We start from the raw sequence: 144,179 nt of genomic DNA, 5'->3' as shown, positions 1-144,179 counted from the left end.
AAGGCAGGAACGGAACCCAGCCCAGAAGCCCCTGGGACCAGGAGCTTGCGTCGTGACCGGGGTTTGGCTGGGAGTGAGATTCCTGGCAGCTAGGGTTCCCCGAGTGTCCCCATGACAAGACCTGCCCTGAGCACCTTGGGAACAGGACACGTGGCTGGCTCCGGGGATCCCATGGGCCAGTGCTGTCAGGGTTGTCAGGTTGGCAGGGGAAGGGGAGCACCAGAATCAGAGTCCAGTTCCAGCTTTGTTGGGGGGAACACCGGAATCAGAGTCCAGTTAGAGTCCAGTTTCAGCTTTGGGGAGGGGGAGCACCGGAATCAGAGTCCAGTTAGAGTCCAGTTTCAGCTTTGGGGAGGGGGAGCACCGGAATCAGAATCCAGTTCCAGCTTTGGGAATCAGAGCCCAGTTCCAGCTTTGGGAATCAGAGCCCAGTTCCAGCTTTGGGGATCAGAGTCCAGTTCCAGCTTTGGAGAGGGGGAGCACCGGAATCAGAGCCCAGTTCCAGCTTTGGGAATCAGAGCCCAGTTGTGTCCATGTATGTACATGTGCATGTCTCTGTGTGTGTGTGTGTTTATGTAGATGTATGTGTGTGTATGTGTGTGTTTATGTAGATGTATGTGTGTGTATGTGTGTGCAGGTATGTCTGTACGTATGTGTTTGTGTATGTGTTTAGGCATGCATGTACATGTGCATGTGTGTGTGCATGTGTGTTTAGATATGTGTATGTGTGTATATCTGTGTGCAGGTATGTGTGTACATGTGCATGTGTGTACAAGTGTGTGTTTATATAGATACGTGTGTGCAGGAGTGTGTGAGTACATGTGCATGTGTGTGTCTTCAGGTATGTATGTGCATGTGCATGAGTGTGTGTTTATGTAGATGTGTGTGTGCAGGTAAGTATGTGCATGTGTGTATGTGTGTGCATGTGTATGTGTGTATATGTGTATATGTGTGTGTTCAGGTATGTGTGTACATGTCTGTGTGTGTATTTGTGTGTGTATATTTATGTATATATGTGTTTATGTATATATGTGTGTACAGCTATGTGTGTACATGGGCATGTGTGTATGTATGTGCATGTGTATGTGTGTATATGTGTGTGTTCAGGTATGTGTGTACATGTGCGTGTGTGTATGTGTGCGTGTGTGTATGTTTATGTATGTGCATTTGTGTATATATGTGTGTACAACTATATGTGTACATGGGCATGTGTGTATGTGTGTGCATGTGTGTTTATGTAGATATGTGTGTGGATTTGTATATGTAAATACATGTGTATATGCACATGTGCATATGTGTGTATTTGTGTGTGTGTGTGTGTACTGGGTGGCAAGGGGAACAGCTCCATATGGTGGATGACCTGTCCACACTCAGATGCCAGGTTCCGCTTCTAGGTCACAGCATGCCAAGATTTGAGGTTTTTTGACTATGGGAAAAACAGACCCCTGGACGTGTGTTTATTCAACAAGTGACACACTACACACCGCTTCTGCCTACTCTGCAAAATGCAAAAGTTCGATAATTTGGAGTATAGATATATTAAATGCATAATCTCTTTTTGAAATAATAATTTTATTTTGCTATAAAAATTTTTATTGAGCACATAAACCTCAACATCACGTAGCTGTTGTGTAAATGGAGTCGTGAGCATGTAGGTTAGTGTGAACAATATTACAAGCATATTTCAGAGGAATATGGCTTAGAGAAGGGGATGCTTTTGAAGAGCCTCTAATTGGGGATTGAAGACCAGCCACAGGATTAGAGGCAGTAAGGGCTTGCTGACGGGAGTGGGCCAGGGGCTGGGGCTGGGAGGCTTGGCCTATGGCTGGTGAGGGTAGTTTCGAAGAGGCCATGAAGCCCTCTGCATTCATTTTCAGCAGCATCTTCTCAAAGAACCGGGCGCCCTGCCAGTCCGAGTCAGCCTCTGCCGCAGACACTCACTCCTCTGCAGGGTTCTGTCCTTCCAAGCCAAATTGTCCCTGACTCACCTTTCATATCCATGATTAAATAAATGTGCACGATTTTTCTTTCTTACCTAGTGTCTACTTAGAAAATGTTATAAACCTATAGAAAAGTTGACAAGTCATAAAATGAACCCTCACAGGCCCTCAGCTTCATGCTTTTTAACATTGTTACATTTGTGCACTCTATACATGTCCATAAGTACATACAAGCGTGCACACACACGTACATTTTCGTGAAGACGTGTGAAACTGAGTGTAAGACATCGTGACATTTTACCCTCGAATACGTCATCATCAGCATGCATCTCCGATAAGAAAGGCCCTTGCCCACCCAGCCAGAATACCATTGTCACAGCAAAGACTCTTTAAAACTCAACAACAGCATCTAAATAGTTCGCATTCCAGTTTCATCTATTTTTTTTTTCCATCAATTACTTTTATGCTTTTTCTCCCAGGAGCCAATCAAGTTTTACCCACTGCATTTGCTTGCCAGGTTTCCATGGACATTTTAAAATCAGAACCTCCCTCCCACACACACTTCCCCCATTTCCGTTGTTTTCCTGACATTGGTTCTTTGGCTCTCCAGCCCAGCATTGGGGATTGTCAGCTTCTCTTGAGGTGACTCACTCCAGGCCGGCCCTTCTGCCCTGGACGCCCCCGCCGGTGCTGGACTCCTCTCATCACTCCCCATTGAGAAGGGCCTGGCCTGGCCTGTCCCAGTGCTGGCTGCGTGAAGCAGGACCACTGCTGCTGGTGTGGGGCCACCCCTCCTTGCTCCTCCTCCATGCCTCCTCTGGCGCCATCCCAGGGCACTGTGGCTCTCGTACCCACCCTGCTAAGTGGCTCTCCAGGTTATTCCCAGCACTTTGCTAACATAGAGCACTGCTGCGAGGAGTACACTTGTATGTGCTGGTTGATGTTTGGAGACATTCACCTGTAAGGGAAATTCTTGGACATGCAGCTCTAGGTCAAGGGCAGGTGCTTACACTACCTCCTTAGAAGCCTTCTCATTCCCCTCCACAGTGCAGTAACACCCCTGCTCCAACCAGCACTGCGTGGGGCGGCTTCCCCCAGCCTTGCCCATGGAGTGCTGCCAGCTGTAAACTCAGCGTCGATCTGAGAGGTGAGAAACAGCAGCAGCAAGCAGCTTTCACGTGTTCTTCCATCGTGAGTGGCGTTGTAAATATTTCTTCACAGTTCGATGTTTGTCTTTAGGATTTGCTTATAGTCATTTTTACTATATAATTTAAAAAGCATATCATTGCATTTATCAACCTTTTTTATTGTTTCTAAATGTTGAATCTTAATTAGAAAAGCTTTTCACCTGTTCAGGTTAAAAAGGAATTCACCCATGATTTTGCCTAATGTGTGTGTGTATATAATTCATGTATATTTTACATTTTACTTTTTGTCCAGCGAATAGTGTGAGTCGTGGATCCAATTTTCCAAGAGAATGTCAAGATTTTCTAATGTGAATTTTTACAAGTTAATATTTTCCTCGGACATTTCAGAGATGTCCTCTTTAATAATATGCCCAACTTCCACATGTGTTTGGGTTTGTTTATGGATTTCTACAAATTATTTTTATTTATTTCTTCTGCTGGTCAGGTGGTTCTTGTCCCACTAATACACTGTTTTAATCACAAAAGCTTTACCGTATTTTTTATGTCTAGTAACTTTACCATTGTTTTAAAACATTTTTTAAAGATACTTTGCATTTGTTTTCATAAGAAATTTAAAATATACCTGTTTGGTTTCAGAAAAGAAAACTTATTAACACTTTTATTGGTATTACATGAAATATTTACATTAACCCCCCCAAACTAGTATCTTTATTATTTTATTTCATTTTATTTATTTATTTATTTATTTATTTATTTATTTATTCATTCATTTTGAAACAAAATCTCGCTCTGTTGGCCAGGCTAGAGTTCAGTGGCATAATCTCAGTTTACCGCCACCTCCATCTCCTGGGCTCAAGCAATTCTCCTGCCTCAGTCTTCCGAGTAGCTGAGATTACAGGTGTGCGCCACCATGTCTGACTAATTTTTGTATTTTTAGTAAAGATGGGGTTTCACCATGTTGGCCAGGCTGGTCTCAAACTCCTGACCTTAGGTGATCTACCCGCCTCAGCCTCTTTTCAAAGTGTTGGGATTACAGGCGTGAGCCACCGTGCCCACCCAAATTTTAAATAGTCCTATCCAACAATAGGAGATGTCCCTCCATCCAGGGAAATCCAAATTTTTAGGAATATTTAAGAATTTTTCTCATGTAAACGTACAGTTTTTAAAAACTTGCTTTTATGTATTTTTCTTTTTATTGCTATTTGTGTTTTCTTACCCACTATATCATCTACTTGGTCATTGTTTGTATATATAAATACTTTTTATTATTATGTTAATTTTATATCCTGATACTTCACTAATTTTTTATATTTGTTTTGCTTTTGTGTGGTTCCGTTCCAGTGTTAGTTATTTGTTTTATCCTTTTTTCTCTTGGGTTTTCAAGAGATACACTCGTATCACCTGCAAACAGAAAGGGTTTACATCCGGTTCCTTTTCTGCGTCTACCAGTCTGATTGCACGGGCTGACGTCTCCACTCCACCCGCCAAGCTGGAGATGACTAGGACCTCATCTTACTGTAATAGGTTTTCCTGTTCAGTAGGAGCTTAGCTTTGGGGCTGAGATTTGTTTGTTTGTTTTAATGCCAAAGACATTACCATAAATTCCTTTTTAACTAAGCATTTTTGTTGCTGTTTTAATCAGGAAAGGTGCTGGAATTTGGAGAAGTCACAAATAAAGCATTAATCTTCGATCAGGGCTGTCCCAGGCCTGTCCAGAAACTGACCATGGAGACACTCCCCCGGCAGCTCCATTCCTTGGAGAACAGAGGGTGAGATGGAAATGAGCGCCGTGTCCGTCTTACCTGTGGAGGCAGGTGCTGCGCCCGCCTGGCAGAGGGGCAGGTGCTCCGCGGGCGCTGTGTTTCTGCTTTCAGGTGAGAACTCGTCATGAAGATGCTGCGGGCACTGCACCACGCCTTGCACCCTCCTACAACATGGGGAAAACAGGGGATTCTAGGCAGCACTATCTCTGCCTGAGTTTGCGTGCCGGCAGAATTCAGCGATGGGTTATGTTATTAATTTCTAGACTTAATGCTATGTGCAGTCCTTTATATGACAAGCTCTTCTTGGACCCCAGCGTTCTTAAAGCAGTGCCTGGGGGTGAGATTGGTGTGGGAGCTGATCCATAGCTTATTCCCCGTCAGCCCACACACCTCTCCTCCTGTCCTGATGTTCTGGGGCTGTGAGCCCCTGGGGGAGCTTTTGAGAAGCAGCATTGTGTCTGCCCATCTCTCCCCATCCACCACAAGCCCGACGTGAAGGGGCCTCCTGCGCCCTAACCCTGCTGTCCCGACACAGCCCCTGGCAAGGGATTTTACTGGAAGGAGGGTCAGGACGCTCCGTGTGGCTGTTGTCAGGGACTCACCTTGGCAAAACCTCAAGGTTGACTCAGAGGCTCTATAGAGGTTTAGGCTAGAATTGCAGATGCAGAGAACAGCCCGTTCGAATGAGCCCACAAAGCTGACTTGCCCGCAGGCCATCCATTTATTGAACACACTTTCCAAGGACATGGCCTCCCACTGCCCAGACACTCCCTCTCACGGCAAGGATGCCAGGGAGTCCCCGCATCTGCCACAGAAGAGTTCTTGGTGGGTGTGGGGTGAGGGCAGAAACCACTGGGGATCCGAGAGGTCTCCGGGGAGCTGCTGTTGGCTTGTGCATCATGGCCTGTGTGGGATGGCAAACACGCCTCCCACCTCATTGCTGGAGAATCAAACAAGATAATGGATGCGGGCATCATCTGTAAGCAGGGAAGATCTGGGTTATACAAGGAAATTTACTTTTTATTCATCCATTGAGTATTTATTGGGTACATTTCGTATGTCAGTAATCGTGGATCACAAACTGAACAGGAGTCATGGACCCTGCCCCATGGAGTTTAAAGTCAAATTCTGTTTTATTTTCAGTTGTTTACACACGAGGGCAGAGAATCACTCTTACTCATTTCTGTGTTTCTGTAAAAGTGTTTGCATTTAAAATTCTCAACAATTTTTTTTACATTGAATAATCACTGGTCAACCCTGAATTTTCCTTCGGTGAACCAAACTGAGGAAGTGCACAGAATACAGTATCTCTGAGTTATTATTATTATTATTATTATTTGGACAGAGTCTTGCTATGTCACCCAGGCTGGAGTGCAATAGCATAACACCAGCTCACTGCAACCTCCGCCTCCTGGGTTCAAGCAATTCTCCTGTCTCTAAATTATTTTTAAATAAGCAACCTTTTTTTCCTGCATTTTCAGCAGCTTTGATTTTATCATGTTAGTGATATTGCTGGAAGACAGTACACAGATAAGCTGTATATGTCACTGTCGACTTCTAAAAAGAGTGTGTCAGGCCGGGCGCGGTGGCTCACGCCTGTAATCCCAGCACTTTGGGAGGCTGAGGTGGGCAGATCACGAGGTCAAGAGATCGAGACCATCCTGGCTAACACAGTGAAACCCCATCTCTACTAAAAATACAAAAAATTAGCCAGGCATGGTGGCAGGCGCCTATAATCCCAGCTACTCAGGGAGCTGAGGCAGGAGAATGGCGTGAACCCGGGAGGCAGAGCTTGCTGGGAGCCAAGATTGCGCCATTGCACTCCAGCCTGGGCAACAGAGCAAGACTCCATCTCAAAAAAAAAAAAAAAAAAAAAAAAAAAAAGAGTGTGTGTCCAGATTTCTTGATGAGAAACAACACTTGGAGATTTCTCAGGGTGATTTCCTCATCTGCCCGTATTTGTATTTGTTACTCTTTGTTATTACAAATAACATTTTCACAACCTTATTTGCTTATACAGGTTCATCCATCATTGCACTGCTTGGATTAAGAAAAATGCTGTAAATTATTATTCTAGTCATGGACATACATTTTCTAAGTGAAACAAGTGTTTCTGGTGCCCTGAGTTCCTGCAATCTCCCAGGATAGAAATCAAGAGAGACTAGTGAAAAGTTTATTTAGCTTGTGCACAGTGGAGTCAGCACTGCAGAAGGGAAGGACGGGCTGCTCTCTGAAAGCAGCGTGGGAGTTCATTTTATAGGACTCTCCTATAGGGAAGGGAGACATCAGAACATGTAGAGAAGGATCCTTTTTCAGCACCTGGGCAAGGATTTAATACACTTCTGTATACACTGCATGTAGCATGCGTACTTTAAATCTGCACCTCTGGGTGTGACTTTTAGCATTACAATGAGGAAGGGATAACTATAGGTTGAGTTTGAGTCCTAATGGAAGCAGGAACTTGTGGTTAACTGTGTGTTGGGTCTTTTGTTGCTGACTGGCTGAAAGTTAGATAAGCTAGAGCTTGAGTAAGGGGCTTTTGTTCTTCTTCTCTAGACCAGATCACAACAGGAGGCCAGCCAGCCTGCTTCACAGGGAGCAAAAGAGTTTCCCAGCACACACGATTCTCACATCTGGATAGAGTCCATCCTGGAAACTGGGATTTTCAAACTTGGTTCCATAGAATAAAGAAGGTTCCTGTTCTCATAAAGAAGATATCCACATACTCTCCGTGGCTCTGGAGGGCACATGTCTGGGTGGGTGGAGGTAGCCCCAGAGCAGTAGAGAAGACCCAAGCACTGCGAGAGCTGCCAAAGACAGAGCGGGTCACTTGGCCGGCAGAAAGCCAGCAGGGTGGCCAGCAACAGCTGAAGCCTCGTGTTAAGTGTTATTTAAGAGTCGATCTGGATGGCCTTTAAGGTTTGTTTTGTCTCAAACGTTCCATTCCCACATAGTTGCAAGTCAGGTATAAGGAAGCAACTGCAGTTAGGAGGGAGTGAAGCTCTTTCTTTTCTTTCTTTCATAGATGCCCACAGGACGATTGCTTAGGCTGGGGAGAATGTGTATTTGAATAATGAACCAGTTAGAATAGCTGAGACAGTTAAGAAAAACGTCTTAAAATGTTGTAACCCTGTGGTAGCTGGAATAGTGTAAAATAGACCCAGCTACCTGAAGGAGCATCCTTTTTTTTCTGTTTTTTGAGATGGAGTCTCATTCTGTCACCCAGGCTGGAGTGCAGTGGTATGATCTTGGCTCACTGCAACCTCCACCTCCCAAGTTCAAGTGATTCTCCTGCCTCAGCCACCCAAGTAGCTGGGATTACAGGCACATGCCACCACATCCAGCTAATTTTGGTACTTTTAATAGAGACGAGGTTTCCCCATGTTGCCCAGGCTGGTCTTGAACTCCAGACCTCAAGCGATCCACCTGCCTCAGCCTCCCAAAGTGCTGAGATTACAGGCATGAGCCGCCGCTCCCGGCTGGAGCATAATATTCTATCAGAGAACTATAAATCAATTAGGAGGAGATACATTAGTCAGTGTAATACGTCAGTAAATGCTGTTATTAAAAAGGGGGTGGCTTGGGGTCCTCACACCACATTATTACACCAAAATGAAAGTCCCATGGCACTAAGTGCAGAAGCACAGGAGAGAGGAGGAAAGAAAATAGCAATATAAGACCATTAGGAGGTTATTAGCTGATATATGGATGGTAAGAATGTTGGGTTTGATTTTTGTTTGTTTATTTCTTTGAAGTACATGAACAATAAAATAGATCACAGGAAAATTATTGTCTTCTGGATATAATTAAGTGGATCCTTAAAACATCACTTCAAAAACATATTAAAAGATTTACAACCCAGGGGCCAGGCTTAGGAAAGAGGACTTAAATGAACATTCTCAATAAAAGCATTAATTGGCATAAATAAGGGTTAATTTCCTAAGTGACAAAAACTCAAGCGAAATCAATAAATTAAAAGCATTTTGTTTTTCTTAACAGAAAAGGAACTGAATGAAATGAGTAGGTTATTTACAAAGAGATTATCAACAAACATAAAAATTATTCAAATTTTCTGGCAATTAGGAAGAGACACTTTATCATGATAGTAACATACTTGCTACTTATTAAATTAGAAAACTTTAAAGTAATGATAATAGCCATGACCCATTAGGGAGAAGGGAAGCAAAGCTCCTGCTACTTGCGGATGGTTAATTGCCTCAGACTCTCTTGACTTGCATAATTAGATTCCACAGTTATGTTTCTTTGTATCTCTTCTAAGGAAACAGTCGTATCAACCATCAAAGTCTTCTTTGCAAAGGTGCTCATCAGAATATTATCCATAATAGTGAAAAAATGCAAAAATCTTATGTCCAACACTAGGGAAATAATTACAGCGTGCTATATCACACAATAGATAATTACATGCCCATTAAAATGCTTCTCTAAAATTGTCAATGACTTGTAGAAAATTTTACAGCACAATATTAAGTGAAAAAAGTCAGGATATAAAATTGCACATGCAGTATAATCTCAATTATGTAAATATATGTGCATAAGACTAGAAGAAAATGCAGATGGATTTAACAGTGCTTACCCCTGGGTTACAGCATTATAGATCTTTAAAACATGGTTCTTCTTTATACTTTCACATGAGTATGTATCACTTTCCAAAAATAATAGTAATGACAAAGAAACCAGTAAGAGTTCTTTAAAATAAAGAGGTAAAGTGGGGATCTCCAAGCTAGAGCTTCAAGACCCCAACACTGTGGTGTAAATCACATCCACCAGAACCGCAGCCTTCAGCAGCCTCTGCAAAAATCAAAGATTTCCATTCTGCCTCCTATTGATTACAGGAACATCTCATTATACATCATTACACAGGTATAGATCGTCGCTTCTTTCAGTCTATTTTTTTCTTTCATGGTTTATTGTTATTCTGTTTATTTTATGCTGATGATGGAATCACCGTTTTGTTTTAGGTTCTTCCTTAGAAATTAAGTATCTACCCCTGGGGAAGATTCAGCTGCCGGAGGGTCTGGAAGGGGCAGTTTTGGAGGGAAGGAAGGACTCGCCGCTGTCCCTCCGGGGCTGCCTCTCTGTCTCTCTGCTAAGATCGGGCTCTGCTTTCCAAAGCGCCTGGCGGTGCCCAGGTGCCTTCAGAGGAGTGGTGGCCACAGGCTCCCCTGAGAAGATCCATCCGGCAGGATGATGAGAGCCTGGGAGGAGGACAGGAGGTTGAGCAGAAGCCAGGAAGGAGCAGAGGCCCCAGGGTAGATCCTGACCTAGGGCTTGAAGTGGGGGTGGGGAGGACGATGGCCTAGAATCTCATTTTCTGCCTGTGATTTAAAATGGATAAAAATACCACAAAGATTAATTCAGGTAATAAATAGGAAACTGTTTTGTAACCTCCAAAATGCTGCTGCTAGGATACCAGATGGTGGCCTTGTGATTCCAGCGAGAACAAAACAAGTGCACCCTGTGCCCACCAAGTCTGTATATCCAATGCTGCCTGCAACACATGCCTTGCATGAGGGATGCTGGGCCCTGGTTGCAACCTCTGTCCTGCACAGAGGGAGGGGTCTTTGGGTCTGGCGGCCCCTGCGTTACACCTACAGAAGGGCGCCTCTTGGGGAAGGGGCTTGGGTGCCAGTTCCTGAAGGGCCAGCTCTTGTCACTAAGCCCCTGAGCCCTTCGAGGAGGCCCAGGCTTGTGGGAGCTGGGGCTGCCGTGGTGGGAGATTAGAGCTGAGCCCCTGGGTCTGCCCCTCTTTGGAAACCCTCCTGCTGGGACTCCGTGCCCCTCCTTTGTCTGGGATGCCTCAGGGACCTGCCATGGCCCTCGACTCTGTCTCAGCAGGAAGAAGGAGGGCACTGGGGCTGGGCACAGGAGTCAGGGCTTCCAGGGCTGTGGTTTGCACCATGGACCTGGGAGGCAGGGAACTGTGCCCGTTCAGACCCACAGGCAGGCTCAGGCTCACAGGGCCTTGCATGCTTCACACAGGATGCCTCCTCCCTGAACATCCACCGACAGCAAAGAATCAGTCCCCAGCCCCAGGGCACAGCCTCAGCTGGCCACAGTAGTGCTGTCCGGCTCCAGGGATCTGGACAGTGGCCTCTGGCCTGCCTGCCTGCCTGCCTGCCTGCCTGCCTTCCTTCCTTCGTTCCTTCCTTCCTTCCTTCCTTCCTTCCTTCCTTCCTTCCTTCCTTCCTTCCTCCCTCCCTCCCTCCCTTCCTTCCGGCTCCAGGGATCTGGACAGTGGCCTCTGGCCGGCCTTCCTTCCTTCCTTCCTTCCTTCCTTCCTTCCTTCCTTCCTTCCTCCCTCCCTCCCTCCCTTCCTTCCTTCCGGCTCCAGGGATCTGGACAGTGGCCTCTGGCCGGCCGGCCTGCCTGCCTTCCTTCCTTCCTTCCTTCCTCCCTCCCTCCCTCCCTCCCTCCCTCCCTCCTTTCCTTCCTTCCTTCCTTCCTTCCTTCCTTCCTTCCTTCCTTCCTTCCTTCCTTCCTTCCGAGAACACTGCAAACGCTCCTGCCTGGGGTCCAGACACCAGCTACTGGAGGCTCTCACCTGAAGGTTCTCACCTGGAAACTCACCTGGAAACTAACCTGGAAACTCACCTGGAGTCTCTCACCTGGAGTCTCTCACCTGAAGACCCTCTCCTGGAAGCCCTTCCTTGGAACCCCTCCCTGATGACTGCTGAGTCCGGAGCCAGAGTGAGGTTTGTTCACAGGTATTTGCCTTCAGGGACGCTCTTTGAGGTAGCAAGGAGGTGAGCGGAATGCCCTGAACATGGCGACGAGGACATGTGCAGTCCCGGGGGTAATCTGGGAAAGTTTTCTAAGTAGGGTGGTGTTTGAACTGGGCTTCAAGGTGCATGCAGGAGTTTTACAGGTGTAGAGAAAGAAGGCCAAGGAGTTCCAGGCCGAGGAGGCCACATGGGCAGGGAAGTGAGTTGCTTCAGGACACGCAAGGTGGGAGCACAAGGCTCGGACAGAGGCCTCCGAGATGGAGGAGAAGGCATCCGGCGTGCCCTGGGGTCATGGTGGCAGCTCGGGGTGGGGGCTTTGCGGCTGTATGTCCAGCGCGCCCGCTGTTTCTCCTTTCCTAAGGAATACCTGTACTCCCAGCTGCCGTCTTCCTTCATCTCAACTCTGAGAGAGGGTGTCCCAAGCTGCTCTCCAGCTCTGCAGGGGGAGGCTGGGATGTGAAATGGTCCAGGCCGGGTGCTGCATCTGGGAGAAACAGGATACCTGTGTAGGGATGGGCAGGGGGAAGTGGGGAGTCCCGGGGGCTCCTGTGAAGGAGCCCTTTGGATGAGAAGTGGGAGTCGGATGCTTGTCCCTCTGACATCATAGTGCTTATCGCTAGCTGCTGGGACAGGTGGCATGCTGACCCGTGGCAGTGGCGACCTCCATCTCTGTGCCTGCCCATCTTCTTACGCCTTAAACTCCAATGCTCAGGAAATGGTGCAGCTACGTGTTCTGAAATGGAGCCCGGCACGGCCACGTTCACTCCTCAGCCCTCCTAACGCAGAGGCAGAGTTACCCGGTCACAGTCAGAGAGCCTGACTCCAGCCTGCTTAATGAGCCAGCAGGTGCTTGGCGGCCCATTCGGAGACAGGTAACGGGCAGGAGCATTAGCACCGGGAGACCTTGGTAATCACTCAGCCGGCCCCTGATTTTACAGCTGAGGGAGCCTAGGTCCTTACATCACACTCGAGAAAGAGAAATTCTTGCCAGAGTTAAAGCTTTCCATTTTTGATATTTTATAGTCGAGCCGATTTTAAGTAGAGACCGGTGTCAATGTCTTGAAGACCTGAACATGCTCACTAGGGAAGGTGATGAGTACTTAGGACAGTGCTGGCTGAGCGGCACTTTTAATCAAGGACTCCTGGGCCTCTTGCATAAATTCACTGCAAACCCAATGCATCATTCCTTCGTTCTCTGAGGACAGCAGCAACTTTGGCATCTTTTGTTTCAAAGTGCATAGTATTTAGATAGCCTAAAATGCGCTCTGCAAGTAATTCCTTTTGGAAAATTTGATAATAAAAGTTATAAAACGCTAGAAGTTCAGTGGTTCTTCACTTTTTTTTAAATAACAGACCTCAGAGATTCTGAGAAAAATTAGAATCTAGCTAGTCATACTCATAGCAATGTGCGCACAATTGTGCTTTATTGCAAAAAAGGCATGAATATCTTTAATAAAGACAAATGACTACATTTTGTAGGCCATAATTTTGCTTTCATTTTCTCGGGTGAAAATTGATTCCCATATCTTGTGAAATAATTGACACAAATCTTATTTGGGACAGGAAAACTGAAAAGCAAACTTCCGTAAGGCACACTTGAGAATGCGCGTGAGGAGGCTCCCAGACTGGGCTGAACTGGGAGGCGAAAGTCGGGGGTGCTCAGCCTTTGCCACCAGGCACCTTTGACGTCCAATTGATCTTGCCTTTCCTTCTGTGTCAGTAAATGTTGAAAATGCTGATTTGCAAACATTTCCATTTGCGATAGACGTAGAGCTTCTAGAATTCGATTTGCCAGGCAGGAGTCTATTCTTGTCTAGGAGCAAGAGAGTTCTCTGAGTTCAGCATGGGTCAAATTGTTTTATTTGTTCTCATGTCAGTAAAGACATCACTGATCAGCTCGCCTCACTGACACCCTGCCAGGAATCAACAGCTTAGAAACGCACACTTCAGTATGATGTCATCTGAGCAAACTGACCATCCTAGGAGCTGCAGAGTTTCTGGGTATCCGCAGATTTATTTTCTTTTTTCTTCTCTTTTTGAAATTTTAGTTAAACCTTTCATTTTTGGATGGTTGTAGATTCACACGCAATTTTAAGATACAATACTGAGAGGTCCTGTGTGTTCAGTGCCCTGTTTCTCTCAATGGGAACATCTTACAAAACGATAATATGGATCACAACCAGGACATGGATGTTGACGGAGCCGAGACACAGAACAGTTTCATCTCCACAGGATGCAGTTCAGGATACTGTGATGCAGCCACGCCTATCCTGTCATCCCACCCCTCCTTAGCCCCTGGCAATTGATAACGTAGAATTTTAGCATTTTAAGTATAAGTAGAATCATACCATGTGTAACCTCTGGAGACCGGCTTTTTTCCCCTGAGCATTATTCCCTGAAGATCCATTGAGGTTGTTGTGTGTATCAATAACTTTTTCCTGGGCCAAGTGCCATGGCTTATGTCTGTAATCCCAGTACAGTGGGAAGCCAAGGTGGGAGGATCCATTGAGGCCAGGACTTTGAGAACAGCCTGGGTAACACAGCAAGACCCTGTCTGCATGAAAAATTAAAAAAAAAAAAAATTAATTGGGCAAGGTGGTACACATGGGTCTACTCCTAGATATTTGGGAGGCTGAGGCAGGAGGATCCCTTAAGCCCAGAAGTTCAAGGTTACCATGGGATATGGTTGTGTCACTGCAGTCCAGCCTGGATGACAGAGCAAGACCTCATCTCAAAACAAACAAACAACAAACAAACAAACAAAAAACCCACAAAATGTATTCCTTTGCATTGCTACATGGTATTCCATGATATGGATTTACCATGGTTAATTTAACCACGCATCCATTGAAGCACATCTGGCTTCAGCTGGGGGCCATTACTAGTAAAGTTATTGTGGCTATTCATGTACAGGGTTTTATGTGAACATAATTTTCACATCTCTGGGATGAATGCCCAAGGATGCACTGCATCATACAGCCATTAAACGTGTAGTTACGTTTTGTTTTGTTTAAGAAGCTGCTGAACAGTCTATCGTGTTTGCTTTGTTCTTGCTGATCACACTGTCTTCTTTCCTAGTGTCCCAAGGTTCCTTCTTTCATTGCTTACTATTTGTCTAGATAACTTCCTTTAACCATTCTTTTGAAGGCATCTATTGGCAATACTTTCTCTTAGTTTTCTATCATCTTCGAATGCTCTAATTTTCTCTTCATTCCTGAAGGATATATTTTGCTGGGTATAGGATTCTGGGTTGATGTTTCTTTCCATTCAGTGCTTGAAAAATGTCCAACCATCTCCTTAGGACCTGTATGGCTTCTGATGAAGAATCTGCTCTCATTCCAATTGTTTTCCTGTAGATAAGGTGTCCATTTTCTCTTGTTGCTTTTTTTTTTTTTTTGAGACATGGTCTCATTCTGTCACCCGGGCTGGAGTGCAGTGGCATAATCTCAGCTCACTGCAATCTCGACTTCCCAGGTTTAAGCGATTCTGCTGCCTCAGCCTCCTGAGTAGCTGGGATTACAGGCATGCAGCACCACACCCAGCTAATTTTTGTATTTTTAGTAGAGACAGGGTTTCACCAGGTTGGCCAGGCTGGTCTTGAACTCCTGACCTCAGGTGGTCCACCTGCCTCTGCCTCTCAGAGTGCTGGGATTACAGGTGTGAGCCACCATGTCCAGCTCTCTTGCTGCTTTTAAAATATTTTTGTTGTCTCTAGTCTTTACACATTTACTATGATATGTGCTTTTCATAAGTTTGACTGTGATGTGTCTTAATGTGGATTTCTTTCCGTTTATCCCATTTAAGGTTTGCTCAGCTTCTTGAATCTATAGTTCTGTCCTTTGACAAATTTGGAAAGTTTTCAGACACTCTTTCTTTGTGTGGTTTCCCCACCCACTCTCTCCCTTCTTCTCTTCCAGGACTGTTGACACAAACTTTAGAACTTTTCTTATTGTCCTATAGGCCCTGAAGCTCTGTTCATTTTTGCGTGTGTGTGTGTGTGTGTGTGTGTGTATTTTCTGACTATTATTTAGATTCGGTAATTCTATTGTTCTACATCCCTGAAGCTCTGTTCATTTGTGTGTGTGTGTGTGTGTGTGTGTGTGTGTGTATTTTTCTGACTGATATTTAGATTGGGTAATTTTATTGTTCTACATCCCTGAAGCTCTGTTCATTTGTGTGTGCGTATGTGTGTGCGTGTGTATGTGTGTGTGTATTTTCTGACTATTACTTAGATTTAGGCAATTTTATTGTTTTATATTCAAGTGGCAAACAGTCTTCCAGGTTCAGTATCATCTGATTATTATCTCTGCCCCTTCAGTCTGTGGTTTAGGGTTTCATTTTGTTATTGTATGTTTTAGCCCTAACATTTCCTTTTGTTTCTTCTATAAATCTGCCGTTTCTTTGCTGCAACTTTCTGGTTTGTTTTTGTTTTTGTTTTTTATTCGCTTAAATCTGTCCACGATTGCTCATGGGAACACATTTATGATGATGGCTGACTTAAAATCTTTGTCAGATAGTTCTAACATCACTGTCATCTCAATTTCAACATCTGATTTTGTGTTTTAATTTGCTTTGAAATATTCTGCTTTTTTCATATGAGTGATTTTTCTATTGCAGTCTGGTCATTTGGGGTATTATGAGATTCTGTGTGTGACTGGAATCTTCTGTTTTGGCTGGTTTTAGCTGGCATCCCTCCAGCAGGTGGAGGAGAAGACACTTTGGTACTGTTCGGTGAGGGTATAATCCATCTTTCCATTTGAGCTCCATCAATACACACATAAATAAGGGGGGCCTTTATTAAGCTTAGGTGAGGATGGCAAGTCTGGCTCCCCATTGGGGTGCCCATTGATACCCTGATGCCTGGGAGAGGTGGACGTTCCTCCTTACTGACCACATGTGACCTCCACAGACCATACAGGACGTGGGGGTGTCCTGGTCATCTCTGGGCAACAGCAAAAGTCTTTACTCTCCACTCGTCCTCCACGGATGCCATGCAGTGCTGGAGGGCAGGGAATGTCACTCTCCTGCTGCTGGGGAGGGTGGAAGTCCAGCCATGGCCTCCCCTGACAGCACACCTGGGCGAGGAAGGCGATATCACCTATATCCGGCGGAGATGGAAGTCCCGGCTCTCCGCGTGGCCTTCTCTGACGCCATCACAGTGGGAAGCTGGGGTGCCTCGCAGCAGCCTGGCGAGGGTGAGGGGTGGACTTTTCACGTGACCTTGCACGGGAAAGATCGAGGCGGTTCCTGGGTCTTGGTCAGCTGCTTTTTCCTGACCCTTTGGTGCAAGCTCCGGATGAGGAGCTGTTTTCTGTCCCGTCGGCACTTCCCGGTTGCTGGCTTCTCCAGCTCCCCGTCTGGGATGCGTGAGGCAAAAAGCAAGCACGGGGAATGCACCTCCGTGTTGCTCCCCAGGTCCCAGAGTCCGCAGGTCACCTGGCTTCTTCTCGCTGCTTTCCTTCTGTCTGTAACATCAGTGCAGGCTTCTGCTTGTACTCAGTGGCATGAACAGGGCAAAGCAGACGACTTCATCTCTCTGTAAGCAGGAGTCCCAGGGTCCTTCTGAAAGAGGATGTTCGGTATTTGTCCCTGGACTTTTGCCTGAGGAAGCACATTAGGGGAGCCCTGGACTTTCTGGGGCAGGATGAGCCTCTTCCACAGAGGGCGTCTCAGTCACGCCAGTGTGGAATGGTGCGGCCTGGGAGCACGTTGCTTAGCTCACCTGATGCCGTCAGATCCACCAGGTGACTCACCCGATGCCAGCAAATTCCCCAGGTGGCCTACCTGATGCTGGCGAATTCACCAGGCGACTCACCCAGTGCTGGCGAATTTACCAGGCAACACATCTGATGCCAGGAGATTCACCAGATGACCCCCTCATGCCTGCAAATTCACCAGACGACTCACCTGATGCCAGGAAATTCAGCAAGGGAGCCAGGCCAGGACTTAACCTCTTCCCTGTCAAAGTGTTCCCAGAACGAGTTCCTCTTTTTTTCCCCCAAAGTGAAGTTTATGTATGAATTTCAAGCAAACACTTAAGAACTTACTAAAAAAAGCAAGATAATTTTTGTGGAGAAAAATCTTATATTCCACTTTCATTTCATGACAAAAATCTCTTGAAAGGCAGTAATTCAAGACTGTCTCTCATGAATTTGATAAATTCCACAGTCAGAGACGAGACGTTTTCCAGGTTATTGACGACAGTCTTTGAGCATAATCTGATAGCAAATGCAAGGAAACACGATGGCTGGTGGGGTTTCTTTTTACACCAAAGCAGCAAAGCCAGATGGGTTGCCAGACAAGGAAGCTGGGCTCTGCGTATCGAATACTAATATTCTTTTATAGTCAAAGTTACTCTTAGAAAAGAAACTTTCCACGATTATAAGGCTGTGGACTGCCTTTGAGGTTTAAAAAAGAAGGAAGAGAAGGACAGCAAGCTTATGAGCTTATGGATTCCATGATGGCGGAAGGGAACTTGGCGGGAAGCCGGTGCTGGCTACATGAAGAGGTACCAGGAGAGTCACCTGGTTGCATGACCTGCTAGCACAAGCACATGAAATGTCAGTGATTCTAGAAAAGACTGCATCACTTAAGAGAGGGATGCTTCCTTGATCCAGCTCTGGTCCAAGCCACGAGTCCAGAGCTTCCTCCCAAGACCCCGAGTTTTGCAACGGTTTCCTGCTTTTAGTCCAGAGCTTCCTCCCAGGACCCCGAGTTCTGTGACGGTTTCCTGCTTTTAGGTGGCTGCTTTGACTTGGCTTGAGATGATCAGCCCTGCAGGATGTTTCCAGACAAGAATTTTGCCCGGAGCTTAATCTGAATTTTCTTTAAATTATAGTGTTTTCAAAAAGAGCAATATTCCTCTAACAGGACCATATTCCCCAATGTATTTACGCAGATTCATGGAAGTAAATTGCTGCTTGACGTGTCAATAGTCAACAACCTAAACCAAGTGCTGTGCCCTTTTGACCATCGCGCCAGGGACAGGAGTGAATTCAACAGACTTTCACTTGCGTTTTCCTGTCTTGGTTCGCTTCAATTATGTTACAAGAAATGTCAAAGAAAAACATCAGTAACAGCAAAAATAGTTTTTTAAAATTCATATCACTGATCGTAAAGCTTATAGACATGACATGACAATAAGACATGACAATAAGAAATGTTATTTGACATGACAATAAGAAATGTTATTTTACCCAATTCTGTACTGTACCATCCCAAGCATGGAGAAGACACCATACATTAATGAGATTATTTGACATTACATTTTGTAAAAATTACAGGTAAGTGTATATACCCCCAGGAGACCTCATATTTTCCTGTTTTGAATGATATTCATACACCAAGAAAAACATCATTTGAAATGGAACTCAAGTAAACTGGAGCTTTGAGAAAGTGACATTTATTTTCTCTCAAAAGCAAATGTTGTAAACAGAGAGAGGCTGTGTTACAGAAGCTGGAAAATCTAGTGTTTTATACTGAAAATGATTTGACTGAAGCCTTAGGACAAATATAAAGGATATTCAGGAGGAAATTTGAAAGACATTTCACACGTTAATTATAATCATCAAAAGGCATAAAGTTTAGAACTTCCTAACTTGCCAGAAAGCCTCCAGGTTATAGAGTATTTTTGATCCAACTTTCCATCCTAACAGGAAAATAAGACTCTAAACTGCAGTCGTTCTGAGAGGAAAGAAGCCTGCGGGTGTCCTACACCAATTCTTTCTTCCTTTGCGTTTCTCGTAACGTGATCACAGTGAAATGAAGTAGTAATAGGAACCATTTGACTTATAACCTCACCAGATATTTATGGGAACTCAATCTAATTTATCTGTAGTTGTGATGTTTATTTGTAGATGTTTATTTACGACGTGGTGGGGGGGCAATGTTTTTAGACTCAAGAATATACTCATTATTAGAATTTTCTATACAAAACTTTTGTTGCACATACATGTGTGTGTGAATTACAATTTTTCCTTATTTTTATTTGCATAAAGGGGTGCAGCATTATCTTCTGTTACTTATGGGAACTATGTTCTCTCAATGACTTTGGGAATATTACTGTTAATAATAAATACTAAAATGTGCGTACCTGTGTGTAAGTTTTATTTCATAAATTTAGAGAGAATTAAGAACTTAATAATTTTTGATTTACTAGTGTTGATGAGAATGTCAAACTCTGTAAAATATTTAAAGAGTTTTATTCTCAGCCAACGATGAATGACCATGGCCCAGGGTATAGTCTCAAGAGGTCCTGGGATTGTGTGCCCAAGGTGGTTAGGTTACAACTTGGTTTTATACATTTTAGGCAGACGGAAGTTACAGACAAAGATATCAATCACTACATGCAAGGTGTACTTTGACTTGGCCCAGAAAGGAGGGATATCTAGAAGAGGGAAAGACTTTGAGGTCTTAGGTGGATTCATAGATTTTCTGACTAGCAGTTGGTTGAAAGAGTTAAGCTTTGTATAAAGACTTAAGAAGCCAGTAGAAAGAAATGCTTGCGCTAAAATAAGGGAGGTTGTGGAAGCCAAGATTCTGGTTATGTAGATGATGCCTCTAAGTGGCGGGCTTCAGAGAGAATGGATGGGGTATGTCTCAGACACTAAAAGGTATCAGACTCTTAGTTTTATCTCTCCTGGACCTGGAGAAGACTTAGAAAGGGAAGGAGAGTCTTTACAGATACAAATTTCCCACAAGAGATGGCTTTGCAGGGCCATTTCAAATACCAAAGAAATAGATTTCGGAGTAAAATATTTTGATTTCCTTTGGAGCCTGCTATCTGTCATGTGATGCTATGGTCAGGTTGAAATTTGGTATCTTATTGTCACAGAGACTCTGTCAGTCTTATGCTCTCTACTTTAAAGTTAATCCTGGTCAGTTGTGCCTAAGGTCCAGAGGAAGTGGTTATTAACGAGGCCTGTCCACCTCCCTCCCTGTCATGGCCAGGAATTTGGTTTTTCAGATTTCCCTTGGCCCTGAGGAGGTCTGTTCAGTTGACTGGGAGGCTCAGGATTGCATTTTTGGTTTACGCTAGAAATGACAGTGAATAAGACCTCAGTTTTCTATGCATGTTGAAGTCTGTGTAATAAATAATGTGTCTGGTCCTTATCCCCAATTCCTGGAGGGAGCTTCTAAACCCTTTGGGTCTCCTGTTAGAAGTAGACACCGAAACCCTCCCCACAGGTTAACGAGAGTTGCATTCTGGGTTCTAGACAGAAATAACTAAGCATGAATGAGGCTGCACCTTGGCCCACTCCCTTGTAGCTGTTTACTAACCAAAAGTCCCGTGGCACTGGGTCCTGGCCTTTTCCATCCCACTGTTTCTATAGACAGGGCTCCTGACCTTAGAATCTTAAGGTTTTTGTTTCAGAATTGATTTGCAGTTCTGTTGTTCCTATAGATAGGATTTCTGACCTTAGACGAATTGCTGAAGATGTTTTCCAGATCCTGAGTTCCGGCAGAACTGCTGACGCCAGGCAGTTTGAAGACCCCCACAGAGAAACCCAAATCAGCAGGACACTGCAGCTCACTCACCACCTTCCACGACTTCACGCTGCACTCCTCGACTCACCAGCCGTCTCCAATCTTGATCCAGTATTTTTTAACTTAATTTAATTTAATTTTTGGACAGGGTTTTAGTCTTGTCACCCAGGCCAGAATGCAGCGATGTAATCTCAGCTCACTGCAACTTCCATCTCCTGGGCTCAAGCGATTCTCCTGCCTCAGCTTCTCAAGTAGCTGGGATTACAGGTGTCCACCACCACGTCAGGCTACTTTTTCTTATTTGTTGTAGAGACCAGGTTTTGCCACATTGCCCAGGCTGGTCTCAAACTCCTAGGCTCAATCGATCCGCCCTCCTCAACCTTGAAAAGTACTGGGAGCACACTGTGCCCAGCCAAACCTTAGCCCAGTACTTGTCCAAACTCCTTAAAATCCCTAGCCCCAAACTCCTTGAGGAGGTGGATTTAAGGTTTCCTCCTGTCTCGTCCTCTGGCTGCCTTATGATTCAGCCTCTTTCTCCCCTGCAACCTGGAGTCTCCGTGTATTGACTTGCTGCATATTGGCAAGAAACCTATTGCAGTTTCAATACCTTTGTTATTTGTGGTCGGACCCTGGGACCACATTTGAGTTCATGCTAACTGAGTGGCTCATGGGGAACCCCTAGATGGTCTTGGGATGGGGACTGGCAACAGCAGAAAGGCCAGCACGTGATGATAGGGTTGAAGCTTTAAGCCAAGGTATCTCAGCCTGGCTTTCAAAAAAGAGAGAACTGATGATTGAGTTCAATTAGTCATGGCTGGATTGAGCTCAGTTAACGATTAATTAATGATTCAACTAATCACACTTGTGTAATGGAGCCCTAAGACAAACTCTGAATGTTGAGGCTCAGGGGAGGTTCCTGGTTGTTGAACTCATCAGTGGGCTGGGAGGGGGCCACATCCTGGTTCCAAAGGGAGAGGACAGAGAAGTCCCATGCCTAGGACCTTCTCAGCCCTTACCCCGTGCACCTTTTCATGTGGCTGGTCCTGGTTTGTATTCGTTCATATAAAGCTGTAACCATAAGCACAGGACTTACCTGAGTTCTGTGAGTAATTCCAGGGAATTATCATGCCTTAGAAGGTCATGGGAAGCCTCCAGCTTCAGCCAGTTGGTTAGAAGTGTGGATGACCTGAGGACCCCTGAACTAGCAGCTGGCATCTGAAATGAGGACATCTTGCAGAAGATGGTGACCTTGACCTGCAGGAATCTGTTTGAAATCCAGCAGCCGGTGCCAGGACTGCCCTGCAGAACTGCACTAACAGGCTTTTGCTGTTTTTGTCTCCAAGACACAACCATGTGGGTTCTATGTGCTCAGTGGTGACTAAAATGTTGGGTCCAGATGTTATCTCCAGGAGCTCTTGCCTAAACAGTTACGTGTTTATAGGCACCACCATGCCACACCCTGTGTATGCCTTTCATTCAGACTCAGTAATTAATGATGTGGGATCCAGCAGAGTCCTTGGAGCCCCTGGGAGGGACAGGTGCCTGTGTTTAAAAACATACGAGATAAATAGTAGGAGAGGGTGTGACTGCTCCTTCAAATGTATTTTTTTCTTTTTTTCTTCTCTTCTCAAAACCCACACCAGCACCTCGCTGACACTCTACCACTGACCCCAAGTTTTTAGTTGCACAAAGAAAACAGTAGTTCTTCTGTGCTCTAATAATGCTCAACCATGCCTTTTACTGAATAGATTCCAGAAACTGGCCTGAGGAAATCCGAACTTCGAACCAAGGTTGCGTAGTGTCCCACCTCGGGAAGAAATGCAGCGTGATTGATTCATAGCCTCGTTGCTGCCAGACAGGTGGCCAAGCGGCGCATGACTAAAGAAAACCACAGTGACCAGATGTGCTGACCCGCATCCCCTATCCCTCAGGGACGCTGCCCAGGCCAGCTGCATACCCTCCTCCTGATGTCAATTCCCATGCTTTGCCGAATTAAAAAAAAAAAAATCCCCACTGGCTCTTTTTGGGGAACCAGTTGGAGTATTCTTGCACCTCCACTGTCTCCCTTGCCTTCAACCACAAGCCTTCAAATTAAGGCCTTGTCTGGGAAAGTTGCTTGACTTGTGTTAGTTTCCATGCCATGGAACCTGAGACCCTGTGATCTGGAACACATGGAGAATGAGGCAACAGACAGAGGTGAGATGTAGGGTTCCGTCAGCATGCTTCAAGACCTTTTTGGCACGAAGTCACACGAATTTCTTCATGAGAAGGCAGCAAAAGAAATTGTGGGTGTGGAATAGGAGGAGAGAAAGGTCAGGGAGTGGGATGAGGCAGATGTGGAAATGATGACGTTGGTGGAGAATGAGACCAGCAGGTGGAAAGGATGATTGGGGTTGGGGAGGAGCAGAGGAATGTGAGGGTGGTCAGGGCACAGGAGGACTGATGAGTTCTGGAGTCGCTGGCCTCAGGGGGCTTCCTGTCATGTCCACAAACCAAGAATGTGGGAGAACCATGTCCTTGTCTTAACCCCTGGGCTTTGGGAGCACTCATTTGAGGATTTCCCATGAGGTAAGCTCCACGACACATCAGTTCCATGAAGGAAGAACTAGTATTTGTCATGTGCATCCGTGTGAAGAGAACACCAAACAGGCTTTGTGTGAGCAATAAAGCTTTTTAGTCACCTGGGTGCAGGCGGGCTGAGTCCAAAAAAGGAGTCAGCAAAGGGAGAGAGGGGTGGGGCAGGAACAATCATAATGGTGGAATGTCATATTTTGTGGTTCTTCAGTTGCTCCAGACCATCTGGATGTATACATGCAGGTCACAGGGGTTATGATGGCTTAGCTTGGGCTCAGAGGCCTGACAGTGTTATATTCTTTTTATGGGTGAGGAAACCCAACCTGGGAATGTGAAATAACTCTCTCCAGGCCCCCCATTTATTAGGTGGGGAAGGATTTCGTCCACATTGTGTGACTCCAAAACCCACTGTCTTTTCCACCAGAGAAGCAAGAATGCGTCATTGCAAAGTCTTGAGTAGATGACTATGGAGAGCAATTTGTTAGACCTGTGAGGCTACTGAGCCCTTGCAATGGGGCAAGTTGAAACTGCAATTTGCTGTAAGTTTGAAATGCACCCTGGATTCCCAAGACTTAGTATAAAAAAAGTAAACTGTTTTATTACTCATTTTTATACTGATGCTATGTTGGAATAATAATATTTTGGATCTACTGAGTTAAATAATATGTTATTGAAATTAATATCACTTGCTTCTTATTGTGTTTTTAAAATGTGGCTGTTAGAAAATATTTTTGGCCGGGCGCGGGGGCTCAAGCCTGTAATCCCAGCACTTTGGGAGGCCGAGACGGGCGGATCACGAGGTCAGGAGATCGAGACCATCCTGGCTAACACGGTGAAACCCCGTCTCTACTAAAAAATACAAAAAACTAGCCGGGCGAGGTGGCGGGCGCCTGTAGTCCCAGCTAGTCAGGAGGCTGAGGCAGGAGAATGGCGGGAACCCGGGAGGCGGAGCTTGCAGTGAGCTGAGATCCGGCCACAGCACTCCAGCCTGGGCGGCAGAGCGAGACTCCGCCTCAAAAAAAAAAAAAAAAAAAAAAAAAGAAAATATTTTTAAAAATTATATATGTGACTTGCATTATGACATCACAAGTAAAATTGAATTGTGTTTCTATTGCTTAAGTTCTACTGACCAGTAAAGGGATGCTTTGAAGAATCAGACTAGGAGATGGTTTGGGAGAAGAACCAGACGAAGCCTGGAGAGGAGGACCAGGCACCCAGACAGCACAAGTCACCCCCCTGGGGTCTCTTAGACTGAGTTACCCAAGCACAAGGAATGAGTAATTGAAAAATATTGTCATTGGCCCCAATCAGCGCTTCTTCTGTTCCCTGCTGGGCCCATTGGAGTGTGCCCCTCCTGTTGACAGCGCTGTGGATTAGCTCTGCAGGGTACAGTGGGAGGAGGGGCTGGCTCATTACTGGTTTTGTGATGCTAAAGGGATTCCGGCACTGACTGCACCTGTTGGGGGGGTGGGTAGGCATGGGCGGAAACACTTCTCATCAGCTCTTTGAGCAAGGAGGCAGTGTTTCCAACAGAGCAAGCTAATTTACCCTTTAACTTAAAGGGTTCTTGCTTTTCTGTAAGTAGAAATGAGTCTTCACTTTTGAGCAGAGGTTGGCAGGGAGCCCACAGCCTTCATTATATCCCAACTGACATTGTATCCAATATCATCATCAATGTCCACAATGTAATTGGGGATATTTTGATTTGCTCTTTGCTGGAGCCTGGGATCAGCTCCAAAATGTGGTGCACATAGGTGTCGGGTCCCTACGGGCTGGGCTTGGCTATGCCTACCCATTTATGTTGAGCCTCAATCATCTGTGACTCCAAAGTTGCAGACCACTCTGGTGCTCAGGGATTCTTATGGGTGGGCAGGCCAACAGCTATCTCCCAGCTGTCGGCAACGTCCTTAGCCTCCCGCAGTGCTCCCGGCACTGTCCTCCACTGCTGGGACTGAAATTGGAAGAAGGTTGAGAGTCTGTGACTTGGGAGTCGACAGCATCTCCCAGGTGCCGTGGACTCACATTTGGCGTTTACTTTCTGCTTTTCAGTGCAGTTGTTCTCATGTCTCTCTCTCACCAGTGATGCTCCTTCAGGACACAAGGGGTCCTGGCTCTCCCTGTGTCCCTGAGCATCTCCTGCACCTGCTAGGATGGCACATTGCAGGGATGAGGTCTTAAACAGAGTCCAGCTGGATCCAGGGCCCTTGGTTCTGCTGTCTTGGCTTTATTACCTAATAAGTGACAGCCTTATCTGTGTGCTCCACCCACTATACCTGTGTGTCCTGCCCACCGCATGTAGGCCACACTCCCCAAGCTATTGCCTGTAAGATCAGATGATCAAATGTGTGTAAAGCACATCACAGTGTTTTCGAGGTGGGGCCTCCCCAGTGTGAGAAAGTGCTGGCATCCACCTGCTTAGTTGATGCCTACAGTGGTGTGTGAAGTCCACACGTCAAGACTAGGTCTGTTTCCTCCACTTCATCTCCAGCATCTACAGGAGTCTTTTGCTGAATGAAGGAGGCACTGATAAAGGCCAGAGGTATCCAGAGGGAAAGAAGTTGTACACAAACCTCTTGCCCTAGAGAGTCCCTCACTATCGACACGGCTGTTTGGACAGCCCTGTCCTCCAGGGTCCTCCCTGCTCCCAATTCAGGTGAGGCACTTACCTTCGTGTAGGTTGAACTAAACCTCTAGGATTCAAGACAATACCCATTGAATCTGTATTTTGTTTTCTCCAGACACACCATAATGGGTAGATCTTGTGCCTGATTGTTGATAAAATAAAGTAACATGCTGATTGATAAAATAATATGCAAGCTCCTCCCTGCTCCCTCTTCCCTAATAAATGTGTGTGCAGGATGAATTTTGCAATCCTGACCTTCTGCACCAGAAGAAGGTGGTGAAGAGCACCTGGAGCGAGATGAGTGGCTTGAGTGGACTTGTTCTGACTCTTTACAGCTCTAGTAAATGACTCGGGCACGGACCCTGCAGCAGCACAATTGTAATGGCCCAGCAGGTATTTCCTGCCCGCTGCACAGGAAAAGTCAGTCAACCAATAAGGCGGCATTGCAGGAGGGTGTAATTGATGCCAGGCCAGCCCACATGGGAGAACTGGAGCTATCACCGAAATCAGTCTCCCTGCAGGCTCACAGGTTTGGGTTCTATGAACAACTTTGTGGGCAGGGGACTAGGGAAGGGGTGATGCTGATCGATTAAAGATGAAACAATAGGGGTGAGAAAAACAGTGCTCATGTGCTGAGTCCACCCTTGGGTGGGACCACAGGATCAGCTGAGTCATAAGTCCAGGTAGGGTCAAGTCTGAAAAACAACTCTGGAAAAAAAACAACCTTAGGTTCTAAAAGGGTGAAATTATGTAAAGGAGCAGTTGGGAGAGTCATGAATCTTGGAGCTTCTGTCCACATGGCCCCTGAGCAGTAAGGGATTATAGACACTACGCCCAGCTTATCAGAATTCACACCCTTCTCATCATCCCAACCTTGTGGCCTTTCATTCATTTTACAAAAGCAATTTAGTTTTGGGAAGGGCTATTATCCTCTTTGCTTTACGGTTAAACTGAACTAAATTTCTGCCAAAGTTAGCTTGACCTACACTGAGGAAGGACCAAAGACAGCTTGTAGGTCAGAAGCAAGATGGACTCAACTCTGTCGCCTTTCTCTTGCTGTCACCATTTTGCAAATGTGATTTCACGATCCCTCCTTGGTTGTAATAAACTATAGCCTCTATGGTTTTCTTCTCCGGAATTCTCCCTGGTTCTCCTGCTCGCCCAGAAGAGGCTCTTTGTTGGTGAGGCTGCTGTGCATTGGGAAAGGGTCAGACTCGGCACCCAGGTCACAGGGAGGACTGCCACACTGTGACCTTCTGCCCCAGCCAAGGGATGACCCAGCCTCAGGGGAAAAAGGCAGCTTTCTGCGGGTGCATCCTGGCAGCCCATCCTGCCCTGGAACAGGGGTCCCTTCCAGGTGTGACAGCCCAGGTGTACTCTGCCTGTCTCCTGCCTTCTCCTTCTTCCCCAGGAGACCCCAGGAATCAGAGTGAGGATGTATCCCCATGAGGGCAGGGGCTGGCTGTGCTTTAAGGGTTCGCGGCGGCAGCCAGAAAGGGCGGGAAGAAAGAGGAGAGAAGCAGTTGAGGGAGGGGTTGTTATTTAGAGGACTGTGTATGTGTGTGTGTGTGCACATGTGTGGGCTGTGTGTGTGTGCGTGTGTGTGTGTGTGCGTGTGTGTGTGTAAGGGGCTTTTGGGGAAGCTGCCCACATTGTTCAGGACCATGGGAAGATTAATGTGGGAACTGGGGGACACTTTTGCTATGTGGTACATAATGGGACATCTCTTCACAGGCCCTGAGGAAAGCTGTCAATGAATATTTATTTTACACTACAAGGTGTTTGGAGTGAAATTCATTTCTCTTGGATGTGTAACCAGGCTGGGACGGGGCTTAAAGCAAATAGGGAAAGAACACAGATTTATTTGGGTTTCATGATGACTTGGGACGAATCTATGACTGATCTTGGTGTTTAACAGTAAACGATTGAATAAGTAAAAAACATTATGAAGAATCTATGGCCCTTTGCATCATTTTATGAGATTCCTAATTAATTTAAGATACATTGAACTCTTCTAGTGTGTGTCTTCTATTTGCATTTCGACAACATGGAGGTGGGGGACACAGCTCCTTGGCTGCCGTCCACCACTAGAGTCTGCACCTGCCAGGCACACAGCAGACACAGGTATGCTTGTTAAAGAATTTAGAATTTGCTTTATTTTCCTAGGCACTTGTTATAAATTCTCCCTGTTTCCATTATTTAACAGTGGTTTCTATAGAACTTTTTCTCATGGAGGAAGTTCTCATCTATAAGCTGAACTTCCAGAATGCCAGAGTGAGATGCTGAAGGATGCGAAGTCCAAAGGAGAGTCCTCCTTCCTCCACCCTCCTCCCTTCCTACTTTTCTCCTCCCTCTCTTCTTCCTTTCCTCCTCCCTCTCTCTTTCCTTTCCTCCTCCCCCCCACTCTGCTTCCCTCCCTCCTTCCTTCCTTCCTAACCTTTCTTCCTCCCTTCCTTCCTCCCTTCTTCTCCCTCTCTGTCTCCCTCATGAGATGCCAAGAGAAGGAGGTGATGCTCTTTCCTTTCCTGTTAGATACTGTTAGGCAAGGCTGCCAAAGGCTTATAGCCCCCTCTGAGCTGGAGTAAACCATGACCAAGAAGCAGGTGAACCCATCTGTCTCCTCCAAGTGAGTGCCCTGGCATGCTCTGGACCCTGGCAGGCTCTTTTGGGCACCTTGAGGGTCCTCAACCCCCAGGAGAGGGGCATATCCACCCATCATGGGGGCTGAGGGTTGCAGTAAAGGCCTTTCCTAGAATCTTGTTTCTTGGGGCGGCTCCAAGTACATCAGGGGTCCCCAGCACGTGGTCCCCAGCACAGAGCTCCCAAAGAGTTCTCTGCAGATGGTGGCTTTCTGCCTCCTGATCTTCCGACCTCTTTTCCACAGTTATAATAAAGGTGGTGTCAGGGATCTGTGGTCAAATGAAGTGCAGCTGTTCCCACACAAGGGCTCTGACAGGGCGAAGAAGAGAAAGGGAAGTGAGTGCTCTTGTTGCCCTGGTGATAGCAGGAGAGAGGGACAGAGGGACAGAGGGACAGAGGGGTGAGAGAGAGACCAAGAGAGAGAGAAAGAAAATCAGATGGAGAGGATCTTGTTGCCCCTTTCTGCTGTCCTGTGGAACCTGGAGGTGTCTGTGGCTTCCTGGGCATGATTAAGATGTGCGGCCCCTTCCCAACCACCCAATGTCCCTTCCCCGTCTCATGAGACATCCATCCACCCCAGAAGACAGGGACACTCAGAGGGCCATGCCAGCATCTTCCTGCAGAAGTGAGAATGTGGGGTCCCATTCTCACATTCTGGGAAGGACTCAGCAGGGCCCCAGCAAGGATCCCCAGGAGGGCATCCAGTGCTCCCCAGGACTGAGGGCTTCCAGTGCTGCCCAGGGAGGGTTTGACAATTGAGTCCCTCACAGTCCTGTTTCACTCATTTAAAGAAAGGCTCATCTTTTATTGTCTTTCTTAACTCATTGTCATTTCTTAACATCCTGCAAAGAGTTTCCCTTACAACTTCAACTTCTACTTTCAGGGAATCCATCAAGATGCAGGAGACGGGAGACATTTCCGGAACTACTGTGTTCCAGCCAACACTGATTAAGGAGAAGTTTGGGCTCTGTTCCTCTTGTAGTAGCCCCAGAGCCTGGTGGAGGCAGACAGAAAAGTGCAGCCACTCAAGTGAGCCACTGGAGCCCTTGGTTGCCTGGTAGCCCACGTTGCTCTCCATGGGCAGGTGCCCTACCTGCAGCCTGGCAGGGACGTGGAGCCAAGAGGCTCATAGCCCTTAGGGACAAGAGTCAGCAACCACCAAGCTAAGCCACCAGCCCAGGAAGAGTGCCAACTAGGGGCGGAGGATGCAGCCTGGAGGGCAGAGGAGGCATACGAGGAGCAGCCAACCACCTAGGGTGGGCTGTGGCGTGGGGGCTGCGCTTCATCTGAACAGCCCTCCCTGGCGCTGTGCCTGGCTAGGATCCCAGGGAAGCTGTGTCTGGACAGAGGTTTTAACGTGAGGAGCAAGTGGACTGGAAAAGTACAAGGCAAGGACTCAGTGGATGCTGCAGGCGTCGGCCCCGTTTCTGACTGGTGCACTCACACCCCCAAGGCTGCCGGCATTCCCCAGAGTGAAGCCGCTCTACCCCTTACCCGCACCCCCGATACCCTATCTTACCCCACCCCCGATACCCTATCTTACCCCACCCCGAAAACCCTATTTTACTCCACCCCCGATATCTTATCTTACCCCACCCCCGATACCCTATCTTACCCCACCCCAAAACCCTATTTTACCCTACCCCTGATATCCTAACTTACCCCACCCCCGATACCCTATCTTACCTGCCTCGAAATCCTATGTTACCCCACCCCCGATACACTATCTTACCGCACCCCTGCTACCTTATCTTTCTTCCCCCACGCCTCTTCCCCATCTCTGGAAGGCGATCCTCACAATACATCAATTGATGCTTCCAGGGCTCCAGACTGAGGCCAGTTGCTTTGCAGAATCTGCAAACTCTGGGCTTTCAGGGGATGTGTTAGACTGCATCTTAAGCATTTGATGTTCTCACATTTCAATACCTATACAAAGCTCTCCTGATGCCAAGAAAGGTGAACAACAGAGCCATTAGCCTCCCAGCAGGATGAGTTCCACTGGCACTCCCAACCTGCTCCTTCACACAGATGCGCGCTGCTGGGTCTAAAATTAGGAGCAGGAGGGCTGATTATGGACCCTTGACACCATTAGCATTGATATGCAAAATTTATTTCCATCCAATCTGCAGAGCAATCCAAATTGCCCTGTGAAAGCAGGGCCTGATGTCTTTGGATGCTGTCCATGCTGAGCTGAAGTCTCCCAGGGCACAGTCCCCGAGCAGCTCTGCTATTTGCATAAATATTGGCATATGTCCACCACCTTCCTATTAGCCACAATTAACCACGCAGCACACTCAGATCAGCATCTCTGGAGCTGCAGCCTGATTTACGAAGAAAGCTCACATTAGATCCCTTGGACATCTCCTGTAATTAGACCAAGGAGAGGCGTGGTGGGGATTCCAGCAGTGGCCTCTTCTGAAAAGTCCACACGGCTTCCCAGTGGGTTTGCTGCTGAGAAATCCGCTGGTGTCATTTCAGTCTGTCAAGCTTAACTCTGAACATACCCTTACACATTCACACTCTCACAAGTCGGTAAAACATAGAGGGACCCTTGAGTTTGGGAATGTCATATGTAAATGCTTGTTCCCGGGTACCGTAAAGAAATAGCACTCAAACATAAATTGAATTCTCTCAGCAAGGCCATCTTTACTTCCTGCGGAAAGGGTGCTAATCACACATGGAATAATGGTGAGCGCACACCCGAACAAAGGAGGGAAGCAATTTTTATTCCTCACGCAGTATGTCCCTGCTACTGTGTCCTATCTCCATTGACTGGAGCCAGGCCGCACAATCTAAACTAAGACCCGATTGGCTAACAGTTTAAAACTTTTCTAAATAGGTAAAAGTAATGGAAAGACAAAGGAAAAGAGGAAGTTGCTTATGCCAAATAGGGAAGGGGCATAGGCTGCGAGCTGGAGCGTGCCTGTGAGTAGGTCCAGCACAATTATCTTGGTTAAGGTACAAGGACATGGAACGTACTTCGTGCCTGTCAGCGTGTTTAACATCTACATACGATAGGGTCCGAAAAAGAGTTACTAGCATAAAGTAAGGAGGCTTAAAGGAAGTTAGTCTTTAAAAGAAACTGTTATTTCTAACACTTAACGGTTTATTCTTTAACGAGGAGGGAAACTTTGAAGAGGAACTTTTTACTTTCTACAGAGAACTTGGCCAGCTGTGAGGTCCCTGTGGGCTGTGGCTATTTGCTTCATTCTTTGCAGTTGGGACTGACTCCTGCCTTCTGCTGGGTTCTGCTGAGAATGCATGAGAGAAGTTTCCTCCATTCCCTGTTGGGGTCATGAATGTGGACTCTGGGACTGAAAGGTTGTGACCTGTTTTAGTCTGTTCTCACATTGCTGTAAAGAAATACCTGAGGCTGTGTTATTGATAAAGAAAAGAGGTTTCACTGGCTCATGGTTCTACAGGCTGCATTGTTCCTCCCTGAGTGGCTGCAGAGGTCTCAGGGAGCTTTCACTTATGGTGAAAGAGGAAGGGGAAGCAGGCACATCAACATGGGCAGAGCAGGAGGAAGAGGTGGGGGGGTGGAGGGACCACACCCTTTTAAACAGCCAGATCTCATGAGAACTCACTCACCAGAACAGCACGAGGGGAATGGTACTAAACCACTAGAAACCGCCCCCAGGGCCCAGTCATCTCCCACCAGGTCCCCCCTCCAGCATCAGGAATTAAAATTGAAGATGAGATTTGGGTGGGGACACAGATCCAAACCCTATCAAGATGAATCCCTGTATACCAAGCACCTCGTTGGCTAGGATGGGGCCTCTGTTGCTATGCATGACACTCAAGTGAGAGAAAATCCTAATATTGTCTTAAATCATAGGGACACTTACTGACCTAACAGGAGGCCTGGAGGCATCGGGTCTCAAGCTTGGTTTTGTGGCTCTTCTTTACTCCACGGTTCTTGTCATGTTGTTCCTCATTCCAAAGCATTTTACTTCCTGATCCTAAAAGAGCTGCCACTGCTCCTGGTATCACATCATCACAGCAACATCCAGCTGGGAGAGAACAGAGAAGCGGCACAGGCCCCCCTTGTAGCATCTTGTAGCAATTCTCTAATATACCAGGGAGGCAAATCTTCCTGAAGAGCAGCTAGTACCTAAAGAATACCTTGTGTATTCTTTATGCAAAAGTGAACTCAAAATGGATCAAAGATGAAAATGCAAAATGTAAAACTGAAACACTTTTAGAAGAAAATGTCAGAAAAAAATCTTGACCTATTGCTGGACAAATAATTATTAGATATGATACCAACACGCAATCCATAAAAATAATATTGATAAATTGGACTTTATATTAAAATTAAAAATGTCTGCTCTGTGAAAGAGCTTGTTAAGATAATGAAAACATAAGACACAGACTGGAGAAATATTTTCAAGCCACACATCTGATAGGACCTGTATCTAAAATCTGTAAAGAACTCTGAACACAACAATAAGAAATCAAACCATCCAATTAGAAAACTGGCAAAAGATTTGAACAAACATTTCACTGAAGATTCATGGGTGCTTCTTTCTTTAGAGAACTGGATAGCAAAGAAGCACATGAAAGATATTTACCATCCTTAAACACTAGGAATATGCAAATTAGATCTAAAGTGAAGTAATACTACACACCTGTCGGAATAGGTAAAAGGAAAAACACTTGACAATACCAAGTGCTATAAAGTATCTGCAACAGCTGGAATCTTACACATTGCTGGTGGGAGTGTAAAGGGTACATCCATTCTGCACCATGATGTGTCAGTTTCTTACACAGTTAAGCATATATTTACCCTATGACCTGGCAAGGACACTCCTGGATATTTATTTTAGAGAAAAGAAAACTTATGATCATATAAACACTGGTGCTCAAATGTTCATAGCAGCTTTATTTTTATTGCTCCAAACTGAAAACAACCCACATGTTTTTCAAGAGTGAAATGGATAAACTGTGGAAGATCAGTGCAATGAACAGCAGCTACTCAGCCATCAAAGGGAATAGAGGCCCGGAACAGTGGCTCATGCCTGTCATCCCAGCATTTTGGGAGGCAGAGGCTAGTGGATCATTTGAGGTCAGGAGTTCAAGACCAGACTGGCCAACATGGCGAAACCCCGTCTCTACTAAAAATGCAAAAATTAGCCAGGCGTGGTGGTGCGTGCCTATAATCCCAGCTACTCAGGAGACTGAGGCAGGAGAATCCCTTGAACCCGGGAGGCAGGGGTTGGAGCGAGCCAGGATCATGTCACTGCACTCCAGCCTGGGTGACAGAAGGAGACTCCATCTCAAAATCAACAACAACAACAACAACAACAAAAGGGAATGGAATGCTGATGCGCACACTGGCCTGAACGGGTCTCAGGGCATCACGCTGAATGATGAAAGCCAGTCTCAAATGGTGGCATCTGTACAATTGCATTCATGCAATGCTCTAGAAGTGATGACACTGTAGAGATGCAGAACGCATCAACGGTGGCCGGGGGTCAGGCTGAGCAAGGACAGAACCAGTGGGCTAGCAGGAGGGAGTTTGGTTGTGGTGCTGGAAGTTCCACATCCTGGTTGTGTGGATGATGGCTTGAATTTTTATGTGATATATTTTGTTACAATGATATACCAAACTTTATTTAAAAAGTTCATATAAAAACGAATGAAATCAAGACTGTTTGAGTCACCAGTATTGCACCTGTGCCAGTCTCCTTCTTTTGATGACATGGGGTTTGTGTGAGACGTTATCATGGAGGGAGACCAGGGAAAGGGTGGCCGGGCACTCATGGTATGATTGTTGCAATTTATGAGGTCCTTAAGCTAGTTCAGAATTTAAACATATATTTTAAAATAGCATCCAGCTGACTTCTGCTTTTCATTTGCCAAAATTGGGTCAACTGGGTCCATGCCATCCTAAACAAAGCAGCAGCAGATTGTGTCATCAATGTGGACAGATCCTGATTCTAGCTCTTGGGCAAGCATGTGGCTGTCCAACCCCAAGCAAGGTGAAGTTAGCAAGAAAGAAAGGCTGGGGGAGGACTGCGGGCAGGAGAGAATCTGCACAGCTGCATGGATTCCTAAGAGAGTCGGATCCCATTTATGAAGTTTTGTGGATAAAAGGGAGAAGGCCAGGGGCCTGAGAAACCCTCAGTGCCCTTCTGCAGGAGCAGAGCGGTGAGGCTGAGCAGCAGTGCTGGTGTGTGAAACCCCATACTTCTCCAATATGGTAGGGGACGAATGGTGTTCTAGGGTGGGACCCTGCCAGCTCTCAAGTGATAGCCCAAGGCTGGGCACACCGTGATATCCACAACACAAAGAGTTGCAAGTATTGGAATCCCCAGCCAAGAGGCAAACTGTTGGACTTACAGACCTTGTACTTCTAAGGGCAACTTTCACAACAGCTGGATTCAGGGGCTGTCTCTTCCTCCTTCCAAGTCTCCATCTGTCAGCACTGCTCCTCTCCTTCCGCTGCCACTGGGCCCTTGGGCCACAAATGGGCCTCTTCATTTGGAGGGAGGGACGGCTGCTGGCAGCCCGAAGTCTCTGTCCTTACAGATCGTGACCTAAAGGGGAGAGGAAGCTTTCTTTCCCTTTGCTTCCCAGGAACAACTCTGAAGGACTGGTTTGAGCTACGTCAGTACCCCTTGGACTGACTGGAGTCACGTGCCGAGCCCTGTGAGCTCCTGAACCACGGTCATGCCCACATTCCACACGTATTGAGCGTCATCTTCGTGCAGACACTGCTGTGGGTGCTGGAGATGGAGTGGTTAGCAGCCCAGGCAGGAAGCAGCAGCACCACCCACCTGCACAGTCCGCCCCCGGCCCCATGGAAGATGGGTCACAGCAGGAGCAGTGGTCACCACGGATTTCCAGGTGAATGCTGTTGAAGGGAAAAAAGGCAGGATGGTGACTGAAATGTTAGGACGGGGAATCGGGCAGGCTTCACTGGGTGAAGGACAGCTGGAGTAAAACCGCATGAGATTAGGGGGAAGAGGTCCCAGATGGGAGGAAGCAGATCAGACCAGCATGGCCACCACAAACACAGCGTCCTCTTGTCTCTGATGTTTAGGGGTGAACACAGACAGAGGCCAGAAGAGGAGAGTTCAGAAATGTCCAGAGCCCAAGGCCTCGGCTACATCTAACTTCACATTTGCACAGATCACCACTGAGCACAAGGCTATACTACCTATCCCTCCCCACTCCTGTCTGCCTGAACTCACCTGGGACAGAAGACAGGACTTCCAAACAACAGGACGTAAGCCAATGCATCGTGAGGGGAGGATTTCAGAGAATGTTATGCCAAGCAAAGTGGACCCAGCTCCTAGCAATTCTGCCCTGTTGGTCTCACGCAGGACCTGTGGCCATTCTTGGGGATGAGCACAGAGCCACGGCAGGGGCTGTCACCTGTCACACCCCTGGGCTGAGTCCACAGGGGTCCCTTCTCTGATCTCACATGCTTGTCTGTAATAGCAGTGCAAGCATTTGAGTGTGGGGTTAGCCTGACTGCACAGAGGCAGGGCATCCAAAACAGTAGGATATCCGTGGCACCTGCGACAGCAGGGACACTGGGGGGAGGGACCAAGGTGTGCTTCCTTCCTTCCAGGGTTCCCTCCAGCCGCCTCAGGCCCTGGGAGTTTTATTTTGAAGAGGAAACTGCTGAGAACGAAGGGAGGGGTTGCCCCAGTGAATCTTACTTCCTGATTGGACCCGGGTTCCCCAGCAAGACAAAGGCCAGACGATTTTATGAAGTGAGCTGGAGAACGAAGCCCTCCATCCCTATGACTCACACAGAAGAAACACACAACTTTGGCAGACTCCCCACACTGCTTTTTGTTGACCTCTGAAGAACAGAGGTCAGAGAAATTTTACCTTCGGATTTAAGACTACCTGGATGAGACCAGGGGGCATCTTCCTCCTCCTGTTCCCCATCCCCAAAGCTCCTGTTTCCTTCCCATCTTGTCTCAAGTCCCTAAGAACTGGAGATGCCTTCTGAATGGGATGGAGCTGCTAGTTTATGATTCTCTGCACTCCATTAACTTCAAATGCAGATCAATGATCTATAAAATATAGAACAAGGAAGCCGAGGAAGCACTGCTAGGCTCCGAAATAATTTTAAAACATTTCTGAGTACCAGAAATGGAACAGACACAAAAAAGTAAAGGATTTTTAAAGGTTTTAGAATAATTTTTAGGAGAGAGTCTGACTCTGAGGGTAGGAGAAGATGTAAATAAGACGTAAAACAAAAGTCATAGAAGAAATAGCTGAAAAACGTGATAACATTAAAAAGTTCTACATTTTCAACAGTAGTCCATACTGGAAAAAAATGAAAATACAAACATAAAAAGACAGTTGCAATGCAGATAACCAAAGTCTAAGATAAACAAATAAGAAGAAAGGCAAAACCTGATAGGCCAATAGATAGCTTACAGGTGAGAAACCACAAACAGCCAAGAACATACATTTCATTTTTGAGCCTCACAATTAACCAGAAACATGTATTGAAATAAGAAACCATCTGACTTGATTGGTCAGAGTCAATGTTTAGCAAGAAAGTGGTGTGACCAGAGCCATCCTACACTGGTGGAGAAGAGGAAATTATTCAACCACATTTCAGGGCTATTTAGCAAAACCTGGTAAAGATGAAGATGCCTCCAAATCATATTTCTAAGCAAATAGCTGTGCAGTTAGGAAAGAAACTCTTCCACCTAGGTTTACGGAGACACGGATCAGAACGTGTGTTGCTGAGTTATTCGTGACAGCAAAAAACTGAGAATAATCGAATTTCCATGAATTAGAAAATGGATAGATAAATCGTGGTGGGCTTACGGGGCACACTACTACTGCACTGCAACTGAAATAAGCAACCTGGAGCCACAAACATCAGTGCGGGTAAAAATCCCCCAAACGAAGCAAGTGACAACGGGCACAGCATGATATTTATATAGGATGTTAGAACATGTAAATTGTTTATGGATTTATATGTAAATCACAATTCTCCCTGGACATACACAATGCTTTTGTGCTCATAGAATAAGGTACCCCCTATGGGCAGCCACATGTGAAGGAAGCAGCTGGTACTGGCTCTGGTGGGGCCTGTGGTGCAGGGCTCTGGGGTGCTGGCTCCCTGTGGCCCCAGCTCAGCCCTGGCTGAGTGCTCCCATGCAGGGCACAGCCTGTGAAGCCCTTGGGGTGGCCCTGATGTGACACCTGTGTAAGACTGTGCAGGTGGAACAGTATACCAAATATTGCATGTTCTCACTTATAAGTGGAAGCTAAACATTGAGTACACAAGGACGTAAAGATGGAAACATCACACACCAGGGACTCATAGAGGAGGCACGGAGGAAGGGGGATGAGGGCTGAAAAACTACCTACTGTGTGTGCTGTGCTCTCTACCTGGGTGACAGGACCTAAACCTCAGCATCATGCAATATACCACCTAACAAACCTACACATACACCCCTGAATCGAAAATGAAACTTGAAATTATGAGAAATAAAAGTAAAATAAAAGCATGCAGGTAACAAAGGACACATTCAGGAGGGTGGGGACCTCTGGGGAGTGAAACAGTGGAACAGGGCTCTGAGGTGAACCCCAGGGGCCTCAATCATGTTATATTCTCATTATGATGTTTGCTCTGCCCCTTTGTTTTAAAAATATTTCACAGCTTACTAATCACTGAAGCAGAAGAGCTGTGTCCTGGAGACTGGAGGTGCCCTCCTGTCCTGCCTCCACCTGGCTGGAGCCACCTGCAGGTGCCCGGCCCTACCCAGGCCCCACAGTGCAGGCCTGGGAACACCAGGAGTTGCCTATCTGAGGGATGCTCTCTCCTGCTCCTGCTCCACATTCCCCAGGAGCCTCCCTACCTCCATCTTGGCACCCTGGGTGTCCTCTGCTACCCCATTACCCCAGAGGCTGCAGGAGGGGCTGAGCACTGGGGTCTTGACCATATCTGTGCTCTGTACCAGGTGCCCGCCCACTGTGGGGACACCCTGGCTTGCACAGTGACACTCTCTGAAAGGGGAGCATACCTGCAGCCGCCATCGCCAGGACTGCTTTGTGGCTGAATGTGCCTGGGGGAGCAGGGAAACAACCTGTTACCCACATAATCCTCACTCACCCTCTCTGCCACTGCCCATCCCAGGTGCACAGGATGTCCTGGTCATTTGGGTGAAGCATGCCCAGCTCTGAGGCCTTGCCTGGGTCCCATGTGCAATCCCAGCCTCATCGCCTGGGTCCCATGTGCAATCCCAGCCTCATCGCCTGGGTCCCATGTGCAATCCCAGCCTCATCGCCTGGGTCCCATGTGCAATCCCAGCCTCATCGCCTGGGTCCCATGTGCAATCCCAGCCTCATCGCCTGGGTCCCATGTGCAATCCCAGCTTCATCGCCTTGGTCCCGCCCCAGCACCATGTGCAGAACCAGCCTCCATCTTTCTGCATGTCCAGACCCCCTGCTTCTGCCTGTTCTCTGCATGGAGAAGCCTTCACAGAAGGTTCATACTCTCCAGTTGGTAAACATGTCTGGTGCCCCATGTGCTCCCAGGAGAGACTATGAGTACCCCCCATCCCTGTTATTCAGTATGACCTCATGCCACTGTCTTCAGAGGGACCTTAATGCCTCTTGTCCTCAGTAGGACCATATGCCCCCATCCTTAGTGGGACCTCGAGCCCTCTGCAGTGGGATCCTATGCTTTTGTCCTCAGTGGGATAACATGTCTGCTCATAGCCCTCAGCACAGTTCTGGATTCAGTAAGTCCTAATACACCCCTGCCTGGCTCTTACACACTGTCTGCTTCTACGGAGTCTTATATCTTCATTAAGAAGGTAAACTCCTAAGGACAGAGGCTCTGTTCCCCCTTCTCCGGCCACTCAGCAGCCTGCCCATCGCTGCTGCTGCACACCCAGGTGCAGACGTGGGAGCCCAGCTCGCAGCACCTGAGCATCTTTCTAGATCAGGCGGGACCTGGGGATCTCTGCTGGGGGCAGGGCCAGGCTTCCCTGTGAGCATTCCTCCACTGGTGACCCTGCTGCCTCCAGCGGGGAGGAAAATCCAGGTCCAGTCATCACACCGGGAGATAGGTTGTGCCTAGCATGAGCTTGGAGTTCCAGAGGCCAGGTTCAGTGCCCTGAGCCGCACACACCAGCTGTGTGTCCTTGCATGGTTACTCTTGTCTTTGTGCCTCTGCCAAGGGGGTAAGAATATCTACCCACCTTAGCCAGTTGCTTTGAAAAACAAATGAGGGGATAGGAAAGCAAGGTCCTTCTCAGCTATAATTTGCTCTCTCCATGCAGGACGGTGAGCTTCAGGAGAAGCCCGTGATGCCGGCGTGGTGGTTCCAGCCACCCTATAAATTCAGTGGGTATCACTTCCATTGCCCAGGAGCAACACCCTCACCGCAGAAACCCCACAAGACGCCTTTGGTGTGGCGGCCGACGTCTCTGCGGACGACAGAGATTTTCCTGTGCCTTCTGAGGCATCTGTGGGACCAGCGTGGGGGTGCTCTGCCTTATAAGGCAAAGGTGCCACCACTGTGGGGTCAGAGTTCTGATTGCTTTCAGATTGTGTCTGTGCCAGGGAAGACGAATGAACACAAAGTAAATTACCCTCTCTTGGTGCAGCAATGGGGACCAGCCGGTGAGGCGGCTTCTGTCCTCCTCGTTCCTTATCTATTTCCTGTCTCCTCACCCCAGCTCCTGACTCAATTCAGCGTCACTCTGGAATATGAAGCCCGGCCAGAAGGGAAACAGAAAGCCAATCACATCACCACATAAAAGAGAGAAGAGCCAATCACATCACCACATAAAAGAGAGAAGAGCCAATCACATCACCACATAAAAGAGAGAAGAGCCAATCACATCACCACATAAAAGAGAGAAGAGCCAATCACATCACCACATAAAAGAGAGAAGAGCCAATCACATCACCACATAAAAGAGAGAAGAGCCAATCACATCACCACATAAAAGAGAGAAGAGCCAATCACATCACCACATAAAAGAGAGAAGAAAATTAAAATTTGGCTGCAATAACAAATGCTCATTTCTGTTAAATGACTTGAATTTTTAAAAGTCGATCTTTGGCCAGGTGTGGTGGCTCACACCTGTAATCCCAGCATTTAGGGAGGCCGATGTGGGTGGATCACCTGAGGTCAGGGGTTTGAGACCAGCCTGGCCAATATGGTGAAACTACTAAAAATACAAAAATTAGCCGGGTGTGGTTGTGGGTGCCTGTAACCCCAGCCACGCAGGAGGCTAGGGCAGGAGAATCCCTTGAACCTGGGAGATGGAGGTTGCAAATGAGCCCAGATTGTGCTACTGCACTCCAGCCTGGGCAACAGACTGAGACTCCATCTCAAAAAAAAAAAAAAAAAAAAAGTCGATTTTCAGGTGTTATAACTTTCTAAATCAATAGAATTATAGGTACCTTAGAAACTCAGAGGTTAAAAGGACAGAAAGAACCATCCCATCTGAGTATTCTGTCCAAATTCATCCTCAGCCAAGTTCCTTCCCTGCAAGGAGCCAGCCTGGGACGGATCCGGAAAGAGGTTCCACTGCATCACATCATACATTTCAGTTAACCAAGCCGAGTCAGCCCTTGGGTAGGGACACAGGGAGGGAGAATGAGACCTGTGTCGCACCCGCCCCCTTGACCACTTCCTCCTCCCTCGGATCCACCTTCTTTTGTGCTGTCCTGGCAAGAGGGCCTGATGGTTATGGTGTGAGCCATGCTATGAGAGATGGAGGCCTGCCGATCCTCCGATTGCAGCGAGGGAACCCAGAATTAATACATCAATTCTGGGTGGCTTATAAAGAAAATAAGAAGAGAGTGTTTGAATTCCTAGAATGAGGGCATTGACTCAGACAGCTCGCAAGTACCCACGAAACTGCAGTGTCTCCACAGAACTAATTGGTATTTACACCGAGTCTTCCTTGATCTTTATAGGCCCACCTTGGAGACATTGTGGGTTCCATTACAGACCACTATAATAAAGCCAACAAAGTTGTTCAGACAAGTTTTTTGGTTTCCCAGTGCATCTAAAAGTTATGTTTACACTATACTGTGGTCTACTAGGCATGTAATAGCATTATGTCTAAAAATGTATATACGTTAATTTAAAAATCCTTTATTACTGAAAGTTTTTAACAATCAGTTATCTGAGCCTTCAGTTGATTGATGAAGGATGTTCAATCAATCTTCAGTTGATTGAAGGATGTTGATGACTGCTGACTGATCAGGGTGGTGGTTGCTGAAGGTTGGGATGGCGGTGGCAATTTCATAAAATAAGACAGCAATGATGTTTGCCACATCCCTTGACTCTTCCTTTCACAAAAGATTTCTCTGTAGCATGCAATGCTGCTTGACAGCACTTCACCCACAGTAGAACTTTTTTCAAAATTGGAGTCAATTCTCTCAAATCCTCCTGCTGCTTCATCAGGTAAGTTTACAGAATATTTTAAATCCTGTGTTCTTGTTTCAACACTGGTCACAGCATCTTCACTAGGAGTAGATTCCACTTCAAGAAACCACTTTCTTTGCTCATCTGTAAGAAGCAACTCCTCATTACTTCAAGTGTTATGAGATTGTAGCAATTCAGTCAGGCTCCAGTTTTAATTCTAATTCTCTCGCTGTTTCCACCACATCTGCAGTCACTTCCTCCACAGAAGTCTTGAGCCTCTCAAAGTCATCCATGAGGGTTGGAATCAGCTTCCTCCAAATCTCTATTGGTGTTGATATTTTGGTCTCCTCCCGTGAATTACAAGTGTTCTTATTGGCATTTAGGACTGTGAATCCTTTCCAGAAGGTTTTCTTTTTTTTGTTTTGTTTTATTTTGTTTGAGACAGAGTCTTGCTCTGTTGCCCAGGCTGGAGTGCAGTGGTAAAATCTCAGCTCACTGCAAACTCCGCCTCCCAGGCTCACACCATTCCCCTGCCTCAGCCTCCTGAGTAGCTGGGACTGCAGGCGCCTGCCACCACGCCTGCCTAATTTTGTTTTGTATTTTTAGTAGAAACGGGGTTTCACCGTGTTAGCCAGGATGGTCTCGCCCTCCTGCCTCGTGATCTGCCCGTCTCGGCCTCCCAAGGTGCTGGGATTACAGGCGTGAGCCACCGCACCCGGCCTCCAGAAGGTTTTCAATGTACTTTTGTACTTTGCCAAGATGCACTAGAGGAATCACCATCTACGGCAGGTGTAGCCTTATGAAAAGTAATTATTTTCTTTTTTTTTCCTTTCCTCTCTTTTTTTTTGAGGTGGAGTTTCACTTTTGTTGTCCAGGCTGGAGTGCAGTGGCCCAATCTGGGCTCACTGCAACCTCCGCCTCGCAGGTTCAAGTAATTCTCCTGCCTCAGCCTCCTGAGTAGCTGGGATTACAGGCATGCACTACCACGCCCAGCTTATTTTGTATTTTTAATAGAGACGAGGTTTCACCATGTTGGCCAGGTTGGTCTTGAACTCCTGACCTCAGGGGATCTGCCCACCTTGGCCTCCCAAAGTGCAGGAATTACAAGTGTGATCCACTGTGCCCGGCCCATGAAATGTATTTCTTAAATAATGAGAGTTGAAAGTCAAAATTACCACTTGATCCATAGGCTGCAGAATGGATGTTGTGTTAGCAGGCATGAAAGTAACATTCATCTCCTTGGGCATCTCAGAGCTCTTGTGGGATCAGGCTGTGTTGTCAATGAGCAGTAGTATTTTGAAAGGAAGCTTTTTTTTTCTGAGAGTGAGTCTTAAAAATGGGCTTAAAATATTCATTACACCGTGCTGCAAGCAGATGTGCTGTCATCCACACTTTGCTGATTCATTTATAAAGCACAGACAGAGTAAATTTGACGTAAATTTTAGGGCCCTAGGATTTTTAGAATGGTGAATGAGCATTGGCTTCAACTGGAAGTCCCCAATGCTTTAGCCCCTAATGAGAGAATCGCCCTCTGCTTTGAAGCTTTGAAGCCAGGAATTGACTTTTCCTCTCTAGCTATTAAAACGCTAAATGGCATCTTCTTCCAATAGAAGGCTGTTTTCTCTGCATTGAAAATCTGGGGCGTGTGTGTGTGTGTGTGTGTGTGTGTGTGTGTGTGTGTGTGTGAATCCATCATCAGTGATCTTGGCAAGATGTTCCAGGTAACTTTCTGAAGCTTCTCCATCAGCACTTGCTCTTCATCTTGCACTTCTATGTTATGGAGACGGCGTCTGTCCTCAGACCTCATGAACCCACCTCTCCCAGCTTCAAACTTTTCTTCTGCAGCTTCCTTACTTCTCAGATTTCACAGAACTGAAGAGAGGTAGGGCCTTGCTCTGAATTAGGATTTGGCATAAGAGAATGTTACGGCAGGTTTAACTTATTCAGATCAGTCAAACATTCTCCATATCGGCAATAAGGCTGTTTCCCTTTCTTAACATTTGTGAGTTCACCGGAGTAGCACTTCCTTCAAGAATTTTCCTCTATATTCACAACTTGGCTAGCTGGTGAAAGGGTCTCAACTTTTGACTGATCTAGGCTTTCAACTCATGCCTTCCTCACTGAGAGTAATCATCGCTAGCTTTTTATTTTAAGTGAGAGCCATGCAACACTTCCTTTCACCTGAACACTTCAAGGCCATAGTAGGGTTCTTAGCTGGCTCAAGTTCAATGTTGTTGATTTCAGGGGATAGCAAGGCCTGAGGGGAGGGGGAGAGACAGGGGAGCGCTGGTGCCTGGAGCAGTCAGAACACACACGGCTTTTATTGATCAAGTTTATTGTCTTATTCGGTTGCCACTCATGGTGCCCCAAAATATTTTTATTCATAATATCAAAGATCATCATAGATCACCATCACAGATGTCACAATAAGGACAAAGTCTGAGATATTGTGAGAGTTCCTGCAATGTCACCCAGAGACACGAAGTGAGCACATGCTCTTGGAAAAGTACCAGCAGAGGTGGCGGATGCCAGGCTCCCCCTTCTTCAACCTGTCAAACATGATATCTGTAAATTGCAGAATGACGTGCACCTGTAGTTAAGAAGGTTTTGCAAATGCTTCTTGCATCTTTTCACTATTTGACAAACAAGACACACAAATGAAGCAAAACCTGCAGAAACCCAAATGCTCAGGGAAAGGCAGCTCCTTTACACTGGATCCCAGGGAGTCATCCATGTCCACTCTCACCGTGTGTTCCCGTTCCTGGTCCAACCAAAGTCAGGGTCTAAATTGTATTGACTGCGTGGTCAGTTTGGAGTGTGTGTGTGTGTGTGTGTGACTTTAGGAACTGTGAAAGGCAAATGCTTTTACACCGTCTTAGCCAAATTTCAGCTCATGCCTCACTGGCACATCAACCCAGGACTCTTAGGAGAGGGAGTTAGTAGCTGCATCTATCGCATAGCTATGAAAGGCTGCGTAACAACTAGAAAAGCTCGGTGACAGGTAACATCGGCACTGATTTGGCTGTGAGTGGTGCTTGGCCAGGGTTTGCCTGGGAGGGGCTGGGCTCAGCTCGGGTGTCTTTGTTGTGCTGCAGAATCTTCCATGCTCCTGTTGCACCAGCACCCCAGACAGACATGCTCTTGATGGCAAAGGCAGGAGCCCAAGAGGGCAGGCCCGACCCCTTCAGCACTTTTCATGACTTGCTCATGGACACAACTGCTCTCATGCCGCTGCTCACAGCAAGTCACGCAGCTGAGCCTCCAGCCAGCGGGTGCAGAGGAGCAGCACCTCAACCTGCCCCAGTGCAGTGCAGTCCTGAAAGGTGGAGGGAGGGGTGAGGAATTGGAGTCATCAACGACATCTGCTGAAGTAGCTGTTTTACTCCATAAACACAAGTTTCTAATGCCTAGTGCCTGCTTGAAATGTGTGAAATGCATGAACAAGAGGAAAAAGGGAGAGAAAAAGAGAACAAAGAAGAACAGAGTTTTTTTTTTTTTTTCTTGAGATGGAGTCTCGCTCTGTGGCCCAGGCTGGAGTGCAGTGGTGCGATCTCAGCTCACTACAAGCTCTGCCTCCCGGGTTCACACCATTCTCCTGCCTCAGCCTCCTGAGTAACTGGGACTACAGGCACCCGCCAGCACACCTGGCTAATTTTTTGTACTTTTAGTAGAGACAGGGTTTCACCGTGTTAGCCAGGATGGTCTCGATCTCCTGACCTCGTGATCCGCCTGCCTCGGCCTCCCAAATTGCTGCGATTACAGGTGTGAGCCACCGTGCCCAGCCAATGAGTTTTGTTTTATTTTTCTTTTCCTTCGTTTTCATGCCCACTATTGATATAATGCCCGACTCAAAATTAGTTGGTGAGTGGCGTTGGGAGTCCATCAGTCACGTTTTGAGTCTTCTCTGCTAATTTCTGCTAAGCCCATCAGACGTAGGCTTCTTTCTTTCCTAAATGACTAAATTATTTTCAAGGAAAGTTTCTTCAAAATGGTAAAATAAAAATAAGACATCATTTCAAAACATAGCTGTACAACGGTTTCCCACCTGCATGTTTGTGCCACGGCATATGTCATTCCGATTGGAGGCTTTGTCAATAATGGAAGCATGGGCTGGCTGTAAGCTCAGCCTGTGAGCATTGGCCCTGGTGTGTCTGCCGCAGACGCACACGAGGACCTGGAGAAGGGCCCTGGAAATTGGACATCGCCGGCCTCAGTAGCCAGCGTCCAGGTAAAGCATCCATTGCCCCGTTTCAGAAAGGCCTGAGGTGGCCAGAGGAAAACCACGCAGCGAAGTCAGTGCAGGGGCGCCTCCCCCATCGGCTTCCTTATCAAAACAGGCAGCGGGTGTGGTTCTCCTTGGCTCCTGCCCCTTGGCTCTCTAAGGGCACTGCTGGCCGCAGGGGTGTCAAGGCAGCTGGACGTAACTTCCCAAGGTCCTGCCTTCTGCTCAGGATGTCCTGACTGCGTCCGTGCAGCTCCCATTTTTCCCTTGTTTTGTGTAGGAGGTTCACCTCCCCAAAGCATGCATGACTTTGTTATTCTTGGCCATGGCAAGTCCCAGGGCACTTATTTATTTTTTTATGATTTATTTATTTATTTGTTTGTTTATTGAGACAGAGTCTTGCTCTGTCGCCCAGGCTGTAGTGCAATGACGCCTTCTTGGCTCACCACAACCTCCGCCTTCCAGATTCAAGTTATTCTCCTGCCTCAGCCTCCCGAGTAGCTGGGATTACAGGCGTGTGCCACCACGCCTGGGTGATTTTTGTATTTTTAGTAGAGACGGGGTTTCACCATGTTGGCCAGGCTGGTCTCGAACTCCTGACCTCAGGTGATCCGCCTGCCTCAGCCTCCCAAAGTGCTGGGATTACAGGCGCCTGGCCTGGAATCTGAATCTTTTAAAGGTATCACAACAGTGGGGCAAAGTCAGGGCCTGGGCGGGGTGGCCACAGAAAAGCTGCGAGTGGCGCTGCCTGATCGAAGTGTTCCTTTGCCAGGTGGGGTCTAAAGCCCATTAGTTGCCCAGTGTTCCTGGGCGTTCCTTGAGGTTCCTGAGACTCCCTGCCACTGCTCCTGGGGGTTCTAAGCTCTGCCATGAGCAGTAGGCTGTGGCCCTTCGTTTCCCCTCAGTCTCCGTCCACGCCCTCTCTGCTTTGAGGGCCCTCATGCTTTCTTCCCTCCAGGGCATGGACCTGGTGCAGAGATCTCATCTGGACTCTGGGGTACCTGGTTCTGGTTTGCAGCCACAGGCTTGTTCCCTCCCTGGGGATGGCCTCAGCCTGTACTTTGAGGAGGAGCCTCCTGTCCTGTCCTCGCCTGGCCCCCGGCTTTCCTTCCCTGTGCTCCACACCATCTGTCCTCTGGGAGCGGGCAGGAGTGCCTTCCCTGGGAATTGGAGCCCAGGAAGATCTTGCAGCCTCCACCAGCATACAGCTTCACAATTAGCTTGTTACAGCCGGGACAAGGGAAAGAGAGAAAATGGTGTCTGTCATGGTAGTTTTATGTGGTTTTGTCATCTTTCTGGCTGGTCCATGTTCTCTTCCCTGTACCCTGGTCAGAGGTTCCAGATGAGGAACCTTGTGTAATGTCTGTGCTGCTGGCCATTTAGGAAGCTGAGTCCTACGGAGAGACCAGTGGGCACGGGCAGAGCTGGCAACTTCCCCCGGAGAGTGGGCTGTGGGATTCTGATGACAAAGACACACCCATAGAGTCATTTGCCCTTCATGGGGTGAACATGGACTTGTTCAAACCACGATGACTTTGACCACCTGGATCTCTGGGTCTCCCTGCACTGGCGCAGTGACTGTAGAAGTGGGTTGTCTCGGCAAGTCAGGGCATGGGATGGTGGCGAGGTGGGCAGGGACAGACTTGTGATTCCCACAAGCCAGGATCTCCAGTGTCTCCAGGAACAAGGCAGATGGCAGGCAAGAGGGCAGGGTCACTGGAAAAGGCATTGGGAATAAAGTCCCAACACTCGCCCCGGCCCAGGCCCGCAGGAGAGGAGCGAGGCAGCGCAGGGCCCTGCCAGGACAGGCTGCTCCACGCTGGCACCCCGAAACCACTTTCTTATATTTTGCTGCCCTAAAAATGCAAAAGGAGAAATACATCAATCTTTCCAAATTGCTGTTTGTACCTACAGATTCTCAATTGTAAGGCACCAGACTCTGAAATCAGGTTTATTTGATGTGTCTTTCCAGCAGGAAAACATTCCGGTGTGTCTGTCCACGTGCCTGTCCAACCACGTGCCTGTTCAACCAACCCAGGCTGTTAGGATGCTGCTATGATCTGAGAGTGTTCCCAGAGTTAATGTGTTGGAAACTTAATCCCCAGCCAAACAGTGTTGGGAGGTGGGGCCTAGAAAGAGATGACTAGTGGATGAGGCAAGTTCTGCCCTTGTGAATGGATTAATGTCATCTCAGGGTGTGTTCGTTATCATGAGGGTTGGTTTCTTATAAGAGAGAGTTGGGCTCCTCTTGCGTTCTCTCTCTCTCGTGTGTCTGTCTCTCTCTCTCCCCTTCTCTCAGCTTCTGCCCTGGGATGGCACAGCAAGAAGGCCCTTGTAAGATGCCAGCACCTTGATATTGAACTTCCCAGCCTCCAGAACTGTGAGAAATATATGTATTTTCTTCATAGTTATCCAGTCTGTGATATTCTGTTTTAGCAACACACAACACAGACTCAGGCTGATGCCAAGTACAGCCTTCATGCAGAGGTTCCAGGCAGCAGTGCTTAATCCAGCACCCACCGTGCTCCCTGAGGCCCTCTGTGTGTGTGGCACCCACTTTCTCCGTGAGAAGTGGTCTTTACTGGTGAGTGTTGGAGAAATTCCTTAAGCTGTTGATGTGTGGAATGTTCAAGGGAAGACTCTTCGGGGCACACACCTCCCAGGAAGGTCAAGTCGCATCCCAGGCTGCAGGTGAATCTCACCCCTAAGCCAGCCCACCCCCTTTCTCATTTCTTAGCAGATGTATTTCTGGAGGAGTCTCTGCACCTGCAGTGGCTGTTTAATTGCTGTGGGTGGAGGTATTCCATTATTTGCCATAAAGGCTTGTGTTTTTAACATTACATGAATGCAAGGTAGCCATGTAGCTAAATTTCATCTTTTCCCCATGGCACTTCTTAAATGATTGGAAGGAGGGGTTATGCAATTGGTGTGACTGAAAAGGTTTTGTGCCAAGTTTTTAAAAAAAAAAGATATATGGGGGATTCATGTCCTCCTATCAGCCTGAATAGTGAATCGTCACATGCCGACACCGGGTACATTCAGCAGGCTCTGCCTGCACCTCCTGAGTCTTGCACAGCCTTGCCTGGTAGCTGCTGTCTCACTGTGGAGGAAAGGAGAAGAGTGAGGGTCCTGATGCGTAAAGAACAGGCCTGGGGCACAACCCAGGGGCCGTCCTGGGGGGCCACCAGGACATCGGTGCTGCACTTCCCTCATGGGTGAAGGAGAGGGGCTCATGGGCACTGCCCTTTCTCCATTCTGGGGTCCCTGCTGTGCGGCTATTTTCCAGAGGCCAAGTTCTCATTGCCTATCACTCAGCATCTGCCCAGTACTCCCAGCCTGAGGCTTCGAGTAGTTGGGGAAGGAAAACAGGACCCCTTGCTGCTAATCAAAGTGTTTGGAGAGTTCTGCTCTCCTTTGAAGCCCCGGGGCACGTTCTTTGATCTTCCCAGCCACCTACCTTCCTCTGCCTTGTCTTCTCTCTCCCCAACACTGGTCTGCCCGGCACAGGTCGGAAGGCATTGACTTTGGTCACAAGGCTCACTGGGGCTGTGCTGTGTATCCTGGGCGGATTCTTCCCTTCCCTCACCTGGGGGATGCATGTGTGATCTGCGCAGGCGCCAATTTCTTTTCTGTCTCTGAAAATGTGCCTTTTATCTGACTTCCTCATTAGTCAGTCTCAGATTCTGCAGCACTCACCCACTTGCATTCCTCATGACCTTTCCTCCTGCCCTGTGCCCCAGACGAAGACCACTGCAACCTTCCCTGAGTCCTGGAGGATGACCACCACCTCCTGCCCTGTGTCCAGGGACAATAACCATGACATCCTGTGCTGTGTCCCAGGAGGAGGACCATGGCATCCTGCCCTGCGTCCAGGGACAATGACCAGGGCCTCCTGCCCTGCATCCAGGGACAATGACCATGGCCTCCTTCCCTGCGTCCTGGGATGATGACCATGGCCTCCTTCCCTGCGTCCTGGGATGATGACCATGGCATCCTTCCCTGCGTCCTGGGATGATGACCATGGCCTCCTTCCCTGTGTCCTGGGATGATGACCATGGCTCCTGCCTGTCCCGATGACCATGCGCCCTGCGTCCTGGGATGATGACCATGGCATCCTTCCCTGTGTCCTGGGATGATGACCATGGCATCCTTCCCTGCGTCCTGGGACGATGACCATTGCCTCCTGCCCTGTGTCCTGGGATGATGACCATGACGTCCTGTCCTGTGTTCTGATACACTGGGAAACCCACCGTGCAGCAGAAAGCCATGGGCTTTGGGATCAGAACAGGAATGGCAGGGCTGGGAGGAGAGGGTGGACTGCAGAGGCTCTAAGCAGATGGGGCGTATCTCAGGGACTGATCTTAGGGTGGTGTGAGGACAAAGCCAGGAGATTTAGAGACACCAAACTGTGGCCCTGAGCAGTGGCAGGCACCACACTGGGCAGGTAGAAAGGTTGGGGGCATGGGTGGAAGGGCAGCAGGGCCAGTGTCTGCGTGGGGGCGAGGTCTGATCTACGTGAGGACCAGCAGGGGTCTTATTAGGAGACAAGAGCCAAGGGAAGGACCAGAGACAGGAAACTGGGATACACGGGATCCCTGGGCCACAGAAGTACCACAGCTGAGGACGTGCGAGGTGCTGAGCTGCCCTGAGGAAGCCGTGCAATCTGGAGAAGGGTCTAGCTTGGGAAACCTGCCCACTGTCCGCCAGTGAGGCCAAGAGACAGAGAGTCAGAGAGTGAGTGCCCAGCGTGGACAGAAGGGGCTGGGTTTGGTGATGGGAAAATATGCTGCTGCATAATATGTTAATTATTTTTATAGTATAACACCAATGTGAATCAAGCAAATCAAATAAGAGGATCCTTAGAAAAAGTATAAATGGCAGCAAATGTCAGGTATAATTCCATCTAAGGGCCCCCAAATACCCTCTCACAAGTAACCAAGATAAACCAACTCTTCTCCCAGAGAACTCTTTTCTGGCCGGGCAGGCAAGATCTGCTTTCTGCCACCCTGGGAACTGGGTTGCTCTGCACCCATCAGACTGGCCCCTTCCTGGGGAATTTACCCAGCACCACACAAGAGTCACAGAGACCTGGGGAGTGGGCCTGAGCCCTGGGAAAGAAAGTCTCTCAGGGTGAGCCCTGTAGGTATGTGGGATGTGGGCCCTGGAGGGATGTGGGGTGTGGGCCCTGGAGGGATGTGGGATGTGGGCCCTGGAGGGATGTGGGGTGTGAGCCCTGGAGGGATGTGGGATGTGGGCCCTGGAGGGATGTGGGATGTGGGCCCTGGAGGGATGTGGGGTGTGGGCCCTGGAGGGATGTGGGATGTGGGCCCTGGAGGGATGTGGGATGTGGGCCCTGGAGGGATGTGGGGTGTGAGCCCTGGAGGGATGTGGGGTGTGGGTCCTGGGAAAGAAAATCTCCCAGTGTGAGCCCTGCAGGGATGTGGTGTATGGACCCTAGAAGGATGTGGGGTGTGAGCCCTGCAGGGGTGTGGGGTATGAGCCCTGCAGGTATGCAGGGTGTGGGCCCTGTAGGGATGAGGGATATAATAAATAGAGGGAGCCGATGGACCAGGAGACCTCATGCCATCACAAGACCTCCCTCAGGGTAATCTGCCCAGTTCCTCAATAGGTCTCCTTGCCCTCACTCTGGGCTGCCCACCTGGAAGAAGGTGGAAAGGGGTCCAGAGACGCTTCTCACCCTCTTCCTGTCTGTCCTGGGTTCCTGACCCCAGGCCACCACTCTAAGATTTGCTGCTTTCTCCCACTGAAAGCCAGTCAGCTTCAAGTCATCTAACTCAGATGTCCCTGCCAGTGGCTCGGGCAGTGCTGGGCTCCCACTGTTTTTGGGGCAGGTGCACACGTCGGGGCTTGGGGTGGCACAGAGCATGGCTGGGTGGAGAGCACTTTCAGGGGTGGTTAAACACAGAGCTGCACTTCCAGGGAGGACATCTAAGGAACGTGTGTTAGCCCTGCCCGCCTCTGGGCCACCATCACTTCCAGTACACGTCTCCTGGGCCAGTGCCATCTGTCCTCACCCAGGAGAGTTGACTTTCTACACGTCACTTTAAATGAAAACCCAGCCTCCCTCCTGGGCCCTGATTCCCAGTCTCTCTGTGAAGATAATGGTGAGAATGTATTATCTCTCGTGTGATAAATATGAATCTGCTGCTGTTTGAAAAACGACAAAGCAATAATTTGGACCCATTTACTGAGTGCAGCAGGCCCAGGGTGAAACTATCACGAGAAATAATGAAGCACAGAACCTTCTGCCTGTGGCCGGCACTGGCGTTCAGCTTACATGTCAGGGTGGGGAGGGGATGGCTCTGCCCCAGAAAAATGTTCTTGTCATGCTGATCTCCTTCTCAGAATTGTGAATGCACCTGGACCACAGCCATCAGCAATGACCAAGGCCAGGCCAGGGCATGTACTGAAGGCAGCAACATGGTCAGATGCAATTGCAGTTAAAGATGGGGAAAATAAAAGTGAAGGAAGAGCCAAGCCTAAACCCGAAGGTGGATTTTGAACCGAGGTCTTCTGGGGGCCTGAAACTGTGTCCCTGGGACAGGCATGGGACTCACAGGCTCCTTGCCTATTGGCAGATGTTTCCTCAGCTGGGGCCAAAGGGCTTTTGCCACGGAAGTGGTGAAATGCAGAGAAAATGCAGACCAAAGGCTACTGACAATAAGCCCACCTGCTTGGTGACCTCGTTTTCAAAGCCCTTTCACATTCTTTATCTCATTGGAGAAAATGATCAGTTTATCAACTGTGAATGGGCTGCAGAACTTGAAAATGTAAGTGACTTTGCAGCCTGTGATGCTGGGATAAGTATTTACTTTGAAGGATATTTTTGCTCCCATTATGTCTGTAGTTGTTCAGATTTGATCTTGACCTGAGGCTGATGAAGAGGGGCTGGGCTTGCAGCTCTGAGACTGAGGCTATGGACAGTGCTTGGGCAACCAGGCTGTCCTCATTTGATGAATGTCAAATGTGCTTAGTAGGACCGCAAGCACTTGATTTCCAGTTACTCTTGAAGATTTAGACATTTACCAAGTGGGATGTGCAGGGTTTTGTGTTGTCCTTCTAGGTGATTTCATCTGAAATTCATTTCCTCCTGGTAAAGAGAGCCTGGAGCATTTGTGGCTGCTGTACAGGGCTATCGTCTACGTGCAATACAGAGAGTTAAGACCAACCAGCTACATATAAGTTAGTGCTGTGTGACAATATTTCCACACACTCACTGCTTAAAACAACTCACGTTGTGGTCTCCGTTTCTGTGGACCAGGAATCCAAGCACAGCTTGAGTGTAGCATCTGCATGTCTGCAATCCAGGTTTCTGCAGGGGCTGGGGTCTCATCTGAGGCTCATCTGGGGAAGGATCTGACACTGAGCTCACGTATTTGTCAGCAGTATTCAGTTCCTTGGGGCCAATGGGCTGACAGTTTCAGTTTTTTAATTGACTGGTGGCTGGAGGCCACCCTCAGCTCCTGGCACATGCAGGCTTGTTTCTCCAAAGCCTGCTAGGGGACAGCCTGTGAGCAAGACAGACATCACAATCACGTGAGCATGCACATGCCACCGTCTTGCTGCATTCCATTGGTTAGGAGCAAGTCACCAGTCCTCACCTCAGGGGAGGAAGCACACAGGGGTGAACCCCAGGCAGGTGTCTGTGGGTCACCCCAGGGTTTGCCTGCCATGCTGTCCTTTAGAGAAATATGACATTTGCTGGACATTATGCCCAAAACGTGGTTTGTTTTTAACATCTGAAGAGTTTTCAGTTGAAGTCAGCAGGTTAACAGTCCACAGGCTTTGAGAAGTTGCTTTGCAAGGCTCCGGCTGCACAACAGGAGCTATGGGCATCCATCCATTTCCTTTGCCAAAATGATTGTCCCTCTTTGCAGTGCCCCATCAGTCTTCTGGAGCCCTCCAGGGTGAGCATTCTTGTCGGAAAGGTGGTTTCTCTGCTTGGTGCCATGGTTGATAGCTAAAGGGGCCATCGTGTTGGCTCCCTGCCTCAAGAAAACTTACCCTGGCCTGTTGGACATTGCATACCTGAGGCACAGACCTAGGCTATGGATGTGAGGAGATGAGAAAGTGGTGAGTGCTGGTCATCAGGTGGAGGGTGCTTGTCCACCCTTCCTGCCAGGAAAGCATCGCTGTGTCCTATGCCCAGCTCACAAAATGCCTTCAGGTCCCCCAGGGCCCTAAGCCTGTCTCCCCAGTCTGTGGTAGATGCACTGGGATCCCTTATTTCCTACTCACAGATTCCCTTGTGCTCAAGGTAGCCAGAGCTCAGCTCAACTACAAATAAAATTTCTCACTGAGAGCACCAGGGCATGATGAGTGGATTCTGCTGACCTTCTGAGTTATGAACACTTCCAGGCAACCCAGGCACTATGAAGTGGGTGATTCAGGATCATAGGAAGCAAAATTATTGGCTCTCCATGGTCAGAAATAGCAAGTTTAAGATGAGCAAAATTTGTTTACTTATGCATTAGCAATGAAAGCTAGGTCCACTCTTAGGTGGAGAAAGGATGTCAACTGGAGGGACTCACTTTATGAATAGCCACAGCCTCAAAGGTTCAACCTCTGGCTGAACTTAGAGAGTGGCTCGTACTTCTTTTGTTTGTTTGTTTGTTTGCTTGCTTGCTTTTGAGATGGAGTCTTGCTTTATCACCCAGGCTGGAGTGCAGTGGTGCAGTCTCAGCTCACTGCAACCTCCACCTCCAGGTCCAAGTGATTCTTCTGCCTTAGCCTCTCGAGTAGCTGGGACTACAGGAGTGCACCACCACACCTGGCTGATGTTTTTGTATTTTTGTAGAGATGGGATTTTGCCATGTTGGCCAGGCTGGTCTCAAAATCCTGATCTCAGGTGATCTGCCCCTTCAGGCTCCCAAGGTGCTGGGGTTACAGGCATGAGTCCCCACACCTGGCCTGGCTCTGACTTCTTAAGGGTCCATTCTTTCTCTTCTTGCTGAAGATATGTATCTGTATACATAGATATGCCTATGAAGACATGCATGGCTCACACATATGCAGGATCACTGAGTCAGTAGTTTCTAGGCATCATTTTATGTGCAGAGCTACTTGGTGGCCACTATTTTCTAGTTAAGACAGAGGGTGAAGCAATATGTGATATCTGTGGCAGACTTAATACAGTAAATGTATTCCAGTTCTTGGTGCCTTGCATTTTTTCCTTATGGGATTCCTGGTGCAGAGCGTTTTAGACGTTGATTTTAGTTGGCCTTCTTTTCTGTTGTTGCTCATCCCTCAGCCTGCAAATCCCAAAGCAATGGCTGCTATTCGTGCCATCGCCAAAAGTTTTTCACCCTCATTTAAAATGAGACCACTGTAGAGAACTTCTCAAAAATAATATGTTATAAAAATAATATTGCACACAAGTTCACTGTGTTTTTGCTGTTCTTGAGAAAATGTGATAAGGCCGGTCCCTGGGTAGTGGGAAAATGGGTGACACTTTTCTGAGTAAAACAAGTGAAAAGCTAAGATGTTCATGATATTTTGTTAGGGTAAGCAGTTATTCATGTAAAACAAAAGCAACAACAACAAAAAACACTTTTGAAGATAAAAATATGAAGTAAAAATTGATTTTTAACCAGAAAAATAAAAAATATCTACAATTGCATACGTGCAAAGAATTGCAGTAAATTATCAAATGCAAGAGCGTAAGTTTCTGCTAAATTCCTATGTAAGGGGAGTGAAGCGTACGCTCTGATAGTTGGCACTTACCCCGAACCAATATGTTTTACCACGTTGCTCTTTTCTACTCATTTCTAGAGCCCTGGGGAAAAATGTATAGACCGGGGGCCAGGACAGACCCCAGCCCTCCTGCCTGCAGGGAAGCTGCTGTGCCCAGTGACGTCCCTCATCCACCGTGGATCTGGATTTCTGGGCCTCTGGACATAAGTAGACAAGAGGTGGCAACCTCTGCCTCAGCTGCCCCTCCAGCTTCCCCTGTGTGGGTTTCCAGGTCCTGTATCTTGAAACAACAGATTTTTTTTCCAGCCACTCTTCAGCTGGGCAAGTTTCCATGTTTTTTAGGACCTACCAGTGCATGAGAGCCATAGATCATCTTCGGACAAATGATGGAATCTCTTTTCCAGCTCTCTTATCCTCCATGGGACTTTAAACCCCCACTGGAATTGCAGCGGGGCAGGATCCTAGCTGTTCCCTACTTACACCAGAAGCTTTGGTTTGTGCCGTGCCTACACTGCCGTTTCTCTGTTCCCTTCGCTGTGGCCAAATCCTATTCGTCTTTCAAGTCACAGGGATTCTCAACATCCAATCCAACTGCCAACTTCTGCAGGGCTTGCCATTTGTCTCCATGCCTTTAGGACACTTGTATAGACAACGTGGATTGGGACTGACTCAACAGCTGGAAGGTATGTCTTCTAGTGCAAGAAGTGCAAGAAGCAGTCAATCCAGAAGTCAGAGATGGTGATAGAGCGTTGATAGGTAAGTAGGTAGGTAGAGAGAAAGACAGAGAGGGAGAGAGGCTTGCAGGTAAATTCGGGTATATAAAAATTTCCCCTTGACCCTGTACATAAGAGGGGCGGGGAACAAGAAAAAGCCTATCAGTTCAATGAGTGGAGTATCCCAGTGACAAAGGACTTATGCTCAGAGAACCTTTTCAGTGCATTTTCACAAAATTGGTCTCCCAACTTCTAAACATCGTGTTGAATTTTTCATGATTTTTTTCTATTCCCACAAAATGCCAGATTACCCAGGTGACAATTTAGGGATAGATAGGAGAACCAAACCCTAGACAATTTTCAAACAACTAAGAAAAATATACCACCCCAAGTGATTTTTTTTTATAATTATGCCAAACATATGTTTTATAATCCCAATATTTTAAAAATAGTATCTTATATTTAAATTCTAAGCATGTGAAGGGATGATTCATCTGCTGTATCTTAATCTGTTACTGATGGTCTGTCTGAAGTTGACAATATGCCTGAATGCTTGGAAGGAGCCCCCCTTTCCCTCATTGCCAACACACCTGCCCATGGTGGAGGTTCACTGACTTTCCCTGCCCATGGCCCTGCCTGTCATCTTCTGGGGGTGGCGTCTCCTTTCCCCTGGAGAACTGTCATCCTCATTTTCTGAGGTCTTGGAGAGACTCCTGTCCCAGTGCCATGCACCCTGGAGGCAGGGATGACCCAGGCTAGGCCAATCATACCAGCCAGGCTCCCTCTCCTGGAAAGGATGTGGCCTGGGCAGAGCCTACCCTGGATCTCAGCCCCCTTCTTGCTCCTACCCTATGTGGGGCAGGTGGGCCAGTGGGTCTCCCATGCAGTGAGGGCCAGAATCTCTTCTGTGAATTTCCATTTGCCTTAAATGATGCAAAGAAACTTTCCATCCAAGAAACCGCACCCTGCTACCGGGCATTCTTCAACATGTGCTATCTGGACACAAGGGTAAGTGAGCCCCGGTTCCAACACTCTTTTGTTAGAGACTAGACTGTGAAAGCTTTAGAATAAAATGAGAAACACATATTCGTGGCCATATCCCTCGTCATTTGCAAATTATGAACTCCAAACAGTCTCATTTGCTCATTTGTACTATTTATGAACATTTTAAAATTAACATCATCTTAGAACATTTCCTGACAGTTTTGCATGAAGTAATTGCTACATTCATAAAATTACTTGCAGGATCAATTAATATAATTTAAGTGATTATATAATTTGAAATGTAAACATTATATTTTGTATATTTTTGTATACAAAACTGAAGAAAGAAGAAAACTCTGAGTTACATCATTTGCTTTGAAATAAAGTGGATTAAAATATCCCCTTCCGCCTTGCTGAGGGAGGTCGCTGACGTCTCACTCATCAGCAGTCCACAGTGGCCACTCTGTGGACGGTGACTCTCAGAGCTGCTGAGCCCTGCGAGGCTCTGCGTGGGCTCCCAGACTCCAGATCCACCTTGCAGCAATCACAGGGAACGCGAGTCACAGGATGCGGGCGACTGGGGAGCAGCACCCTGGAATGCAGGCAGAACTGGGAATGACGTCTGCGTGGGTGGACTGTGCTGTCCGGGTCTTGGACCTGAGAAGATGCTGGCACCCCAGGGGAATGGCATCGTGGTGGAGGAAGCATGGATTCCAGAGGTCAGCATGGCAGATGGCCGGTTGGAGCCAGCCCCATACACCAACCAGCCGCAGGAAGCCTGGACGTGGGTAGAGTCTGACATCTGGGATTCCAGGGGCAGGTATCACCCAGGCAGAGGGCCAGGCAGGCAGGCCACCTAGCAGGCATGTGGGCAAGCAGCCTGCCTCAGCCTCAGGCTGGGACTCAGGGCACGAGCCCCAGGCATCAGTGGCAGGTATAGACGGAGGTGGATGGTGGAGGTGCTTCACCTCTGGGCCCATGTGTCCAGGCAGAGAACCCAGCCTGGGAAATAAATGAGGCCCAGTGCCCAGAATGAGAGTAAAAAATGTGTGCAGGGCTGAGGAATGTGACAAGAGCCCATTTATCCAACTGGACAGTGAGGCAGGAAAAGAACGATGGCCACTTTCCAACGTCCTGGGCGTAAGCTACTTCTTTTCCTCCTGTCTTGGGGCAGCCTTGCCAGAGAGAGGGCTGGGGAGCTGCAGCAGGGAAGCCTTGAATGCCCCCCTTCACCCCTTTGGTGAGGAAGAAACGTCTGCCCCAGGGTAATGGAGGATCATGCAGCACCTGACCTAGGACCAATGAGATGATGGGGGTTAATCGGCCAAATGCACTCACACCCGGGAAGGAGGACTCCACGCCACACGGGGTCGCAGGGGGATGCATTCCGAGCAGAGAGAGCTGGCAGGGCTGTGGGGCAGGCTGGGTGGTGCCAAGGGGGTGAGGTGCCCCTGCTTCCTGCAGGAGGGTGTGACTGGTTTGTCTGAATGTCTCCACGGGTGGGCAGGGACCTGAAACCCGCTGCTCAGGGATCAGTGGGAGCTGCCTTAGCTGTTTGATAAAGGGGGCTGTTTGGCGAGGGGGCCCTTCTGTGGGGGCAGCATCTAGAGGGAACTTTCAGTCAGGCCTGTTTTTAATACTGAGGAAGCACATCACACTGAGCCTGAATTTCGGGTCTCACAGGGGCACTGAGTGGGGTCTTTGCTGTGTCGGGAGGTGGAAGCAGAGGCCGGGTGGCCTCACAAGGCCAGCATCGTTGCCCTGCTCTGACCTCTGGCATCCGACCTCACCTCTAGTTTCAAGGCTCCCGGGCTCTGAGTTGGTGGCCACTCCCACCTTGCACCTGTTTCCAGGACCTGGCTGGCTCCTGGGTCAACTCTCAGCTTCTCCCATTCCTCCTCATAGCCGTGGCCCCTGCCCTGCCCAGGGAAAAGAATTGTGCTCCTAAACCTCATTCCTCATGAGCAAGTTTCTGGATCCTGTTCTCCAGTTGGACCACCCTCTGGCTGCTGCAGGGCCCCCCACATGCGGCTTCCACAGACTGGAGACCTAGCAGGCTGCTGTCCTGATGTTCTCGACCCAGGCAGGTCCACGCAGAGGCGACATGGGGGCCTCCGCACCACCGTATGGAACAACACTTGAGAAGGACCCGGTAACCCTTGATAGGAGGACGATGCAGGGAACTGGGGATCTGGGCAGTGAGTCTGGGGAAAGGGGGCAGGCCCAGGACTCTCTGAGTGGCCCCAGCTCAGGCTCAGCCCCAGACTCAGGATCTCAGGACCACAGAGCAGGAGCTCCAAGGAGGAAGTCTGGGCCCTCCAGCCTTGGGACGAGCGAGCTCCAAGGAGGAAGTCTGGGCCCTCCAGCCTTGGGACGAGCGAGCTCCAAGGAGGAAGTCTGGGCCCTCCAGCCTTGGGACGAGCGAGCTCCAAGGAGGAAGTCTGGGCCCTCCAGCCTTGGGACGAGCGAGCTCCAAGGAGGAAGTCTGGGCCCTCCAGCCTTGGGACGAGCGAGCTCCAAGGAGGAAGTCTGGGCCCTCCAGCCTTGGGACGAGCGAGCTCCAAGGAGGAAGTCTGGGCCCTCCAGCCTTGGGACGAGCGAGCTCCAAGGAGGAAGTCTGGGCCCTCCAGCCTTGGGACGAGCGAGCTCCAAGGAGGAAGTCTGGGCCCTCCAGCCTTGGGACGAGCGAGCTCCAAGGAGGAAGTCTGGGCCCTCCAGCCTTGGGACGAGCGAGCTCCAAGGAGGAAGTCTGGGCCCTCCAGCCTTGGGACGAGCGAGCTCCAAGGAGGAAGTCTGGGCCCTCCAGCCTTGGGACGAGCGAGCTCCAAGGAGGAAGTCTGGGCCCTCCAGCCTTGGGACGAGCGAGCTCCAAGGAGGAAGTCTGGGCCCTCCAGCCTTGGGATGAGCTCTGTATGGGGCCCTCAGGTCGGGGATCAGGGTCTTCAGCACCTGACTTACGGCCTCATGCCATTCATCCATCCTTGACTCCTCCCACCAAAGCCCTACGGCCAGCCCAGCCTCCCCGAACACTGGGCTGTTTTCACTCATTCAGTCATGGTGAGTTTCGGCCATTCTCAAGCCCTAGCAAAGTGGTAGACAAAAGATTGCAAATACAAACAAACACATATGTGTTCACAGCCCCCACCTTCTGACCTGCCAATGGCAGAGGTGAGTCATGGCAGGCTGTCCTCACCCCGAAGGCTCTGGGGTGCTCCCTGTCCTGATTCCCTTCCAAGTCCTGTCTGGTTCGCCAACTTGCTGGAGAGCATTGGGCCTCTCCCCTCGGTCTTCTGGCCTGCAGAAGCTTGGTGCCAGGGGCTGCTGGGCCTGTAGCACCCCCAGTGCAGGTCCTTAGTGGGGCGTGGCCCTGTGGGGCAACTACCTGGTTTTCCTATGCTGCCTCCGTGGTGAGCTAGCTCTCTGCATTCTGCTGGCCCTGGGTCTTGGGAGCATGGGCCCCAGATCTCCGGTCCTGGTTGCCCTCCAGATACCCCTCACTTCCCGGATACCCCTCATTTGTTTTGACCAGGTGTATGGTTCTGCTGCGTCACTTTCCTCAGGCTGCTCTGGTGGCCGAGACCCACTGTGTAGGAAGGCAGCTCCTCCCTCGCAGGACCACCCACAGCCTCAAGAGGCGAGGTCTTCCTGCCTGCCTCCTAGGAGACTTCCCGGCAGGTGATCTCAGATGGCAAGCAAGTCAGAACCAATGGTGATTTGGAGGCAGGTGTGATTCAAATAAAGGACTTCATTAGGTCAAGTTTTGGATATTAAAACAATTAAGTTGAAAATGTCAGAATAAATAGGTTTATAAATATCACCAGATACTTAGAATTCAAATTTGCACATTGACGTTAGCTTATTTAATCTCAATAACCACCCTATAAAATATTAACTAGTGTTATACCCATGCTATGAAAAAGTGTATCCTCAAATATATAAAGCCCCTATAGATAATATCTTACTGGTTAAAGAGAAAAACATCACTTCTGACTGGAGAAAGATTTCCCAGAAATTCACCCACCTTTGATTTGAAATACCAATGTAGCTTTCTGACTCAAATGCAAAACTCATTCTATATTCACATAATTCCATTTCTCATTTCCCCCAAGCTAAGACCCACTGAATCCTCCAGTTTCCAAATCACTTGTATTGACAACTTGATATATGAAGAAATAAATAATATTTTTAGGAAAAAATTAATTTTGAAAATAATTAAAGATGATTAGCTCCTCCTGGTTGAATACAAAAGAGGTTTTGTTTCTGCAGCATGTAATCCTGAGGGCTGGACACACCACTTCAGGGGCCAGAAAACTGAAGAAGACTAATTCTAATCACGTGAATTAAAAAAGAAAAAATGAATAAGACATCCTTTCTGAGCTGCTATTGATGATCTGGGAGAGATTATTATGATGTCAAATTATCTTACCTTACCACTGACAATTCTCGTAAAAGGAAGAAAAGAAAGACTGTCCTTGAAGTTTACTAACTCTTAGAATATCAAGCTTACTTCATTCTCCATAAGATTAATAACCAGTGCAGAAGCAAAACAGAAGAGTCTGAGTTCAGAACATTTTTGTCTAACGGAGGGCGCAGGGACTCACGTTATGCTTCAGGATACCTTGTAGCCTTTCCTGTTTTATTAGAGAAGATAATCCAGCTACATTCTCAAGGTGGGGAAGTCAACACTGTGAGGTGCCTTGGACAGAGCGTGCTTCCTGTGCTGGGAGCTCGGGTGCCTGCAGGCGTGGGATCCCTCTGGTGCACCCTTGGCAGCTCCCCACATAGCCAAAGCAATCTTGAGCAAGAGCAACAGAGCGGGAGGCATCCTGTTTCCTGATTTCTAACTGTATGGCAAAGCTACAGTGATGCAGTGTGGTACTGGCATAAAAATGGACATACATGTAGATCAGTGGAACAGAATAGCTACCCAGAAATAAACCCATGGACACACAGTCTACTAATTTTCAATAAAGGCACCAAAAAATCAAAATGGGAAAAGGATGGTCTCTTCAATAAACGGTTTTGGGAAAAGTGGATATCCATGTGCATTAGAATAAGACTGACCCAGATCTTATATCACACACAAAGATCAACTCAGAGGATTAAAGACTTAAATGTGAGACTTAAACTATAAAACTCCTAGAAGAAAACAGGAAAACAGCTTCTTGGCACTGGTCTGGGCAATGATTTTTTGGATATGATCCCAAAAGCACAGATTAACAAAAGCAAAAATAAACAAGTGAGACTGCATCAAACAAAGCTTTTATACAACAAAAGAAACAATCAATGAAATGAAAAGGCAACCTATGTGATGGGAGGAAATATTTGTAAACTATATATCTAATGAGATGAGTATTCAAAATATACAAGGAACTGCTACAACTGAATAGCAAACAAACCAACAAAAGTAAACTCAATTAGTAAATGGGCACAAGACCTAAATAGATATTTCTTCAGTGAGGACATAACAGTGGCCAACAGGTGCAGGAAAAGGTACTTAACATCAGGAGTCATTGGAGAAATGCAAATCAAAATCGCAGTGGGACATATCTGAGATGGTTAATGTTGAGAGCCAACTTGATTGGATTGAAGGATGCAAAGTATTGTTCCTGGGTGTGTCTGTGAGGGTGTTGCCAGAGGAGATTAACATTTGAGTCAGTGAACTGGGTGAGGCAGACCCACCCTCAATCTGGGTGGACACCATCTAATCAGTTGCCAGCGAGGCTAGACTAAAGCAGGCAGGAGAAGATGGAAGACCAGACTTGCTTCATCTTCCTCCCACACCGGATGCTTCCTGCCCTCAAACATCAGATTCCACGTTCTTCAGCTTTTGGACGCTTGGACTTACACCAGTGATCCACCAGGAGCTCTTGGGCCTTGTCTACAGACTAAAGACTTCCCTAATTTTGAGGTTTTGGGACTCAGACTGGCTTCTTTGCTCCTCAGCTTGCAGAGGAGCAAGCCTTCACCTTGTGATTGTGTGAGCCAACATTCCTTAATAGACACCCTTTCACATATACATCTATCCTATTAGCCCTCTCCCTCTAGAGAACCCTAATACACCACGTCACATCTGTCAGAGGACGATTATGACAGAACACAATGTGGCAAGTGTTGGTGAAGATGTGCCTAGTCATTTTGACGTGTTAATAATTTCTTACTCAGATATTCAATACTTCCTTCCTTTTTTTTAGGCTGTAAACATATAAAACATTAAGTTTTACCGTCTGTTCTTGATAATTCCAGTATGTGCAAGCTTTGCAAATCCAATTCTCTTGGTTTTTTTTATATTTGTGATGTGTCTTGTTTCCTCCTGCAAGCTGTACTTTTGATTTATTTAGCTTAAATGTTTGCATCACAGGCACGTGTCTCATGGAGCCCTATCTCTGAGGACTCGGAGGTCTGTGCTGAAGGGGCTTTCTTCCAGACCACTCACTTGAGATTTTGACAGGCACCTGGGGACGCCATAACCTACGACTACCTTTCAATACTAACTTGAGGTTTTTTGGACCATCTATGTTGTGTAAATTCAGGTCAGTAACTTGTGTGTAGCTAACAAGGTGGTTACAAAATCTCCGAGGAGGTTCCCCACGTCTCCCCACCCAGGGCGAGGATTTTTGTGCTCATTCCTGGAAGGGTGGGTTGTTTTTTCTGGTTATTTTACTGAGACATTAGTCCTTTCAGTCTCTGGCTTCATGGAAGAGGCTCCTGTCCAATGCCTCCTCCAGGCTGGGCCTGGGTTTTGTCTGCTGTTCTCCAGGCTCAAGGTCACCAGTGCTGGCAGGGGCCATCAGCACAGCTGCAGTTTCAGAGCCGGGTGATTCTCTAGTTTGCTCTTCCCCTTGGTATTTGCCTGAGGATTTTCTCTAGTTCTTGCCAATTTGATGCCGTGTATAAGAAGATTTGTTTATTTATATTGTGTCCAACACATTTAGTCACATTGAAGTGGGAGGATTGTCCAGAACCTCTAGTCTGCAACATTATAGAAATGAAAGCGCCAGCCTGTGGCTGTCCCTGTTCCCCTGGATGTCACGGCGCTGTCTCATCTCATGCAGCTGCAGGTGGCCCTCCCGGGCTGTCATCCACGCACTGAAACTGTCGCTCCCGTTTGCTCCCTGTGACTCCAGAAGGCATCCCAGACTCATCCAGAAACTTGTTTATCCATTTCTTATTCACACGTGTGCACACCACTGTGCACAGAAAATGGATCCACAGAGCCCAGTCTTCGGGGAAAACAGACAAAATGTATCATTGTGGTGCATTTTTGTGATTGCTAAGAAAATATATATGTCAAGCGTTAGGGAATCAAAGCAAAGAGGCCAAACCAAATAAAAGCATTGCACTGACAAATAAAACCCCTGTGTTCCGTCTTTATGCCTAGAAAGCAGGGAAAGGGCCATCGGTCTTCCTAGACGAGGCTCCACTCTCAACTTTCCCAAGACAGTGACCCTCTAATTTTCAACTCAAGGGCAAAGTAAAGGAGTAGTTAGGGTCACAGATTCTTGGGCCAGCCTGTCTGAGTTCAACTCCCGGCTCTGTCACAAACTAGCTGCATGACATAAGGAATGCTAAGGAATCTATCTATACCTACATTCAACCGTAGATGCACCTCTGCAGCTCCGTGCAGCCTCTGCTGTGGTGGGAATCTCCCAGAATCCAGCTGTCCCCACTACATCCAGACCCAGATGAAGCACTGTGCCTAGGACATGAAGCTCTGGCTTTCCTAGTAGGCCTTGCAGGAAAGGGGTTGGGCAGAAGACTGGCCTTACCTGAGGGCATCCCACTGGCACCCTGACCTAGGACTACCAGCTTCTAGTACACTGAGAAAATAAACGTTCATGTTGAAGCCACCCAGTGCTTCCCCGAGAAGTTCAGGGGCATCAGCAGCTCATGGGCAGAACTTTGACCAATGAGGAAACTGGACAATGAGGAAGAAGCAGAGAGACAGAGGCCAGCTGTGTTTCCAGTCTAGCTAAGGCCAGCTTGGTAATGAACCATCTTTCATTTGCATTTCTTCCCTTTTACCTCACCCTTGCAGCCTTGGAATAGACACTGTCTTAGCCAGCTTTGGCTGCCACAAAAAATGCCAGGCGCTGGGTGGCTTCAACGACAAATGTTTGTTTTTCGGAGTTCTAGAAGCTGGTAGTCCCAGGTCACGGTGCCAGGAGGAGGTGTTCTGAGGAGGCCGGTCTCCTGGCTCGCAGACCGTTGCCTTCTCGCTGCGTGTTCAAATGACCTTTCCTCAGTGGACACACGTGGAGAGAGATCTCTCTTCTTCTTATGAGGCCACCAGTCTAATGGGATTGGGACCCCACATTTGTGACCTCGTTCAATCTTACCTCCTATGTGTTAAGCTGCTCTTGAGTTGCTGTAAAGAAATACCTGAGGCCAGGCATGATGGCTTATGGCTATAACCCCAGCACTTTGGGAGGCCGAAGTAAGTGAATCACCTGAGGTCAGGAGCTTGAGACAAGCCTGGACAACATGGAGAAACCCCATCTCTACTAAAAATACAAAAATTAGCCAGGTGTGGTGGCAAGTGCCTGTAATCCCAGCTACTCAGGAAGCTGAGGCAGGAGAATCAATCGCTTGAACCCAGGAAGCAGAGGTTGCAGTGAGCTGAGATCGCGCCACTGCACTCCAGCCTGAGCGATACAGTGAGACTCTATCTCAAAAAAACAAAAACAAAAACCAGAGGCTGGGTAATTTAGGTTCTGCAGGATGTGTAGGAAGCATGGTGCCAGCATCTGCTCAGCTTCTGGTGAGGCCTCAGGAAGTTTCCACTCATGGGAGAAGGCAAAGGGGGAGCAGGCATCTCATGTAGTGAGAATGGGAGCAAGAGGTGGGGGAGGCACCACACACTTTTACACACCCAGATCTCATGTGAACTCAGAGCTCACTCATCACCAAGGCCATGGCCCAAGCCATTCATGAGGGATCCACACCATCCATGATCCAATCACCTTCCACCAGAACCCAACTCCAACACTGGGGATCACAGTTCAACATGAGATTTGGGCAGGGACAAATTTCAAACAATATCATTCTAGACGTCCCATCCCCAAATACCATCACCTAGAGGGTTAAAATTTCAATATGTAAATTTGGGAGAGTGCCATCATTCTGTCCACAGCAGTGACAGCTTTTATCAGCATATGCAGCCTTTTTTCTTAGGTTCTGTCTTCATTTGGTTATTTTTATAATATAAGTATCCGAATCCATTAACCAAAACAAAAATGGGAATCTTGCTGAAAACTATCTACCTCTAACCTGCAGTGGCCACACCCAATCCTTGCTTCCCCCACACCCAAAGTAAATGTTATCCTGGACACAAGTTCATCATTTTTTAAATATTCATATTTATATATTATATTTTCCTAAAATTATACGCTTTATTTTCATTACTTTTAACTTTATAAAAATGATATATTCCTGTGTGAATGAATGTGCACTAAAAAAGCCAGTCCTTCAGGATGGATCCTAAGGGGCCACCTGGGCCTACGTTTTAAATTCAGACAAGCTTCCATTTGCCGACGAGACACATATTCTGAGTCTTCCAAAACCCACACCTCTACTCAAATTTGGGACTTCCAGAGCTCACCCCAGCCATCCAATCAGAGGTCACCTGTATTGACAAAACAAGGCTTAGCTGTATCAACCAGTTGGGACTCAACTGAGTCAATCAATCAGGACTAAGCAAGTTCGAATCCTACATTTACATAAAGGGACCTGATTGGAAACCTGGGCAGGAATTTTGCTATAAAATCTGAACCCTCTGTTCATTCTCTGGAACACATCTTAGTTTCACACTGAAGGTTGTGTCTCCCGGTTTGCAAACTACACACTGGAATAGTCTCTTTCCTCTAAATTCCTTTTTGGAGAACTTTTGTTCATACCTGAACGTAACCTTTTAGGACTTAATTGTTTACTCAATATAATGTTACTACTAAGCCTTATTGAGTGTGTCATTGCATTTTTTTCATTGTGATTGCTGTGAAATATTTCACCATGTGCCTATACCAACTTCTGTCTCTAGTTGTTCCTATGCTAGAATTCCCTTTGAGTATTTATCCAAGAGATGTATGTCTGTGGATAGAACATATGGATATTTGACTTCAGGAGCAGATGCCGAAGTATTTTCCAAAGTGTTTGTACTAATTAATACCCCACCAGCAATAGGCCAGAAATTTCATGGATCCCCCTTCTCTCTAACACCTGGTATTGCATCTCTCCCTGGCGTTAAACATGGTTTGATCAGCCAGGGGGCCTTTCTTATCCAAGAAGTCAGGGCAGTCTTAAAGGGATAACACAGTCTCCCTCTCTCGGGAGACAAAACAGCTCCAGTGACCATCCGGATGCACTAGAGGATGTTGCACACTCCAAACCAAAAGAACGTTTAACATGGTTCTGAGCAATGCATGACATGGATATTTGTGTAGAACTTTTGGACTAACCTTCGTCAGGGTCTGGCAGTCAGAGAAGAATGAAATAGCCATGCCCGCTGGGGAATCACAATATAGTTCCAGTTCTCACTGGGTGTGAGCACGGACATCGCTCTCAGGAGTGAGTAAAAGTCCATATGCACTTCCCCCATGATCTGCAGAAGTGGAATGCAGGTGCAGGTCCCAGCGCTATCACCTGGAGACCGTGAGCTCCTCTGTGAATGTTCCCCACTCAGTGTCTCCTCTCTGACATGCAGCATCTGCCTACGGGGCTGCAGAGAGAAGCAGGAGAGGTCACAGAGAATGAGGGGCGTTGTGAACCAGCTCCAGCACCCATTATTTCTTTGATGTCAACTGGAACAGAATTGTTTGCAGGACACAGTGAGTCAGTAGTTTATAAAACACTTGTAGATGCATGTTTGTCTAAATGGATTGAAGGCAAGTTGGGTTAATTTGCTACTACCCTTGCTCTGAAAAAAATCTGACCACCTCCTGTGGGTACCCTGTGGATTTGGGGAGAGTGGGTGGGGCTCCCAGGAAATGTTCTTTGCCTCAGTGCACCTGTTCAAGCCCCTGACGCAGTGAAAGCAGAACACGCTGCCTCCAAGCCTTCACAGGGACTCAGCTATTTTCTGTGGAGCATAAATCTCATTTCTTTCCATGTAGCTGCCAGCACAAAACAGACTGGTAATAGCCATAAATATCGAATTAATTTTGCTGTGTTCATTTATCACAAGAAGTTTGATTTAGATGTGTTACTTTGTGAGTCTCTACGTGTTTCATTTCCAGCAGGTATAAACCACTCCATAGTTTAGCACCTCAAGGTCAACATACAGGTAATTTAACATCATAACAAAATAACGTATTGATTAATGCAAAGAAAACAACCCTCTCAGAGCAGATTCTTACCTCATCTTGTATGAATGACCAATGTGCATAGACTTGACTGTTAGACTCTCAGGGAATGGGATTAGCAGGAGCCATTTGAGGAAAGGATATTAACAATGGATCTTTTACCACAGATTTCCCAGCCATCAGTCCCAAGAATTAACGAGGAACGTGGATACAAAGAATTTCTGTAGCAACCATGGGGTTTCCATCAGAGCACAGGTCTGTCATCTATTTTTGTTGTTGTTCTCAAAACCAGGGCCAAATTGATGTAATAAGATGGAGAACTATTTTAAGAACCAAGATGGTAGCTCTGAGAGAACTCTATGAGGCCACTACTAGGGCAACATCAACTAAAATTCACATCCTTCGTTACTCCTATGACCGAAGCAGGTGACACAGAAGGGCTCTGCCATCTCTACTCTGACTCTGCCCAGGCAGCTTTTCATCAGCACCTTGCATGGCTCTAAGGCCCTAGCAGGTTCCTGACTGGCAGCAAATGGGTCCAGGAGAGACTCCGTCATACGGCGGCAGCTGGGGCCCACAGCACTGCTGCTCCCCTCAAAGTCCTGCTTCACTTTGAGGATGCCTGAGCCAGGTCCACATTGGCTGTGCTGCTCAAACCGAATTTGCTGAAAAGATTTGCAATTCAATATGTTTCCTTCAAACTTGACTGCGAGACCAGATTCTATTTTCGTGCAAAGACAGGATGCAAATGACTGCTGGGGTGGCCAGGCCGCCTGGAGAGCTTTTGGCGGCCTTCTGCAGAGAGCACAATAAGTCACTGCTATAAATCTCTCAGACTCAAATAGCTCAACAAGTGGAAACCACATTTCCACCAAATGCTTCGCCAGAATTCACTCCCTGCCAGAGTCTGTCTTGTGTCTAATAAGAGAAAACAAGAATGTTTGCATCATTTTTTCCCCTACAGAGCTATTACAGATAGAGCTTTCTATTCTGAATGCTGAGCAGCGTTTTCAGGTCAGGAGCAGGGGACCATGCACGGGACAGTGCAAACCCCAAACCCTCTGGGAGTCCAGGTGCTGCAGGCTGTGTTGAGGGTAGCACATTCTGTTCAAAGTAGCATGTGCAGAGTGGAAGAGAAAGGATGACTCTCATCCTCATCCACCCACACAGACATCTCCAGCCAGTTCTGAGCTATTGGGCCCCAGAGTCTCAGGAGCTACTGTGAAGATCTGGGGAGAGGAACTGCTGCAGGCAGCCAGAAATCAGAGGCTTCAAAGGATGAATCAATCCATCAAAGCCCTTGCGTCTCAGTTCATTTCAGGCGAGGGGAGCATGCCTTGAGCTGGGGCAGGACACTGTGCCATGATTCCTTAGGAAACATGCATTTCTAAGAGGGGAAGCCCTTTCTGTGTAGGAAGTAGAAGCCTAAAGACCGAGGAACACGGTGTGGATGGATTCCCTCTCATGATGCTCGGAAGCCCTCATTATGAATGATCAAACATTTGCCCCTGAAAACTCTATGATTTGAGCCAGGAGAAGGAGTAGAATGATAAGCACATCCTTCGCTGAACTTAGAATCACCCAAGAACCCTAAAGCGCCCAGTGCACCAAAGGCTGTGTCCCAAACCAGTTGCACCAGAAACTCTGAGGTGGGCCCCAGGCATGCATCAGGGTTTGCCAAGTTCCGCAGGTGCCTGCAATGCACAGCCAGGGCTGAGAGACACGAGGTCCTCAGCAGATTCATTCTTGAATCGACGATTCTGCACATCTGCGCCCTCATCCTGATGGTTTCCTTGCAGGGTCCTCTGAAGTCATCCATCGCCTCTGCACTATTTTTATCTTTTTCTTCATCTTATTTTCTAAGAAATCTGCCCAGACGTGACCTATACATCCCCAATTTATTCTCTGCAGTGTAAAAACTCTCTGTACCACCACCAAAATAGATGTATAATTTGCTATTCAATGTGCAATACACGCTTCATCTATGTCTTCATACTTCTTCCTTTCAGAATGTTTCTTTTTTCTCTTCTATTTTTGTACAAAAAATTTCTATTTTTTTCTTTTTTGCATCTAATGGAGGATGACAAACGGTTTTAAGCTATTTTCTTTTGGTTCAGTTTGTTCTCAATTTTAAGAGGTCTGGTTGTTGCCTGAGTTCCCAGGATGTTGTTCCCTTTCTTTCTGGCTAGAGATAACTTTCTTTGGTGACATGTGCTTGTGTAGCCTGTACATTTGCGCTGGTTGGCTTGTGTTAGCCATTCTTAAATTTGGACCCATGAGGCTAAGCACTGGTCAGCAGAGGAAGAAGGCGCTCACCTTGCCCCGCCTCTCTGCTCCTCCACTCACTGATGACACTTGCTCTTCAGATTACACCTCAGTGGAAACTGATGTGCCCCACTCCCAGCCAAGTTCGATTCTTGCTTTCACAGACGTCCACCCACCAAAGCTGCAGGGCTGAAAAGACACCCTTTTCTGTGCTCTGGCTTGGCTTCCTGACTGGGTGACCTGACTGTACAGAGCTCATTACGGAAGTCCATCCCCAGGATACTCTTGGACACTGCTGTCTCCTTCCCATCCCAGGGCTCCACTCGGGAACTTCATCCGTCAGATGCAATGTTCTTCCCAACCTCTCAGCTTTACTTCTTTCCTGGGTGCTGATGATCTTACCAAAGCCAGGAAGACATGGAGAGAATTAGGATGTGACGGGAAATAAAACCTCAGGGGATGCATCCAAAACCAGATGTGGAAGACTCCTACCCAGTATCCCCATGGTCTCAGACTTCTGCTTTCTCGATTGGGAGGCCCAGAGAGGCAGAGAGAGCTTGTGGGGACCTGCTGGTCCTCTGGTGGAGGAAGACACATTGCATGTTCTGGCAATGGGGCAGTCAGCACGTTTTTTTAATTGATCAGAATTGATAGCCGTGGAACCTGACTTTCAAGGTGAGTATTAGATTACATGTCATTAGTGGCCAGGACTCAATTTCCTGAGCATCTGAGCTGGCCTAAATATTTGCAAAGCCTAGATTAGGAAGATATCCTGGCCATGAGTGTCTGCAAATTGATGTCACAATTTAAGGTGATACAAAGTCACATAAGATGTGTGGCTTCTCCCACAGGGAAGAGTAAGGACCCTCAAAGAGAGACAATGGAAGGGCACCTGGCCTGCTTCCATTCTCCTTGGCAGCAGGGCAGGCCTTGCCCTCAGAGGCCTCCTGCTCTGCCCTGCACCTTGCCTTTCCTGGTGAGTACAAGGGAAGCCCTGCCCTGGGATCTGACCATGGACACTCCCAGTTTGGCTGCACCCTGTGCTTCAGGAAGCACCAGGGGTTGTCAGGAGCCCTAAGTGCAATCTTCCAGCTTGTTAGGGCACATAGACTTTCGAGAGTGCAAGTACCAGAATAATTGATAGGATGGTCTCTCACACGGTTTGATTGCAACCCCAGGGAACTGTATAAAATCCTTGCCACCAATCTTTTATGAATACAATAATTATACTCTGAGTTTAGCCCCTCACAATTTAGTCACAGAATATATTTTCATAGAGTGAGAAGCGGAGGTAGACGATTAAGGCCATTGTCACCATCATGTTGTGTTTCTAGCGTTTGTAGACCTAAATAAAAGACAGCCTTTAAACCATTCTTTCTTAAGAATCCAGAATCAGAGTTACTTAACCAGATCTTTAGCAAAAATCCATTAGAGGTTAGTGACAAAGTAGATGAGCCAAATCTAATGCTCTCACAGATAACAACTATAAAATCTGGACCCCAAAAAACCAAAATGTAAAAATGCAGCTCCCTGCAGGCGCTAGAGAACACGCAAGGCGCGGGAATGTGGAGGGGAGTCTGTGCGGGAAAGCCAGCCTGCCGGGGCTTAGGTCTGTGAGTCTGCAGGGTTTTCACTGAGGACACTCCACTACTGGTGCAGGTGGAGGGTTGGAATGACAGCTCAAGCCGGTAGGATGATGACTGAGGATAGAGTGTGGAACTGGCATTCTCCGTTTAGACAGAAATGAGTGGGGAAATCATGGCAGGGAGGAGGCACAGCAAGTGATGGTGCCTCAGCTCTGGCGAGTCTCTGGCTTACCACTAAGGTGACATGCATCGGGACGCATGGGGATGCGGAAAAGTAGGACTAAATGTTGAAATAACTGAGCTGAGATTTCAGCCACCTCTCCCTGAAAAAGAAGCAGAGCGTGTGGTTTGATTCCAGGCAAGTTAATTGTTTCCTGAAACAAAAGTCACCCTACAACACAATATTCATCATGCCCAGTATCCAATTATCCTCACAATAACAATAACCATGTAATAGAAAATGTGGCTTGAACTCAAAAACAAAATACAGTCAATAAGAATTAACACCGAGATGACACAGATATCGTCATGAGCAGACAATGACTGTAAACAGGCATAAATATATTCAAGGACTTAAAGAAAAATATAGGCAAAATGTGTAAACAGATGAGACTCTCAGCAGGGACACTGGCAATACAACAAAAGAACCAAGTGGAGATTTGAGAGTTGGGAAAGTATAAAAAAATCAAATGAAAACTAACAGGACTTAACAGAAGATTGGGGACAGAAATAAAAAGAGTCAGCAGACTTGAAGATAGAGCAATAACAATGATCCAATCTAAAGCATAAAAAGGAAAAAATGTTAAAAATATATAACAAAGCCTTAAACACATTTATGAAAATATCAAACTGACTAGCATATGTATTACTGGAGTCACACAATGAGAAGAAAGAGGATGGGGCAGAAAATATATTTAAACAAATAATAGTCAAAGATGGCAAAAAACTACTGTTGCTTTTGCACCAACCTGATACAAAGAAAACCACAACAGAGCACATCGTGGTCAAATTGCTGCATTCCAAAGATAAAGAGAAAATCTTAAAAGCATCCAGAAGAGAAATGCAACACATCACATGGAAGGGAAAAAATATGTACAAACCTAGGGTAGCATTCTCATCATAAATGTTGCAGGTAAGAAGAAAATTGAACTCCATCTTTAAAGCACTAAAGGGAAAAAAATCAAAACAGAATTTTATATTCAATGAAATGACCCTTCAAAATTAAAGATGAAATAAATTCTTTTTTTATAAATAAAATTCAAGAGAAGTTGTCAGCAGCAGACTGTTCTAGCAGTCCTTTAGGAGGAAGGAAAATGATAGCAAACAGTATGTGTGTATGTGTGTGTATATAAGCGGTGTGTGTGGGGTGTAAATTTACACACACACATACATACACTACATATACCAGAAATTGTAATCCTAAGAAAACAGGAATTGCTATATTAACGCCATGCAAAACAAGGCTCAGAAAAAGAAGACTAAAACTAAGAGAACATTTCATAATAATAAAGATATCAATACATCAGGAAGACCCTACAATTATAAATGTGTGTGCCTAATAACAGACCTTCAGAGTGTAGGAAGCAAAAGGGGCAAGCAGACGAATTGCAACATGCTATCAACTAAAAACAAATGTGAAGCTGCCTTAGTGGCTGAGATGTTCCATGAGATGCCAACTACAGGTGCCAGCATGTCTCAGGTTCTCCGTTAACATAGATTCTGTTCCTTCCCTTGCTCTTGATGGGAAACATATTCTTCACCGAGCACCTTAGATTTCTCATGTGCACCTGAATGTCCCATCTCTTTGCCGTCTCCAAAGCCCCCTGGGAATGGAATCCAGGTGCAGTGCTCATCCAGGCTTTAGCGCAAGAAGCTGAGGCCAGAACTGTCTCTGGCTCAGGCGAAGCCCTTTAGCCGGGTCATGGAAAATTTATAACTAGAAATTGTGCCTTGCCTTCCAAAGCTTAATATTCTTTACAATTGACTTTTAATAGTCTGTTTTTTTTTCCTTCCCAGATGCTTAATTCTGAGCCCACTGACCTGAACTCCATGATTAGATTTTTCAAAATAATAATTTATTCTACATGGATACGAGGCAACACAGAGGAATGTAAGTTTGTGATTAGAAGACGGAAATTGTCTCACTTCTGGTGTTTTGTTCTCATTTTGAAACTTGACAAATGGAATGCTGAATGGAATCGTGAACTCCTAGGACTGTGGATTACTGACTTAACTCATGGGTTGTTACACACCTGCTTGTTGGAACGATGTATCCGTCGGGTCCAAGGCGGGCTCGGGAGTGCTGAGTAATCCAACCTTGGTACCACGTCCGTGCGTGGCTCCTCCCGCAAGCCAGGCTCCTGTACTTTGCCTTCATCGCTAGCACTTTGCAGGACATGGGCTCTCCGAGGAATGCCCCCTGCCCTCCCCACCTCAATCCACATCTGCTGGCCTTAGGCTCATTCTAGTCACAGCAGAATTTTTAGACACTCCACTCCATTCAGGCCTCTGGTGTCTCTCCAAGGTCAGCGTCGCCTGCTCTCCCTGGGGCTGAGGAACAAAGACCCCTCCCTTGAATCCCGGGCCATTCTAAAGAATCAAAAGGCAGGGGCTCTGCAGTGGGCGAATGGCAGCCCCAGCAAAGACGCACCACGTCCTGACCCCTACCCCGGGTCTTGGAATGTGGTCTCACTTGGAAGCAGGGTCTGTGCAGGAATAATTCAGTACAGGGCCTTGAGGTGACATCATCTTGAATTTAGGGCAGTCCCCAGATCCAATGACTGTGTCCTCATATGAGAGGCAGGGGGAGATTTGAGACCCACAGACACGGAGGAAAGACAGCCATGCAGAGACAGAGGCAAGGACCAGGGTCATGCGCCTGCTGCCAAGGGGCCACGGAGCACTAGGAGCCACCAGAAGCTGGGGGGAGGCAGGGAATGGGGTCTCCTTCACAGCCTCAGAAGGAGCCTTCAGACCTATGAGAAAATGCATTTCCATTTTTTAACCAAGAGTTAAGTACTTTGTTGCGGCAGGCCAGAAATGAATGCAGGTGCCACCATCATCCTGGGATAGAGGTTCCAGCCCCTTGGCTCCCCTGGGACAGCCCCTGGGCTGCATTTCTCCCTCCGTGGGGCAGTTGCAGCTCCTGGTACCCTGGTGGCACTCCGCATCCCCAACACTGCCTGTTTTCTTCAAAAATGAGTACCCACTGCCTCAAGGAACCTGAAAACACAGGGACAGCCCCAGCCACAGTGACCTTCTTCATCTCCCACTGATGCTGGTATCCAGCCTGGCTGCCCTGGAGGGGCAGGGCAGGGGGGGGCTTGGTGGCCTCAGGCCGTCTGGCCTCGTTGTGGGGTTTCTGCAAAAGGATTTTCCAGAGATCGCCCTGGGGTACCGGTGAGTCAGGTCCGGGAAAAGCTGGCAGGGTCTTGATGTGACTGGTGTGGGCAGACTGGCCCCAACTCTAACCTGGGCTCTGTGGCCGCCTTGCTGGGCCCCCTTGGGGTCACTTGCTCACCACCTGGGTCATTCGTTTCCTCCAGTGTCAAATGTGGGGCTTGGGTTCCTCCCACTGTGGCACAGTGTGGCTCGCTGTCAGCCACGCTCACCGACCGGGAAAGTTCCTGTTGGAATAAACACTGTGCAAATCACTTCCAGAATCAAAAGACCAGAAAGTGCTGATAAAGCATGAGCTACCTGTCTAGCACCGACTTCATCAAGAAATGGGAAGCCGTGCCAGAAGGGAACCACAAAAACACTGGGAGGAGGGGCACTCTGTCATGTCACTCAAGAGAACCAGGAGGAGAATTAACTCCGGGACGCTACGGAGACAAGTGCGTCTCACATAAAGCCTCCCATGTTGACTGCAACCTGTGTATCAGAGCCCATGCTCAGCTCCAGGGAGAATTCTAAGACCAGAGACACAGTCAGCCCTGCACATCCCCTGTCCTGCTGGGAGATGACGTGTGTCCCAGAATTGTTTGCACAAAGGGATTCAGAGGCTTTCAGTTGGGGGAGTGTGCCATGAGAGGTGAAGGGAGGCAGACAGTCATGGGAAGGCTTCGGGGAGCAGGTGCATCTCCAGTGGGCCCGCAGAAAAACGTGCTGTCTACAGTGAGGAGCAGTGACCTGCTGTGGCCTCCACCTGCTCCTTTTGTCTTCAGCAGTGACTAGAAATGCTCAGGAAGGCCGTGTTTCCTGAAGGAAGTCAGCCCCAGGGTTTTGATTTCCTCTCCTGGAGGTGTCTACCTTGGTTTACCTTCCACAGTTCAGCATCCTGGAGGTGTCTATCTTGGTTTACCTTCCACAGTTCAGCACTGGTGAGCTGCTCTGACACATCTGAGAATGTCTTTATCCTAACCTCTGGCATCACCAGCTTCTAGAGGTGCTTTTTTTTTTTCAATGGGCATGAATAGCTATCTTCAGTTCAGCATTATTTCCAGCTCTGTGCCTTCCTGGTCCATGGTGGCATCATAGCTTCTACCCTTGGAGACACAGCACATGACCTTGAGCTTGCTTTGACCAATGAGGTGTGAGTTGAAATCACCTGTGTCACTTCTGAAAAGAAACAGTAAGAGCTAGTGGCCAATTTTCCATATTCCCTTTTTTCTGCCTAGACAATTGGGAATCACCCAGGTGGGGCCTCCCTCAGCCTCTGAACAAGGATCACATAGAGTAGAAGCTGCGTCTGGTCCTTCGTGGGCACGGTGGGAGTGAGTGGTGGCCCCTTGCTGTTCTGTGCCCTTGAAGTCTTCGGGTGCTTGTGATGACTGCTTCAGGGAAGGCAGGTTCTTGTGTTGCTCCTCAGAGATATAAAAGCTAGTAAATGTTTTCGTAGTTGGGCAAGACTGGTCAAGCTAGTGTGAAATATTAGATTAATTTCTAAGATAGAATAGACAGACCAAATGTTAAGTGTGAGTCTAGATTATTTTATATTTAAAAAGAGTAAAACATAATTTTCAGCACTTACAGAAACTGGAATGAAGAAACATCTTCCAGAATTTTGTAAAGCATGAGCAGCTCCTACGTGAGCCTTTGCAGATTGGTCTCTGACACTGTCCTAGTTCACAGGAAGAGCCCCCCTTGCCCATTTAGAATAAAGAGGCGAGCAGCTGAACTCTAATTCCCACCGTTTACAAGGTGGTTCAATCAACCCAGGAATAGAGTTTCCAAAATTATAAACCTGTTGGCTTGGATCATCTGAACGCCACTTTTTTCCTTTTTACATAATAGCTACGCTGTGGCAGGACTGCATTGCTGAGATTCTGCCATCTAAAAGGTGGTAGGAGGCGAAGGTGTTTTTATTTGCCTTTTCCTTCTTCTTGACCAATTAAAATACTAAATATAAGACAGCTTGGGCATATTGTCCAAGTTCAAAATACTCTCCAGATTCACCCATCCTCTTCCCCAAATGCCATAAGTTTCAATAAAAAGAGATAATTTAAGATGATAAGATGAGGTCTGCACATATCTCCTGCTCTTCCCACCCTCAGCATCTGCTGATAGCTGAAGGAAAGCCAGCAATGAGGTTGCTCAGTGCCCCATTAGCTCACGAGTGCACTGTGCTCACCCAGGCACACGGCACACTCAGCACACTGGCCAAGACTTGCAAATGAGCCTATATGAGTTGAAGGAGCAGGTCTAATGGAGCTATGGACTCTCTGTGGTTTTCCATGCAGGCAGCAGATTGGAGATTAGGTGTGTGCCCTTCCTGTTTGCCACGGTGCTCTCTACGCATCCAAACACACGGCATTGGTCAGGCTCGCTGGCTCACACCTGTAATCCCAGCACTTTGGGAGGCCAAGGTGGCAGGATCCCTTGAGCCCAGGAGTTTCAAACCAGCCTGGATAACATAGGGAGATTCTGTTTCTACAAAAAATACAAAACTTGGTCGGGCATAGTGGCGCATCCCTGTGGTCCCGGGTACTGAGGAGGCTGAGATGGGAGGATCACCTGAGCCAGGGAAGTCAAGGATGCAGTGAGCTGTGATCGCACCACTGCACTCGAGCCTGGGTGATGGAGCGAGACTCTGTCTCAAAAAACAAAAAAACAATTTTTTACATATTAATATATGTACAAATATTATTACTATACAATGTTGCATTCAAATATACAACAAAGAGGAATTCTCTCACTAAGATTTGCTTGAAACATTAGTGAAAGTCATCTATGGAGACACTACCAGTTCTAACTTGAAGACACTGATGGGTCTGGTGGGGGATCTGGCTTTCCTGGATTGGTCTCATTTCCACTAAAGGTATATCATACAACAGGTGCATCAAGAAAAGGAAGCATTGGATGCATCTTTGGTTTTAATTTTCATGGCTCTGTTGTTGTCTCTCTATTAAGTATTAGATGATCCTGGGATTTAGAGTCTGTTCTTGGTTTACATCAAGAAAACCATTTTCTTTATCCCAACATGGATCTTTTCTGACCATGCTTGATGACCCATTCTGGGCAACACTGATCTGTGCTGGAATACACCCTTTGTCTTTTTGCAGGAATAATTGACTTAGTAGCAACCGCTATTGATGTTCCTAGAATTCATCTGTATCTAGATGACAGAAATCTTTACCCTTCTGGGTAAGCATTGAATAGACCAATCTGCTTTATGAGACGTTGTGAGCTGGGCCACATCCATCACCCGTCATTTGGAATGACTTGAACTTCAGCATTACTGGCTTCCACTGCAGATGACATGTGGCATACTGGATTTTTTTTTCTCTCTCTCTCCTTAAGGAGCTTTTGATTCTGATTTATTTTTTCCTGTGTATTTCTCTCTGCTCATCAGGAGGATGTGATTCTGGAAGTTTCTTCCGAATTGGCAGCTCTTTTAAAGATAGCCGTTGCTCACTGCCGACGGGCCTGGGTGGGCAGCTTGTCTGGGCATCACACTGGACCACAAGATAATGAATTGGCCTCATCCTCAAGGCCAACTGCTCGGAACCATGGTGACGCTTTGCTGGCCTGTTTATAAACCAGTGAAGTGGCAAAAAGCTGACACCAGAAACCAGGTGGTTGGCTGGTATTTGTTTTTTAAATGTGTCCAGAATTAATTGGCTTATATATCGGTTGGCAGTGGGTCCTGACGAGATGCTGTAAGACACAGCATTGAAAAGCGACTCCCCACTGTGCCTTCTGAACACAGACGGCAAATATTTGTGTATTCAATGGATTTGCAGCTCATAATCTTCTATTAAACTGCATATCCCAATCCCATCTGGAAAGTTCAAAAGAAAACTATTTCCCAATTATATGTTCAGCTGATTGTTCTTTGTTCTTATTGTTTCATAGATGGGACTTTTGTGACAATCGTCAGCTTGTTTACAAATGTTTTTAATTAAAGCCGAGAGATGCTGGGAATTCGGTCCTGGAATAAACAGCTTGCCACTTAAAAGGCTATTCCTCAAATGTTTGACAGGACAAGAGTCATTTTGGTAAATTCTATTCTGCTAGGAGTGAGGAGAAGGAAGAAAGGAGGAAAGGAAAACAGACAGGGAGGGAAGCAGAGAGGGGAGAGCAGGACAGCCCAGGGGGCACACAGGGGATCCGGGAGGTGTGAGAGGGCCAGGGGCCTGCTGCAGTGGAGCCTCATTCCCATTCACCACGGGGCCTTGACAATCACACAGGCACAATCAGTACAAGTTGGCAAGGCTGCAGCCTGTGTTTTCATCCAAATCCACAACCTGAAAGGAAATAACTTTCTGGCTCGTGGGCTGGGCCAGGGGAAGCTGTTTACCAGTTTCTCTGTCTGGTGGCAGCTTGTTCTGGGTTGAGCTGGTCCCGACCCCGGCCTGTGCCTGGGAACTCTGGATGCAAGAGGCTGCAGACACATCCAAGCATGATCTTGATGAAGATGTTGCACTCATCTTGGCTGAGCCAGTGCTGTGGACAAGGGGAGTTCAACGTCTGCCCTGGAATCCATCCTTCTTCTGGACAGAGACTTGCCCGGTTGACCCCGTCATCTGCCAGCCTGGTAATCCTCATCTGCTCAGCATTCGGTCAATTCTCCTCTCTCTGCATGATCAGAGGGGTTGGTGGATAATTTAAATATTACTTCTGTTTGGTTCAGATGCAGCTAATGGTTCTACAGGGTAGTCTTCCAGGCAGACTGAGTTTCAGCTTATATTAAAGCTGGCTCCACTCTGGCCTTGAAGAGAGGGACAAGGGCCAGAGATACACAGGTAGAAGGGAAAAACCAGGTTCGGATGGCAGAGGGAAACTGAGAAGAGGCAGTGTGAGCAGGCGGTACAGCAAGCTTTCCTGAGATGTCTTTATCAGCACGTGTGTCTTGCCCTCGCCAGTGACACAGCAGCCCCTGGGTCTCCCGTCACTCTCCCTTATCTTGCTGGAGCACATTTTCACACACAGCATCAGAGAAGTGTGCCAGGGTCCTCACCTTCCAGGAATGTGAGCACCTTCTGCACCTCTGGTGCTGGGAAAGGTCCCAGAAGCACAGCAGGAGCTCAGCATAGACAGCGGGTTTCCTTCACAGCCTGCCCTTAGCTGCCAACAGGCATTGCACACGTTCAAGACAGTGGACAGATGGTGGACAGGCAGGCTGAGCACAGAGCCTTGGCTCTGGGGAGCACTGCTCACTCCACACCAGCATCACCATCTCAGATCCTTTTAGGTTGTGGCGATATTGGGCGCTTATTTTCTGGTCTCAAATATAAAGCATGCATGCTGTATAAGCAGCAGACATTAGAGAAAAATGGAGTAAAGAAAGACCTTCCCCCGAAGTAGAAAGAGCATGAAAAACTTTCTCCTAAGTGCTCTTGGTTCAGTGCATAGTCTGTCTCTCCAGGGGACACACTCATGCCACGCGCACTTTTCTTTTCTTTTCTGTTTTCTTTCTTTCATTTTTTTTTTATCATAGTCTCGCTCTGTCACCCAGGCTGGAGTGCCATGGTGCGATCTCAGTTCACTGCAACCTCCGCCTCCCAGATTCAAGTGATTCTCCTGCCTCAGCCTCCTGAGTAGCTGAGACTACAGGCACACACCACCACTCCCGGCTGATTTTTTTTTTTTTTTTTTTTTTTTTTTTAGTAGAGACGGGGTCTCACCATATTGGCCAGGCTGGCCTCTAACTTCTGACCTCATGATCCGCCCTCCTCAGCCTCTCAAAGTGCTGAGATTACAGGCGTGAGCCTCTGCACCCAGCCCGCACTTTTCATTTCTATATAGCACACTGCGAAGTGTTTCATACTTAATCATAAAACACTGTGTGTGAGGGTCTGCATCCTTCTGGAAAGAATTTCTACCAGTTCATGGCCCATGGGAAATATGGAGGCTGCCCCGGGCCACACCTGTGGGTGAAGCCGGCTGTGGGTTCCATGAGGCCAACCGTGTCCTGTGGGTGTTCTGCTCTGAGAAGGTCTCTCCTCAGCCGGAGGTCACAGGCCCCAGAGGCCAGTTGTGTTGTCATGTTTTCAAGGAAAGGACCTGCCCTGGAAGGATGAAAGAGCAGAGTCCTTCCTTCCCGGGGAGGAAGAGCAGGGCACGGGGCGATACAGCCCAGGGCCGGGAGGGTGGTAAGAGTGGAGGGCCCAGGGAAAAGGCCCAAACTCTGTGTCTGAACACGCAAGAAGCCTGGGGACATGGGAGCAGCTGGCAGAGTCTGGTCTGGTATAGCATCCCTGAGAGGACCTTATACCCACACTGGGCAGGGGGGCTGCAGGCAGGGGCTAGAGAATCCAGGTGCTGGAATCAGAAGGCAGTCTGGGACCTGGAGGGGAAGGACGGCTCCAAACGCTCCTTGCAGAGGATGGTGAGAGAAGTGCATGGACCGCTGCCTTCCGGGAGCGTTTTGCAGACAAAATGCCAATTTGTCAGGTCCCTGGAGACCCAGCCAGTGTGTCCCAGAAAGCCATAGTTCTGTGTCCCTTACAGTGACAGGAAACGAAGCTGCCACAGATCACCCCTTAGAAGCTTCCTGAAGAAGGCTTCCCTGGGATGGCCTGACTGGCCCTGGGCCTCAGAGCTGGGATTTCAGGGGCAGCCACCCAGGCTGGGGCCCCAAGGAAGCTGAGGGTGGAGGACCGGAGGGGAGTCTCTGCAGGGCAGTACCCATGGAGGGGGCAGAACCTGAGCCTTGGAGGTGAGTCTGAGGGGGCCTCCCAGGCCAGGTGATCAGAGGCCCCTGCAGGCCCAGGAGAAAAGGGTGATGGACAGGAATGTGCGTGCATGTGATCCCCAGGTAAACCGGGGCAGCCAGGCATGCCTGCTGGATGCCCTGACAGCGAGGAAGGAGCAGCGCTGGGATTGATGGCAGCTTCTTTCCCGCTGCAGCATCACACAGGTGGGGGTCTCCATTTTGCAGCTGACCAAGAACCAGGGCAGTGCGGCTTGCCCGTGTCTGAGCTCATGGCCAGGCAGAGGGCAGTTTCTGGGCCGCTCAGAGCAGAGGACAGTAGAAGAGTCCCACCTGCAGTCATTGTCTCTCCTGCTCACATGCTGGGCTGTGCCTTCAGTCACCCATGGAGATCGATCCCCCTGTGGGTAACCTTAACCAGCCCATAGGATGCCATTGTTTCCATAGCAACTGGCTTACTTCAGAGTGGAAAGGAGCAAGGCTGGGAAGATGAACAAAAGACACGGCAGAGCTGCGTGGGGCGCGGTTGCTATGGTGTGGCCTAAATATGCCCCCAGGCCTATTCAAAGGCACCTGCATCCTTCACAGATGCCTCCTGCCCTGGGCAGTGACCCAGGCACCCAGAATAATGCTTGGAGCCCTTATCAGATGACTCAGCTGCTGCTCTTGGAGGACCCCGGGCTGTCCACCCAGTAACTCCTAGGCTGTACAAGTCATTTTTACAAGGCACTTTAATAAATGTTCTTACATAGAAAATTAGTCAAGGGGAGTAGGAGAAACAAGGAAGAAGATAGGGAGGCAGAAAACGCAGTTTGTGGAGCACATTTCCAAGTATAATGGAGAGTTGGGCAGGGGATGGGAAAGCCCAGAGCGCCCCTGGCCAGGGGGGAGGGTCAGGCTTTCTAGAGTGCCTTGGACTTGGGACTCACCCCACTGAAGACTCCTATGTACATGGCCCTCAAACCCTCCTGGTAAATGCCCTTTACAGGTGCTCTCGGGCCTGGCTCCAAACACCTGCCCTTCTGAGCTGCTCTGGGGCTGAGGGCTCTAATTCACTGACATGAAGGGAAAAATAGCTAGGAGACCACAGAGCACTTTCTCTCCTTCTGAAGTTCACCAAGGACGCACTCAAAGTCTTAAATCCAAGAGCAGATCCCTAGAGGTAGAAGATGCTGGACCTTCTACCTCTGTGGACAACATTTACAAGCATTCAGAGGGGAATGTTATTTGTGGAAAGACTCTTTTTTTCCAGCATCAAGAGACATATTCCTGAAATTCTTCTTTGCCCTAAGGCTTGGGTCGTGGGTACTGCGGAAGGTTCAGGGTGGCCCTCTTGTCCCAGTCGCAGAGAGACTGGTCCATCCCAGCCTCAGGCAGTGGTGGTGTTTTACTCTGACAATTCGCGGCATCCATTGATCAAGGCCTGTGAGGCCCGTGCCGGGCATAGCTTTCCCCGTCCAGTCAGGAAACCCCTGAAAGGGCTGAAGATCTTGGCCTCAGAGGCGAAAGGTCTGACTCGCTTCATCCTCACAGCAGCACCAGGCCAGGCCAGACAATCCTTATATCTGAGTATTCAGATCCGACATCCCTGCACCCACGAGTGCCAGCCACAAAAGGCAGAACATTTGTTATAAGCGTAAAAACGCGGCCATGTGCACAGGAAATCCACCCCGGGATGCAGGGGTGTGCTCTGAAGCCACCTCTCACTGCTTCGTCACCCGCCCCGGGATGCAGGGGTGTGCTCTGAAGCCACCTCTCACTGCTTCGTCACCCGCCCCGGGATGCAGGGGTGTGCTCTGAAGCCACCTCTCACTGCTTCGTCACCCGCCCCGGGATGCAGGGGTGTGCTCTGAAGCCACCTCTCACTGCTTCGTCAGAGCCGTTCTGCCCAACCATTCACCAATGGAGGGGAGGAGAGACTTTGCTTTGCAAAAATCATGCCATAAGATTTTTTTATTGAGCAATCTTCTGCTTCTCAGACTATCAGAAACCTGAAGACGGCTGAAAAGTGAGGCTCAGGAATGTCTGAAATAACAAATTGATTTTTTTATCTCGCTTGATTCCATACTGCCGTGAGTCACATATTCTCCACGTATCTATCCCATAAGTGGCAAAATACGACCATCCTTTTCCTGGTGGCCTGCTAACCCAGCCCGTCCATCACGGGCTGGGAGGGAGGGTGGACCGGCACCTGTCTGTAAACCCAGCTCCTGATCCCGCCCTGCTCTGCTGGCCCAGGACACCTGGACTGACGAGGAAGATCCTGCCTCCCCAAAACAAGATAGTTCAGTGGAGAAGGCGGCGGTCAACCCATCATTGCACAAGAGAGACACAAACGGAGTCGATTGATGGACGTTTTCACATCTGATCTAGACAGCTTGGTGTGGAGTGGAAGGCCTGCTGTGGGAAGGCACCCACGGCGCTCCCCAGGCACCTGCTTGTGCCGAGGAGAAGAGCTCCCAGTTGCCCGGGATGAATGCGTTTCTGGTGAAATGCTCCGGTGTGCCTGCTGCGTGTTGGTTGTTTCCACTCTGGCTTCTCTAAGATTCTTCAAAATGTATTTATCACACGCCAGACACAGCAGCTTGATGTGCAATTAACGGCTTCAGAAGTAATAAGCATGGGATGAGAGGAAAATTGAATTCCTGTCTGGGAGTGGTCAGTGTACTTGCCTTCTCCCAGGGAGACCATGGAATGGGTATCCTAAGAGGGATGGGCAGCGTCCCCTTATGAAAAATTGTCAGTCCCTAATTGTCCCCAGGGCAGCAGAAGGGGGCCTTTGGAGGAGGAGGGAAAGAGAATCCTCTGTGGATCCCAGGGCAGGGTCCACTCCAGGAGCTCCGCTTCCTCTCGGGGCCCCACTGTGGGAGGGCAGCAGGGACACTGCAGTGGCGGCAGTCTGGGGAGGTGCAGGTAGGGACCATGGGGGTGAGGTCTTGTAAAAAATGGAAGGAAGGGGGTCTCAGGGTCATTCAAAGTGGCCTGTGTTCTGCCACCCTCGTGGGGAGCAGAGCCAGGAAAGACGTGGAGGGTGGGGGAAGGTATGTTCCCCAAGATGCTGGACCTTCCTTTGTGGACAACATTTACAAGCATTCAGAGGGGAAGGTTTGAAGAGCACAGGTGCTCAGAAAGAGGCCCAATAAACCCAAGTGGGAACACTGTGATCTCTTCATTTATCTTAGCCAGGAAAAGCAGAAAAAATTTGTGTGGGGCTCTGGGGGTGTTTATGCTGATGTGAGACCCGAACACATAAATGGGTTCATGAGAATCATGAATTCTCCAGTTCCTGCCTCCCCACAGGCACCCCAACCCCAACCCTCCTCCTGAAAGGCCCAAGCCCCTTCCTTTCATCCCATGAGCTCCATGTGACTGAGGCCCAGAGAAACCATCGCCTTTTAAATCAATGTTTATTTGACGCTACTTGCCCCCATCCTAACACACACCGAAGGGGTGATGCCACATCTCTCTGTTCCCCACTACGGCAAGTCATTGAAGATGGCTTTCCATGATCACTACCTCCGCTTCCTCGCCCCTCATTCTTGCCTCATTGGCTGCAATCCAGGCTCATTTTGTCTTTGGCATGACACGTGTCAAGGTCACCAGCACACCATGGGTTCCCAATGCAGTGAGCCTCAGCATCCAGCTCACCTTCTCAGCAATGGTCTTCACGGCTGACCTCTCCCTCACTGAAGTACTTTCTGCTCTTGGCTTCTGGGACATTACATAAACCCCATTGTTATTCTCGCTTTCTTTTCTAACCGAAACTCTCACATTCACGAGGTGGCAGGCAGAGTGCTCTGAAGGGTCTCGCCTAAGTGGTGGGGAATGATTAGCCTTTGACCAAAGGCTGTTCTGGCCCCAACTGAGAAAGCTTAAAAGCAAGACCTGAAAGGATCCCACTGTTTCCGTGTAACCAAAAATATTTTTGGTCATGACTCAATATTTTTGAGTCATGTTGAGTAACATGAGTAACATGACTCAAAAATATCAGCACTCTATAAGGTTTATTTTACGATACCTAGAATACCACCAAAAATTATGAAGAAGGCAAAGAAACAGGAAAACACAACCCATAATAGAGAATAAATTAGTCAACCAAAACTAACCCACAACTGGCACATAAGATAGAATAGATAAAAATATTAAAACCATTATTATAATTATGTTCCATGTTTGAAAAGCCAAAGGAAAGATTAAAAATGTTAAATAGACTCATTGGACATATAAAAAGATTCAAGTCAGACTTCTAGAGAAGAAAGCGGTAATGTCTGAGGTTCAAACCATACTAGATACGATTGCTGGTGGATCGGCCATTGCTGAAGAAAAGATTTGTTAGCATGAAGACCAAGCAACTACCCCAAATGAAGCACGCAGAGAATAAAAGAAAACCAAAAGATGAAAAGAGCATGAGTGAGCTGTGCTCGAGCAGTTTGATAAGCAAGATATGTGGAATTGAATACTACAAGTAGGAGAAGGAGAAGGGGTCAGAAATAATATTTTTAGAAATAGTCAAAACCTTCACAAAATTGATGTAAACTGTAAACCCCTACATCCAAGAAGCTGAGTGAGTCCCAAGCACAGCAAACGCGAAGAGAACCACACCCACACGCAGTGTAGGCACATTGTTCAAAGTCAGTCATAAAGAGAAAAATCTTCAAAACATTCAGAGAAGAACACATATTGCATATGTAAGAGCAAAGATAATAGGGATGGAAAAATTCTTGTTGGAAATACTGTAAGCTGGAAAACAGAGAGCCAGCAACTTTCAAATGCTGCAAGTAAGTAGATGGGGTGGGGAAACCTGTCAGCCAAGCATTCTACACCCAGGGAAAACAGTCAGATGCCAGAGACTCTTAGAAGACACTGAGCATAGCTTGGGTCAGTCTGTATATCTGTCTGTCTGTCTGTCTGTCTATCTATCTATCTATCTATCTATCTATCTATCTATCTATCTATCTATTCAACTATCTATCTACCCATCCATCCACTCATCCATCTATCCATCTATCTATGTATCTATGTATCTATCTATCTATCTATCTATCTATCTATCTATCTATCTATCCATCTACCTACCTATCTATCATCTATCTATCTATTCATCTATCTACCTCTCTGTCCACTGATTTATCATCTATCTGCCTATCTATCTATCTATCTATCTATCATCTATCTACCTATTCATCTATCTATCCATCCATCCACTTATCTATCTATCTATCTATCTATCTATTCATCTATCTACCCCTCCATCCACTCATTTATCATCTATCTATCTATCTATCTATCTATCTATCTATCTATCTATCTACCTACCTACCTATCTACCTACCTATTCATCTACCTACCTATCAATCCATCCACTCTATCTATCTATCTATCTATCTATCTATCTATCTATCTATCTATCTATCTATCACCTATGTATCTACCTACTTACCTATCTACCTACCTTACTATTATTATAATTATGCCACAGGAACCCACTAAAAGCTTTAAAATAGGAAAGTGATATATGACTTGTATTTGTAGTTCAGGTTTGTGAAGCTAATTCTTTTAGCTTTTTGTATGTCTTTTCAGACATGTCTTTATTGTTTCTTTATTTTTAAAGCATATGATTTTCTTAAGTATTCTGCTCAAAAAGGAGTCACACAGTCAAATAACTTGGGGGGAAGTGCATTCCATACACTTTTCCTGAATTTTTATATGCTTAATAGCTCTGTGAAGTCTTGAAGTATAGAAAAGTTATCATCTAAATATATATCAATATATATCTATAAATATCTATAAACATATATTTGTGTGTATATATATATTATGTATATAAAATATGTAAAAATATTTTTATATATTTTTATAAAAATATATAAAAATAAATATTATTTATACATTTCTATAACTCTATCTATCTATCTACCTATTTTTTTTGAGATGGAGTCTTGCTCTGTTGCCAAGGCTGGAGTGCAGTGGTGTGATCTTGGCTCACTACAACCTCTGCCTCCCGGGTTCAAGTGATTCTCCTGCCTCAGCCTCCTAGGTAGCTGGGATTACAGGCATGCACCACCAAGCCTGACTAATTTTAGTATTTTTAATAGAGATGGAGCTTTGTCATGTTGGCCAGGCTGGTCTCGAACTCCTGACCTCAGGTGATCTGTCCACCTCGGCCTCCCAAAGTGCTAGGATTACAGGCGTGAGCCTCCATGCTCGGCCAAAATATATTTTTAACTTGGTATATATTTTACTTAAGAACTTAGTTTCTTAATGTGGGAAGTATTTTCTTCTCCTCAGGTCTCATCTTATTTAAAGAACTAATGGTACTATTGTGGAATATCTGGATTTAGGTTATCCATATATCTAATTATGAGTTCCCCCAAGGTAGGTACTGGGTCTCCTTTATACTCTGAATTACTAGCCTGGAATTGGAGCACATTTTATATTTAAAAAATGCTTATAATACCAATGCATTTAGTTTCCTATTGAGATAACCTCATGTTTTCGTATTGACATAACAATGTAATGTAATAAGGACTAATAACAAATTCCAGTTTTCTTAGAATAAATTCAATATTCTAAATATAAACTGTCATGCACTCTTTCAAATATTCATTGAATGTTTATGATGTGGCAGAACTCTTCTCATATTGAGAAATACAGTAGCAATTGGGCAACATCTCTAGAGATTACTGGGAAAAGACACAAAATAAACAGGTAAATAAAATTTCAGAATAGTGACAAATTACATGAAACAAATATAACAGGTAAGAAGATGGGGAACGAATGGGGATTGGTGGCTGTATTTATACTTAAAACTAAAACCATTAAATGGCTGTATTACTTACAACTAAAACCATTAAAGGGATGAAATCTTAAGTTAAGAACCCAGTGGGGTTCTTCCCTTCTCTCTAGTATCACCTCCATTTACAACTTTACCCCAACAACTTCACCACCAAGGAAATCTTTGCCACGTTGATAAGATATTATTGATCACAGTTCATTTCTCCCTCTGCCCAATCACCCTTCTCTCCCCTTTACAGGTTATGATTCCTAATAAAATCTTTCAACCTAATCTCCACTTTAGCTCCCACTTCCAAAGAACCCAGCCTGTGACACTGTGCATAATAAATAGCATCTACCAAAAATTACAGAAAAATAACATATTTACAGATTAAAGTGTTTCCTTTTCAGTCAGAAGTAAGAGTGGTTGTCATCGTTGGGTGCTATTTAACATTATATTAGAGTTTCCAGAGAAAATAGTAAGATAATAAAAATAAATTACATTTTAAATCATGGAAAGGATGAAATAAAACTGTCAACATATCAGACAAGAGATTCTGTAGAAAAAGTTTTCATGTGAATAGAAGAGTTCAATGAGGTTGCTAGAAACAAGATAAAACACAAAGATCAAAAGCTCTTCTAGACACAGAAACATCAATTAGAATCATACTGTATTTTTTTAAAGCTAGTGAAAAAACAGCAAAGGATATGTAGAGAAAATCAATGTGAAGGGAAATCCAAAGACCCAGGAACATGATACGATTCTCAAGCTCACTAGCAATCAGAGAAAAATAAAATGAAAACCAAAAGAAGTAGACCGACTCAGACTGACAGATTCAAAATTCAGACTCTGTCAAGTGTTGATAAAACTGTAAAGCAATGATGGTGACGGCGGGTTAAATTTGTGTAGCTAATTGAACAAAATCTAACAAAATTAAAGATTCAAATATTCTCCAACCTATAATTTTACTCTTAGGTATATAATCACACACACAAAAATAATACAGATACTTACAGCATCATTGTAGAGAGGAAAAGGGACACAATTTCAGTGTTTATGATCAAGGTGAAAATGTGTTTTCATGTGTTGAAATACCATACATTATTTAAATGAACGAGCTGCATGTGTCAACCTGAAAAACTTAAAATTTAATGATTGGAGTTTGATTTCCAAAATGTCATGATAATGAGTAAAATGGATCCTCTCTTCCATGAAGCAACAATTTAACTGCTGAAAATTATCAAACAAAAACAAAACAATGTCTTGTTTAAAAAGATGTTTATCTAGATTATGTGCCCATGTTAAAAAGATATGATATTTTAAAATTATTTACTTTTAAGAGTTTTGGAGATATTTTGGAGATAAATCCCTTACCAGAGATATGACATTCAAGTTTTCTCCCATTCCATGGGTTGTCATTCTGTTTTCTTGATGGTATCATTTTCAACACAGAAGTTTTTAATTTTGATAAAGTTCAATTTGGCGGGTTTTTCTTTAGTTGATTATGGTTTGGTGGAATACTTAAAAAGGTTATTCTGAGACTCTTGCATTTCCATAGAAATAAGTTTTACAAGTTGCTTAGCAACATTAAACTTTCTGAAAGTGCAAGTTCAAACCACACTTAATAACCATTAGGGCAGCTATAATCAAAAGGGCAGAGAGTAACCAGTGTTGGTGAAAACATGGAAAAACTGGAGTTCTCATCTATTGCTGGTGGGAATGGAAATGTTACCACCACTTTCAAAAACATTTTGACATTTTCTCGATATGTTCCACATAGTTACCATACAAGTCAGCAACCCTAGTGGGAGAGAAATGAAAACATATGTCCACATAAAAGCTTGCACGTGAATGTTTATGGCAGCATTATTCACAAAAGCCAAAAGGCAGAAACAACCCAAAACAACCCCAATGATCATGAAGTGATGAGTGGGTCAACAGAGATGGCGTAGTCATACGGTGGAATACCACTCAGCAGTGAAAAGGAAAAAAGTAAGGAGGAGAAAGAAGTCCTGACTCACACCTCAGCAAGGGTGAACCTTAAAAACACGCGAGGTTACAGAAGAGAGTCACGGAGGCTCACACATTGCATAGTGTCATTTATGTGTGTAATGTGTTCAGAATTGAGACAAAAAGCAGCTGAATGGTTCCCTAAGGCTAGGTGGAGTGGAAGGAAGCAGAGTGATTGCCTATAGGAGCTGGGTTTCTTATGGGGGTGATGAAAATATAAAATTAGATTATGGTGATGATTGTGCAACTTTGAATATACTTAAAAAAACCCCACCACGTTGTACACTTGAAGCGGATGAACTGCATGGTCTATGAATTACATCTCAATAAAGCTATTTAGAAAATAGGAGGATGATTAAACCACCTGTGGAACAGCACACTTAAAGCTTTGATGCAATACGACATGTGTTTTGTGAGTACCCACCTTCATAATGAGAGTATCCAAACCTTTTTGGAAAAGAACCCACATGAACTTTCAGATGGGGTCCACCCTGAGGCCGAGGAGTGGTTAAGGCGAGAACAAGGGTCAGGAAGGATGGGTGCCATTGGCTGGATTTTTTTCCTTCCATAAAAAAGATTAAACAGGCAGGGCACAGTGGCTCATGCCTGTAATCCCAGCACTTTGGGAGCCCGAAGTGAGCGGATCACCCAGGGGTCGGGAGTTCGAGACCAGCCTGACCAACATGGAGAAACTCCATCTCCACTAAAAATACAAAAATTAACTGGGCATGGTGGTGCATGCTTGTGATCCCAGCTACACAGGAGGCTGAGGCAGGAGACTTGCTTGAACCCGGGAGGCGGAGGTTGCCATGAGCCAAGGTCGTGTCATTGCACTCCAGTCTGGGCAACAAGACTGAAACTGCATCTCAAAAAAACAAAAAGATTAAATATAAATATTCGTTAGCGTGGGTAGTCCTACGTGGCTATGAATCTTAGGTGCTTCTGTGTTTGTTGCGTCTTCCCATTCAGAGTTGCAGCTTCCGGCTCTCCAGCACTCCTGGTCACCCTCCAGCTTTCCTTCTTTTCTCCTAGTGCTGTCATTTGACATCGGCATTTACTCATTTGACGACTATTCCATCCCAGTCATTGGAAGGTGATTCCCACAAGGACAGTGATATACTTCCCTTTTGTTCTCTTCCACAACTCTACTGCCTAGAATGCTGTATTTATTGGCCACCTAGGTTAGGTTAGGTGGCCAATAAATACGGGTAGGCATAATAAGTAAAATTTGCAAACACAAAAATGCATTGGATAATATTCTATCGTATTCCTGTACTGGATGACGCTAGATAGCATGGAAGTGACTGATTGCTGGGATACTGGACAGAATTCACCGGTGAGAATGCCTGTGCCAAGAGCTTAAGCTGATGTCATTCTTTGATCTTAATCTCTTGAAATGAATGAAGAAATATGCTCAGTAATGTTAGAACCATCAAAGTTTAGATGTGTGTTTTGCTCTGGGTGGAAACTGATTATCCCTTTGACTTCTTGTTAGAGGAAGTTTAGTGTGTGCTTTTCCCTAAACACACCAGGAATGGCTTATTTACCTGACGAAAATCACAACCGTGTAGTTAAGACACCACATTTGTTTGATCAATTTTATTGTGTCTAGAAGTAAACACATAAATGTGATATTGCCACTTTATTTTTGGATAAACATTTTACCGAAATTCTATTTGCACAGACATTTGATTCCCAGAGCGTTGACAAATATGGGTTGTGTGTGTCGCCAGCTTCCTCTGGTTGGCCAGCTGTAGACAACCCATAAGGAGGAATCGCCTCTCCTGAAATTGGAAGTGAACTTGGTACCTTGTGAGCACCGCAGTGGTGTCCATCTGTTCCTGCATGTCCGATACGCAAAGCGCATCTCTCCAACACACCAGCGATGTGCGTCATGTCTCATTTCAGAAAAAGATAAAAGACAGGACACGGATCTTCCAAAAACACATGCCCAGGGCCCAGGTGGCTGAAGAATGAATGACTTTGGAGACAAAGAATGACTTTGTCATATAAGGAAATAATTTTATGGATAAATTGTGACCGTATTTCACCAGTTTTGTGTCCAACAGAATTTAGGGGGAAAGTTGACAAGCGGAGATCATGGCTTAATGTCTCTTTCCGAGCAACTGCGTACAGATGGCTCAGTAAATTATTTTTATAGGGGAACTTTTTATTCCACCCCTTTCTATCATTTGCACATGTCTCAGCTGCAGACAAGTATCCATAAAACCCACCCCTCTGCCACGAGGCAGCTTGATCTCCCTCACCCTGCATTCTGTAGTGGTTCAAGAAACCGTGGGCTGAAACCAGGATTTGAGACACCTTCTCGCAGCTTCGGGCTGGCACAGAGGGCTGGGCAGCCTCACTGCGCATCCCGTGGGAGGGCTGTCTGGGCCCAGCCCGCACCTTCTGTGGAGAGTCCACGGAGAGGCTTTCCCCACCCCCATCAGGGTCAGGGGTCAAGGTCAGTTGCCCTCTTCATCCTGCAAGCACAGCATGGTGAGGGCTCTGTCCTGGACTGGTGGAGCTGGGCAGAAGGACCACTTGGCAAATGCATTGAGGCCTGGGCCCCACCGCTCCTTGGAAGGACCCACAACAAGGGCCACTATAGTTCCGCGTTTGAACCAGGCCCTGTTGAGCATGAAAGAGGAGCCACCAAAAATGAGGCTGAGGACACAGGCGTCCACCAGGCCAGTCCTGGGGAACCCAGGCCGGCAGCTCCCCCTGTGCAGCAGGGCCTGGCCGCACCTCCACCTGCCTTCCAAGGAGTCGGCTTTGACCCTCCGCATGTGTGCAGAGGAGGCCACCAGGGGAAGTGGACGTCTACTGTCCCCTGTGACATAACAAAGCCACTCACAGGGCATTACTGCTGAAAGCACCAAGCATTTGCATCAGGGTTTGTGACTTTCAGGATTGGAGTCCCTGCAGGCTTGGCTTCAGGTGGGGATCCTCGCTGCTGTGCCAACTAATGGACCTCAGGGCACTCACCTGTGGGCGGCTTCCCTCGCGTGTCAGGCGCCATAGCACGGGGGCTGTGAAACCAACTCCAGTGGGCTTTTGACAGGGTTCCTAGGTTGTGTTGGTCTCAGAGTAGAAGGGCTTTCATGGGCACCTGCACCTCGTGCTCAGTGGCTCTGCACGCCTAGCTCTTGGGTCTCTGCTGGGCAGGGGCACTGGAGTCCCCTCACCACCAACAGATGCCATTGGTCTAGAGCACTGTCCCTCTCCTCATGGACAGGGCTGGTGGTGAAGCTCAGGTCCTGGGCTTGGCTACAGAAGGGCAGAAGACCACAGAGCTACGGGACACACTGGGGCCTCAGCTCTTTCAGAGAGCTGGCGTGCAGAGGAGGCTCACAGCCTGCGGGTTCCTGTGTAGGGGTTCCTGCCCTGATCAGGCTTCCTGAAGGCAGGGGGGGCACCCGAGGGCCCTTCAGTCCCCCAGGGCTCCCCGCACACCTGTGCGCAAAGGGGTTGGCCCTTCTGAGACCCCATGTTTTCAGGGATGCCTACGTGTGTGTGTGAGAGAGGGTGAGACAGTGATAAACCCTCAACTGGACCAGAGCAGGCGACCCCTAAGCCAGCAGTGTCTGCTTTGGAATGAAAAGCACCCACATCTAGTCCTTGCATCCCACTTCTTCCCCAACCACTGCACTCAGGGGTGCATTCCCTGCCCCTGTCCCAGCTTGTGCCTCTGGCCTGGGCCACCCTCTGCCAATGCCTCAGCCACAGTGGATGGCGGGGGGGGGACCAGATGGGACCCTACATCCTCAAGCTCCCTAATGTGTTCCTGCACAAGCCCTGCATGGGAGCCCAGGCCTGTGCTGCTCAGAGGAGCAGGTTCAGAGCTGGAGCAGTGCGTCCCCGCCACTCCCTTGCTGGGAGCATGGCTTCCTGGCACTCCTCTTCTGGGCATCGCCAAACTTCACATTTCTGCGGCTTATAGAGTTCACAGAAGCTTCGATTTGAAAAGAAGTCCCTCTTTTGAAGGTGCTTCCACATTCTTCTGTGATTTGGACGGAATCTCCATGTAGTGGCTTCTGTCAGTGACTCCCTTTACTGGGGAGAGAAGCAAAGCTCAAGAATAGAGAGCATCCTGGGGTCACAAAAGTAATGTCCAGGGCTAGCATTCAAAGCAGACGGCATGAGCCAGGCGGCCGCGGGCTGGAAACAGCTCCACAGTCATCAGGCTGAAAAATAGTTGATGCACCAAAGTAGAACTGTGGATATTCCAGTTTCAACTCAGGTGTATTGAGGGCTAGTTTAAACACAGTAGGAGTCCCCTTTTGGAAACAGGTTCTGTGAGTTTGGACAAATGCACGTGGTTGTGCAGCCACCCCCAAATATCATGAGAAGCACTCTCACTTCCCCAAAGCACCGGACCCTCTGCCACCAGGCCCTGCCCCAGCCACAGCCCGCCATGCTGATGGACTTTCATCCCGTGGCCCTGTCTTGTCCAGAATGTCTTACTGAGGGCACCACACACACGTTTTTGAGATTTAATCATATGATGTCGTGTAGTTTGTTACTTCTTATTGCAGGATAGTGTTCCATGGTGTGGTCTTATTGCAAATTGTTCACCCACTTACCAGTTGATATGTGGATTGTTTCCAGATTTTGGCTATTGTAAACAAAACTGCTGCAAGCCTTTACAAACAGATCTTATGTGAATATTTCCTTTTATTTCTCATGTACAAATATGTAGGAATGGGGTTGATGGATTGTATGAGCCATATATATATATATGTATGAAACAGCTGTACTGAGGTATAGTTTATAATAAAACTCACCTATTGCATGAGTACAATTCAACTATGTTTTATTTAATTTTTTAGAGTTGTGTAACCATTGCAACAATCTGGATTTAGAACATTTTCACCCCAACAAACTCCCTGATAGCCATTTTCAGCTTAATCTCTGTTCAACCTCCAGCCTTTAGGTGAGCACTGGTCTGCTGTTTATGCTTCTAAATGTACTGTTTCTTATAAACAGAATCGTACAGTGCATGTAGCTTCTTTTGCACCCAGCTTCTTTTGTTCAGCTTGCTTTTGAGGTTCATCCACTCTGTAGTGTGTCTCAGCAGTGTCTTTCTTTTTCTCACCCACTAGCATTCCAGCGCATGGATGCAGCTCATCTGTGTTCTAAATTACCCAACTGATGGACATTTGGACTGCTGCCTGCTCTGGGCTCTTATGAATAATGCTGTTGTGAACACTCATGCACATGTCTTTACATGAACATATGTCTTCATTTTTCTTGGGTAGATTCCAAGGAGTAGAATGGCTGAATTGTATAATAAGCCTGTGTTTAACTTGCTTGATTTCTTTTGTTTAAGAACTCTGCGTGGGGCAGCAACAATCTACTGGGTTAGGTGGCAGAAGCAAGTGTCCTAATTCTCTGAGGATGTGTCCCTGGGAAAAGGGTGCATTTAGTATCTCTGAAGAGCAACCCTGGCCCTGCCCATGAAGCCAGAGTCCTTGCTGTCCTCCTTAGAAGATACCTGTTTACCTGTTTCAGCCCCAGAGATCCCTGAGAAGGGCTTGGGCAGGAGGGACTCTGTCTAGAGAATATTTGCAGACATTTCCAGGCAAGCTTACACCAGTCCCTGGCCCCAGCAGGCTTTTTAACAAGTGGGCCTTCCAGAGGCCAGCAACAGCCATTGGTGTGAAGGACGTGACTGGGTTTGTCAAGGAGCTCAGTCAAAACTCCAGGTTCCCTTTACAGTTCTGGACCCCAGATCCACCATGGGAGTCACAGAGAACCAAAAAGCATGGAAAGCCTCCTGCTCAAACACTTTTCCACACCACCAGTGAGGGCAGATAAAGAAGCTCCATTTGAAAAGGAGAAATGTCCATTGAAATGGATGGCTTTGGAGTGCCTTGAGTGTTATTGCTATAAACAAATACCCACATCTCCAATATGAGTGGCACTTAAGTATCTCATCCTTCAATTCCGAATGAGCAAGGAACACCATAAGATGGAAGGGTCAGTGTGAGGATTGATCGTGAGGTCTTTGAAGAACCATGAGAGTGGTATTCACATCTTCAGAGACAGAAGCTTGTATTAGTCCATTTTGCATTGCTATAAAGGAATACCTGAGACGAGATCATTTATAAGGGAAAGAAATTTATTTGGCTCACAGTTCTGCAGACCGTACAGGAAGCACGGTGCTAGCATCTGCTTCTGGTCAAGACTTCAGGAACAGGCAGAAGAGAAACAGCATGTCGCATGGTGAGAGAGAAGACAGAGAGAGAGAGAGAGAGAGAGAGAGAGAGAGAGAGAGAAGGAGTCAAGGTCTCTTTAATAATCAGCTCTCTTGTGAACTAGCAGAGCAATAACTCACTCAAGGACAGCAACAAGATATCCATGAAGTATCCACTCCCATGACCCAAATACCTCCCCACCAAGCCCCTCTGCAACACTGGGCATCAAATTTCAGCATGAGGCTTGGAGAGGACAAACATATGAACTATTAGCAGAGCCTTTAGACACTCCTTTCTGGACATGTAGCCTCGATGTTTCAGCCCCCAAAATCTGGGGACTGTTTGTTACTGCAATATAACACATCCTGCTCTGACTGATACTGATACTGTTTACAATAGCACTTAGAAAAAGACACAGAATTAACCAAAGAAGTGGGTCATCCTTTATGAGAAAATTATTATTCTTTTCTGAAAGACATTAGAGGAGACATACATAAGGGAGAAGAGATGCCAAGTTCATGGATAATAAAATCCAATGTTGAAAAATGTGAGAACTCTTTGTAAATTGGTCGATTTTTTTCAATACAATTCTAATCAAAATCTCAACAGGGATTTTCTTGAAACTTTACAAACTGGATGTAAGATTTATATGAAAATGCCAAGGGCTAGGAATAGATAAGAAACTCCCAGAGAAGAGCCAAGCACAGAGAGTTCCCAGCCGTATAATAAGACATTTATATTCTAAGGTTACAGTAATTGGACAGTGAGGGAAGGTGCAAGGAAGGGCACCAGGCCAATGGGAGGAGAGAGCCCAGAACAAGACCCACACAACCCTGGTGGCATCCTGCAGCACCAGACGGTCCCATGGTGGATGGAGAATACTATTTTCTTTACGAAAACATATGTAGAAAAGCTACAAATGGAAAAATAAACACAAAATTCAGGAAGGCAGGAGGGCAGGAAGATGGGAAGATGTGCTCAAGGCGGGAGACCCAGGGGCTGCATCGAAACTTCTGTTGCATAAGCAAGGTGAGGGGCGCATTGCTATGAATTATAATGTTCTTTCTGCCTTAGACAGTTTAGGTATATTTTCTTAAATGTATGAAATGTTTCAAGATGAAACTTTCAAACCCAACCCCATCTCTTTACTTTAGACCCTGATCTGGGTACACTGCCCTTTCCTTCTAGTAGAAAAAGGGAAAAAGTGAGAAAACAAAAAGCTTGGAGGAAATGTGTGGTGGCTGGAAGGTTTCTGTATCTTCAATTCTCTGGAGAACTTTTTACATAAATGTTAAAGAATGAGGTATTTAGAATGATCACGTATATGTCCATAGTCTTATTTGAGAAATTATGTAATTAATTCAAAAATTCATTTTGAATATAATTTAAATACAACTAAGCCAGCCTCCTGTCATTAGCAGAGCACCTGTCTGGGGCTTTGCAGACTTGGGCTCCCAGCATCTTCGCTTTTCTGTAAATTGAACTTTCCCATCTTGGAAATATGTACACAGGCAGGAGCATGCTCGAGTTTCACTGATGATTGGTCCTGGAGATGGGGCAGGGTGGGGCCATTAACTTCTATTTAGTACCTTGAAGGTCTAGTCCATCATTCAGTGACTGTTGTTTGGTGATACTAGATACCAAGATAGAAATGAACTAATTTGATAATGTACAAAAGAGATATTCCAGAGAAGCCCAAAACCAGCATGCCACTCATGGTCCAGAGGATGCCCTTGCAATAGACAGAGAGGGACCTCAGAGCCCTTTTGTAGTTCAAAGCAGCAACAATAAAAGCCAAAATAATTGAGCTACCTGCAAGTGCGGTTTGAAGACAGATGAGAGGCAGGTGCATTAACACAGATAATCTGAATCTGTTTTTCAGATATCCATTGGTTTTAACCTTGAGAATGAGGACAAAATGTTAGTTGAGAAATATAATAATATGTAGAAGATCTCTCTCTCTCTCTCTCTCTCTCTTTTTAAACAGGGTATTGTTGTGTCACCCAGGCTGAAGTTCAGTGGCGCGATCTTGGGTCACTGCAGCCTCAACCTCCTGGGTTCAAGCAATCCTCCCACCTCTGCCTCCCGAGTTGCTCAGATTACATGCATGAACCACCGCACCTGGCTAATTTTTTGTATTTTTAATAGAGACAGGGTCTCACCATGTTGGCCAGGCTGGTCTCAAACTCCTAGGATTACAGGCAAGAGCCACCACTATGTAGAAGATATTTCAATCAAATAAAAATAGATACCACCCTCAGCCTCACAGTCTGCAGGAGATTTAATTAAACATTACCACTTGATTCCATTAGTAACTCCAAATCTGCAAGGCAAATATTTCCAACTTTTCCAGTGAATTCCCTGAGCCAGGACTTGACCAGGACATGTGTCTCTGGTCTCCTTGGTCAGTGTTTTCTTGCTGATGTCTCAGCTTTCCGCCATGACGATGCCAGTCCCTTTCCAGGGTGACACATCTCTGTGCAGTTGTACTAAGACTTGAAAAGGAGGGTTTGAGTAAGACTTGAAAAGGATGAATTGGGGCCAGGCGCAGTGGCTCACGCCTGTAATCTCAGCGTTTTGGGAGGCCGAGGCGGGTGGATCACCTGAGGTCAGGAGTTTGAGACCAGCCTGGCCAGAATGGCGAAACCCCTTTCTACTAAAAATACAAAAATCTGCTGGACGTTGTGGTTGATACCTGCAATCCCAGCTACTCTGGAGGCTGAGGCAGGAGAATTGCTTGAACCCGGGAGGCAGAGTTTGCAGTGAGCAGAGGTCGTGCCATTACACTCCAGCCTGGGCAACAAGAGTGAAACGCTGTCTCAAAAAAAGGAAAAAGAAAAGAAGGAACTGAATCAAGTAAATGAGTCATGGTACATGAAGAAAAGACCCAGGCCCCAGAAGTTTGGTTTATAGGACGGGGACCTGGAGGCCAGCCTGCTGGGCACCCTTCAAAGGGACAGGTAGCTGAGTGCAGGGAATGTCAGTGGGTTCGTGAGGCTCCCAGAAATGTTCCCTAAATGTACGGTGAGCTGCAGAACCATTTTCCCGAGAGTCCTCTAGATCCTGGGGTTAAGGTGCAGTGGGAAAGGTGTTCTTCAGTGGAAGCCCCCAGCACCAGGGCCCCACCTTCTCTTGTTCCTCTTCTTTCTTTTCCCTGGGACACTCGGGAGACACAACGTGTTTCTGCTGGTTGAGAAGAGAGTTGAATTGGTTTTCTCCCAACTCCAACATGGGAAGTGTTGTTTTGACACTGCAGAAAATACATAATTTCTTGCTGATTTATTTCTGTCTCCTTCTGGGCCTGGCTGACGTAGGGGAAGCAGGGATGTACCTATTCAAATGACAAACATATCACCAAGACGGTGTGGTGCTCTGGCATTTCAGCATCCCAGAGCATCAGGCTGTGTTTCTAAAATAAATTCTGCCTTGACATGGTGCTAACTCTTTGTATTTATGGAGCACTTTTAGTCCCAAAGTGTCTGTGAATATATCGTCTCCTTTCCTCCTCATGGGCTAATGCTTACAGACGTCTCCCCGGAGCACGGAGCTGCCAGGAAGGACAGATGGATGGTGGTCACGCTGAGGTGCGGCCCTCTGCCCCCCGCACTTTCCTGCTCCTGGTCATGAATCAGCCAGAGGAAACACAGAAGGGGCCATCCCAGCGAGGCCAGCTGGACGGTTCCCCGCAAAGCTTCCTCCTTCCTCACGGTGCATGCGCTCGCTGACTTAGTGGCTCTTTCTCCTACAATCTCCAGCCCTCCCCCAGCCCCTTCTCACTCTGCAGGCTCCTACCTCTGCACCAGGCTGAGGGGCAGTCCCCTTCATGTGACAAACATACTCCTTACCTAGGACCAGTACACCCAACCTTTTCTGGTCCCCTAAGAACTTCCAAGGCCCCCACTAGCAATAGCCACATCCGAACTCACTTCTAGCTAGAGATCTGCATGGCTCATGGCCCAGTGAGGCTCCCTATTTTATAGCATTAGAGGGAAAGTGGCACCAGCCCTCTCGCCAAAGGAGTATCTCTCCTGGAGATGGGGGTCATCTCCCCATCCACCCTCCCTCCCTGGCTTCTCTGCCTCACTGGGCTCAACCATGGCACAGCTCCTCTTCAGTGGCCTGAGCTGCTGCCCGTTCCGCCTCCTAGCCAGGCCTCCCTCTCCATGGCTGGCTCAGCCCTCGCAGGCAGGGCCTTCCCCCGTCTTCTCTTAAGTCACCCAACTGCACCCTGGGTTGCCTCCCTTCGGTTCTACATTAAGGCTTTCTCTCTGGTTCCATCCATTGCCTTCAGTAACTGTATTTCTTGTTGATTGGGAGACAATTTATCTTCTTTTTTTTTTTTTTGAGATGGAGTCTCACTTTGTCACCCAGGTTGGAGTGCAGTGGCGTGATCTCGGCTCACTTTAAGCTCCGCCTCCCAGGTTCAGGCCATTCTCCTGCCTCAGCCTCCTGAGTAACTGGGACTACAGGTGTCCGCCACCACACCTGGCTAATTTTTTTTTTCCATGTTTTTAGTAGAGACAGGGTTTCACCGTGTTAGCCAGTATGGTCTCAATCTTCTGACCTCATGATCCGTCTGCCTCAGCCTCCCAAAGTGCTGGGATTACAGGCGTGAGCCACCGCACCCGGCCGACAACTCATCTTCTAACCTAAAGTGTCCAAACTTAGAATAAATAATGCACTTTATAGCTTCCCAGCTCTGCCTGGCCCAGCTGCCAGTCTGCCCAGAGCTGGAGGTGGGGATGTGGAGCCTTCTGGTTACTGTCTTCCCCTTGCCCACGGATGGACCCTGCTGGGCCCTGCCAGGGACCCAAGGATCTTCTTTGCCTCCTGCTTCCTGGTGGGGGTTGCTGCTAACAGCTTGCACCTGCAACCTTTGCCAAGGCTGCCCTGGGAGGCTGGAGCTGCCTTGCCTGAAGGTTCCTGGATGATGGGACGCCCCAGCCCAACCAGGATGGCCCAGAGCATTCAGGTAGGACAGATGCCACAGTGATGTGGATGATCCAGGGCCCCCGCGGGGCAGATTGAGGCTGCACTTGACCCTAAGCCGCATTCTTCAGCTTCCTCCCTCATCTTCGCTGCTTGTCTCCCTCCTTCAAGGGTTTCTCCTGAGACACTGCCTTATGTGCTTGAACCAAAGCCCTTGTTTCCAGCTCTGCTTCTACGGAAACCAGTCCCTCACGTGAGGTCACCACATGAGGTGGTCACTTCCCTCTGGGCTGCCCTGGGAGCTCTGGTCTCGGTGCACACGGCCACCCCTGAGCTTTGCCACTCCTCAGTGCAGGAGCCTCCCCTCCCGCTGCAGCTCCCAGGGCCATCCGGGGAATCCTCCACCCTCCACTCAGAGGCCATCACTGGATTTGGAGTCGGAAGAGTGGAGTTGGATCAGATGTCAGCTCTGACTTTGAAGATAGTGAGTACCTCAAACTCAACCATTCATGCATGGTGAGGATAAAAGCCACCGCCCTGGGAGGATGAAACCGGGGAAGACAGCAAGTATGGAAAAGTGAGCACCGCAGATGCCACCGTGCCACCAAGCATGAACGATTTCATCTCATGGCGGCCTCTCCTCCAAGACCAGCAGTGGCTCCCGTTGCCAAGATCAGAGCCTTGGGCAAGGGTGAAGGTTGACTCCACTCACCCCGGGGGACTCCCACTCCTCAGCTTTCTGACCCTCTAGGATGCTCAGGTCCGTGGGTGCAGCATCAGCCAATGCTGTGCGGAACGAAGAGGTTCCAGTTCTCCCAGCCGCATTGAGAGGAGAGGAGCAGGTGTGCCAGGACAGGAGGACCCTGGTCTCAGGGAAGAGAGAGTGGTGCTGGGGTCTCGGGAAGGGCTTGGAGGGACAGGGCTGACACTCTGTCGGCAGAGATGGCAATGAGTGCACAAAGGAGGAGAGATGAGGGAGCACAGAAGTCAGCCTCCGAGACAAGAGACGGGAGCTGAGGAAGCTGTGCACCCTCGAGGTGCACCGAGATGAGGCAGAAGCTGCTCATGCTCGCAGGAGAAGGGAAGACAGGAGGGGCCAAGGAAGGGCTCAGTGTCTGCCTCTGAATCTCAACCCCCTTTTCAAGGAAGGTGGCTGTGCCCACATCCATTCATGCAAGACGCCATGACGAAGTGCCTCTGTCTCCTGTGGGAGCCGTCCTGGTTCCCACAGCCAGAGCACTGTGCAGAAAGGCTCCCACCACAACCCAGACTCTCTCTTCCCAAAGCTTTCTGCACATGCACTCATCTCTTCTTTGGGGGACTGCCTACGGTATTTATCTTCTAAGCTGCACCTGCATTTATCACATCCACTCACACTGGTTGTGACCCTCCAGACAGATTCTAAGTGTCTGGGTGTCTCCTGATAGGGTCTTGTGCATGGTCACCCACCTGATAGATGTGTCTCAAGATACGTGTGTTTAGTTAATTCTCACCATTGCACTGATGGTTAAGCTGTGACTCTCTCTACCTGAAATGAGAAACATGGTTAGAAAGCAAATCAGTCTCACTGGGGTTTTCCAGAATTCCTGCCATTGCATCATGATGAAACGTGATGGGATTGTCATGTCTCACCTGGATTTTGATCAATGATAATGGTCTAAAGAAAGGGGCCAGCTAGAAAAATGGGCTGAGGTCACCACCAGTACAGGGACACTCCCAGACCTCTCTTCCTGTATGTTCGTGCCAAACCACGTGGCTTCAGGGGGAAACAGGGTGGAAACAGAGGCCTGCCCCTGGAACCCACCACTGACCAGCTCTGTGAAGACAACCAGGATGGACAGATGCTGACTTGACTTGTGTCACATCTGCTGAGAGACAGAGATGAGCTACCAGGCCATGGCCAAGTCAAGTGCCATTACCAGCTGTCTGGCTCTGCTGGCAAGTTTGAGATGCTCCCCATCTTTAGAAATATAAAAATCGGATGATTAGCTTTCCCCCACAGATAGCCTGCTTCAGGATGTGGGAGGATCAGGTTTTGGGGGGACAGACTGTGTTCTGCGTGAACCCCCTCAGAGAGAGGGGGCCCAGGTAAGGCCTCAATCAGAAGAGGAAGTGGCTACACAGTGACATTAGGCCTCAGCAGAAGCTCAGAATCAGACTGAACTTCGCCAAAGCCAAACGTGAGTATCACAAAGCGAGTCAAGGTAAATGCATCGTGCCACGTGCCTCCCAGAAGATGGTATCGTCCGCCGCCTGCACCCCACACAGAGCCTTAGCCTCTGGGACAGAACCCAAGGACACAGTGCAAGAACAGGGCTTGGAGGCACAATTCTTGGCCACAGGCAAAGTTGCTTTGGGGCTTTGGTCCACAGGCCACCTACTCCTGTTCCCAGGGGCAATCATCCCCGGGGCACAGCACACCCTTTGCTCACCCCTCCTCCCTAGGACCCCTTTCAGGTGAATGTGGCCATATGCACAGGTACAGGTGACCTGGGTCCACCCATTTCTGCCACTGAGGACACCCATCTGAGACCTCTACACAGTTGGTGCAGGCCCCCATTTTAAGCAAATGAAAGACTCTGAATGTGCGGATACTTCCAGATTCCCCCTCCGTAGCCGCACTCTTCCGCCTCAACAATCACAACCCGAAATACAGCAGAATGTCCACAACAAACTCAGCTGAGGCTGCTAAGTTTTTGTCATTGTCATGCATCATATTAAAGCATCTCCTATGAGTTGAGCTCTGACTTTTAAAAAATGCACAGATGAGATGTCCCTTGTCCACAGGGAGCTTTCATGAATGTGTAGGAGACAAACAAGCAACCCCACTGGGCAGTGAGCGGCTCTGTCACAGCAAATGCCAAGTAGCGTTATTGAAGCACACCGCAGAAACCAAGGAAGCCTTCCTGGAGGAAGTGATGATCAAGCTGGGAGCTCAAAGATGAATACAAGCTCTGTAAGCCAACAAAGGAGGCATCCAGGGCAAACAGATCAAACCTAAGGTTCCAGAGGCCAGATGTGGGGCAGGAAGTGGGGCTGGAGAGGTGAGCAGATCAGGCAGGCTCAGTGGTGGAGAGAAGATCTTTGTGTCAGCTGGAGTGGTTTCCAAGGCCCTGCTCACTTCCCTAACCCTTAGGCTCTTGATCTGCAAACAGAGACACAATTAGCACTCATCTCACCAGAGCACTGTGCAGTCATCAAAACGTGAACACACAGGCTACTCACTCACAGAGATGTCAACTATTGCAGTGACTCTCACCCTGGAGCCCAAGCAAAGCAGTTTTTATTTTTCTTATGACACATGAAAAGCATCCCTTGGAGGGGACCACAAGATGCGGTTTCTATTTTAACATGGTAATGCAGGCTACAGGGTGGAGGTGGGTTGTGGGGAGCCCGGTGGCAAGGTTTACGCCGTTACTAGAAGACAGGACCTCATTCTGGACTCCGGAAATAGCTGGGATTGAAGAGATTCTGATTTAGAACGGACAGAACCTGGCCACTGATTAGATTTAGGGTAGTGAGGGAGAGGAGGAGCCAAATACCACGTCGAAGTCTGGGTCTTGAATAATTCAGTGGGCAGTGGGGTGTGCATTTAGATTAGGAGCACAGGAGAGATGGGAGCCATAGCAGCAGTGGGGGCGGGGCGGGGCAGCATGGGAAAGCAGGGAGAAGAGACGACTGCAGAACAGCACTAAGCACGCTGGGTTCACAACGCTTACAGACTTCAATGAAGGGCACTGGCTCTACTTGGGAGTGATCTCTGACCTGGACACATTCGGTCATCAACACTCCCAGAAGCACATGTCCTGGGACTGACATAGCAGTAACCGGGCTTGCGGAGCACACATTCACCTGTTGGCTCACATGGACAGAAGTCAGGTGGAGCCCAGTTCATGGGCACCTCCCCTGCTGGCGGTCACACTGAGTGCACATCCTCCTGTTGGCTCCCATGGATGGAATTCAGATGGAGCCGGGCTCATAGCACCTCCCCTACTGGTGGCCACACTGAGAGCGCATCCACCTGTTGGCTCCCATGGATGGAATTCAGGTGGAGCTGGGCTCATGGGCGCCTCCCCTGCTGGTGACCACACTGAACTCCATGTGCAGTCCACCTTCCTACTAACACCACCTCTGATGTACAAAAAACCTCAGGAACACACAGACACTGGATTTCCTGGGTCTTGATCACCTGAGAAGCATGATGGAGTGTGTGTGCATGTGTGTGCACACCCACATGTATATACAGTCAGCCCTAGGTATACATGAAAAACTGTTTCCAGTACCCTTCAAGGATACCCAAATCCACAGTGCTTGAGTCTCCTATATAAAAGAGCAAAGTATTTGTTCATCCTACACACATCCTCTCATATACTTTAAATCATCTCCAGATTTCTTATAATGCCTAATACAATGCTTACATGTCACTTTAATTGCATGGATTCTATACAGTACTTGGCATGCAGCAAATTCAAGTTTTGTTTTTTGGAGCTTGGTGCATTTTCCTCCCCCAAATATATCTGATCTGTGGTTGCTAGAATCCACAGATGTGGTGCCCACAGTCACAGAGGGCCCACTGTGCTATACATCAAATGGTATTCAATAGTTATTAGAGTGCTGTGATAGCCATGCAGGTAACAGGACTTCACGTGTACAGCAAGGAAATTAGAGAAGCAGCTATTGCATCCCTTCCTCCCTAATTTAATTAGGATTTAGCTACAATCACTGTCCTTTGCTCTTTTCTCCAAGCATGATTGATTCCTGTAGCACCATTTACTGTAAACCCCCCAAACTATAAAGGCATATACTACATTCATCTTTCCGAAGAAAATTACTAGGCGCTTATTTATTGTTAACTTAGACAGGGCCACAAGATATCATCCCCACAAGGTTCCCCAGGAAAGAAGATGAGTGAGGTCCCTGGGAGAGTTGCTATCGATCATTCCAAGCTCTCCACCTCTCAGTGCAGCTGGTGAGCAGGCCAGCATGGGGCTGATGGCGGATCTGTTGTTAATGACCTAGTTAGCAGCTTAATAGAGAATTGGAGGGCTTGCATTAGAAGGAGGAGCTCTTGTGGTAGGTTTAGCTGTTCCCTGGATTTATGGGCCTGGAGTTACTAACTTTTTAAAAAATAATCATTGTTCTTATTACAGAAAACAGCCTATTTTTAAAAGCTGCAGAAGGCTCTTTGAACACAAAACAACTTTTGCTATTCTTTTGTCTTTTGTCTATTTATTCATGAGGGAATGTTGTTTTCCTTTAGTCGTTTCTTTGTGGGAGCTGCAAGCATTCTGAGGAATGTCTGTGGAGCATCAGTCTAGCTCCATGACACTGAGTTCTGATACCTGCAGAATGAGCCTGTACTTGGCATGGATCGTGAATTGCTAAGAGGCAGTGTCTAGGGAGAGAAACTTGCCTTGAGAGCCATGTTAGGCACTGAGGACCACGGCCATCCGAATATCTGGGCAGGTGTTTCTAAGGCTTCATCTGGTTGGACCCTGCCTGGCCCTTCTCTTCCACAGCCCTGTGTGAGTCTTTAGACTATTTCCCATCATCTGCCTCTTCTTTCCTTGTATGTTGATGCTAAATGGGGTGCTGACTCTGCACTTCTGGATTAGTGGCCCTCCCCATTACCTGGTCACTGGCTGATGCTGTCAACTGCCCTCACCTGTTTGATTCATTTCACAAACAGCTACTAAACAACTTCTATGTCCAGATCAACTGTTCTAGGTGCTGTGCTATACACACAGGTAACAGGACTTCCTGTGTACAGCAAGGAAACAAGAGGTGATTTATTTAAGATCAGTATGTTCAAAATTATGGAAGAAATCCAAATGGAGGGTGGGGTCCCAGAGAGTGAAGGGGCAGAGCTGGTTTCATGGTTCATCCGGTTGGGTTGTGCTTGTCAGATAAAATATCGACTGCTCTATCTGGGATGACAGAAATCCAAAGTTGAGCCGTCCTCTAGGAAGGAGGTCATTTAGGGACTGTGGGTCCTGCTGTCCCCGCTCCCGAAGCACTCACTTGCTGGATTTGCAACCTGCTAATGAAGGTCTGCCTTGTTCCTAGACCTCTAAGAGATAGGGGGTTGGGGGACATCTGCCTTGACCCTTAAACCTGAGGCCTGGGTGCTGTGGCTCCCAAGGGTCCCGTGATGATCAGTATGTTCCAAAGTGAATGAAAATGCACAACGAGGTTAAGGATGTGTCTTTTATGTCCGCAATCCTATTGGACTCTGCACTTTTGACATTAATTATCAGACATGCCACATAAATTGGATATCTGAGCTCCACTTGTGGCTCCAGTGTCCAAAATAGACCCCCAATCTGACAGAGTTGCTACTTCAAGGAAACAGTCCATGGAATTGCATTACATGATGCTGTCTTTTATATATGAATATCCACACCTACACATGCAGTGCATTTAACTTTTCTTAAATAACAAGCTTTTTTTTTTTTTTTTTTTTTTTTTTTGAGGCAGAGTCTGACTCTGTCACCCAGGCTGGAGTGCAGTGGTGCGATCTCGGCTCACTGCAACCTCCACCTTCCGGGTTCAAATGATTCTCTGGCCTCAGCCTCCCGAGTACCTCCCCAGGATTACAGGCACCCACCACCACGCCCGGCTAATTTTTGTATTTTTAGTAGAGACGGGGTTTCACCATGTTGGTCAGGCTGGTCTCGAACTCCTGACCTGGTCATCCACCTACCTTGGCCTCCCAAAGTGCTAGGATTACAGGCATGAGCCACTGCGCCCAGCTGAATAACATGCTATTTTGTCATGGCATTGCTTAGTAAAACTTAACAAAAACATTGAAAAATGTGTAAGCCCTCATTATTCCTCTTTAATTGAATTGCAGCTCAAAATCCCGAAGTCCAGGACCACAGAGTGAAGGTGTAGAATGAGCAAGACTCCCGGAGCCCTCTGCAGACCCCTCTCTGAGGCCCTTCCTTGCCCAAGGGGCGCGCCTGGCTCTGCTCTGAAACAGCCCCCGCCCTTGTTCGGCGCTTCCTTAGTCCCTGGAGCTGTCCACTGCTCGGTGCTGAAAGCGGCGTGGGAAAAGCTGCTGTGTCTGCACCTGCTGCAGGCCGTACAGCATTGCATCCATGCCAACTTACACTGGCTCTATTTTATTCTATTTTAATGCAAGGTTCACATTTTGGCCTCAGTCCTGGCCTAACTTGCTTTGTGATGTAGGATAAAGGACTTCTGTTCCTTAGAAAACGTTTGGGCCTTTTCAAATTGAGGGTAAGCTAGCCATATATTTCAGAAACACTTTCTGCTTTTTTGTAGGTTTGCATTATTTTCCAATTGAATTAGATAATACATCTGGGCTAATAATAGAAAATAACTTTAAAATACATGAGAGCTAAAAGAAAAACGATCTATTGCTAAATCACTCAGAGTTAACTCCTGACAGCAATCCTGTGTGAACTGATTAAAGCTGAAGTCTACACATCACATTTTTACACCACACACTTAAATATTTACATATATTGGAGACTGAAATGAGACACCACACACCCACTAGAGAAGATGAAATTTTAAAAGATGTCTGTACCCAGTGTTGGAAGAAAGGTGGAGCAACTAGAACTCTTATACTTTGCTGCCGGGAGTGCAGAATGGTTCAACCACTTTGGAAAATCATTTGCCAGTTTTCTGTAAAGTTAACATACAACTCTCACATGACCTAGCAATTCTACTTATGAATATTTACCAAAAGAAAATTTTAAAAATCATAAATTCACACAAAAATCTGTATGGAAATGTTTATAGCAGCTTTATTCAACATAGCCCCAAACTGAAGAGAACCCAAATGTCCATCAATCAATGAAGAGACACACAGCAGCATGTCCATATGACGGAACACTACTCTACAATAAACAGGAACAACCTACCTTGTAACTCTTTGGCATGAAGTAGATTCTCAATAAATACGTGTTGAATGAATGTAGTCCAAGGCAGAATGGATGCCCAGAACAAACGTCAGGGAAAGAATGAGCCTGATGTGTTTGAAACAAGCAGGAGGTCAGTGTGACTTCAATTGCATGAGAAATAAGGACGGCAGTGCAGCTCAGTGCAGACACATGACAGGTGGCCAGGTCCCATGGCAGTCCATGTGGATAACTAGGGACTCTCAGAGAAGAAAAGGGTGGCTGGACCCCACAGGACCCTTTAGATACTCAGGAACTTTGACTTTCACTTTGGGGGAAGTGAGGAGCTATTACTGTGTTTTGAGCATTAGGATGACAGGTTTTGACTTACAAAGTTATTCTGGCTCCTGAGTGGAAAATACATTAGTGGGGGAAGTGGAGAGTCAAGGAGCAGCAATGGATATGGTAGGAGCTGAGAGCTTTCCTGTGGATTTTGAAGTTGGTGCAAGTATGATTTGCTGATGGACTAGATTTGGGTGTGAGAGAAAGCACAGCATTAAAGCCCACACCCAGACTTCAGCCAGGGCCACCGGGAAGATGAGATGGGAAGACCCAGATGCCGCTGAACAAGGTGGAGGTTAGCATGGGTACGCTGAGTGGGTGGTGTTAACGGGACGGCCAAGTGGCCGTGCCAAGTAGGCTTGGACAACTCAGTCCTAGGGAGTGTAAGTAAGAGAGGCACCTCGGGACTGCCCTTGGTGTCAGGACATCTGGGATGAGAGGGTAATCCAGCGGAGGAGACTGAGAGGACAAGCCCTGAGCCGGGAGGAGTCGAGCGAGCATCTAAGAGGGAAGAACAGGACTGGTGCGATGAGCACAGCTGGCAACTGAGTGAGACCAGGGTTGAAGGCGCCCAGCTCTGCAGCAGCGTCCCCCAGAGCCAGAGGGACCTGCTGCACTTCTGCATGTGTACATGCACCTGTGCATACATGCATGCATATGTATACATAACACAGGTGTACCTATTTTATTTATGTATATACATGCATACATGTTAATTAAACCTTTTGTTTTGACATAATTGATAATTGTAGATTCACAAGAAATTATACGAAATAATTCTGAGATTCCTGTGAATCCTTTACCCATCCCCCATCCCCAAGTGAGAACATCTTGCAAAACTGTAATACAGCATCGCTGCCAGGACCTGGGCATTGAAGCACATGTTTACCTATGAAACAAACCTGCACATTTTGCACATGTACCCTAGAACTTAAAGTATAACAACAATAACAATAACAACAACAAAACCCTATTATCACATTTATGTGTTGTTTAGATAACCTCATGACCACCTTCAAGTTCTTTCTTATGTCCACTTCTCAGTGAGGTCTGCTGTGACAGTCCTTCCCCTCTTCCCTGTCCTTACAATGTCCCACAGGACTTCTAGCTTACCAACATGCTGTATGATTTGCATGGGTACTGTGCATGCTGTCCGCAGTTTCTCCTGGTGGAGATAAGAGTCCTAAGGACTGTGGTCGTCACCTGTTCAGTGGTGCTTCTCAGGAGCTTTCAACGCTTTGCCACAAAATAGATTCTCAATAAACATCAATTGAATGAATGCAGTCTGATCCGGCCTCAAATCCCAGCTTACTATTTAACCTCTCTTGATCTCAGTGTCTTCATCCAGAAATGGTTGTGTACTGCAAAGGACTCACCATGGAGATTCACTGCAGTATCATTTTCAAGGTGTGATCCTTGTGTCTGGCATGGAGCAAGCACAGAACCTGGCTCACCTGTCCTATAACCTGCTGGACTCTCTCAGTAAGGTGTGTTCTGGTGTAGAAAAAGGGGCAATCATATCACCTGCCTGTCGAGTTTGACTTCACCATGATGATGAGGTCCAGTCTATCACGTGCTTCCCATAAGCCAGGTATGAGCCAAGCACTTTCAGGTGTGACCATATTAAATCTGATAACACCACTGCCAGGTAGGCACTGCCATCAGCCCATGGTTGGAAGCACATTGCTGTCATGTGCCTGGCCCCGGTCTCCCGGGGACTCAGGACCCATCTGTCTTCAGAGACTCAACTTTTTACTGTCATACTGACGACTCCCCTGATTCATACCACACACCTACTCCTACCAAAGGTGACATCAGAAATGCCTTCCGGCGGGGCACATCGGCACACATATTCCCTGCTCCTCTGATTATGCGTTTAAGATGAATCCCTACAAGTGATGCCAAAACTTTTTGACCACTCTTTGATGCTAGTTACCAAATTACCCTCCTGAATATGTTTTCACAATTTACAGTCCCATCAACAGAAAATAAAGAATTTCACAACATTAAGAAAGATCAAACATTTTTTGTTGAATCTATTTTTCATGATATGTTGTCAGATATTTATTTTTAATTCTTAGTTTTACAAATAAGACTCTTTCAACATCCCAACGGACAAAATACTTTCTCTTTTGAGAATTTCCCTTCTCTTTGGAAAAAATTTCTTTGATCAAAAGCTTAAGACTTGTATTTCAAATTCTTTTTCAGAAGAGATCATCATTGGCCACTCAGGGTGGCTCACCCTGTAATCCCAACACTTTGGGAGGCTGACGTGGGTGGATCACCTGAGATTAGGAGTTCGAGATCATCCCGGCCAACATGGTGAAACCCCGTCTCTACTTAAAACACAAAAAATTAGCCTGGTGTGGCAGCAGGTGCCTGTAATCCCAGCTACTCAGGAGACTGAGGCAGGAGAATCGCTTGAACCTGGGAGGTGGAGGTTGCAGTGAGCCGAGATCGCGCCACTGCATTCCAACCTGGGTGACAGAGACAGACAACATCCCCCTCCCCCTCCCACAAATAAAGAAGAGATAATCATTTCTTTATTTTCTCCTCAAATATTAACTGAGGATTTAACAGGGGTCTGCCCCTGTTCCAGGGCTGAGAGCCTCAAATTGGCAACTGATCCTATTTGAAATGCATTTGCCCTCTGGCTCTCCTATGAGGCTGCCTTGAGGGAGGTCCCCCTTTCTCCTGGCAGAGGTGGAGACCACACAGTCCTGTCTCAGCCCCTATCGCAGACCACGTGTGTGCCCTGGGCTTGCAGGAATAGAGAAGAGAGCCAGTCACCACCCCCTCAGGTTTCTAGTCACAGAATCAGGGAAGCGAAAAGATATGTTTTTCAGATGGTCGTGTTGGTTATGTGAATGTAAGTTTTGTTTTACATTTTTACCACTATGAATCACTTGACAACGTTGAAATAGAATACAAACATTTTTATTTAAAAATATGGTGAGCTCTTTGAAGAGGTAGCGCCCTTCCTCAGGCCTGACCTTTCACAGCTAAGTGTCTTCCTTGGGAGTGGACACTGAGGTTTCTTGCTAGTGAGATGAAACTTCTCTTAGGAGGAAGGCCACCTTGTGACTTTTAGGTTATGCTGCAGGGCTGTGTATCGAGTGCAGCTCTTGTGACTAGAGTGGCAGGCAGAGCCGCCCCTGAGTTTTAGCCAGCAAGTGATGGCTTCTGGGACCACTGAGGCACCAGGGTGGGGACCATGGCTTGTGGGTTCTGGTCCCGTTCCCTCCTCCAACTCCACGGCCTCCATCCTTGACTGCCTTCAGTTGCAAGTCCGGGGATCCTCACTCTTGTCTCCTTCAGTTGCAAGTCCGGGGATCTCACTCTTGTGGAGAATGGCAGATAGGTTCTGACTCTGATCTGATTCTCCTTCCGTTTTGCTGGTAAGTCATCAGGGTTATTTCATCGGGTAAAGACTGCAAAGATTGCAAGGTATGATTGGCTGAAAAACACGTGCTATTTCTCTATATCATGGAATCCAGCTGGTTTTGCCCTTGCAGAAGCAGTTTAACTGGCATCACTGCTACTCTTTATCTGGGCACCACTGAGTTGGTAAGTATCCTGTAATTGTGTGCTGGCCAAAGCAGTCTGAGAAGTATCCTGTAATTGTGTGCTGGCCGAAGCAGTCTCAGGTGTAATTTTCTGGTCATCCAACTGCTCCTTCACCAGAAACCTCCCTTTGCTCAGAGTGAGATGGTCTTGGATAAAGGCTCTGTGGTGACTGTGAAGCCAAGGGTAAGGGCATCTGTCCAGCATGATGCAGGGCCATAGCCCTTGTTACCATGGTATTTTCTCAACACCTGCATCTCAGCTTTTCTAGATGGTGCAAACGACTGACATTCACAATTCCAGAGTCACAGACACACACGGTTCTATGGGGAATAGCAGGTGCTGTTCCCGATGGCAAGGGAGGGCCCTGTCACCCTAACTCTCAGCATAGCCACAGTGACCTTGTAGCTATGGGGAGACAGAAGGACCACCAGGTGGGAGCTGGGAACCCTGCACTGCTGTCCAGGGCCGGACCTGCTCTCACCCAGGGAGGTTCTGTAAGGATTCTGGCCCCCACAGCGAACATGACAGTGACCGGACCCTGCATCATTGGCGTGGGAGGGCTCTGCTCTCCTGCTAGTGGGTCTTGTTGGAGCAGCACCAGCAGTGTCCATGGGGGGACGTGTTAGAAACGAAGCCTCTCCAGGCCTGTCCTAGACCTATTGAGCTGGAGTGTGCATTTTAACCAGATCCCCGGGAAGCCTGCACACCCCGTGCAGTTTGGGAAGTGCTGGTGTGGCTGAAAACCCTCGCCATGCTGCAGAATTACTTAGGAAATCAGGTTTTCAATTCTCATGCATGGTACCCATTGCAAAGGTTTGCTTTGCATTGTTTGGGGAAGGAGACCAGTTGTTTGATTTTTAAATGTCCCTTTTGTAGCCGGAGGTGAGAACCCCAGGGCTAGATACCCATAGTCATATATATTGCTTGTCAATATCTTCTAATTTCTCTGCAGGTCAATAACCATGTCGAAATGAAGAATAGTTTGGACCATCGAGGGATGATGCAAAAACACTCGGGAAGAAATATTTACATGAACTGCACTGATGGGCCCAAGCAAGGGGACAGAATTAACTGTGCATTCTGGCATATTTAGGAAACAGCGGCCATTTAATTTCTCAATGTACTGGTGGTAAAATAAAACCAACAAATGTGACTTGTCCCCTCCCTGGCGTTCTGTCTTGCAGTGTGGATAAATTTAATGTCACAGTGCTTTCAAGCTCTGATAGAGTTTATAACTATGATAAAATTCTGACATGAAATAAATTTTGATCCAGGTTTGGTTTTATTTGGAGGTTATAACTGATAGTGCCTTAAAGTGCCTGGAATTATGTTACAACACATTCTGTGGGTGTCTTAGGTTTATAGTGAGCTGCATCACTGCCCAAGAGGGTGGGTGTGATGCCCCCAGAGGGCAGCCAGAACCACAGGCTCCAGTGAGCCCCAGTCTGGTGTGGGGGCCTGTTCCGGGGATATTGCCCCACCACCAAAGCACCATATTGCCCCTGGGGGCAGTGTGCTGAGCATGACTGGGACAGTCGAGAATCAAGGACTTGTCCGTCACTCATAACGTCAAAATAAGACAAGCTGGGGGAGGGAGGAAGGAGCCTTTTTGTGCCAGGACTCACTGACCTAACTCTACTGTCGCTTTTGTAGGCATCTGTTTTCACCCAGCCAGGGTGCAGTTATAAGCTCTTCTTCTTCCCAGGGGTCTCCATGATGTCCTAGTCAGCACCAGTCATGCTCTGATCAGCCCAGGAAGCAGGGGAAGGGACACCATCTGGTGCAAGGCAGAGGGAAGCTGGTGCATGGTGGGCTCAGGAGCACTGGGAGAGCCAGGCAAAGCCTAGTGCAGTCTTGTCAGGTGGAATGGCCTAGGCAGGGGAGGGGACAAAGTCAGGGAGGCACTTTAACCATGAATTGGGAGGAGGTGAGTCCCACCCTAGAAGGCTCTGGGGCAACAAGAGGCTCCCAGCATGGCTAGCCTGGGGCTTGGGTCTGGGCTCTTCTCTCTCTGGGTGGTCATGCTGCCTTTGTCCTGCACTTCCAGCCAGGCGGTCTCGGGTCCATGGGGGTCAGTTGTTGTCTGGAGAAATTCCAGAGATTCACAAACAGGAACAGCAATGCAATTCCAGAGGAGCACATGAGGTTCTGCAGGACCCTTCAGACAAGGAGAAGTTAGAAACATGGAGGGGGTGATGGAGAGGAGGCTGCCGGCAGAATGAGGCATGTCTATACCACCCCACAGGGAGCTCATACACTTTCTGTGGTTGAGCTGGTTGACCCTGGTGGTTGGTCCCAGGACAAGACAAGCTCCTGGAGATGCTTTCTTCTTTCATTTCTGCTTGAGGATTTGTAGAATTGGTGATGTCTGAAAATTGCTATTGGATTCATCAAACTCCACGGGGGGGTTCTTATTAGAACGTTTTAATTGCTTTCTCTTATAGAATGATTCCATGGGTTACCAGGTAACTGGTTAGAGCTGCAGCACCCCTTTCTGATTCCGTAAAATGTAACGATATATTAAAAGATAATTTACCAGTCTTTCAACATAGATGATTACACTCGATATGTATGTTACTTTATGTGTCTGAAGAAGGTAAAAATCTCAAAAATACAGTGAGATTTAAAGAGAACAATGAAAAGCGGAATATGGGATAGGCACCCTCAACAGCCTCTCATCCAAGAACAGAGCCTGTATTTGCCTCTTCAGTCTAGAGTGTGGGCAGCTGTGGCTCAAGGGCTTGCTGAGATGCAACCTCTCCCATGTGTCTTGATGCTGTGTAGATGTGTGTCAGGATCACAGGGCATTGCTGGCAAGACCCTGGCGTGCTGATCATGGGGAGCCGTGCACCACGGTATCTATGCCTTGGAGGCTGCAAAAGGGTCCCACAGAGAAGGAAGGTAGAGTGGGAGGCTGGGTAGCTCCAGATCGCATGGCACCAGAGGAGAAAAACAGCAGCATATTTCAAGTGACCAGAAGCACTTCCTCTGTTTTTGCAAAAGAGCATACAGAAAATGGCCCCAGGACCAGACTGGGGCTGCGTTGGCTTCCAGAAGTGGGAAAGTCCAGGAGTTCTGCCCTCTCTAAAGTCCACTGGGCACTGAGCTGGGCCTCTCTCCCTCTCCCTCTCTCTTTCTCTTTTACTCTGACTTTTTTTTTTTAATAAACATTTTCAGATCTATGGAAATAAAGATGCCACATTATCACGTACAAAACGTCCATTTTTACTAGGTTCCATGTCTGGAACATTTTCAGTGCCACTAACCCACCTACTCAGGAACCAGCCTCCCCTCATTTTGATCATGGAAATTTCAGGTTGGTTTTAATATCAGCACAGCTAGTCCTCCTCATTGCTATTGCTCAAGTGTTTCTGAATGTTACTACACTTTTATTTTTTCCATATAAACTTTAAAGTTAGCTTGTGAACAAAAACAAACAAAATCAGTAAACAAAAGCTCCTCTCCAAGTACATGGCTGTGTTTTCAAGTCTACCTTAGTGGCTTTTTTGATTGACACTTAAACATTTTTCTTTTACAGGTATCATATACTTTTTGTTAACTTTAATCTCAAAACTTTAATGTTCTGCTCCTTGTTATTGATGATAGGGTTTTCTTTCCCATTGCTGATTTTATTCTATTATGTGTTCTGTTATTATTTAAAATATGATGGTTTTAAAACGTGTATATTAACTTTATACCCTGCTATGTTAGTGAATTATAATATTGAGTTTGTTTACTGATTTTATTGCTTTTTCCAAGTATCCTATCCTATCTTCTGAAAATAGAAATGGTTTTATTTTTTCTCTAATAATTATGTTTCAAATTGTTCTCCCTTGCTAATTGCATTGGTTGATGCCACTAATATAACATTAATTAGGACTGGGAATGGTGGGTAATCTTGCTTTTTCCTGACCTTAGCAAAGTGCTTCTGGTGCCGCGTATCAGGTTTCCTCTCGTCTTGTGTCTGTGTGGAGGACGTACGTGTCTGTTCACTCATTTGCCACTGAATGTATTGTCGGGAATGAATGATATTGCCTTTTGTTAGAAGGTATTTTAATATCTGCAGACATAACCATATAGTTTTTATCTTTAGATTTATTAATATGAGTAATTATAAAAGATTGAGCCATAATAGTATTATTGGAATAAATCACATATGTTTAAAATATGTTATTGTTTTTTCTTAATAGAATGTTTTATTCTACTTGCTAATATTTTATGATTTTTATATTGATATTTGTGATATTGGTCTCTTTCTTGTACCGCCATTTTTTAACAGATTTAGTTCTCAATTGTGTGTTTCCTTCACGCAAATGATTTAGAAGATTTCCTTTCCTTAGTATGTTTTTTCCTTTCTATTTCTGCTTTTTAAAGAGTTTATAGAATTCTCCCAAGACACTATTTTGGGTCTGGTAATTTTTTTGTGTATAGTTTCTTCATTGCTTTCTATAGAAATTAGCCTGTTAAATCTTTCCTTCTCTCTTGGGGTCAATTTTGGTATGCTGTATTTTCCTAGAAAATTATCTTTTCCATTCAAGTTTTTCAAATGTATTTTCAGAGAGTTATGGAAAGTAGACCCTTGCAATTTTTTTAAAGCCTGTGTTTCAATGATTTTTTTCTCCCTTGTAACTTATTATATTGTATATTTTCACTTTCTCATGTTTTAAAATTAGGTTACCTAGTTTGTCTATTCTTTTCCCCCCAAAGAACGAACACTTTTTAAAAAAATAAATTCTACAATTTTTTCCACTTCACTGATTTGTGCTTTTATCTTTACTATTTCCTTCTCTTGGGAAAGTGCATTTTTAGCCTTTGATTTGGAAATTTAATTTTGTTATTTTATTTTTGTTTATATCTAAGATTATGAATTTTCTTCTGATTACTGCTTTAATTGTGTCCCATAGATTATGATATATCATGATGCCGTTATCTTTTTTTACAGAAATTATGTTATTTTGAATTGTATTTCCCTTCCTCAAAGAGTCGTTCCGTAGAGTTTTTAAATTTCCAGAAGAAAGGATCTACTCAACAAGTGCGTCACTAATTACTATTTTATTGCATTGTGATCAGTGAGTATTATTGGCATTATTTTCACTTTATGAAAATATGTGGCCCCTCTGTTGTGACCTGCAGTATGGATAATGTCTATGAATGTTTCCTGTGTGACTGAGAAGATGTGTTCTCTGTTATTAAGTTGTAAGTTGATATGTATTCATGATTCTACCTAATGGATTGTATTCGTTTAAAAAAATCTTTTACTTTTTTTAATCCCCTTGACTTGCCTTAGACTAAGAATGATATATGAAATTTTCTTAATGTGAATTGCTTCTATTTGTCTATACATCTCCTATATATTTCAAGAAGGTGGTTGCCATGTTCTTTAGTGTAGATGCATTCACAAGTGTTATAACTCCATTTTCAATCGTGGCCCTTATAGTACAAAATATTCTTCTTTGTGACAATTTGGTGGTGGGAGAAGCTAAATTCTACCTTCTAAAATATCAGGAATATAATTCCTGCTTTCCTGTTTTGTTCTAATTGCCTGATACGATTTTGTCTAATTGTTTTATTTTTATTATTTTAGCCTTTCTGAATCATTTTAAATGTGCCTTTTGTACCAGACACAGCTGGATCTTTTTTCTTGTGGTCAATTTGCAAACCTTTTTTTAGTAGCTGGAATAATCCTAGTTATATTTGTTGGAATGACTGACATGTTTGATCTTATCTCTGAAATATCAATAGTATGTGATGGTGTATTTCCTGGGTGCTTTTTTTTTTTTTTTTCTGTGTATGGTCAGTTTTCTTTTCCAGGTAATGTTAAAGGTGTTCTGGTGTTTGGTACAATGTGTGTTTTTATCCTAGAATAACCTTCATCTATGTGTCTACCTCAAACAGGTTTCAACTATTTGCGTAGTGAACTTTAAAAGCAATGTCCTTTGACTTCCTCTTCTTACCTGTGTAACAACCAGTGAGTTTATTTATTTTCCTCTTTTCTTTCTCCTTTACCTGTTGTTATATGCACTATTTCTGTTTCCAGAACATGTAAGATGTGTTATCCCTATGTTACCACTGTCCCCATGTGCATTTTAGTCTTAGGTTTATAGATACAATGCTGTCTGTCCTTTTGCCAAAGTTTCCCAGCTATGTTTTGGCGGGCAGACCCCTTCTGCTAATCTATTCTTCCAAAAGCACTGGGGAGACCTGTGTGTCTGAAGTCCTTGCTCCTTCATAACTGTGGTTCTATGGCGTTGATATTTGAAGTAAGGCTTGGCTGGAGCTATCTTCCTCAGCTCACACTGCCCTTAATAGTCTTTCTTGAAAATGAGGCTCCACTGTTGTCCCACTTTGGAGATGTCTGCTCGAAAGCACAGCATCAGCTGTGCCTACTGCTTTTACTTTTCAGATCCTTGGTCTTCTTCTCTGGAGGCTCTGAGAAATTTTCTGTTTCTACTTTGGCTTGTTTCATTCTTAGAGTCTAATAGATTTCCTAGGGCCTGCTGTGGAGTTGACGATCCCGGCTCAGTTTCCTTGCAGACACATCTGCTTTTGAATAGGCCTTCCTTTATTTCAGGAAGCTTCTTTGGATTATAGCTGGAAGTATTAATTCTGCATTTATTTTGTATGTCACCTTTAGGAACTCCAATTAGACATAAATTGTATTTTGTTTTGCTCATCTCTTACTTCCATCACCGTTTCTCTAATCCTTTTTATCTATTGTTTTATTTTCGTTGCATTGTTTTCGTGCATTTTCTTGAGCCTTTGGCCACAGACTGAAGGCTGCACTGTCGGCTTCCCTGCTTTTGAGATGTTGGGACTCAGACATTTCCTGGCTCCTCAGCTTGCAGATGGCCCATTGTGGGAATTCACCTTGCGATTGTGCTAAGTCAATACCCCTTAATAAACTTCCTTTCATGCATGCATATATCCTATTAGTCCTGTCCCTCTAGAGACAACTATTACAACCAGTCACCAACTATACTCCGGGCAGGGGGCTGGGTGACTTCCTTGGCTCTTGGTGTTGAGCCCTGAAAGATGTGGGAGTGTGTGTGGAGAGGCCAGGGGTAATCATGTGCTATTGTGATTCTGGAATTTTGTTCATGCTGCCTAGGAACTTGTGGGTGTTACTTTACACTGTAACAAACTTTAAAAAATGCTATACTGTGTAAAAATGTTTTCAACAACTTTCTAATATTTCATTAGGTGGATTTATTTATTCACTTATTTATTTAACTGTTTCTCTACTACTGAACACCAATAAAACTATTGTTTTTCTTCATTTAGAGTTATTTTCTTAACCTACATTTCCAATAGTACAATCAATTGGTAAAGTGGTATAAATATTGTAAGGTTCTTTGTACAGTTTTTGAATCATTTTCAAATCTACATATCAATTTGAACTCCCTGTCTATAGTTGAAAACCTGTTGGCGGACCCCTCTCCAGGATTTGACTCTTGTGTGTCCACCCTGTGTCAACTTTGCTAACCACATTTCTAGAATTCCCTTCCCCGCCAGTGCAAGTGAGGGCTGGCCGCCGAGAGCTGTGTGTGAGAATCGGACACGGCACGTGGCAGTGCTGTCCTGAGGCACCAGGGCTACGGAGGAGCCAGGCACTCTGGCCACTGCATTCACAGTTCCCGGCCTGCCGTCCTCCTTGCTGACATGGGCAGTACCCAGTCCTGCAGACCCTCTAGGTCCCAACAGGTCTTCTCTTTCAACGTCCCTGAGTCCAATGATTGGGGCAGCTCTCTAACAAAGGATCAAGCTTCTTCTAAAGGCCGTCGTGTCCTTAGGCCTAGAGACGGTGTGAAAAAAAATACCAGTTCCGGTCAGTCCTGATGGAGTCTAGTTCATCCTCGCTCTCTCCCACTTCAGTCTGACTTTTCTTCTCAGCCTCTGGCATGGAGGATCCTGAGAGACTACAGGTCCAAACCAGATGCAGAAGGAACAGGCTTGCACGGACTTCTCCACCGGTTTGCACACTCGCAGAAGCTCTATCCTTGATAATGAGCCTCTTATTCTCTATCCCTCCTAGTAGTTCTTCTTTTGTGATGAAGTCCTGGGCGTGCCTGCAGCACACGTCGATGGTGGGCTTTGGGAAGGGGCTGTAACACCACGAGTCCATGCAGAGCACAGGTGCAAGGGTGCAGGGGTCAGCAGGCAGCTGTGGTCCCGGGAAGCAGTGTGATGGGCAGGGCTGCAGCCGGCATGATCACACCACTCAGTGCCCTTCATTAGGAAACTTGGGAGCCTCCTTTCAACATCAACAGCCCACTCTTGAGGCCAACTGCGGTGTCTCCTCAGTCTCCATGCCCGCTCCCATTTCTATAGAGTGCCTCACATACAGTAGCTGCTCAACTAATACTCACTGACTCTTCCTGCAGGAACTTTGGTAATTAACCCCTCTGCCTTAACCTCCCCTTCCTCACCCCAGAGTTACTCTGAGGCCCACACCATCTCCTTTACCTGCTTTGAAATGAATGGAGAACCGTCCACCATAACCCAGGCTCTTTGGGAGTCACGCGAAACACCTAGCCTGTCCTATCCTAATGATAACCGATGTAGCGACAGACAGGGGAGACAGGATGATATGCCCTGTGCAGTAACCAAAAACCAAAATATTTATTGCAAAGATTTTTTAAAGTGTCATTCCTACTTGCAAATGTTGTGCTGCAGACATATGTTAACTGACTGTGCCTCCAGCACAAAGAATCAAGTGAACAAAGATATTTTAATTTGAGCTACAGTATGCGTCCTGGCTGACAGTTTTATGACGGGCCTCATAGCTTCCATATGCTGCAGTGATGACTAACTGTTTACCTTCAGAAGCCAAGGAATGTAGGAAGAAAGGGAGCAAAGGGGAAAGGAAGCACACACACATTTAATACCTATTGTGTGCAAGTCACTGGGTTGAGTGATTTTTATTTCATTTTAGCAAAATTCATATGAAGAACTGTAGGAGAGGAACACCATTCTATTTTACACACAGAGAAGCCGACTCAGAAAGCGTAAGGCCCTCGCTGAACGTGCACAGCTCGAGATTCTCCGATCTGTTCAGAGGTAAATTCCTTGTTTATTTTACTTATGTACAGAAATAGCAAGGCTACCCTTGGCAGGTGGACAAGACCAGATAGAAAAGGTACAGCAGAGCTAGCAATGGTATTCCTGTGTTTCCCTTCCCCTGGGATGTCCTAATATCATGATTAAGAGAGGGGAGGACTGAGAGACCTCTCATAGACCTTCAGGCAGAAAACCGTAGAAGCGATTGTCTCTTTCCTCTCAACTCTAGGGAGAAGGTGTCTGTTTCTCAAGGCAGGGGCTTGGGGAGGGAAGAGAGGACCATTGACTGGACAGCCCAGCACAGCATTGGTCGGGGCTGCTAAGGGGGCTTTGGATGAGTCAGATTTGGCCTTGAGTCCTGATCTGTCACTCACCATGTGACCTCACACAAGTCACGTGATCACCTTGGGCTTCAGCCTCTCTGCAAAGTGGAATATTCCCCACCGGATTCTTCTGAGGGGTGTGGGTATCACTGGGTGTACACTATCTACTGGTGTAGACAGAGGGAATGGATGAACATCAGCTACCTCAGCTGCCAACCCAGAGGTGTCCCAAGGCATGCCCTGGTAGCACTGCACCCAGTGTCAGCAGAAGCATATGGGGGAGGAAGCAGGGGGTGGTGCTGCAGCCTCTGCAGGACGCTGCTCGAAGGGGTCGCCAGTGCTTGCCTGGGCTCCGCCATGCAAGATCCTGCTCTTGAGCATGCAGAAGTCGCAGCCCTCCATCCTCAGGCCCCCAGGAGGAGCCTTCCTGATCAGTGCCCCATTGGATGAGTTTCAGGAAAGTATCATGCCATGACAAATTAATTATTTTTCTTCTTTGTCTAATCCAATATTCTTTTTATTTATCTTACACACTAAAAACCTTCAAGATAAAGTCCCTTCCAAATTACCATTGCATTTTTATCACAGAAAACTGTTTACATCTCTTGTTTCTTCTTATTTTTAGAATATTATGAGTTCTTATCCTGGGGTCACAGGGTTCAGGAGATTCACAAAACTTTGGACTCAAATGTACAATTCAGTGTGTGTGTGTGTGTGTGTGTGTATGTGCATGTGTGCATGTTTGAGTGTGTATTGTATTTTTGGGAAGAGGAGATTCATAGCTTTCATCAGATTTCCAAGAGCAAAGAAACCCTGCTTTAGATGGTCTCTAAAAATATCCTAATTGTATTATTTGGCAGTGCTTGTCTTAACCTTTTATGGGTCACTTGGGTGGGAGCAGAGAATAAAAGTTTCAGTCCCAATACAGGATGTTGTATGTTGAACCTGGTCCTTCCACCACAGGCAGAAGAGCAAAGGACTTTAGTTTTCTCTGTTGTCAGATGAAGGAACCTGGGTACTCTTAAGTTGGTGGTTCTTACAGTGGAATGTCCAGTCGCCAGCGTTCTTTCCACCAGGGGATTTGTTTAAAAAGCAAATTCTGGTGCCCCAACCCCGACAGGCTGAATCAGAAACTCTGGGGCTGGGGCCAGGCATTGCGGGTTTATCTGCAACCTCCCCCCTCCCCGCCCGCTCCTCCTGGAAGCACTGATACGCTGTTAAATGTGTGAGAGCCACCGCCCAGAGAAGGACACAGCAGGCGGTGCGGGGAAGGAATGAGGCCACTCCCTGGGCCTCCTGCTATGCACTGGGCTCAGTGCTTATCGCACGCTAAGTGACCTCTTTATATTCCTAAAATGTTTGAAACCCATCTGCTGATTTAGCCTGCGGAAGGAATTTGTTTTTATAGTTAATATCAATATATTGAAGCTACGTAGCCAGAGAAAATGATTTTCATATTTCAATCACATAACAAATGAGGCACCACGACTGGGAGCTGCATCCCCAGAGGGCGGCGCTCTGCATGGTAAACAGTGATCTATTTCACTGGTAAGTATTTGTCAGCCTGCTGAAGAGCTTGCTGCTACAAATCTTCGTTCTTGTTTGACAAACGCTCTGAAGCGGTTCTGGGACTGAGACAATCGTGTCTCCTGGCCAGGGCCTCTGTTTTGGCTTCTTCATGACAGAGACTGCCTCTGAGCAAACTCTCCCAGGATCCTTTACGCCTTCCTATAGACCAGGCCTCAGCCTCGGCCCTGTCCTTGGCGGTCCAGCGCAATTTTAACAAGAATCCGGTGACCTGAGTTTCCTAGGAATCTCCCACTCTCCATATCTGATCAAATTCCTCACCCCTACCCCATGCCTGCCTTAGCAGGAGCCCTGTCAGGCTGGTTTAGCAAGAACCCCTTCCCCACAGTCTCGTCTGCGTGGTTTCCATCTGGTGACCGCCCACTGCTTCTCGGCCGCACTTCCCAGCTGCCCCTGCCATGGCTGGAGTCGAGCCTCTCTCCCTTGCTGCAATGGTCCTGTGTAAAGTCTGTCTTTCTTGCCATTTATCGGGGTCCAGCTCTGCCACTTCTGACAGGACAAAGACTCCGCCCCTCTTGCTGAAGGTTCATTGCACATGACATAAAGCTTCAGTGCCTGTCCCTGGGCAGACCAGACTCCAGGGAAGACATGGCTCCTGGAGGAGTGAAGAAGAGCAGATGCCCTCCAGGTCGGGGCCCCTTTGTTCGGGAACTGGAGTTTCTTTGGCAGCTCTGTTCCAACATGCATTCATGCCCTCATGCACCTGGCAGATAGGCTGAGTGTAGTGACAAACATTCCCCAAACCCTAGCAACTCCACACCACGGAGATTTATTTCCTGCTCAAATCACAGTTTTATGGGTGACAGCCGAGTCGTTCGGGGCCCTCCAGGGGCATTGCCCCCACAGAATCTTTGGATTCCCTGCTTCAGCCTCTGTGTCCCCAGCAGATGAGGACAGAGAAGGGGATGCTGAGCACTTCCGCATTGAACCACCCAGGGCAGAGGAGAGGATGCGCCCTTCCACTAATGCTCCAGTGGGGAGAGCCAGCCCCATGGGGGCCGGGGCCCAGCTCTGCTCTCAGGAGGAGAAGCAGAAGCACCATTGCCACTGGCGGAAGCTCTGCACAGTCCCTGTGAGGACAGCCTCAGTACAGAGAAAATGCACATACGTGCAGAGACACAGCTGGGTGGGTCCCAAGGGGCAGCGGCTCACATGGCAATACCACTTAGATCTGAGACTGGGGCCCTGGCGAAGGTGTCTCCTGCCACCCTGAGTCATGCAGGGCCCACCCTGGTGAGCACCCGTGGTCTGTATGGAACCCCCCTTTGCCTGCAGATGGTGCATTTCTGGATCTCAGATTCTGTCCCATGGCTCTTGTGCCATCCACTCCTGAAGCAGGCCTTCTTCTGACTTTCTCTCACTCTGGACTTTGCTTGCACTCCAAGGAGAGCTGGGGTATCCCTTGCTTCCCAGTTCAGGATATTCAAGCCCCATTCGAACTCCTGGACACAGTGGAAGCTACAGGCCCATAACCCAACACATCTCTGGTCTCCCGGTAAAGCCCTCCGCATCCACGCTCACCTGAACCCAGGGCCTTTCTCCTGCCTTGTTTTCTCCTCCAGCTTCATGCTTCCGTGTTGGGCTTCACTGCTCCACAGCCTCCCAGCCTCAGAGCAGGCGGGGACTGGCCACATGGCCCACGCCCCATATCTGCCAACAAGTCGAGTCCCTGGTGCCGGAAACAGTTAATGCTTTTATTAGTTACCAAATCATCATTCAAAGCCCCCACATCTTTCATTAAACTTCAGAAATGAATCACTCTGCGCTTGCTTTAGAAAACGGCAAGGCTAAGTGAGAATAACCTCCCCCCAGACAGCCCTGTGCTGCATCAGGCCTCCTAGGTGCTGACACTCATGCTGGGAAGGGACCTGCCACGCTGAATAACCCACGTAGCAAGGCAGCAGCCACCGTGGCATCGCTGACTCCACACGCAGGAAGCCAACTGCGTTCTGTCTCCCTGTCAGTTTGTTCTGGGGTAATTCAGTCAGAGCTCACGACTTTAGACAGAAGTTTGTGTTGCCCTGGCTTTGGTATTTGGGCTTGGTGTGAGTCTCCCTAGAGCTTCAGTCCAGAGCTGACATCTCTTGTGATCTGAAGGTAGATGTCCCCTTCCGGGTTTCCAAGCCCAGGAGAAGCACCCTGCCAATTGCTTCACATTTAGCGTCACGTGTGTTCTAGAGCACGCGTGTTGACAGCAGCAGAGGGTCGGCTGAGTCTGGAACTGAGAGTGTCAGAAGAACCAGAGGGTCAAGGACGAGATGCGAGCACAGGAGACACCTGGACCCCAGACCGAGAGCAAGGGCCGGCAGGTGGGGTGGCAGCATGGAACGAGATCTGGGCACAGGGATGGGGTCTGGAGGACTCTTCCAGGAGGCTGAGATGCACCCAGACTGCCCAAGTCCATCTGCTGCTGCCTCCTCCTTCGGGTTAAGTGGGGTATCTGATGCCCATGTGGGACCCTCACCCACGGGGGGCCTTTCCTGGCTTCTGAACTCCAGAGGAGCATATTAGAAGTTTCCTTCCCAGAGAAAAAATAAAGTAATAATACTTAGACCCTATATGGTGCTTTGCCTCTTCAAAGCAGTTTCACACACAGAGCTATAAAAATGAATGTAAACTTATCAAAGTAACACTATAAAGATGCCTGGGAATTATGAATGTGCTGTAAGTAAAATTAAACCGTGGTGATAGCAGAAGCATTATTTTTATGCCTTGAAAACCTCAGTTACAGATTGACTATAGAAAACACGATGACTCCTGTATATTTAAAGTCTGTATTTTAAACAGTTTTCCGCTATGCAAGTGTCCTAGTCTGGCCTTCGGGGAGAGATGAACGGATATGTGCCGGTGGTGTTAGCGGTTATCTCAAGTTCTTCAGGCAGAGACCCTGTCCTCTTCACCGTCCACAACCCTGCAGGGGTCATGCCTCCCTGTGCCATCTGCAAGGTTCAATAAGAGTCCCTTCCTTTCCGGAGTCCCCCTCTGAATCGGTGAAAGACCACAGTGCTCAGAAACTAGAGATCTGCCCTCTGTTCTCTTGGAGCTGTGAGAATAGGCAGGTCAGGGAGCTTCTCGGAGCCACAGAGCTTTTGTCTAAGCTGGGGGATGTGCAGCAGGGGTCCTTCCTATCTCCCTTGTGAAGCTTTGGGAACAGGCCTTGCAGATGCTAAGCAACCCACATATAGTGACAGCCATGCTCCTCCCTAGTTCATCTGTCCTGCCTCCTTCCCTCTCATCTCTTCCATGATCAGCTCTTAAAACTGGAAGAATCCTTAGCAATGATCTCATCTGGCACCATGCCCAAGGAACAAGAACCGTCTGCACCTTCCCTGCCTGTAGGAATCACCCAGTCTGGAAATTGCAGAGCCACCATGGACCTGGTGAATGGGCCCTCTGCCGTACCGTCCCCAGATCCAACTCATTACTGAGTGCTGGAAGCTGGGGACACTGTGGTTGTTAGCTACCAAAAAGTTGCTCCAAACTCCCATATCCAGTTTCAGGAATGAGTCCCTGCACCTGCTATTTTATAAAATGTTACAGCTGCGTTAGAATAGCCTCACCCCAGCACCCCCTGGACTGGGGTCAGCTGTGTGTATGGGATTCCTGACGAGGTCTGCTCTTACTCTCCCAGACCTCCTTCCACGGCTGAGGCTGTGTTGAGACTTGGGATGGCCTTGTGGGGTGCAGAGCCCAGGCTCCCACTCTCTCTGAGGCTTTCCAGCCCAGCATCCCAGGGTCTCACTGGAGCATGTGGCAAGGAGCTCATCCACCCCACCTGGAACAGCGACCGAGCCACAGGAGGAGGAGGAGATGCTCATGGCAGAGCCCTGGTCCTGCCCCACCTGGAACAGCGATGGAGCCACAGGAGGAGGTGCTCATAACGGAGCCCTGGTCCAGGCCAGGTTCCCGGTGAGGGGCTGTCCGCTGCAGCCCATCAACTCCTCACACCAGCGATGGCAGGAAGAAGGCACAGGCTGTCACACGGTGCTCAGCCAGCATCAATGCAGGGCGTCAGTCTGTGGCGTCTCTGCTTCCAGGGAGGGGCAGGAAGTGACCATGCCCTTGGGCAAGGCTGGCTCCCCACACCTGCTGGAGCTGCTGGGAGTCACACACCAGTCAGGTGGGGGTTCATTCCCCGCCCAGGCCGTGTGCAGCAGCCCATGCTGCCAGGGGCTCTCCGGCCTGGGCATTGCAGGGGATGGCTCAGCTGGTCCTGGTATCGGGCGGGGGCAGGGGCAGTGTGGCCTCTCAGACTCTGGGGCAGCTGCAAGGCTATCTACTCCACGGCTTTGGGACACTTTGCGTCCCAAAGACGACGCGGTTTCGTTCTGAAAACTCTCAGAACGCAGCTCCTTGGAGGGAGTCAGCCACTCACAGAGTCAGGCTTGCTCCAGGCAGGTTTGGCTTCCGTCCTTATATTTGTTCTCTGGAACAGTCCCCAAGGATAGCCCAAGAGGGCCATGGCAGGGGGTTCTTAAGGGGAACAGAGGGCTTTGTTAGGACTCCAGGAGGAACAGCTCTACCCGAGCAAGCTGCAAAAGCTTCCAGTCCGTGGCTGCCTGGCATGGCTGAAGGTTGTTTCTTTATTAAATAAGACAATGTTGAGGGATAACTGAAGAAAACTCCCATTTTTTGTGTCAGAACAAGCAGTGCACTTGTGGTCAGGAGTGTGGGCGCCTGGGTGGGCAGAAGGAGGCTCTCAGGACTCCTGTGCTCCTGAGAGTGGGGCTCCCGGGACCTGGATCCACAGGACAAGGAGAGCAGCTACCCAGGCACGTGAGATGTCCGTGGAGCCCACAGGCCTGGTGAGCACACAGAGGAGACGGCGATGATGGGCGTGTGAGAGGAAACCCCGAGATCGGGGTCCTGGGGAGAAGTGACAAGTCCAAATCCTCATCGTGGGGTGCCTAGAGGAGTAAACAGGGCCTCCTCCCCCAGCCGTCCTGGATCTCTCTCTGTCACTCCCTCTCTTCCTCCTCACCCCACCCGTACCTCTATCTCAGGGCACTCACAGCTGGCGAGGGCTGCTTACATTTTGGTGTCTCCCTGTCTGTCTGCCTGCCCCCTCTCTGACTGCGGTGGGCCCATCATGTTTGCCTCCCAGGCCCTTCCTGCAGAGCCAGGCCTGGGGTCTGGGGTCTGTAGACCCCACACAGTGCTGGGGGAGTTGTGGAGCAGCCCAGCAGCCCTAGTCTTTTTTCTCACCATCCCTGAGAGAGAGATGAAGCATGCTGAAGTCTGTCTAGAAGGAAGAAGGCTTCTGAAAAGCCAGGTGTCCCAGATGCCACTCCCAACGGGTCCTCCTGCCTGCAGGAGCATCTCCTTCTCCTTGAGGCACTGTTCAACTCAGAACCAGCTTTCTCCGGGGATGTTGGCTTCAGAACCTGGAAGATATTGTGGAAGGTTCTTGACGGGGAGAAGTGTGCTGGCTGTTTTCTGTGCCCTGCCCCCCGGACCCATTTGAGTTTTTGCTTTGCTTGGTGCTTGGCAGGAGGCACCCGGGCTGCACCCAGGGCTCCCCCGCCTTCTGCTTATGACTGGATCTGGCTAGCGGGAACAGAACAACAGGAGGAGAAAATTCCATGCCCCTCCCCACTGTCTCTCGTGGGCACCATGGCTCTGGCATGCTGTGCCCCCATGCCAGGCTCTGTTTCCTACAGCTCCAGTTTTCTCCCATTTCTAGTACATTATAGCATTCTTTTCCACTTCTCTTCAGGCCTGGAAGGAGTGATGGGTTCCTATATTTGCCAGTCTGCTGCCCGTAACCTTGCCTTTACCCCTCCAAATAGTTGATTCATTAAATTTCTGCATTATTCCAGTTCAGTGTGTCTTTCATTCTGGGATCCTGTATGATACAAATGTTTGCCTCTTTGTGATCAGTTTCATCTCGGGAGACAACTGTATGTCTTTATGATGCAATTAAAGGATGATTTGCCATGTGGCTGACTGCACATCCCAAGAATTTTAAGAGATGAGTAAACTGAATGGCTGCAGATATACCCCCCAATATCTCTCCTGAATAGGTAAAGCCTGTGTATTTATGGTAAAATTCAGCAGCATTAGGCAATGCTCATGTTTCTAATTTGCAGGCTTCTGGGTGCTACCACACATTTATAATGTGGGGTGGGAGGGAGGCTTCTCATCCCTGTGAAAGGCTGCCTCATTAAACGGAGGTTTCTTTGTGAAATAATCTGGTGTGCTTTCCTCCCATTATCATAAGCTCAGCTCGAGGCTCACCCACTCCAGCCTTCTCAGAATTCATTGTCAAAAGTAACCGCTCCTTCCTTTAAACTGACAACTAGCATTTAAAATAACCTAATAGTCCAAATTTCCATAGGTAGCTTGTCTTCCCTACAGGTCTACAAACATCTCAAATGAGTTCCTTGTTTATGTGCCCAGGTTGATTAGCAAAAGCCTGCCAAGAGTGAGCTCATAAATGTTCTGCTCGTCCCACTCATTGGATGGACAGCTTTTGTACAGTAGTTTCAAACACACAAGTTCTTCCCTGCATTCTGAAAACACAAAGATCAATCACACATTGTCTTAGAAGCTGGTGAAAGATCTGTATTCCATGATCTTAAAAAATAGCAGGGGGATTTTCACTTCCCTACAGTGGGTAGAGTTACCAAGCATCTAACTTATTCTGCAAAGAAGGGGAAAATTCAATATTCATGATTACTTAATGTTGCCATAGCTTGAGTTACAAGTTAGAAAGACTTGAATTAAAGAGAATTGAATTCCCCACTAAGAAACAACCTGTTCTCACCAAAGTAGTTTTCATTTTCTGTTTTGAATGTGAATATAAGTATTAGGTAGCTTTTTCTAACCAGAGGACAGAGGCTCTTCCCCTTTTCCTCCATGGACCCATGGGTCTTCGTTCTACCAGCTCCTGTAAGGGAGAAGACAGGCTTCAATCTCGGTTTCCCACAAAGCCTGCTATGTCTATTCTTCAGAAACTGCTCAGTTTTGAAGTTTGGAATTCTTGCTCTGTAACAAAACAAAACGAATGGAGAACACCACATGTCAAGAACACCACGGGGGAGTTCTTGAGCTAAGAGTTACCCAGAGAGATACTGGGAATGAAGAGTGTAAACCGGCAGGAGAGGTTCTCACCTCCAGCACTGGTGCAAGTCTCAGCTCTGGCTGCCAGAGGAGGGGGATGGCCTGGAGAACTTAGGCAAAGAAATGGTAAAACATGCACCTGCTCACCCACATACACATAAACATACACTCACCCACACAGTCACATTCACACACACACATACACAACCACACTCGCACCCATTCACACATGCACACTCTCACACAGTCCCACACATTCACCTCATACACCCTCCCACAATCACACAGACACCTCACACACACTCACCGATATTCACATATACACAACCACACTCACACCCATTCACACAGGCACACACTTTCACACACATACACCTCATACATGCTCCCACACCTCAGACACTCCCACAATCACACAAGACAACTCACAAACACCCACACAGTCATATTCACACATGCCCACACAGACATCTCACACATACACACATGCTCACACAATCACACACAGTCACACACATACACCTCTTACACGCTCCCACAATCACACAGACACCTCACACACACACACGCAGTCACATTCACACACTCACACATACACAACCACACTCACACCCATTCACATATGCTCACACTCTCACACAGTCACACACATACACCTCACACACACTCCCACAATCACACAGACACCTCACACACACCCACACAGTCACATCCACACACTCACATATACACAACCACACTCACACCCATTCACATATGTGCACACTCTCACACAAACAACACACCTCACACACTCCCACAATCACACAAGACAACTCACACACACCCACACAGTCACATTCACACACACATATATACACATCTACACTTACCCATTCACACATGCCCACACTCTCACACAGTCACACACATACACCTCATACACACTCCCACAATCATACAGACACCTCACACACACCCACACAGTCACATTCACACACTCACACATACACAACCACACTCACATCCACTCATATATGCACACACTCTTACACAGTCACACACAAACACCTCATACATGCTCCCACGATCACACACAGACACCCCCGCCCACACACACGCTCCCTCAATGATACACAGACACCTCAAACACACTCATACTCACATACATCATCACACAATGGCACATAGACACTTCACACATGCTCATACACACACCCACAATATCAAACACAGACACCTCACAAACTCACACACATGCTCATGCACACAGACATCTCACAATACACACATACTCACACAATCACACACAGACACCTCGCACATGCTCACACTCATACACATCATACACATGCCCACACAAATCCACACAGGCACCTCACACACTCACACACACACAATCACACACAGGCACCTCACACACTCACACACACAATCACACACAGACTCATCACACATGCTCACACTCATACACATGCTCACACAGCCACAAAAGACATCTTACACACATGCTCACACACAAGTTCACACAACCACAAACATACACATCACACATGCTCACACTCATACACACACACAACCACACACAGACATGTCACACCCTCACACACATACACTCACACAGACACCTCGCGATCACACTCATACACACGCTCATACAATCACACAAGAACACCTCACACATACACATGCTTGCACTCACACACACTTGCACAATGACACAGGCAAGTCCAACATACTCAAACTCATACACATGCACACACAACCACACACAGACACCTCACATGCTCACACACACAGACATGTCACAATCACACTCATATACACGTTCACACAATCACACAAACACACATTCGCACACACTCACACTGTCACACAGAGATCTCACACACACTCTCATAGACATGGTAACAATCACACAGAGACACCCCACACACTCACACTAACACACACTCACAATCACACACACGCTTCACACACACGCTTACACACACAGACACCTCACAATCTCACTCATACACATGCTTATACAATCATATACAATCACAAACGCTGCAAACATGCTCACACTCACACACATGCTCACACAGTCACAGACACCTCACACACTCACAGTCACACTCATATACGTGCTCACACAATCACACACAAACACACACACTCACGCTCACACAATCACACACAGAGATCTCACACACACTCATAGACATGCTCAATCACACACAGACATCTCACACTCATGCACACTCACACAGTCACACACAGACACCTCATGCATGCTCACACTCATACACACTGGCACAATTACATTCTTATACATGCAACCAAGACTAACTTGAAGGAGCGTGGGCTTCTTTGATCCTGTGTCAAAAACCATCAGAACTGCAGGTGCGGTTACTCCAGGAACCGGGCCCCAGCCATGGCCAGGAGGGGAAGCAGGTGGTCCTGCTCGTGAGAACTGCCCTGACTGGCTCTCTGTCCCTCTATCCTCTGCCAGCTCACCTGCCTCTCTAGTCATCATCCCATTCCTCACCATTCTCCTGAAACCCGACCTTTACCTTCTCAGGGGCATGGGGCAGGGCTGACTTCTAGGAGCCAGCGCGGCTGATGCCTGTCGGTGGTTGTGCTTGTCCTGAGAACAGAACCTGGCCCACAAACTGCAGACAGCCTCCATGGAGGACTGGGTGCTGGGGGTTGAAGGGTGTGAGGTGGACCCCCTGTCTCTGAGGAGCTCTGCCACTGGCTGAGGGAGAAGGACCTTGCTGCAGCCCCTCACCCAGGCCATTTTGAATTCTGTAGTGGAGTGGCAGAAGGAGCTCAGACACCCCTGAGCCGTGCCAACACCAGGGAGCCAGCGGCAGCTGATTCTCCTTTAGTGATGTGGACCCCACAAGGCCTGCGTTCTGGGGCCGGGACCGCTGTCCATGGTGCTGACGCAGAACTTCAGCGATCCCAGTGCCCAAAGGGCCGTCGGCAGCACGGAAGGAAGGGAGGGAGGGAGGGGCTTGAAACGCCTCAGGATAAACCCTACATAGCTTCTGTCTGAAAGAAACAAGAGGAAGTAAAGAAAAATCAGCTTGAAGCAAAGCTGAAACTGCATAAAATATTTCCAGAAAAGAAGCAATTGGAAGGGCCCCATGGCCTTTGTACAGCACAGGCTGGGGTAGAAGCTGCCAGCACGTCGGAGAAGCAGGGATGCCTTTGAACACCATCCTGGTGCAGCAGCCTCTCTGAGTTTCATGATCACACTCATTCCCTGAGGATCCAAATTCCAGTGTCTTCTGCTTTTCCTAAATCAAGTCTGAGAGAGATTTTGGCACCTACCCCTCACCAAATGACTCAGGGAAGGCCACCTGCCTATGAATGGAAATGTGGGCTATAGAAAGTCAAGACAAAGCATCCGTGGAGAATCAAGGCAGCAATTCGCTTTCACAAATAGCTAACACCTCTCATCGGCCATCTGGCTCTGCCACAAGTTAAGCAAGCTGGGAATGCTGGAGATGTGACTGCCAAATCAAGACATCCCCCATGGGTGGATGGGGAAAGGGGTTTTCTCCAATAAAGGCAGACTGTGAGTTAGGGATCCACGTGGAATCTAGCAAAGGAGCTACAAGGGGAAGCTGGCGAGCATGTGAAGAAGTGACCCAAGCTCCAATTATCCTGGCATTTATTTACATAAATATTTTACTTATGTTCTAGAAGGGATTGCATCCTGTGTGTGCTGGGGATTTGAAGGAGATACTGAATTCAGAAACTCTTTAAAGAACAGATTTGGTTCAGGTATCAGATGATCGGGTGTTGGGATGCTTGTACCTGAGCTCCTCCAAATCCCAACTTTACCCCTGCACAGGTGGTTGCTCCAATCCTCTGGTATTAGCAAGTATTGCAGTATCCAGTACCACATGTACTGGGTTACTGATTTGTCCAATTCTAGCACAACTGGACACAGTTTACGGTATCTCAACCTTTCAAAGCTCAAAGGACATTTTACAAATTAGACTGTACTGTGCTTCCGATGTTCTGCTAATTTGGTTCCTATGTGTGATTTCACAGCTGTGTGCAGTGTGGGAAAGCCAGAGGCTCACATGCTGGAACTACTTTTCTAAACCTATTGATAACATTGTCTTTCCTTTACGACTGAGGACAGATGATACTATAAGCCTCTCTAACACTAAATGAAAAAAATAATAATTTTATCCCAGCAGAGTGTTTCCCAGGTATTTGTGCTGACCTGAACCTCTACTCCAGGAAAAGTTTCTATTGATCAGCGTACATGAGCCCCTTTATGGCTCCATGTGAAAAACATACAATAGGCTGACTCTTCACGGGTTTCGTTAGAGTCCACAGTCCAACCTGAATGTTGAATTGCTCAGAGAGTTTTCACCTGGAAAACAAAGGTCTTTATTATAATAATCCTTTCCAAGGAGCTCCATTTTTTAATCCAGAGTTCAGTTACTGACAATGGTGTTACAGAGGAAATATTTTTTTTTTCCTAAGCATATTATCAACTTAGTCCTGACTTTCAGGTTTTATGCTACTAATATTATTCACTCAATTTTCAATACATTTTGGTCAAGTTAAATGTATGAAATACATCCGCATAAAACCAAAAAGCAATCCGAAGGATAGATTCATAAGCAAGGTGGAATTTTCTCCTTCTTTATGAAAATGATAGTATTCTGTGAAGGAAGTAGGAAGAAAATGATTGCTTTTACTGCAAATGCAATGGTCTAAGAGTTTGGATAGTTTTACATAGAACCTGCCGATTACGTAACTTTTAGTAATAATTTTCAGAGAGGAAATATCGCCATCCAATATGATGCTTCTCATGTAATGTAAAATGTTACAGTCTAGCATGTCTCTACTGGAGAAAAATGCCCACAGAAAAGCAGCTAAGAAGGGGTTGTTTCACCTGCAAGTTTTGCTTTATTGATCTGTACAGCCCTAGGGGTCTCTTGTCTGTGGCGCCTCTCCTTGTGAGTGATGTATGTGCCTTTTTACGGAGATCATCTGGAGACAAAGCCATAGCTTTAGAGAAGAGGCGCTAAGGTGGAGTTGCTGTGCAGGTTCTTGTCATTGTGACATCACTACCACCCTTTCTGAATAGCTGTTGCTACATTGCAAACGAAGCCAACTTCTGTGTGAATTTCCCAGGAGTCCCTTCTCTGTACAGTGCTGAGTTAGAGTCATCCAAAGAGAAACATGTGCATGAGATTTGCAATATGAAATAGAGGAACGGACTTTCTTCTCCAAGGCAGTTGGAGACAGGATGTATGCAGATGTGAAGTTCTTATCATCTCCAGCCATTGAGTTTTTTGTGTGTGCACTTTGGGGCCCTGAAGCCTGAATCAAAATTCTATGTCAGGCTCTAAGTGCCCCTGGAGATGTGGAAATAAACACTATAGTTACTCTTCTCACAAAGCCCAAGCCTGTCATCAACGGGGACCAATAACCACAATAAGTCCATTACCATGTGGCTCGTGCTACACACCTTGATGCAGGTCCTGAAGGGGCAAGTGCCTGCCTTGTAGATGACAGCAGGCTTCCCCGGGGTTGGGGAGATCCAAGCCAGGATGCAGGGGTGAAGAGGGAGCTGTCACTCTTTGAAATCCTCCCAGAGAATGCGCTGATGCAGGGCCCTGAGAAAGGTAACCAGACTAACAAAAGATGTATGGGAAATACATGTGGAAAGCTACAAAACTCCAATAAAATAAATCAAAGAACTAAATGAATGGAGAAAACTTCCCTGTTCATGGGCAGAAAACTTGATATTTTTAAGGTGCCAATTCTTCTGAAATTGATCTATAGATAAAGCACAGAATTGTTCACAACACCAGCAAGTTACTGTGTGGATACTGACACACCGGTCCTAAAGCTTATATGCTAAGATGAAAGACAAAGACTAGCCAATATAATACTTAAAAAGAAAAATATTGGAGGACTGACGGTATCTGACAATAAAACAGTAATCAAGACAGCACAGTATTGGTGAAAGAATAGACACATAGATCAGCGGAACAGAATAGAGAGTCCAGAAATAAATCCACACAAATACAGTCAACTAATTTTTTGACAAAGGAACAAAGGCAATTTGACGGAAAAAAAAAAAGCATAGTCTTTTCAACAAACAATGTTGGAACAACTGGATGTCAATGTGTGAAAAAAGATCTAGGCACAGACCTTATAACTGTCACAAAAATGAATTCAAAATGTATCAGGAAGCTGATAAAATGCAGTATTATAAAACATGTTGAAGAAAACATATAAGAAAATCTGTGTGACTTTGGGTTTTTAGACACAACACCAAAAACATGATCCATGAATGAAAAAACTGGTGAGTTAGACCTTATTAGCATTTTAAAACTTTGTTCTGTGAGAGAAACTATTAAAAGAATGAAAAGCCAAGCCACAGACTGGGAGGAAATATTTGCAAAACACGTATCTGATAAAGGTCGATATCCAAAATATACAGAGAACTCGCAAAACTCAATAATAAGAAAAAAAAAATTTAATTAGGCAGAAACACCAAGCAGTCACTTTGCCAAAGCAGATACGCAGATGGCAGATAAACATATGAAAAGATGTTCAACATCATTTTTTTTTTTTTTAGACAGGGTCTCGTTTTGTCATCCAGGCTGCAGTGCAGTGGCGAAATCACGGCTTACTGCAGCCTCTATCTCCTGGGTTCAAGTGATCCTCCTGCCTCAGCTTCCCAAGTAGCTGGGACCACAGGCATGTGCCACCATGCCCAGCTAATTTTTCACATTTTTTGTAGAGATGAGGTCTCACTGTGTTGCCCAGGCTGGTATCAAACTCGTAGGCTCAAGTGATCCTCTGACCTCAGCCTCCCAAAGTTCTAAGATTACAGCCGTGAGCCACAGTGCCAAGCCTCAACGTCATTTATTAGTGAATTGCAAATTAAACAACAACGAGGACCACTACACACACATTAGAAGGGCTAAAATTCAACACTGACAATGCCCAGTGCTGACAAGGATGAGAAACCACAGGAGCTCTTGTGGGCTGCAAAATGCAAAGGGTGCAGCCACTGTGGAAGACAGGTTAGCAGTTTCTCACAATGCAAAACACAGCCACGCCACAGAGTTCTGCAATTACGCTCCTAGTAACTAACCCAACTGATCTGAAAACTTGTGATTAAGCCTAACTTTGAATGCAAATGTTTATAGCAGCTCAATTCATAATTACCCAGAACTGGAAGCAATCAAGATGTCCTTCAGCAGGTGAATGGACAAACTGTGACCCATCCATTCATTCACTGTAATACTATTCAGAGATGAAAAGAAGTGAGCTATCAAAGCACAGAAAGATGTGGAGGAATCTTGAATACACGTTACTGAGTGAAAGAAGCCAGTGTGAAAAGACTACAGGCTTTATGACCCCAATTATATGACATTCTGGAAAAGGCAACACCACAAAGGCAGAAAAACAATTAGTAGTTTGCAGTAGGAAGGAGCCAATTCAGGAGGGAGAAGGGAGCTTTCGGGAGACAGAATAGGTGAAGTACAGGATATTTTTAGAGTGGTAAACGTGTACTGTATATACCCTAATAGCGATGCATGACATTATGCAAGTGTCAAAACCCATAGAACTTCACAGAACAAAAAGTGATCCTTAATTAATGCAAACTTAAAAAGTGACTGAGGAGGTCAGAGACCCCAGGAAGAAATGCAGACTGTGATAAGACATGAGTGATAGCTGCTGCATTACAAATATATAAAGCAACCTCACTGAAGCAGGTGGAGAGGTGCTGACTTGAGCAATTTTGGAAATGAGTGGCAGCTGTGAGACTATAGGCAGAGGGAACTCCATGGAAGCACCAGACTCTACTTGATAATGTCCCTCCCCACACAAGAATACCTGCTAGCAATTCAGATACTTTCCCAGATATGCTGGAACTGAACAATTCAGTAAATGACCAGTAGATGGTGGGACCTGGTTTCTCACTACTGGAATGGAAGGGAGAAGGTTAGAATGATCCCCTTGGTACAGATTAGATCCCCTTAGTGATGGAGGCATCACTAAGAACTCATGTTTAACTTAACACAGATAAGTGTGTTTGCATGTCTTACAGATTTAGAAATATGTAGAGATATGTTTATATACATGGATTAATATATGTGTATGTATTTCCTTGCTCCATCAGTTCAGAGGGTCAAAAAGAAGCAATACTCCAGCAGCAACAAGCACACTGAGCACCCAACCCTTGTTCCAGGTACCATAATCCAATAGAAGGACCCAGGGCTTCTTGGAGAAATGGCTAATTCTATGGAGCGAGATACATACCAGATCAGCTGGAAGCATCTGAGTGCTGGAGAGTAAGAAGACACAGCAACTGCCACCACCACCAGCACCACAAACCCCCACAATGATCAGGGTGTGTCATGGGGCACATGGGTGAACTGAAGGAGCACCCAATGGCCAAAGCTCTGGCCATTTCAGCAACAAAATGAATAAAGGAGTATTGGATTATAACCCATAGTCTAAAATCAATGCTTATGAGTTTATGCTAATGTACTCAAGGATGACTGGTTTCTTGCAGCTGTTGTAACAAATTCCCACAAACTTGGTGGTTTAGGGAAAAACATTCCTATCTCACAGGTCTGGAGCCCAGAGTCAGTATCACTGGGCTGAAATCCAGGTGGTGGCAGGTCCTCTTCCAGCAGCCCGTGGCTGCTGCATTCCTTGGCTTGTGGTCACTTCCCTTCAGTCTTCGAGCCCAGAATCTGCAAACCTCCCTGTTCCATCCCTATGTCTCTTTCTCCACTGCATAACTCCCTACTCCTTGGGCTCCCAATGGCAACTTCCCTCAAAAGAGTACAGTGTGGAAAGGAGGAGAAGCCTCAGAGCACCTGAGACAGGTGACCAAGGTCAACATTGACAGGCCTAAGTCCTGATGGGACACACCTCTGATGTGCTGTGATAAAAATGGCACTCTATCTCTGTGACCTTTCCCCAGTACACAACCCCAGTTAGTCATGCAGAAAATACCAGAGAAATTTTAATAGGGGGCCATACAAAAAATGCCTCATCAGTACTCCCTGAAATTGTCAAGGTCATCAGAAACAAGGAAAGGCTGAGAATCTGTCGCAGACAAGAGGAGTCCAAAGAGACACAAAGAGACAAGACAGTGAAGTGGGATGTGGCATGCTGGGTGGCATCTTCGTACAGAAAAAGGACAAAAGCTAGGGAACTCTGAGTAAACTACGGACTTTAGCTAACAGTAATTTCCTGTTACTTCTTCATTAATTGTGACAAATGTGTCATACTACTTCAAGATGTCAGTAATGGAGGGGACTAGGCACACAGCATGCGGAACTCTGTGTCTTCTCACTATTCTTTAAATCTAAAACTATTATAAAATATAGTCTACTTAAAAAAATCAGCCAGAAATGAGAAATAAGAGAAGTCACCTTCAGTCCTGGACCACCCACCCAGGAGAAACACCTGCCTCTCTGTGTTCTTGTTCATTCTCAGGATGGAAAGTGCAAATGCAGAGGGCTGTTATATGAGCAGCTCTAGAAGCAAATCCTTCTACTTTCCTTCTGCTCTAGTTTGTTCTGAAATTGTTCAACTCCAACTTTTGATGCGAGATTTGGAGAGGAAAGACTTTCTTTCTAAAATGTATATGTGGCTAGAAGATAAGCCATTGTTAAATAGCTGAAAAACTTGAGAAATGCCCTGCCCTGAGCAGGTTTCATGGCTGCCCCCGCTGTGGGGAAAACAGGCCAGGGAGCTTCATTGCTGTGTAGCTTTTCTTTCCCCATCAGGTTCAGAAGTGGGATTAACCAACCCCTCATCTCCTTCAAACAAGCCTTGGCCACTTAGAGGTTGTCAGACGTTGAGCTGCACGCTTGAAGTTGTAGAGCCAACCTTCCAGCAATCATGGCAGAGCACACGTTTCCTCTCTCACTGGCGCCACAGCCCATCTGTATCAGCCAGGCAGCTCACAATCCTCACCCACTCTGTGACTCCTTCCTTCCTTCTCTTGGAACTCTTGCAGTATCTCTGTGCGAGAACATCTTCCTGCCAGGCCAACAGAGTCCCAGTGCACACAGGGAGGGAGGGTGTCTCTACTCCCAAGGCAGACCTCAATGATGGGTCCCCAAGCCCTGCAGCATCTGGGCTTGGCCTCTTGCTAGCTGCAGAAACACCTAAATTCTCTAAGCCTCAGTTACCTTGTCTATAAAGTGACCCCATAGAGTTGCTGCAAAAAGTAATGAAAGTGAATAAGTTATCAGAGATATGGGCATAGATCATGTCCAATACATCCCCAATAGTTTTGTTTTCTTTGCATTAAAAAGAACATGAAGCTTGTATTAGTTTGATATATGAAGCTGGCACTGAGAGAATTCATTGTAAACAATATGTTATCTTTAGTCTTCATTATAAGCCAATGGTCTGCCTGACTTTTGAGGACAAAGATGCGTCTGTCCCTGCACCTTGACCTGGGTGCTCCCTAACTTCCCACTGGCCTATGGGGCAGACTGGGGAGGTGGGTTCAAGGTCTCAATCGACTTGTTGCTGTCTTCATGCTACTCAGGAGTCTCTTTAAAGATGACAGTGAAACCTTGGGTATGTGTTTGGGGTGTGAGGAGGCAGGATGGAGGATCGTCTATGCCATTTTGGGTGTAGAGTTTTGAACATTCTTTTCTTCTGTTGGAACATGACTTTATTTTAGTTTCACATGAGTGAGCTCACCAGGTTCAGAATCTTCTTCTCAATCTAGCAGCAAGAGGAGGGGGCTCTCTGGCCCCTAGTGAGAGTTTTGCAGCCCCTTCCCTGCAAGGTATTTTGCCAGATCCCTCGCTTTGCTCTGTGTCTTCCAGTGACTCCACCTCCTCTCTCATGCCCGGGGAGGTCTCCTCTCCCTCATGCCCAGGAAACTCCCTGTGCCATTCAAGTCATCCCTCTGTAGGGGACTCCTGTGCCCCAGGCAATGACAGCTTCCTCATCCATGCATTGGATTGCTGACTTCCCATCCATTCATCAGTCATTTATCAAAAGCTTAGAGATTGCGGGTTCTGCCTGATGTTGGGAGCTGGAGTGACCCCACAAATTCACCCTTGCCTTGCTGGGCACAGGGTTGAGGGGGAAACACAGACACGTAAATGGTTCACGCTGCTTTTGGGCTGAATTAAGTAAGTGCCACAGCCGGATTACAGCAGTGTGTCTAGGGAGGGTTAATTCTGGCTGGGAGAACAAAGACAAAGGTTTGATTCAACAAACACTCTCCTGAGCCTGTGAATAAGGAGCTGCCATCTCCACAATGAAATGGGAAAAATGATGT

Source organism: Macaca thibetana, chromosome 9, assembly GCF_024542745.1.
Source record: "Macaca thibetana thibetana isolate TM-01 chromosome 9, ASM2454274v1, whole genome shotgun sequence".
Classification (NCBI taxonomy): Eukaryota; Metazoa; Chordata; class Mammalia; order Primates; family Cercopithecidae; genus Macaca; species Macaca thibetana.
This window is presented reverse-complemented; position numbering follows the sequence as displayed.